Source organism: Alligator mississippiensis, chromosome 3 (genome assembly GCF_030867095.1).
Source record: "Alligator mississippiensis isolate rAllMis1 chromosome 3, rAllMis1, whole genome shotgun sequence".
Taxonomy (NCBI): Eukaryota; Metazoa; Chordata; order Crocodylia; family Alligatoridae; genus Alligator; species Alligator mississippiensis.
This window is the reverse complement of record NC_081826.1, coordinates 206768962-206913140: the sequence shown is the minus strand read 5'-3', so window position 1 is coordinate 206913140 and position 144179 is coordinate 206768962. Positions and strand designations below refer to the sequence as shown.

At 43.1% G+C, this 144179-nt stretch overlaps 3 protein-coding genes across 5 annotated transcripts; all 3 read left to right on the top strand.

Moving 5' to 3' along the window:
- The first annotated feature begins 6047 nt into the window (after positions 1-6047).
- On the top strand, positions 6048-10929 carry LOC132249138 (protein FAM240B-like). Its single transcript, XM_059723495.1, has 2 exons — positions 6048-6266; positions 9342-10929. Exons 1-2 carry the CDS (start codon positions 6127-6129, stop codon positions 9418-9420), a joined length of 219 nt encoding a protein of 72 aa, XP_059579478.1. The 5' UTR covers positions 6048-6126; the 3' UTR covers positions 9421-10929.
- Positions 10930-46641: 35712 nt separating this feature from the next.
- Positions 46642-54248, top strand: LOC102568078 (cryptic protein). Of its 3 annotated transcripts, none has more exons than XM_006263860.4 (6): positions 46642-46839; positions 47142-47191; positions 47898-48041; positions 51099-51213; positions 51311-51420; positions 53463-54248. In XM_006263860.4, exons 1-6 carry the CDS (start codon positions 46826-46828, stop codon positions 53588-53590), a joined length of 561 nt encoding a protein of 186 aa, XP_006263922.1. In that variant the 5' UTR covers positions 46642-46825; the 3' UTR covers positions 53591-54248. The 3 variants fall into 3 exon arrangements, with proteins under 3 accessions (XP_006263922.1, XP_014464143.1, XP_059579477.1); XM_014608657.3 differs by having other exon boundaries at positions 51311-51415; positions 53463-53586; XM_059723494.1 differs by lacking the exons at positions 46642-46839; positions 47142-47191; positions 47898-48041 and having other exon boundaries at positions 50961-51213; positions 53463-54243.
- Positions 54249-68230: 13982 nt separating this feature from the next.
- On the top strand, positions 68231-109419 carry LOC132249528 (protein FAM240C-like). Its single transcript, XM_059724858.1, has 3 exons — positions 68231-68382; positions 102589-102737; positions 106720-109419. Exons 1-3 carry the CDS (start codon positions 68359-68361, stop codon positions 106850-106852), a joined length of 306 nt encoding a protein of 101 aa, XP_059580841.1. The 5' UTR covers positions 68231-68358; the 3' UTR covers positions 106853-109419.
- The last annotated feature ends 34760 nt before the right edge of the window (positions 109420-144179 follow it).

Below are 144179 nucleotides of genomic sequence, written 5' to 3'. Positions count from 1 at the left end.
TTGTAGTTTTTTAGTATTTTTACTAAAATTATGTATCCTTTACTAAGCATATTTCGTACATTTAACCCATTCTACCCTTTCCTTGGTATTTTGACTTTCCTGTGGAACACTGTAAGGGTAATAGCAGATATTGACTTATGGTCAGGGAAAAAGCTGTTTTTTCCTAAAACTGAACCTGAAAATATGGGGTCGACTTACTGGCAGGGTTGACTTATAATCAGAACAATAGGGAATTTATGAGTTACAACCCCTTATGTGGAAAGCTATTTTTTGCTGATGAAAACTGTCTCCCACAGATCTAGCCTCAAACTGCTGATCTTCCAGCTATGAAAACAATCAAGATGCTACTGCTTAATGTATCTCATAGTCCTCTTTTTTAATCCAAATAACATTTCTTTTTAGTTTTTGCATAACACTCTTGGTTAACATAGTTTCCCTATCTTTGTGAGATCTAATTTGTAAGTTAATTCTAAAAATAATCAGCATACTCTTAATATGATTATGTACGTCTAAAAATAAGCAATCATGTTTATCTTGTGTAGGGAAAAGCCTTTCTAAAGTCCATCCAGCTATTTCTTTCACTTGCAAGCAGTTACATTTGTTCAACCTGTTTGCAAGCAGGGCTATGTGAAAAATGACTGCCTGAGAGTGAGTTTCTCATTGTTGTCCGTTGGGAGGATTGTCACCAGAGGCTTAAATGAAGCCTCATTCACTCAGAACTATTCCAGCTATGACAGGCCAGCTCAGGTCAGTCCTAACTTGAGATTTGCAAGACAGCTACTTAGCACTCTTTACATACTTTAACAACACATTACTGCCTATATGTTACATTGCATGCAGAGATCCTAAATTCAAGCTGTACTCTGGGCCTGCCTACTTCAAAGTTCTCCCCTCTTCTTTCTTTTGCCTTTTATCTAGGGAATTTTATCATTATTTATTTTTTATTATTTTATTATTTTGACTGTGATAACTGGATTTTAAAATATGAAAGTGGATTGCACCCAGGTCATCACTGTTGCCACAAAGAAACCATAGTGCAGCCTTAATCTCTTCCCCCCTCCCTTTTCCTCATTCCCTACAGTGGGTTCTGCCAGGGTCATATTTCCCCTTAGCAGAAGCTCTAAGCAAAAAGGCAGCTTCTGGTCTATGCCAGAGGATGCTTTGTAGGGCTATGTGAAGCTTTGGGTGGTGATTCGATTTGGAGGAGACTCGGCCTGATTTGGTGGCCAAATCTCCAAATCCAAATTAAATCAGGGGACCAATAAAAAGGTCCAAATCAATTCAAAGCTCTCTGAATCTTCAGAAAAGATTCGGATTGCTTCGATGATTTGGGCAGTCCCCGCTGGCTGCAGCAGGGAGCTGGAGCCGGACTCGGAGCAGATAAATTGGGGAGGTTGATGAGAGGGGGCTAGAAGAGTGGGGAGGGGACCATGGGGGGACCCCTGCTAGGCCCCGTCCCCTGCCTGCTCCCCCAGCCCTCCTGACTCCCACCCACTCTCCCAGCTTCCCCGTGGCTGCCCTGCCTGCCCCAGCTCCCAGTGCCTTAAAAAAAAGCCCTGACTCACTGGATGCTGCCAGGTGGGAGGGTGATCCTCGCTGTCCCCCACTGCCCCATGCTGTATGGGGGGCTCTGCCATGAGCCCCCCCCCCCATGGCTGCCCTGCCTGCCCCAGCTCCGTCCCTTTAAGAAAATCTTGGGGCTTCAGGGGACTCATGGAAGAGCCCCCCCATATGGCAGAGGGCATCAGGGATTGCCCCACACCAGACAGGAACTGGTGTGTTCAGGGGTTATTTTGGTGGGGGGTGTTTCCTTAAAGGGCCAGAGCTGGGGTGGGCAGACCAGCCATGGAGGTGCTGGGACAGTGGAAGCAGGGTGAGGGGCTCATGCAGAGCCCCCCATGTAGCATGGGGTAGTCAGGGGCAGCAGGGAACACCCCTCCCCACCCGGCAGCATCCAGTGAGTCCAGTGGAGAGAGGTTTCTGAGTGCCGGGAGCTGGGGTGGGCAGGGTAGCCATTGCCAGGGCTGGGAGAGCAGGCAGGGGATGGGCCTATGTGATTCGGAGAGCAGCCAAATCTCTGAATCAGATTCAGCCGAAGTGATTCAGGACAGTGATTCGAATCACCAGATTGAATCACTGTCCCCCAAACTGGCCGAATCTGAATCCGAAGTGAATACTAGCCATTTCGCACAGGCCTACATGCTCTGCAGTTCCCCACATCCCAGGGGGTTATGGCAGGGATTGTGAAATGAATGCCAGCAGAGGGCTGAATTAAATGTGCAAACCAAAAGGAGCAATAAAAGAACTAAATCAGCCATTTTGAAGGGGTTGGACCATGAATCCTATAATCTTCTGCAAATCAGTAAAGAGAAGGTAGGAAGAGTCTGTCATTTTAAAGAAACAATTGTATACGATCAGGATCATGCTTTTCAAACCTCTAATGTTAAAAATATTTGCAAATCACCCCCTCACAGGAACAGATAATGCCCTGCCCTGTGTAGGGGGTGAAGTGGAGACACGCTGGCTAAGTGGGGGCTCTTTAGGGCTTTGAGTCAGATGCAGGGTTTAACCAGCTACAGAAAGAAATAGGAACAATAAGCTAAGCCCAAAGTAACCCAGGTTTGAGCATACTGTAAGAAGTTTGAGAAGAATGACAGGTAAATCATCTCTTATTTACCTAAACCAGTATAGCTGTCTCCAAATGAAAGTTATATGAATCATACACACAGAAAAGATCGTACTCCACGTCAAAGAATCTAGCATGTAATGCAATTACCATCACTTGCATCCTCTGCTAGCTCTAAGGTTCTTCCAAACACTGCTGCCCATACCGTAATATGAAATAACAATGAAGACTAACAGAGCTTTCTCTTTTATTAAAAGGTCTTATGTAAACACAGAGGATTTTCAGTGGGTTTTTTCAAAGGAATAATTTAAGAGTAAGAAGACATTAAACAAAGCCGAAAGGTAGCATTTAAAGCAGATAAAATTGTATATATTGTCTTATTAGAGTACACAGAGCCTGTAGAACTCCTTGCCTGCAAGACATGATTAGGCTCAAAATATAGAGCCCGAATAATTTAGAGTTGTTTGAATTGGTAAGTGTTTTTCAAACACAGAAGCCCAAGAAGAGTTCACTCACAGGATGATAATCTCAAAAGGAAAACCACCATTTCACACATTTCACAGGACCTGTTTCTTGTTCAGAGCTCATCGTCTCTTTGTAATGTATCTCAGTTTCTTCTAATACAATTGAATCTCCAAATGGAATTATATAAAGATTGCTAGTTGCCAGCTTTGCTTTTCTTACTATGCCTAGCAGCAGGATGGCAGCAATTTCCTCAAGCTTTTTCAACCAAACCTAGAGGGGCTTGTTTACCAGCTCTCTGCAGCTCTGATTAAAATAAATTACAAATAATTGCCATGAATTCAGACAAGGTATAAGAACCCTAAATACTTGTTAAAAACGAAGTGCTCAGAAGATATGGTAATGACATTTTCATGCAAAACTACATAAAAATTTGATAGGCAGTATGGATAAGTATAATCTAAAAACCTATTCCACACTTAATGAAGGCTACAAAGGCTATGTTTAGAAGCAATGACATTTTCCAGCTGCAAATGGGGTGCAAAGGCATTGCTATTAGCCAGTTAAAGAGACTCTTACTCTTTTTAAAATGTGTTCCTAAATTCATTTCTCAAGTTAATATCTAATGTAAAGTGCCAGAAGGGGACAAGATGGGCATCAGAAATACAACTAATAAAACAAACAACATATATTTACAGAAGTTAGCTTTGTTTAGAAAAAAGATGTTATTATGCAATGCAAGGGTCAGCAACCTACAGCCCCAGGACCAACCAGCCCATCAAGTCATTTCATCTGGCCTGTAAACCAGGATGTCAGCAGCAATTTGGTGGGGTGAAGTGAGGACAATCAGTGGTATTTCAGTGGCAGGCGAAGTGATGGTAGCAACCATGTCGCAAGCATAACAAGCATGGTAATTCAGTGGCAGGGGAAGCAACGGCAAGCCACTGAGTTGCAAGCAGCAGCTCACCTTCAGACAGAGCTGCATTAATTCAGTCCACTGCTGCTAAAAGGTTGCTGACCCCTGATCTAATGGGTTCTGGCAATTCTGCATTTTTTTATACATTTTACTTTTCTGTTCCTCAGCGTAAAGAAAGTAAATTAACAGAAAAGCAATAGAACTCTATTCCTTCTGTATTCTGGCTGTGGCCTATTATACAAAGGTTATGCTCTCAGCTGGTAATGAGTGATATTGTAGCAACAATGGTCCAGGAATTATGCAAGAGGCAAGGATTTCTTAGGGTGATAACTTTTATTGGACCAACTTTATATTGCTAAAGTCAGACACTCTTTCAAACGGAAAGCATTCTTCTTCAGATCAGAAGTCTATGCAAGTTGGTCCAATATAAAATATCACCCCAAAAAATCCTTGCCTCTCACCTGGTCTCAACAGAAATGTGAGTGCCAGATGAACAGTCTCCTGCCTCTTATCTCAACAACATTGCCAGCAGTGACTAGGAGTTCGTCTCTTGGTGTATTTCACTGATTACTAGGGTCCCCCTCTTTCTGTTTTAAATTCTTAAGAAATCAGTAAAACAAACTCCAGCTCTACCATACTGAAAGAATACCCCTAGCAACACCATGAAACCTTACTATCATTCAATAACGAGGTGAATGCACTTGTAATACTCTCAGTTGTGTTTTATAGTGTGGCTATTTATTTATTCATTTTTTACAAGTGTTGATTATGAAAAAATAGGGGGGATGTTCTTCACTCAATAGGACTTAAATCCAGGAAGAAACTTACGCACAACCTTAAATGCAGTAGCTTGCAATACAAAACTTTAAGTACAGCAAACAATGAAGGATCTCTCTGAATCAGGGCCCAGAGCTGTTCCATGTATGTTGTCATGTGTTTTGTCTACTTGTCTCTTTTGCTCATTCAGTCCTAGCCCTGCCATTAACTGTACACAGATATTCCCTTGTGCATCACTGACAGTAAATGAAGCTCCATGTACACTTCACGTACACATCCATACACTCAGATGCTGCGTTGGGGGCCTATAATAGGGGCACTTAATGAGGTAAAAATTATTCCTATTTCATCAGACTGGAGGAAAGTTTTCACACACTGCAAAGGTCCATCGGAAAACTGATAGGAGATTTTGACTCTAGCAGGTCAGTCTCCCTTTTGTAGCAGAAACTCATGATGTGGGATCAAATATTTATTTGTTTACAGAAGGAACATATATCCTGAATACATTCAAATATGGATTTGTTTGCCTACATCTTGTATCAGTATAAAGACTCCAATAGGAACATGCTTGCTTAAAATCAGTTTACTTGGTATCCCAGATATTAAAACAAGCTGGTGAGTAATCTGTTAATAATTTACAGTCATAGAAGTTTTGAAAAATCTTGCCAATGTTAATATTATCTCTTTAGCTTATGGCTACAGGAAAAATGTCTTCCTCATTATACTAAAGTGAATGCAATAACTTTATCCTGCATTGTGAACTAAAAGGTCACCGTCACAATTATGTGAAGGGGAGAAATATTTTACCATAGGCACTTTTAGGTGAGCAATTAGGAATTCTAATTACTCTAATACAGCGTATCCCCGAGCGCCAGCTTTATGAATGAAAAGTTTGAAATGAGATTCCTTCCCATTAAGAGCTGCTTCTGCCTTCCATGGGGAAATAGACTGCCTTTGAATTTTATGTTCTAAAAACTAAGCCATAGAAGGCAGAAGGCCAGGGCTTGGGGGGGCTTAGTCCCCCCCAAACTAATTTTGCAGCAGCCAGCGGCAGCAGCAGCACCACAACACTGCTCGATGTGCAGCCAGGCCAGCACCCCACACACACTCAGCTCCACACAGCTGAGGAAGAGGCTAACCACGCATGCGTCACATCGCACAGAGCACGATAGGAGTTATAGTTCTCATATTGGCGCATGCACTCAACCCACCCACCCCCTCAAATAATATTTTCTTCCTCTGTCTATGCTAAGCACACAACAGCTGCACCATATTCCAGACAGTAAAGCAGAAGGAGACAAGTAGCTTGGTCATTTGGCTGTTTTGCCTTTCTCCTTCACAGAAAATGAATAGCCAGTATGTGCGCCATGAGGTCCGTGGATGTGAAACTAGTAACCTGAGAAACTTCTGGGAAAAGGCAATTGAAAAGCAAACTCAGTACCTGCAAACTGAAAAAGAACGTCAACAAAAGAGTGCTCTGACCAAGTAAGTGCATTTGGGGGGGGGACAACCTACTGAGGCTTACGTTAACATGCTCATTTTTTCTAATTGTAAATGGTATGTGCCATGGACAGCAGAATTACAGCACAGGATATTATAAAACAGAGCTGTCTAAGTGGACAGCCATGGGCCACGTATGGCCTGCAATAGGTTGACATGTAACTCATGGGCTCTTGCCTGGCCACCACTCTCCTCATTGCTTCTGCTACAGCGCCAGCTAGGGTCTCCAGGCTTCTCCTCTCCCCCTGGCTTCAGCTTCCTACCCCCAGTCCTAGGGGTGGGGTGGAGCACTGGGAGAGGCTGGAGTTCCTGTGCTGTGCATGCAGTGGTGGAGGGAGAGGGCTGCTCATGCTGAGAGGGAGCCAGGCTGTGCATTCTGCACACATGGCAGAGGGCGAACTACCCACGTGGTACATACAAACGTGATGGGGGTGGAAGAGCTGCACTGGGTGGGCTGCCCCTGCCATGAGCAATACCTAGGTCTGTGGCCTGCTTAGTGTGTGGCCCCCAGCTGCCCAGAAGTTGGAAAGCCTTGTTATAGAACAGTGGTTTTTAACCTGTGGTCCGTGGACCCCAGGGGATCTGCAGACTGTGTCTAAGGGGTCCGTGAAGGATCGCTATGATCAATCAAAAGTATGTGAATACCCACACTTACAATTTCAAGGGGTCCACCCCTCCATTCAAAATTCCCAAAGGGGTCTGCAAATGAAGAAAGGATGAAAACCACTGTTATAGAACAAGGAAGTTAACACATGCCCTCAATGTTTTTAAACACTGTCTGTACAGGCTTAGAAAGTAGTTCACTCCTGCCTGTTAAATTGTAGCCTCTAGTCAAGCTACTTAAGCTACACTTGCCTTACACTTAAACTTGCTCTATCTGGTCCTGTGTGAACCACAGGGCTTGACTTCACTTCAGACTTACCTCAGCCACTAGGAACTCTGTCCCTAGATATTTCTCCCTCTCTGGCCATGTTTTCACTAGGAAAAAAAGGCCCTTCATGTTACCTAATGTCCCTAACAAAGAAAAAGCAGGCAGAAAGCAGGGCAGAGTGGCATCCTATAGACTAAGTAATTCAGAGAGGCATAAACTTTTATAAGCAAAAGCTTACTTCATCAGATGCTATGAAAAGTTAGTAAGATTACACCTCTCTGAATTACTTAATCTATAAGGTGCCACTCTTTCTGTCTTATGCCTGACTGATACAGCTTATTACTAAGGATCTACTTAAATTGCGGTTTTGCGATTTTTGTGAAAACCGCAAAACATGGCAATCTCTGTGATCACTGTGAAAAAATGACATTAGCCATGATTTCCCATGGAATCAACCAAAAAAAATGCTTACCAGAATACAAAGAAAGCCCGGCAATCGCTGCCGCCATATAGCATGTGATTTGTAAGAGCTACTGAGAGGCTGAGCTAGTAATGTAGACTAAGTGAAGGCACCAATCGGGAAAGAAAAAGTGTTTGGGTGCCATTCAGTGGCAAGGGATGTAGCCACCAGGGCCCCTGCACCACTCAGTGGTGAGGCTGCTGCAAAATGCCCACGAAATTAGCTCTGCATGCCATGAACGGGCAGTGAAAAACCCTTTGTCTCATTTATTACCTCTCTTGGCACAAAGAAAAGGCAATTAGTGTTAGCAGATTTAGGTAAACTTTAGAGTCTGCTAGGGCACTTTTATGCATGCTTCAAGGCTGGGGGGGGGAGGGGGGGAGGCACTAATTAGAGCAGCCCCAAGAGCTGATCTAATTAAAGCCCCACACTGCCTCGTGTATCAGAATCCCCTAACTTCAAAGTAGCAGCAGGGACATTTGAACTAAAGCTTAAACAAGCTTTGGTTTAAGTGTCCCTGCTGCCATTTTGAAGTGCGGGGATGCTGATACACAAGACTTGGAGGCTGGCTGGAGCGTGGTAAGTACCACACTCCAGCAGACTCAATTAATTGAGTGCGCTCCGATGCACTGTAATCGGCACATCATATTACCGTAATCACTACATTGGAGTAGCCTAAGCCTCACAGCATGTGTACAGGCACCCCTAGTGTGTGAAAATTACAAACTGTCTTATTCTCACTAAGATAATTCTTCACAGTAGTTCTTACTACAAATTAAGGACACATTTTTCCCACGAAAAAGCATACCTTGTGGTTTTTTTTCATCCCTTCACTTAGTTTCTCCAGGCCTCTGTTCTCCATTAGTAACATTTTCTCACTTTTGTCTATTTTAGGGGAGGAAGATCTCATTATGAGTCAGTGCAGTGTCTAGTACAGTGGGGCTTGATCCTGTTCTGCTCTGCTGTAATAAAAATTAATTGCCATCTCACTCCTAAATATCTGGTATATTTGTAAAAGCAGCTTCAGTATGCATAGTCTGTCTAGTGCTTCACTACCAAGTACTGTTGGAGACTTTAGCATCTCTGCACAATGTGTACTCATTTTTAATGAGTTCCTAAAAAAGTATAGACAGGATTGTTTGGGTGAATCTGATATATTTTATTAGACAAACTTAATTAGTTGGGAAAAAAATTGTTTAGCAAGCTGTCGGGTTTAAAAACCCTTCGTCAGGCTGAGGAAGCCTCTGCAATTGGTGTGTGCTCTTCCTGGATGCAATGAATAGTAAAGAAAAAAAATGTCCAACTATTTAAGTTGGTATAATAAAAAAATATCAGATTCACCCAAAGAACCTTGTCTGCCTATGTCCTTAGACCAACACAGCTACAACCTACACCCCTAAAAAAAGTATGATATTGTCCATCAGGTGGCAGCAGTGAATCTAGAGAAATAAAGGATGACCTAAAAAGACCTTTTGTCAAACAGGGGGCATGAGAGATTAAAAACTAGTAAAGAATATAAGCCTCAATGCTCACATTAGGTTTAAAATTTGACTTAAATGGTATTCCCAGGAATATCAAACTATATTCCTGATTTTGATAGTTCTACTTTAATCATTACTGCTGGTGGAACTGTACCCATGGTAGAGAACTGCTAAGCAGAGAAATCTGGTATCTGTCATGAAAAACTGAAACCTTTTTGTTCATACAGATCTTTATATCATGTTCCTAGACTCAGAAATGAATGGATGGAAAGGCTGGAAAAAAAGCTAAAGATGCTGAGGACCCAAACTGAAGATTCAGCTAGCTGAAGATCTCAGACCTCTTCTACATTTGAAAAATAAAGAAAACTGTTTTGCAGGAGAAAAAATAAGAGTGTGATACAAATGCTCAGTGTATTTTTATTTACAAATTTAAATTAGATTAGGCTGTTCATAAGTGATGAGATTTATTATCTAGCACAACCTTTCATTTAGTGAAGCGTGAAAGTGTAACACTAGTGGTTCTTTGGTCCAGAAATACCAAGAAAAGGAGTTTATCATCATGCTAACTAAACGTTTTTTAAAATGAGTCTTCCTCCACTTTCTCTACATACTGATATGATACAGCAGTTTACTGTTGTGATTTCCTTTTGAGATTGCTTAATAAATGTTTGGATTTTGATTCTGTGAATGACAGTGCAACACCAAAAATATACACACACAAAAAATATACTGAAGGGTATGTTCATAGTGCAATCATATTTTAAAAGTGTTCTTATTTGACTAACCTGCATTAACTAAGTAGTTTAGTAAAGGGCACACAGCTTGGATTTTCATCCCAGTTAATGGTTGGAGTTCAGTCCCAGGCTTTCCAGTTGGTTTCAATTTAGTCTGCTTACCCAAGTTAAGACGTGGGGTTGGCTTGTTATGTCCTATTTTAACCTGAGGTAACTAACCATATTTAGACTATTTGAGTCAGCTAACTGTGGCTAGCCAACCCAAACTAAGAACATACCATTTTGTGTACAGTAGACACACCTTAAACTATATGTATTTTTCCAATACACCTTAAAAGTAAGTCTTGTTTCCTTTCATATCTCCATCAAATGAATTGTTATGAAGTTCCTCCATTGCTAAAGTCTGCCAGTTTGCAATTATCTTTAACAATACAGAAGTGCTTCAGGAGAGTGCTGCTTCTCTTTTAGGGTGACTGGTTCCTTCCCACCAGAGGACCTGAAGTAATGTACCATGAAATGGATTGTTTTAAACACACTAAAAATCTTTTTCCCTCAGTTGTTCAGCTTTCAATCTCTTGTAATGCCCTCATTTCACTAGTTCTCCACTCATCCTTGTTCTTTCAGTGTAGACAAGGTTTTAATTGACAATGGAGAAAAGTAAGCAAAAAAAAAGATTGTGTGTTTTAAATAGTTTAGGCTTTCTGCCTATTCATTATAAAGCAAAAAATTAAACCCCAACATAGCTTTGACATGTCCTGAGGTCAAAAATTAAATCTGATGTCTGTTCTTCCAATGGGACTCATGTGCATGCAAATGATAGCCTAATGAGGAGCTTGAACATTTGTTAATGCATTCAAAACAACCTTGGGACACAAGCTGTTAAATCAAGTTATCAAAAGGTATTTACCAAACTTTCAGAAAGAGCTTGCCTGCTAGCTGAAAATGCCTAAAAGCTGTTATGGTCAATTTCTTCAATATATTCGTTTTCTTATGCCATTTTCGAAGGGATATAAACTAAAATGGAAATAGACACGCTTATGCTTGAATAAGAGTGCCCAACAAAGGAGTTGTAGCTGTATACTGTATACACTGTATACTGTAGACTCTCCCTATGCCTGAAGAAGGGTATTTGTGCCTGAAAGCTTGTAAAGAACAATTTTGCCAATTATTTAGTTTATCTAATAAAAAATACCACATTTACCCAAAGAACTTTGTCATAGCTGTATACTAGCATTATTATAATGGTAAATTTCCCTGTGTAAACATCCAAATTCCAATAAACTTCAGTAGGATCCAGGCTCCTTTGAAAAATCCTAATCTCCCCTGGCTTATTTTTCATTCAGTGCCCACTGAAACCAGGAACCAAATTCTGTTCTCAGGGTTGCACCAGATTTTACGTGTGTTTAACTGAGATCAGAACTTAGACCAGCAATGGGCAATTATTTCAGGCAGAGGGCCGCGTACTGAGTCTTGGCAAGCCATCAAGGGCTGCATGACAGGCAGCCAGGGACAGATAAATATTAATTTTCTTAAATTTTTAGCAGCCCCGCAGGCTGGATAGAATGACCTGGCGGGCCACATCTGGCCCACAGGCCGCATTTTGCCCATCCCTGATGTATACCCAATGGTAGCATTTTGTGCCACCTATTGAACAAGTGAAAGAACTGAATAACCCCTTGTGGGCCACATGCAGCCCTCTACCCACCAGCCCTTGTTTGTGCTATGTATCCTTTTCCCCCTCCAATAAAATTAGCAAAGGAAAGCAGAATTGTTAGTTTCCACCTTGGTCAAGAAAAATAAGAGGTAAGGGGTGGCAGCTCAACACCGCAACAGCTGATATTACAAGCACCTTATATCACAGAACTTTATTTAAATGTCAGAGAATAATGTGTTGTGGGATGTCTTTACCAAAAGTGGAAAAAAAAGGTTGAGGGTAAAAGGAAATTTAGTGATGAATGTACCACCTCCAGCATAGTTCTGGATTTCACTCAGTTTCCATTTAGCTTTGCAATTTCACCTTTCGTGTCTAGATGAATTATTTAGGCTCAGGTTCTACCAAGGTAGATTTAGGACTTTGGGTCAAGTAATCTTTATTCATCCAGGTGCTAGCAAACCATTTTGATTACAAACTCAATCACATTTCTAGGAGTAATCTGTCTAGTAGCTTTATAAATTACTAGTAACAGAGCAGTATATTAAACAGAGCAATAAATACAATTTAATATCAATCAGCAAAAAACTAAAATGTGATAAAATTGAAATTCAGGTCTAAATATCAAGAAACAAACTTAGTAAGTAGCAAGAGCAGAAGGTGACTGTGATAGGTTGAATACATAGGAATATAAGCCTGTAATTCACTTTGGAGGCAATTATAGAAATCAAAAGGAAGCAATAGGTAAATCACACTCTTTTACAAGGTACAGATTTGAGAACAAGATGAAACAATGAAAAAGGTTCCATACCTGCAGCCCACAGGAGCATTAGCTGATAAAACAATGTAGGCTCTATCGTCTCATATTGCCAAACAGGATGCCCCAAAGATCACTATGGATTATTTTTCAATCACTCCTAGTCATGGTTGAGATTTCAGCAGACTGCAATATGCAATTATTAAGGTAAAATCTAATAATTTAAAAACAATTTCTCAAAGAAACGCTTCATTCCACTTGACTTTTTCAGGCCACATTTTTACATTGTTCCTGAGTGTAAAAATGGGATACCTATAGCAATCCACTTATAATTGTTTTTGTAATTCCAGTGTGTAAGGTACTTGCCTAACATTTCTACTTTAATTTTATTCTTCTGCCTCTCTCAGATACAGCAGAACTAGAAGATGCCTTTTTCATCTCACATACATTATGCAAAACTACTCTTTAAAAGCTTATATATTAAACCAAATAAGAAATAGCAAAGTTTTATTACCATCTAAAACAAATACTAAATAAACCTGAATCTAAATCCTTTCAGACTCTATTTATGAGAAGTACATTCTGTGTTACCATGAGAATGACAGATTCTCCATTTTATCTGTATAAATGGGCCTTCTACTGTACGGATAAGGGCTGTACAATGATTCTGTCGGTATTTTAACAGACTGCAACCTCGTAGCAGTTTATCCGGAAGTGTGCTCAAGGAAATGTTTAGATACAGTTCTTTAAGATTGTTCCTAACCAGTGTTCTTCTACAAAACAGAAAATGCCTTTATGTTTGCTTATTTGTAGGAAATAAAACAAAATAAATACAGGTGTTATGGCAGTGCGTTGAACTTGTGTGACTTCCTGGAAATAGAGCAAAGTCATTTCTTGCTAACACAGTAGCACCAGTGTTGGCTGACAGTTTAGATGACTGGGTGAACTTTCATACACCTGACACAGCAGTTTCTGTACTGAAGGGTATGTCCTGCTACTGTAGCATGGCTTCTGAATCTCCCACTACTCGAATGTCTTGAGAGTGATATCCAGTGGCCACATATGCTGTACCCAGAGTGATTCTCTTGTGTCTGTCCAGCCATTGTGTTTGCTTGAGGTTTTGTTCATTTAAGAGTACCAGTGCTTAATAGAAGAAAGCAAGCCAGACTAACTTCTACCCCAGTTTAGATACATGATACAGTTATCAACACTGACGGTAATTCCTCACAAGATATCAAATCTAGGATTCTTACTTTATATTCTCTGTAATGTTAAAATATTGACGATATCTATATTACAATAACACATGGAGGCCTCAGCTGTGACCAGGATCACATTGTGGTAGGCAGTGTACAGAAACATCCTGTTCATAAGAGTGCTTAACCCATGCTGTTTATAATTTACTGGTAAATCTGGATAAAAGAGTGAAAGGCAAGACACAGGAAGAGAAGGGAGATGTTTTGCCCAGGCTCTTGTGTCAGTGGCACAGCTGTGGTACCCAGTCTAGGTACCAAGTCCCTATCCAGTGCCCTAACATTTTGACCGAACTGCAGTACCATGTAGCCACTTCTCTAACCAGAGATAATATCCTTGGGCATTTCACTGCCTCATATAATCCAGAGAAAACATGAAATGTGATATGTGAAAACTCAAACTATTCTGACCCCAACCTAAGAAATACATCACATTGCGAATAGCCTATTGGTACAATGAAATTATTTTTCCCTTTCAGTATTCCACACTTTGCACCTTCCAAACTGGTGTTGTTTCTCAGAAGCTAATTTACAAAAAGCAAATATCTTTGAACCAAAGAGATAGGGACATTATATTTGAGAAATTCAGGGCCAAATTGGAATACAGTAGGGGGTGGGTTGGGGAGAAAAGAAAAAGTAGGGGGGAAATGAAGATTATTTCAATTGTGACGGCTAAATAAATTTGGAGAAGCAAGATTATGATTTTTAGAAGGGTGTTTGAAGAATGTGGAAGGGGAGATTACCAGAAAATGAAAGGACTTGGATTTGGTTCATTTGAAGTGCTAATATTCAGGACAGATTGTATTATTTTGAATTGGTCTATTCATCCCAGTGTATAACACCTCTAGTCACCGAGGGGCATTCTTGTCTTACTCAACCTGTTGTGCATGCTTAAGGGATCCTCACACTGACATTGGTCAATGAAACTTTAATTTAAATACAGTGTGTAGGATTAACCAACCTTGGGACCAAATCTCAACTTAAACATACATTAACAACCCTCAACTACATGTTAAAGCTCACTGAGCAATTAGATATGAAACTGTATACCATAACTTCAGCACCCTTTCTTTTCAGTCATTTGGTAAGCTTCACCTAGCTTATTTGGCATAGAACACTCCTGTTTCAATCAAACTGGCTCTTATCCTGTAAAATGACTTGTTAGGACAGTCAAAATGATTCTTCAGGGCTAATGACATCTTCATCTGGGTCTTGAAATAGTGCATTCAAGTCAATACTGCACCTGACCAAAGTAGGATCTGTTCTGCGTTAAACAAACTAGGTACAGCTTTCATCAGTGAGAAGAACCTCAACAGAGTATAGACTATGGGTACCAAGCATATGGCCCACAGGCTGGATTCAGCCAGCAGAGCCCCATCATCTGGCCTCCAGTGATGCCCCTGGGTCTGATCAGACCCACATGGAGCATGGCATGCACCAGTGGTGCAGGGCCAGTCCACAGGCCAGATTGGGCCAACAGAGCCCCTCCTTCCCTGTCCTTTCCCCTCTCCTCCTCGTGCAGTGTGGATCCTCGAGTGGGTGAGGCAGCCCCTGTATACAGTGTGGCTGCTCAGGCTGCACTGCACTACAAGCATTGCTTGTTCCAGCCACCCCAGGATCTGTGCTGCACACAGCGCCAGTCTGCCACCAGATCAGGTATGCTCAGGGAGGGAAGGGGAAAGGGTTCCATGGGCCCAATCCAGCTCATGAACTAACCCCACTTCATTCATTCAGCCTGTAAGACCAGATGACTTCAACATACCTGGTAGAGACAAACCAAAAAAAAAGGAAAGGGTGCTTAAATAAGAATGTAGAAAAACTGCAACTGAGTTGAATGTGCTCATAAGCCCAGTGTTTTCTAAAGGTATGCCTCCAAAGGAATGTCTCTGTTGTACATTGCCAAATGTTATCCATGTACTGCACATTTATTTCTCTAATTATCTGCTCTCTGCAATGCCTGGCAGCCAGTTTGAAAGGCAGAGGTTAGTGTAGGCTGCTAGAGAGACAGCTCGCAGTGTGCTCTCACATATACATCTTACTTTTCTTCTCTATTTGCTGTTCTATTAATATAAAGAGAATGTCATTATGATACAATTTACTTTCTGCTTGTGAGTAAGCATAATAATCCTGTCTTCACCCCAGATATCTGCAGTCCAGTCCAGCTTCTGTTTATATGCCAAGGAAGCAAAAAGCCTCAGCATTGCTCTCAAAGCCATTCCTGCCTAATTATTTGCTTATCTGTGAAAACACTGCACGTGGCTTTGGCTACAGTTGCCTTAAGAGTGTCTACACCTTCCTGAGAGGCCTGCATTTATCCCCATTGCCTCCCTCCTTCCAAGTAGTTTTTTGCTTCATTTCATCATTCTTCTGTCCCAAAGGGCTGAGTGCAGTAACCTTGGTTCACCCTGTGAGCTGAGTGCATTGCTTCTGTAACCTTACGGGCCCTTCATTACTTTGGAAATGAAAGGAACAAGTCTACAGAGACATGTAATAATGACCTGTCAAAATTCACTTTAGAAAATAAAGGTATTTTTGAATTGGGGAGCATTTTCAGGAACTGACTTCAACATTTTAAGACTTAATGCAGCATCTCCAAAATGCAAATAGTAATATCAAATGTTTAAAGAAAAAAAAAATCTCCCTATCCTGACATGAGACCTTAATATCAAATTCTATCACAGTTATCAAGCCCTTTGAAAACAGAGGAATACTGACACAGCCTTATCCACAGACAGGAAAGAGCAGTGCTGTTGTAATTACTGAATGCAACATATAATCTGTATGGTGCTCTAAGTCAAAAGGAAAATGAGGGGCTTTGCATAATGCTGAAAATCAATCAGGGCTTTGATGTTCCTCTAATCCTACACTATCTAATAGTTCATTTCATGTCCAAGTGATGTGAATGAAAATTATCATGTCACTTACGATTATTGTAATTAGAAAGGATGGATCAGAAACCAATAGGAGAAAAAAGTATGCTCTATTTGACTTAATTTACTTAAATTAAATGCTATTTTTCAGAACATCTAAGCAGTACTTCATGCCTAGGTGATGATTTTAAGGAAAGAAGTGGGAGTTATCAGATAGTATATTCATAAAGAAAAGCAAAAAGAAATCAGTTCATATAATCTTTGCACTGTCTGAAGATTATTAATTGGCAGTGTTACACTGAAGGCCTATTAATGTACAACTGAAAGCCAAACCAAAGGCCAAATACTGGGGCATCTTATACGTCCACAGTATTCAGCTTCACAAATGATGATCACCTATATAGGAAGGTAGTTGCAGTGGAGGCTCTGCACTACAATCCTGATCCCCACTAAGCCAATAGACTCAGCTTTTACTCCCAAGGAGTCAGGGCAGGCCACAAGCCTGCAACATGTATGACCAATAAATCCATGCAACACTTAGAAATTTAAAATAATAAAAAGAAACCCTGGCATCCAAATGCATCATTAATAACACAATAAAATCTAAGCAGCACTAAAGAAATTACATTTACAGGAGATCATCCATCCAGAAATCTACCAAAACTGCATTCCATCCTTTCATTGTTATAGGAAACTACTGATGTATGGATGAAAAAGTGCAAGGAGTAGCAGGCAGCATCTGCATTAGAGCCTATGGCACTGTAGCACGGCCAGCCTGGCTGCTTGCAACTGAATATTCGGTCTTTCAGCCCTGTTATTTTTTTTGCAAGCTGCAAGAGCTTTCTTCAGTCCCCAAGATTTCATTTTGTGGAACTTGGCAATATTACAGAGAGCCATGGTACATGCTTTTTCCTTAGCTTGACTCCATTCAGGTTTATAACCCAAGTCTTGGTTCACATGAACCCAAAGGGACAGATTGCTTAGCCGAGTCAATCTGGGTTCCTATTCAGACTACAAGCAGATGTGGCCGTAAACCACCTTTCTGTTACTTCCATCTCAGGATCAGAAGGGACCCTGTATATACTACGCTTATACCCAGCTGTTCATAGCCTAAAGAAGCAATTCTGGCATTAGGAATTAACCTATGACAGAAATGTTTCCTCTTTGCCACATCTCCTATACCGCCTCCTCTAGAAAAGTGACTGGGATAGATGGTACGGGAGGCAGTACAGTACCATTCTGGTATAAAAGGAATTTCCTGCTCAAGGGGTGAGTCTACAAGTCACCCACAGTGCAGGGCCACAACCTCCTGGCCCAGCTCCAGGCACAGCACTGACCTCAGGTTCCAGCAGCTGCAATATCTGCTATGGAGGCAGCTAGAGGTCTTGAGTCCTGTTTTTCCCTTTCCACCCCCTGCCTTACAGTCCAGGCAAGCTCAACCTCCTTCAGCCACAGAACACACTCTGGTCGCACCCTGTGACCTCAGGTTGCACTCAGTGCAATTTCAAATTCAGGGTGCCCCTGATCACACAATTTCAGTGGCCTCTGTCTCCCCTACAGCCACAAATGTGACAAACATTACTTTGAATAGGATGCTGCCCACATATGTGAAGTGGCAAAGGCAACTGGGGTAGTCTTTGAAGTTTTGTACAGCTGCTGCTGATACAGCAACATGGCTAATAGAAAGGAAGCATCAAAATAATGAAACTGAGCAGTTATTTCTGCAGAGCATACATCTAGAACAGCTCCACAAGATGAACAGCTATCTCTATGCTTGGTCAACTAGGATTGATTGGTGGGACAGGATAGTGATGCAGAACTAAGAGGATGAGTAACAGCAGCAGAGCTCCTGAATGACAAAGGCCACTTGCCCAGAAATGTGTGTAGAACACCTAATATGGAAGCTCCTCTTCCATGCAGAGACTCTGGAGGTTATGGACTTGATGCCATCACCCTCCAGAAGCTTGCCACTAGTCAGGAGCTAATTGGGTTGGTGCTGATAGATCAACTGCCAGGGCCACTGTTGTGAAGGCTTATGGTACAACAATGGGGAAGATTTTGTACTGCAACATGAAGCTTGGCAAACTCAAGTTATTAATTGGGATGAACAGATGAGGTATATGAACTGTATGCGGACTATTTATGCTACACAAAAGCCTATTCTTTGTCCCCTTAGCCAAGACCAAAAACTTTATCCTTTGTAGAGGGTATTTCTGTATGGTGCTTCAAAGGCTGGAGGCATCTTAGAACCTTTACTGATGTTAATGTGAGATGGCCTAAAACAGTTCATAAGAACAGGAATAGAAACAGTTTGCTGGAATGAGTAAGAGAGATTGTGATCCCAAATCACTACTGAATATTAATACAGTTATGATTCTGCATGTCATTCTAGGAGACTCAGTTTACCCTCTGCTTCACAGAGTTTTTTGCTCAACATTTAGAGAAGAAAAAAACAGTTTAATTTTACCTTACCTAGCTGTATAATATCAGTGAAATGTGTTTCTGGAAGCAGGAAGGGTAGTTAAATTGTTCTTTATCAAATTAATGGATTTTTCTTATCATTGTGCACCTGTTATATTTTACACACCTGAAAAAAAGCAGGAGCAAGATCCTGGGAGATGCATGGGATTAAGAGGTAGAGATACTTTCTATACTTTTTGAATATCAAACTGTGAGAAGACAGCTGTAAAATTTCTAAGTAATCAAGGGGACAAGGTCAGGACTGGATTGTACTCTTACTGTGAAACCAAGGTGTAGCTCTGGATACTGACTGTGCAGAAGGAATGTATAAGGACATTTATATTTGTCTGATCTGATTTTATTAGGAATTGATAGTGGAGCAGATGATTTATGCAATTTATGAGTTGCCCTATACCATAATAATTTTTTCAGCTGAGTTGTACAAAAATGACTTTATTGAGTTAACATAAAACATAAGTAACATATTGCATCACCAATACAAATAATTAGAGAAGTATGTGGTACAAAATGGAACTGAGGCAGGCTTATTGAGTTCTGCAGGTGCTATACTCAAAAGGGTTTAGTTTCTCCATCTCCTGTGGGATTCACTATTATAGGAAGGACTCATGTCTATATTGAATGACCTAGTAGTTTCAGTGTGTCTACATGAGATGCTGACTACACAGTTGTTACTGTGAAATCATTTAGTACTTGCATAGCCAAGAACTAAATGATTGTGCAGTAACCAGCATTACTGCACAGTAGCACCCTGGCACGGTTGCCTAGTGACACTACTGCACAGTAGCTTGTTATTGTTGCGCAGTAGTGTCACATCCTGGCTCATGCCCTGTAATGCTACTGTGTAGTAGTAATGAGCTACCATGCAGTATGCATCCCATGTAGATGAGGCAGTTTGATGCACTGTCTATAGTTTTCAAGATGCTGTGAGGTAGTCTGTGTGGTCCTAGACATTTGCTACAAAAGTTGCTCCAATGCAGCTGTCTGCTTCTGCATTGTCTGCATCATGTTACTTCCCAGGGCCTTCTGATCTTTTGAAAATTGTTCTGAGAAATCATCCTTCCTCAACTCCACCTTCATGGACCTCTCTGAACATGAATTCAATATTTCCTCTCTATGTATCATTTTTAAATTGAAGATTTGTCAGCCTCTCTATAAGTGAACCCACCCTCTCTAACTGGGCTATGGGATTATTAATACTGTAATAAAGAAATCATAAAAGTACAAGTCCTAATCTGAGTCTTCATGACAATGCTAATAAAAAACATTCCATTTCCTGCAATTTTGAAATAACAGTACCATCTTCTCTTCCTATCCTGCAATTGCCTTCCTGATGGTAAGAAGTTTTCCAAATTATTTCCCAGTAACGTAGCAAATACCCTGTAGCAAAGGAAGGGTGTCAAGTGTGTGGAGACTAGGGTGAGTATTTGAGTGGCTGTTTTTCCATAATTATAGAAGGCAGGTTTAGTAATTGCAGAAGCACCCTTACAAGCTATTGTGAAGGAGAAAAGAAAAATAGGAGAGAACCCACGACCAGCTGCAAGACATCATGGAAAAATGAGTGGGTAGTGCCCTAGGAGCTGTGGTTTCAAAGCAACTGCTCTGTGCATCTAGAGTAGCCCCAGGGAAGAAGAGGAAGTGTGCATGAGCTAGCAAGAGAGCCAGGGAATAGAGCACAGTGTCCCAGGACTGGGGACGTGTGGTGGGACTCTCTCATTCCCACTATCCCGTGAGACTTACCTGTGGCTGAAAGAAAGCCTGGTAGTCCACGCTGTCCCATTCTGTCGAGGTAGTGGTAACAAAAGTCATGAACCTAGAAGATAAAAGAAAGAATTTAAGCAAATAGCTCAGGAAGACCTAAAATTGTATGCGGTGGTGCATAACATCTGGGTAGTGCTAGGATCAGGTGTAGGGAAGATTGGAGCCCCAGAAGAAAGTCCAGCATGTTTACCGTTGACCAACTGTAGTATAAGTAAACACCTCCCAATTGTTAACTTCAAAAAACACCAAGACATGGCAGACAAGATTTGGGACCCACTACAGTGGATAACAGGCAAGTGATCATGAGACACGCAAGCAGGGCAGGGAAGGTACTGGGCAGCCAGACGTATAAACCTAACTGGGCTAAGCCCCTACAGCTATCCACACACCAAAGGATGTTACACAGAGCTGAGTCCCTAGGGAAGGAAAATGTGCTTGTCTTTTTGAACAATAGCTAAGATATTTGAAGATGCACAGCATAGAATGGTTCCCCACAGCTGGCACAGCAATGGAGGGAAAGATTAGTTCTCTGGCCAGTCTCAAGAACTGCTTTCTTTTGTTATGTTTATGCCAAAATAGAGTGCTATTTTTGCCTTTCATGGAACCTGCAGACCAATGAGAAGAACAGTGGAAAACTAATAGAGTTCTTTAGGAATTCTAAAGTAAAATGCCACCGAGTGATTTAAAATGTCTATGATTTTTACAATGTCTCTGTAGTCTGACTTGGCTAACTTACTTTATGAAATCTCAACTTCAGTTAAAAAAAAAAAAAGGTCAAATCTTTTCTATTTCTATCATGGGGGTTTCCCCATTTATGTGTCTGTTGCTATAATAAACATGATTGATTTCTAAGTGATATGCTTGATGTTTTCACTCTTATGATGCAAGGATCTTGTTAGTAAGGGGAGAGTAGGCACTGTGCATGAATAGGAGATTAGCTTCTTTTCTAAGCTTGGAAAACACATAACACCAGCGGTCTCCCTATGCCTCATGAAGGGTGTTTGTACCCAAAAGCTTGCAAAGAATTTTTTTCCAACTATTTAGTTGGTCAAATAAAATATATTACATCTACCCAAAGAACCTTTCCTGCCTAGGAGGAGGTCAGGAAGGAGGGTATGAAGATGGCAACTGTGGCCAATGGTTTTGGGGTTTGATACAACAGAAAAGTAAAACTTTAAAGCTTTAAATCCTCAGATGTCATGCTAAGCATGACACAGGGCATTCAGGGCCATCCAACTTCCACATGGCGCATGGCACCAGCATGCAGCCCCAGGCCCCACATCACACCATATGGGCAGCATTCTGTGGGGTGGCCCCCTGCTGCACAGGCAGCACCACCAGCCTGTAGACTCCTGCCATATGGCACCAGGACAGGCAGTCATGGGCCCCCAGTTGGACAACCCAGGCATAGGGGAAGGATTTAATGCCAAGGACACAGAGGAGCCCAAATCTGCCCAACATGACTGTGGATAGCCAACACTTAGAAAGAGTAACTTAAAGCTTATTTAGATGCATTATAGTGCAGCACAAAGTACTTACAGAGTACCTATCTGCAGGATTTTTCATGCACCCTTCTAGGTATGCCTTTGTCGACATGCAGCTCTGCCAAGAGAGTAATCAAGGCTAGAGTCTCTGAAGAGGTCCATGTACAAGCACGGAGTGGAGAATAGACAGCATGCCTGCTATATTTGTACGTGAACTTCCTAATGCCTGATATCAGAAAGGGGCACTCTTGGCTGCCTGCCTGCAAGCTTGACTCCTATCTCTCCCAACTATGTAAGTTGGTCCAATAAAAGCTATTTATTTACCTCACAAATCCTGCTCGTCTCATATCCCTAGGCCAGCATAGCTATAACAATGCTATGCCAACATTTAAAAAGAGAAGTTACATCTAGTCAGGATGACCCTGAAGCAGCAAAGTGCATGCCGGCAGACAGTTGTCCACACAGGTCAAACAAAGCTGTGAATTAGTGTAATGTGGCAGAGCAGTTAAAGGACTGCCAGAACAGAACAGTTAGAAGCACATGTTGTACAAATCAAACAAACTCACTGTGAAAGAGATTCTCCACAGGATTACTTACTGTGACCTAGTAGGATGTCAGCAGTTAAGTTTTAAAACAATGTGCGTGTGGACATAAAACACTAAAGAATGAATAATTATTCCAGTAGAGCACCACTATGTACACAAGGTGATGTGCTATTCTTCCTTTCCCTTCTGCTTCTGCAAAGGCATAATTGAGGCCATAAGCTATTGCACTTTTGACAACTTTAACTCATTAGCAGGAAATTAACTCTCATGTTACTTGTGTCCATATACTTGACCTTCCTTTAGAAGGGCCAGCTACTGAAAAACAAAATACACATATCTTCAATTTGAACTTGACTAAGGTATTTATTTTTCTGAACAATGATTAGTAACCATTCAATTATATTTTTGCCTGAATAGACACTGTCAATACAGCATCAATTTAAATTTAAAATACTTGTAAATGTGGTATCTTGCAGAGAAAGTGTGTTATAAAATAGGTACTTTTTAAAGGACTAAGCAAGTAATTTCTAGGTGTATCTAGACATCAGGGGCAGAGGATGGGGAGCAGCCCTGGGCTGGCAGGCTGACCCCCCAAACTCCCTGCCAGCTGGCCCCTGATGCTGCCCTCTGCCCCACCACTATCAGCCCAGACCCGATCAAGGGAGAGGACAATGACGAAAATCCTGATGTCACCCACCCAAATCCACCTCTACATATGGGCCTAGGCCAACAGTAAATGCTGGTGGGAGCATGTAGTCCTTCCCACCGGGGATGATGGTCACTGGGTACAGACATTCAGAACATCAAGGGATGCATCCATGTACCTGGTGGCCCCACTGGCTCTGAACATCAAGCAACAGGACACAGAGATGCACCTGGCCCTCACCCCAGAGAAGCATGTGGCCATAGCCATCCATAGCCAAGGGACACTGGCAGAGCCTTGCCAGACACCTGGAGGCAGCGCTGCAGTACATACCCTGCATCATCACAACAGCATGTGTCCTGCATAATGTGCGAGAGTCCTGAGGAGAGGTCTTTGAGCCCCTGCAAGTGGAGGCAGTTTGCCATATCTCACCATACATCCAGCAACAGAAGCAACAGAGCCAGCTAGCCAGGAACATTGTCGCAGGAGAGGACCACCCCCTCCAATGATGGCACATCGGAACCAGAGTGCATGAGACCATCAGTAACAATCTGCAGGCCCACCCCCTGAGTAGGGCACCAGCCTGTGCCACCACCTGTGCCAGGCCACCCACCCAGGACCTCCATCCCCACCCACTGCTAGGACTGAAACAACATAGGCAGTGTGGCTGTTGTGAAAACAAATTCAACTTTATTCCCCCTCCCTCTCTCCAAAATTCCCCCAATACCAACAGCTCAACATTGCAACAATACGCCACAAGACCCTCCACAACCCCACCACCATTCACCCAGGCCCCCCTGTGCACAAACCCATTCAAAGCCAGAAATACACTTCAACTACTTACACAAGAACCAGGGGGAAGGGAGAGGTTCCTTAGGGGCAGGGGAAACACCAGGGAAGGAGGCACAGGGAGGTGAGAATCAAGGGTTGGTGGACTCTTAGCCCTGAGATTGGCCTTAGCTCTGCTTGCCACCACCCATGTGCTGGGGCCATGCTGACATGGCTGCGGCCCCAGCTACTCTGGAGAGGAGGGCAGGTGTTCCTCCTCAGGGGCAGACACTGCATCTAGGCCTAGGACAGAGAAGTGGGGAGACAGAAGCAGCACCCCTTGATGGTCATGGTTGGTCCTGCTAGGCTGCCAGCTGAGTCACCAACCAAGCAAAATGCTCCCAGCCAGACCCTGCCCCTGGTGATGGGGCCAAAGACTGGCCAAGGGGCCAGGCACCTGTATTGGGGCTGGCATGGGCTGGGGAGCAGTGGCTGAAGTGGCTGGGGCGGGGATGGCAGCCAGGAACTGCTGCCACATCCTGTGCCCATCCTGGAAGATAGTGTTGATGGAAGCCCACAGTTGCCTCAGCTCGTCATAGCTGTCCCAGGCCAGCTGCTACTCCTACCTTATCTCGGCCACCAGCTGCTGCAGTGCCACCCGCCCCACCCCCCAACCCGCACCTCCTCCAGGACAAGGGCCTGATCACAATGGGAGCAGCGGAACTAAGCCAAGACCTGCTGGCAGTATTCCCAGGCCTCCCAGAGGTGTGCCCACTCTGTCCAGAACAGCTCCTCCTGGATGCTGTCTCACCATGCACATTGCTCTGGGTGCAGGCGGCACATCCACATGGCCCCTGGAGAGCCTGAGAGTGGGCAAGCAGCTCTCAGGTGCTGGACAGTTGTCTCTCCCCTGGCAGATGGGCATCTGTAGAGAGAGCAAACAGAGGGCTACAGCTACAGCAACATGGTATGGGGTGAGAACAGGCCTTGGTAAGGGTCCCCAGGGAGTAGCCTCACTCTTGGATGCAGAGCCAGACAGACAATCCTCAAGCTAGAGCAATGTAGGACTGGCACCCTGACAAGGACCATAGCCATCCTGGGGTCTACCTGTCCCCTCCCACTGTGTGTCCATGTGACCTTCTGACCAAAGGGTCCCCCCCCTTTCCCATGGCATCCACAGGGCCCTGCCTGCAGGAATCATCTTGGGGACAAGCATCACAACCAGCCCAGCCTGCAGCACCCAGCTTCTCCCCCTACCAGGATTGATGTGTCATTCCATGACCCCAAGGCCTTCTGCAACAGGTACATGGCCCTGCAACCACCTCCCCGTTGCCCTCATGGCTGGGGTCAAATCCATGTAGCTGGGAGTGCTGGTAAGTGGGGAAGGCTGTTCTGCCCCTGCTGGGAACGGGGCCCCTGCATGTCGGAGGAGTGGGGGTTAGGAGAGGAGGGAAGGAGGTGGCAGAGATAGACTTGGGGTGTATGCAGAGCACAAGGAGAAGTGGCTCAGAGAGAACAGAGGGGAAGTGGAGTAGCAGGGAGAGGTTCCCAGGCTCCACAGCCCTTGCAGGACTGACTTACCTGGCTGTGGTGAGATGGTCACCTTAGCCAGGAAACTGCAGTTCCTGGGCCCTGGGGGAGAGTCTGGGCCCTGGGATGGGGGTGAGGTCTGGCAGCAAGGCTGGCAGGGTGTGGCCTCCATTGACATGCACAACACCCCAGCCCACTCCTCAGGCTCTTCCCCACTCCCACTGGTGTCACACAGTAGCCAGGGGACCTGCTGCTCCAGCGTTACCTTGGGCCTGTCTGCAGCTGTGGTATGAGTCCCTCATTGCTGTCACTCCCGGCATGGCTGGGCAGCAGTACTGCTGCAGGCTGGGTCACAGGGCTGGTTGCTACAGGCTCCACTCCTCCACTTGTGGCAAAGGAGTAGTGGATGGGCTCAATGGCTGTAGGGCTAACAATTTTGACCAGCTCCTCTTAGCAGGGCATGGTGGATCTTCCCACCCCCTGAGCACTGGTTGGCATTGCACATAGCATGAAATTGCCTGCACAGTGCCTTGGCCTTGCTCCTGCACTGCGTATAGTCATAATTTTGGCATGCCCCCATTCAGCCATCTGTGCAGCAATTGCCCTGTAATCGGAAGGGACCTCAGGAGGTTGTTTAGTTCAACCCCCTGCTAAAACCAGGACCAGCTCCAATTATATCATCCCAGCCAAGGCTTTGTCTAGCTGGGTCTTAAAAACCTCTAGTTATGGAAATTCCACAGCCTCTCTGTGTAACCTGTTCCAGTGTGTTCCTATCCTCCTCATAAGAATTTTTTTTCCTAATTTCTAACTGAAACTTCCCTTGCTACAGCTTGAGACCATTCTCTTGTTCTGTCATCTGCCACCACTAGGAACAGTCTAGCTCCATCCTTTTTGGAACCACACTTCAGGTAGTTGAAGGCTATTATTAAATCCCCACCTCAGTCTTCACTTCTCCAAACTAAATAAGCCCAGTTCCCTCAGCCTCTCCTCAGAAGTCATGTGCTCCAGCCCCCTAACCATTTTTGTTGCCCTCCACTGGACTCTCTCCAATTTGTCCACATCGTTTCTGTAGTGGGAGGCCCAAAACTGGACACAGTACTCCAGATGTGGCCTCACATGTGCTGAATAGAGGGGAATAATCACTTCCCTCAATCCACTGATAATACACCTACTAATGCAGTCCAGTATGCCAATAGCTTTCTTTGCAACAAGCAGAGGCAGATGAAGGTGTACTGGGGCCCTGGGAGAACACAAAATTGAAGACCCGCTCCCCTCATGGGAACTGGACTGCAGTGGAGGGAGAGGGGCCCCTTCCCCTCCTAGTGCTGGCGGGGGAGGCTGGGTGGACCCTGCCAGGCTAGGGGAGGCACATGTCCGCCTCTTCTCCCTGCTCCCCACCCCAGCTATGGCCAAATGTACACACGCATATGCACATGCACGGGCACACACAGACACAGGCGCACACACTCTATTCTCACTCTGCACATGGACACAAACACATTCTCCCTACCATGCACAGACACACACACACACACACACACACACTTTTCCCTCACAGGACCTCCCCCCTCCCACACTCTTGATCACACAGAGGCAGCCCCCCACTCGATGAGCCTCCTGTGGCTCAGTCTAGCTCTTCGTCCAGCCCCTTTTACACTTACCTGCAGGGAGCTGCTGCCTGGCTGTGACATGGCCACACAGATGCAGAGGACCAGGATGGGCAAGGCCAGGCTAGGAGCACCATGCCATGACTCTGCAGTGGCACTGGGAGGGGGAGCTAAGATGAATTTGGAGGAGCTATAGCCCCCAAGGCCCTCCTTGCACCACCACCCACACAGGTTTGGTGCAGTGCAGCGCTCCTGGCCCAGCTCAGCCTGGCCTGGCCCTGTCCACCCTCCCCCCCCCGCCCACCAGGTGGGACATGGCTCCCCTGGCCTGGCTTGGTCCCCTCCCTCACAGGCACAGCACCACCCAGCCCGCCCCGCTCCCCTCCCCCAGGCACAGCGCAGCTCTCCCCACCCAGCCCCAGCCCTGCCCCCCCACCCCCATTGGTGGAGGGACCCTGTTTCCAGCTCCCAGGGGAGCAAATGCAAAAGCCACCATTTTAAACTTGGCACCATTTTTCTCTCCCTGCTGGGAGAGAAAAACAGGTGCCAAGTTTAAAACTGCGGCTTTCACTTCCCTGGTGATGAAGATCCTGGGGCCGTGAACTGGTAGAGGCCCCTGGGCTTGTGCCCAGCTGGCCCGTCCATTAATCTACCTCTGGCAACAAGGGCACACTGTTGGCTCATATTCAGCTTATTGTCCACTGTAACCCCCAGGTGCCTTTCTGCACAACTACTGCTTAGCCAGTTGGTCCCCAGCCTGTAGCAGTGTATGAGATTATTCCATTTATTGAACCTCTTTTGATCCAATCCTCCAATTTGTTGGGGCCTATCTGAATCCTTGCCATAACATCCAGTGCATCTACTACTCCCCACAGCTTGGTATAATCTGCAAACTTGCTGAGGGTGCACTCCATCCCATCTTCCAAGCTGTTGAGGAAAATATTGAATAAAACCAGTCCCAGGACTAAACATGGGGCACTCTACATGAAACTGGCTGCCAACTAGACATCAAGCCATTGATTACTACCCTCTGAGTCCAACAATCTAGCCAATTTTCTTTTCACCTTACAGTCCATTTATCCAACCTGTATTTCCTCAGTTTGCTTGCAAGAATGTTGTGGGAGACCATATCAAAAGCCTTGTTAAAGTCAAGGTATAACACATCCACTGCTGTCCCCACATCTACAGTGCCAGTCATCTCATCATAGAAGGCAAACAGGTTGGTCAGGCACAACTTGGCCTTGGTAAATCCATTCTGACTGTTCCTGATCACTTTTTTCTCCTCCAAGTGCTAAGAAATTGATTCCTTGAGGGCCTGCTCCATGATTTTTCCAGAGACTGAGATGAGGCTAACCGATCTGTAGTTCCCTCAATCTTTCTTCTTCCCTTCCTTAAAGACAGGCACTATATTTGCTCTTTTCCAATCCTCCGGGACCTCACCCAGTCACCATGAGCTTTCAAAGACATTGGCCAGCAGCTCTGCACTCACATCAGCCAATTCCTTCAACACCCGCAGACGCATCACCTATGGCCCCACGGACTTGTACATGTCCAGCTTTTCTAAATAATCTGTAACCTGTTCTTTTGACACTGTTGGCCACTCACCTCCTCCCCAAACTGTGCTGCCAGGTGCACAGTTAGAAGAGTGAGAGGCGCTTATAGTCTTTTTTCATTTCCTGCTTGTTTGTAGATTTTTTCTATGGTACTTATCCCTTCATGCTCATTAAATGTTACGAGCAATAATTCATTGTTATGAAACAAGGAAGCACTTCTATCCCACTTTACTGAAGCAAATTTGAAGCACAAGGAAATGAAGTAACTCATAGGCCAGGGTGCTGTATGATCCCCAAGACACAAAAAGATTTATTCAGATCAAGTTTCATTTAAGCTTCTTTATACATTATGCTTTCATACAAATAAATATCTACAGCATTCTATGTTTATACTTACAATGCAGCTAAAGGAATTTATTTTCGATCAGGCTGCTGTTTCAGAGGAATACACTGAATTGACAGAGTCTGAAGTGATCACCAAGTTCAATAAATACTATATCTTCCCTCTTATATAACTAAAAAAAAGATTAACCCCCAAATCCATTAATTGCCCCTTACATAGATGAGGTTACTAGTACTTCATTCTGAAGTGAGTCCTTACTACTCACTTTCCTATTCCCCATTTTCTGCAGCTCTTTTAACAATTCTCTAATACTTCTTCAGGAGATTTCAATTTCTTCTCAGGCCAACAAACTATCAAATCCAGTTTCTGATTTGCTTTTTAGTAGAAAGCTTTTCCTCCAGATCTTGATATATTTGAGTACTTATATTTGCACTTTTGGCAGCTGAGCTTCTGCACATAGCACAAAGTTCATTAGCTACAGACCACTGAGGCTGATTTCCATTTTCTGCATGATTGCATTTGCATTCATGTCTGTAGGTACATTTCTTCCCATTAGGACATTGTTGCTTCTTGTGTTCTGGAACAACTGGTTTCTTCCTAAGAAAATTGTTCAGATTTGGGCTCTGATGACGAAGAGGATCAAGAGGCATGAACGTCTTCTGATTTGGCAAGCTCACACTTAACTAGATTTCAGTTTTGTTGCATTCAGCTCTGCAGCCTGGGCCTTCACAGTTTCTGCTGCTCTACAAACCTAGGTAGCCTTTTCTAGGGACAAGTCTCCCTCACACAAGAACCTTTCTTGCAATGCAGTGCCTGCAATGCCACAAATAATCCTCTCTCTAATCAGATTTTCTGACAAATTCCCCAAAGTACATTTCTTATTCAGCCTCTTTAGTTTAGTAACATACTGATCAATAGTTTTTTTCTGTTGTTTGCATATTCAAAAACAAAAACCCCAGTGCCTTTCCCTTTTTTCAGCATACAGTACTCCTTAAATTAGTACAGTATTTTACTTAATGTCATATTTTGACCTTTTCCAAAGGTAAAGCTTTTGAACAACCACAGCTTCCTTGCTTATATATGCAAGAAGATTGAGAATTTGAGGATTGAGGATTTTTGTATATGCAAAAATTTGTATTTGACTTTGTCATTTTTCTCTTCTGTCATTTTTTTCTCTTCTGACCCTGTGGCTCTGGTGCCACTCAAACCTTTGTCAGAATGCTCTCCAGTTCTCTTCAATATTGCCCAACCGCAGAAGGGCAGATGGAGGTTTCAAAGCTTCCATAATTTCCAATTGCTTAGACAATTATTATGCAGGCACATCACTTATAGTGGCCCTTGTCCTTCTATGTGGCTGCAATGCTCCACTTGCTCTCAGTTGTCAACTTCTTTTTCAGTTTGAAACTCAAAGTCTTCCAAGTTCTCTCAAGGTAAAAATTATTACATCTCTCTGCTGAACATGCCAAAAATAGGAGTGATATTAGTTTAGTAATTAATGGGTGCTTTAAAGTTTTCTTCTTTCAGATGGAGAAAGATAAAAGCAAAGTCCTTTTATATATTGTAGTAGGCCTGGATGGTTGTTGTAGTAGGGATGGTCCAGGAAATATACAAGCAGCAAGCTTTTTTTGGTTATATCTTTTATTGCACCAACTCTTGGGAGAAACATTACATTAACTTTTGGACCCAAAGCACCATTCTTCAGGTCTTAAACTAAATATGCTTTAATACAGCAGTTCCCGATCTGTGGTATGGGTACCACCAGTGGTACACAGACAACCTCTCAGTGGTACGCTTTAACAGATTTATTATAATAACTTTATATAACAAAAATTTGCTGGTGGTACTTAAGGTTGTATCATTTTAAACTGGTGGTGCGCAATCTGTCAGAATTTGGGAACCACTGACTTCATTTGACAAGGCTTAGTTGTCACAGGGGGATGAGAGAAAAGGGGCTGAGACCTCTTTCCCAGGGCCAAAGCCATGGTGGGAGAACTCTGCAGCCCCGGGGGACCTACCCCAAGAGCCCCATGATGTGAAGAAACGTATCTCATGCAGGCACAGCAACAGGAAGCCAGTAGCAACAGGCAGACCCGCCTGTGTGCTTTTGTCCGACGCTTATCTGTGTGGCTGGGACCAGTGTGGGGTGGTGACATCATCCAGCTGTGCCAGCCAGCAACTTTAAAAGCCAGCTGCTGGGAAGCAGCTGTCTGAACCCCATTGGCACAGTCAGCATGCCTCCAGCCATCCCGAAGAGGAGTTTGCCTCTTATCAAGAGAGCACCTGGCATCAAACCCAGGAAGGACACTGAAGGACTGGCCACTGAAGTACACACAAGGATGCATTGAGTAGAGGGGAGGAATATTTGCCTCCCTGACTACATTCTGTTTTATTTCTGTATATGATTTTCATAACCCCTGAGGCCAGAGACTGGGCCCACATATTGCCCTGGGCCCTCAGGGACTCCAGGCAGGAACACAGAAGGCCCTACAGCCTGCTTAGTGGCCCAAAGGTGCGTGATCCCAAGGAGGGGGTGCGACGGACTCTGGGCATTGTAGCCTTCATAGGCCAAGAGCAGCCATAAGGACCTCCATCCAGTGGACTGCTTATGATTGGACGTCACAATCATATAGCCACATTCAAGACCAGACCGGAGCCCCATCAGAAAGGACTGGCACCCAAAGGATTCAAACATCCCACAGCCAAATCCATCAGGTTGGTGTATGGAAGGGGTGTAAGGAAGATGGAGCCCCACAAATATCCACCGCCGACACTTCCAAGCAAGTCCCAGCTATAGGGGAACCTCCCATACTTATATATGAGACATCAAGATGTAGCAGGCAAGTATCAGGAGATACCCTTGGAAGGTGAAGTTTGACTGGAGCTGGTGCCTGAGAAAGAGCCAAGTCAGGAGCACCCAACCCTGAGTCGCTTGGGACTGGTTACTTGAGTCCAGACAGGCACATTAGTTAAAGTGCCCTGCAGCCATTTTAAAATGCATGGGGGCTTAATACATGTGATGCTGTGGTGATGCTGCAGCATTCTATTAGAATGTGGAGCAGATGCAATTAATCACGTGTGCTCCAATTCATTCTAATTAGAACACCAATGAACACGTGTATACACCGCCCATATTAAAGAAATCTTCACTATTAGGGGGCTAGCTCTAACTCGGGGGGCTTCCCCCCCCCCAAGTTTTGAATTTGGGGGGTGGGAAGCAGTGACCTTAGCAGTACTCCCTCCCCCAGCACCAGAGCAAACCATCACAAAGTACAATTATCAGCCTCCACCAGACCACATTTTTTCCTAATTCTATTTATATTTTTCCTATTTTTCCGAAAACAATTTAACATGTAGGTATAATCTCTAGTGTGACTTCCCAAAATTTCCTGTGGTCTGGTAGGCAACTTGAGAGAAGAGAGTGCACTCTGGACAGAGTATTAGGTATCTTCTTGAGAAAGGAAGACTTGTTTTGGAACACAGGCAGTAGCTGCTGTGGAGAAAAGAGAGCAGTCACTTAGTATAGAAGAAAGCAAGGGTCTCCCCAAAGGTCATTTAGTCCAATGTCCTTCCTCAAGAAACAAGCCTCTCCTGTGGACAGGATTTGATGTTGTACAGGGAAACACCTTTGGATTCTCAGCTTCTGATTATGATACAGAAGCTGTGGGGCCTGGTTCTCCAGCTCGGGACAGCCTGTATGGACTGTTTCCCTAGTGCAATGGTTCTCAACCTTGTTATGCTTAAGATACTCCTTGGAAAATGCAAGCTCTTAGTCTTCACTTGTTTGAGTACAGAAAAATATTAGAGTAATTCTTCTGTTTCAAGGAACTTTGAAGGACTGCAATAGGCCAGCATGGTTTTAAACACTCTGGATTTCTATTGGAGATCCCTGGCTTGTGAAACATGTTTGCACCCCTACAAGTGCTATCATTGCATGGCAACCTGCAGCACCCCTGAAAGGATCTCAGTACATCTCACAGTGCTGTGACACCCAGTTTGAAAATTTTATCCTAGTAGATTCTGGATGTACAGCAGGTGCAGCTAAGAGCAATTCCCCTGCTCTAATGCGCCTCTGCTGAACATGTCCTCTCATCAGCTGTGTTTGTGTAGATTGATCTGGGGATGAGAAGTATCATGGTGGCATAGTAAATTAGCCTTGTATGGAAGCTCAGAGTCAATGGCCCAGTCTGGTCCCATTGTGTTGCAACAGTGAAATGGTCTGGTTACAAGCAGGCAGAGAGTTGGACAGAGCCCTGCACACCTTCATGCTGAACCTACTCTAATGTAGGGATAGCTCCGTCCAGAGACCCCAGATGATCCCACTCCACCACAGCTCCCATTCTTGCTGTAGCACCAGAAAAGTTACCTTAATTGCTCACTGTCTATGGATGAAGCCAATGGGCTCCCCAAATACAGAGAGCATTCAACTTGAATGGTCTCCTTTATCTGCTGCAGCTCCTCTTCTTCCTCCCACTGTTGCTCTGCTTCAAGCTTTTCCTCCACCTTCTCCCCTCCCTCCTCATTCTCTGTGTAGAGGGTTGCCAGTTGCGTAAGGAGGTCCACCTTGGGTTGAAAAGCTTTCAGAATATTCAACACAGGCTTCAGCACCTTCCCAGATGAGGTCCTGCTGAAGTCCTAAAATCAAAGAGAAAGCTTTTGAACAGGATACCTCCTCAGAATCCTTTCTAAACCAGTTTTTCTACAGGTCACTAATAAGAGTGAACTAAGCCAAGCCCCTTTTAGACTTGCATTTGGATCCATTCTGTGAGCTTCAGCTGAGCACCCAGAAAATCAGGACTGTGCAACGACAAGCTTTGTTAAAGGAAAACTGCTTTGTCCATCTGTTGCATTTCAACTTTCTGTTTGAAAGCAGATCAGAAACAAACACTAAGGAGCCACTAATGCACATCAACTATTAGGACCAAATACTTCTTCTAGTCCCCAGTTCACGAAAGAATTTAAATGCACTTTTCTAAGCAGAGGCAATTAATTCCAATTGGTCACTAGCTCAGGCTTCAAATTATGCAAATACTGAGATTCTTTTGTCCTAGGCCCAAACATTGTAAATCATTGAAGCCTGTGAGTACTTCTATTGACTCCAGTCAGATTTCTGTACTTAAGATTTTTCCTGGATCAGGGCTCTAGCAAGGTCACAGATTAAGTTTTTTGGGGGTTTTTTTTAATTAATCCACCCATGAACATGTCTGTGTCACAAACTGGTCAGTTCCCACTCTATAAATAGAAACTCTGGTTTTGTGATGAGACCCAACTACTCAATCCCATGGTCTGCTAAATAAACTGGGTCTGGGTTACTGGTCACTGTTTTCACATCTGGGTTACCTGCACTCATTGCCTGGTTCACATTCCATGTCTGATATCCTTATTTTGGGCAGCAGGACTCAGCAGTAGGATCTTGGAACCATTGTCTGAGCCATCCAAAGCTCAGAAATTAGACTTAGCAAAATAATTTCTTACACGCCTTCTGTGCTTTATTTTGAAAGAGGAAAAGAGTTGCAGCTATATGAAGAAGCAGCTCCTGAAACCATCCTCATCACTCTGGACACCCACACCACAGTCCCCCCCATCACTCTGGACACACACCACAGTCAGTCTCCAGTTTTGAGACAAGCCTTTCAGGGGAAGCAAAACCTCTCATGTGGCAACATGTGGTCTTCTTCTCTTCCTAGTGATCAAATGGCCCTTTTGGCTTGACGAGCAGCTGCCTTTGAACCAATGTCTGCCATCAGTAAGCAAAGCAAAGAGCTGTAGCTGTCTTGTTCATGTGCTTAACTCAAGGGATTCCAGCCCTCTTCTTATCCCCAGACAATTTCTTGGAAAGAGAGTAGATTCAAGATTAGTGAATTTACTGACCACTAACCCAGAATCCCAGCTAGTGAAGGTCCTACACACTGATGGCCCACTGCAGGCTCTCTAGAAGATGGTCTACCACCTTCATAAGAGCATTCAGCATTCATAGTAGATGAGCTGTCAATGCCACATGAACATCTTAACAAAAGATCCAGTTAGAAGCAAAATGACATTCACAAAACAGGATTGCCCCGGCCTCATTCTTTCCACTTACCTCCCCTGGTCTTACAACTGGTTGTCCTACACTCCCCAGAGATAAATGACTGTCTTCTTTTCTCTGTGCCTCAGATCTCAAACTTTCATCTTCAAGACACTTCCCAGACATCGGTACTCTTAGGTCTCTTGGGCCATGCCTGGTTTGAGCAACGGATGCTTCTTGCAGTTCCTCAAGAGGTTCTGTTTTTATTGAAATGACTCATAAGTGATCAGACACCAAGTTTGATTATAACATGATGGATTATTTCATAGGAAGCTCCTCTGTCCCTGTTGGGGTCTCATTTGCACTTTAACCTGGGATTGCCTCTTTAGAGCTCCCTGTCTTAGGCTCTGCACTAATAGACACTTGGGAAATAACTTTGTCAGCAATTCTGTCTGGGTTCATTGCACTTTGGCTCAGTGTGGGTGGATTGTCACTAACAGCCTGTAAAAGGGGGCAATCAGACAGTTCCTCAATTATTACAGTAGCCACTTCTTGAGGGCAAAGTGTATTGAAACCTGTTACATCATCATAAAGGTCTTACTCAGATCCATATTTTTGAAAAATATTCTTGGAAATAGAAAGGACAACTTGATTAACTACTTCTTCCTGTTCTGGATGTAAATGTTGTTCTTCATCTGTAGCTGCCACAAGGCTGATTTTATGTTTAGACAGGCCTTCTTAGGTGGCCTGTTTAAGGTTCTCAGCAATTTCATTCACTTCGGCTCTTGATAACATCTTCTGTACTTTGGGCTTCTGCCATCAGTTGAACTTAAGACTTTTGACAGGAATCTACTTAATATTTCTTCCACAAATGTCATGGGTACCACAGGAATATGTGGGTCTAAAGTTGGTTTTGGAATTTTCTTTATCATGCTAAGATGCCAAGGCGCCCCCGGGGGTTACCACGCCAAGGTGCCCCTGGGGTTTACAAGAAATAATGGCCACAAGCTAGCAGAAAGCAGATTTAGACTGGACATTAGGAAGAACTTCTTCACAGTTCGAGTGGCCAAGGTCTGGAACGGGCTCCCAAGGGAGGTGGTGCTCTCCCCTACCCTGGGGGTCTTCAAGAGGAGGTTGGATATGCATCTAGCTGGGGTCATCTAGACCCAGCACTCTTTCCTGCCTATGCAGGGGGTCAGACTCGATGATCTATTGAGGTCCCGTCCAACCCTAACATCTATGAATCTATAAGACCCATAGGGAGTTTTTCAACAATCCTAACACCTTCTGTTGTTGAAGATGAAGTAGGCAATGTCTCCTCCTCTGACCTGGCTTGAAATTCAGGTTTGGCAACTTCTTTTGCTATTGAAGCTGCTATCCTATGAGCTAAAATATCTTTCCTATTTGTTAGGTCTCTGCAAAAAAAAAAAAAAAAAAGTCAAAATCAGAATGGTCTATGATGCTTGTACAAGCTGAATGGAACAGGTCTCCCATAGCTTAGCTGTCTTCAGTGTGTAAAAAAATCTCTTTTTCTGATATGTTCATTTGTGTTTATCTGATGTTTTGACAGGAGTACTTGCAAAACATGTAGTATTTTTCTAGTTGCATCTTTCAGTAACAAAGTCTTTTCTGAATCCAAATCTGCAATGGAAATGAGGGAAGAAAATGTTGACAAAAGGTTTGCTGCTAGTTTTTCTATGATAAAAGGAACTATTTTACTGAGATCTGATGATAAACTGTTTGGGTTATCCAAAAGCTCAGTAATGTCTCTTAGCGTATTTTCAACAATATTGTTGGCTTCAGCACAGTGGTGAAGTGGTAATTCTCCAGAAAGAGAGTTCTGCAATGGCTTCCCAGAAATCTCTTGGAAGACCAAGTTGCAAAGAGCTTCAGAAATAACCATGCATCCATTTCTTAAACATGTCTGCATGTTGAATTTAAACTGAAACTGTGTCAAAAGCTTATCATAAACTGAATCAGCAGTTGGTTGAATCATATCATCCTCCCTGGAAGGTGAATGTTCAATATGCTGGCTAGAAGAGTTCTCACCTTTAGAGATTTTTGCCATAACTTTACTGATTACCTTCATGTGAATCAAGTCAAATTCTGCAAGGTCCAGTTTCTTTTCTGTAGAGGGAGATGTGCTGGTGGTGGCAGGGAAAATGTTATATAAAAGCCTGCTGATTATATCTTCCAAAAAACTGTGACATCTCCAGAGTCAATGGTGTGGGACTTTGGCATCAGGCGGTGCTTTTGGTAGCATCTTCTAAAAGCTTCTCATCAATTTCCCCAGGGTCTAGAGGTTTATATGGAGATGAAGAGGGTGCTTTTGCTAAGGGGTCTTCCTGTTGGGAATCAGTAATTTCTTTCCTTATCAAAATACCTAAGCTCCCTGCTGATACACTCTTGTTGCTTTTCATGTCTGCATAAACTGAAACTTTGGAAGCACTTTCTTGCAGAAGGTCAGATAAACTGGAGTGAATAATTTTGGCCGTCAGTGCGTCTATGTCAGGGGAGAGACCCTGATTTTCAGAAGACTGCAGGTCTGTGGCCTGATATACAGAAAGCTTATTTAACATTGAATAAACTACATCTGTGCTGATATATGAAAGATCACTGCCAGGGACTGTGCTGTCTTGAGCATGCAGGTTTTGTGAAGGGACCAATTTGCTCATTAGTTCATCACATATTTTTTTCAAAAAAGCATCCGCATAAATACTGGTCAGTGACTGCAAGGGTTGAGGCTCAATTGTGTATGTTGGCACAGGCTTGCTGCGACCTCCCTGCACTGCCTTATGCGGTACTTCCACTTCAGGAAATATCTTTCTGTGAGATAAAAAGAAGGGCTTTCTTGCAAGCTGCCTGCCAATTGGGGGTAGAGTTACTCTGGAGTGGACTGCCCTTGTCTTGGTTAGTGTGTCCATGGGGAATGTAGAAGATTTGAGCCCCAGAGCTCCTGTGCAGAAACTCAGCCTCCTGATGCCCCCTGACATGGGTTGTATAAGCTCAGGGGCTTGAAAGTGCCCTGGCATCTGCCCTTCCCTTTGTACTTGTTCCTCCGAACCTAGCACTCTGCCCTGGACATTGGTTAGTGAAAAATATTTTCTAAACATGCCTGTTTTAGGGCAATCCTGTTTGAAGTCAGAAAAAATATCTTCCCCAGTGAAACGGTTTTGTAATCTGCCATCTTTTCATGTTGATTCATATTTAAAGTAAGTTTGGCCATGAGGAAGCTTCTCAGCTTTGATATTCTGCGCAGGATGCTCAAGCAGAGATCCCATGCACATGCTCTCCCTGCACGAACTAGAAATATTGTCAGCCTGATGAGGAGGTACCACTGCTGGTTCAGCCTCTGGAAGATTTTCTTCCCAAAACTCTCTGTCCAGAGACAGTGGCCTGCTTCTTGGTTGAGACAGACCAGGTGAACGTTGAGAAAACAGTGGGGGTAGTTTCTCTCTACTCCCTCTCTTCACACATCCTGGTGATCTGCTAGCTGTTGTCTTTCTGTCTGTGAAGACAAACTTTTTGGCATTCACCTTCTCATCTCTCATGTCCCTCTCAGCTATTTCTCTCTCTTCATATTATATTATTGCTGGATATATGATGTCTGTTACCTCAGCCACAAACCACGTCATCATATTTGTAATTTCATCAGTCATTTCTTTGGTCTTGTTTTTCTGTAGCAGGAACAAATGAGAAAGGACAATAAATGAGTTAATTCATTCCTTCATTCTCCCCTCCATACATAGCAAGAGCTGTCTACTGGGGGCAATTCAAACTTTTAGGATAAACAATAACAGCCCCCCATGAAAAGTGATATGCATCACCAGAGCCTTTTGGATGGGGTGGGATATAAATCTAACAGAACAAATATAGGAAATAAAGAAACAGTTCAGGAAAGGTCAGTGAAGGACAAACTAGGATAAGCATTGCTTCTCCCCGAGTTTGTTTCTGAAGGGCCGACATGCAGTCTGAAGACCATGGAAGAAAATTCTAAGCATCTTGAAGCCATGGGAAGGTTTATCAATCACTGATTTTCACAGGAACAGGATTCCCCTACATGAGCCTAGAGATGACCTGATTTTGCCAGTTTACACTATTACAAGTGTTGAGTTAGATACACCTCTGGACACACTGTGCAATGGACCCTGTGTCCAGAGACTCTGCCACCTGCTGAGTGGGAAATGACAGCAAATCTCACTTCTATGTTCCATATTTGAACAGATGCTGAGGCCTGACATTGGGACTGTCTCCCTAACCACCCCCCTAACCCCCCCACCCCAAGAAAGCACTTCTCAACTAGCTCACTTCACCTTACGGGACAGAATCAATCAATTTGCAGACATTTTCTCCACCTCACACCAAAGCTCAAAAGCTGTGTTATCTCCCTGGACAGTGCTGCTCCCTGCTCTTCCTCAGGATGAGGCATCAAACACTGTGCCTGCTGTGCAGCTTTTATGTTTTTCAAGGACTGAGCAGGCTTTTGCTAACTAACACCCTAGCCTCTAGTGCAGGAGGTAAAGAGTTTGGCCCCCATTTTACACATAGCGGAGCTGGGTCAAAGCTACTATATAATAATCTGTGGCCACCAGGCTATGGTGTTTTCTATAGTTTTGTTGCTCCGTTGTTTTCCTTGGTGTTAAGAAAAGAGTATCTGTCACACAACCGATCACAATACAACACATCTTCTAGCATTATACCCTGCTCACTTCTTTCCGAAATGAACATGTAAGATTATGTGGGCCAATGCCATTTGGTGACTCTGGCACAACTATACACATGGCAGGGTGCACTTTATCTTTCAGTTTTGACATCATAATTTTCCAGTTTTGACATCTCTCTGTGCCCTGACTTCTTACCTGAGACCATGATCTTTGCTTGTTTGTGCCTTTATTAGCAAGTGGCACAAATCTAGGCTGCTGATTACCCGACGTGAAAAACAAATTCTAGGATAGTCCCATATGTTGAGTGTAAACTGTTTGCAGGTCTAGGAGTCTGTGTGCCAGACTCTGCTATAAAAACCCAACTCTGAGAGTAAGGGTAAAAGCTTGGCCCTACTAAATTAAATTGGAGTTTTGACATTGATTTTGGCATAACCAGAGTTTTGCCTAAGGTACATAACCATTTTAATGGAAAGAAAGTGAAAAGATAGATACACTAGTGGAGACAACACCTGGAGATCAGGACCTTCAAGCATTATAGAACTCTGCTCATCCAATTTAAAAACCGACAGGATCCGTTTTCCTTCTGTGTTGTACCCTGATCCTGCAAACATTGATGCAACTTGCTAAGAAACAAATCATGAGAGCAGTCCTATTGAGCTCCCTGGGATCACAGACATTGTTGAAATAAAGCATGTACATGTGGTTAGATTGGGACTGTAGTCATCAACTTGTTTATGAAATTCAAAATAGAGTTGGCCAACAAATCCATTGGTTACTAGTAACTCTAGTCATTTGCTGATTACCTTGTTAAGGTATATATAATATATATACATACACACACATAATTGTACTGTGGCTTTGTTTCTAACCTTCATTGCTTTATGAAGCATATGTCATTTCTTTTTGCTCTGTTGATTTCTCTGTCCATCCATCTGATGTTTTTCTTCCAGGAAGCTTTTGAGTTTTTCATGGTCCATGTAAACCCTGGCTAAATCTGAGAAACATGTAAATGGTTAGTTAATATCACTTCTGCTGCAATCAATTTCTGTTCCTCCCCCTCCTTTACCTGGGTTTATTTTTGCTAAAGTAATTGTAGCATTTTTAACAGATTCCAAGAAGTTGCTAATTCCATTTGCGAGCTATAACTTGGAAGTTTGCAAACTATTTCAGTGGAGTGTATTGTTGATGAATTAACACAGGCCACATCCTGTCTTTTCAAGGGCACAATGACAGTGGAAGGATGTACCTTTCCCTTAAGAACCAGGAAGGGGACCATGTTCCATATCTCTCTTTTCTAGGAGATATTCTAAGTCACCTTCTCTATGCATTTTATAGTAAGGCCTTGCAGTGGGATGTTAGATACCCAACTGAGCGCTTGGATGCTTGGCAAGGAGCCAAGAATGAGGAAAAATGGAACTGGGACAAGGCCAAGTTGTGGGGGACCCAAAAGCAGAGGTCATACTTGTTGGGGAGAGAGAATGGGCACAGGATGCTGGGGTCACCAGAGTGCACTCCTTTCCAGATCTTGGGATAGACCTGAATATCCATGAGTCTCCCTACTCTTCTGCTGACAGCAAATTTCTGTGAGCCTTACTCATAAAGTGCATCTCTACCTCCCTCCCTTTCTCTCACTCTCTCTCTCAAGACTTGTGGACAGAGAGATGGACACCCCATTATTGCTGCCAGTTCCTGAGTCAACTTAGATGGCAGAACCCAGTCCAGTATACTTAAAGGTCAAACCCTGCTGATAATCCAGCTGGATACCAATTTGGAGCCACATGGTTTAGTTTATTTTTCCCAGGTGTTGTTTGAAAAACCTGGTAAGTTACATACAGATGTTACAGTAGTAGTAAGTTTGTAAAGCTGAGCGCCCCAAGCTGGGCAAGGCCAGGATGAATGTTACTTGTGGTCCTTAGTGTTTGGTCCCCATGTGTGCATAGGCTCTGACACAATTGCCACCACTGACACAGCTGCTGCAGCCAGCCTAGCCCCTGCTGGTGTCCCTACCTCCCCAGGGACAGACTTTGGTTGTGAAGCTTCCAGTGTGTGGCCTAGGCTTTACTGGGTGCATCTACATGAGACACTATGTTGCCATAGCTCATTGCTATGGTGACATAGCATTGGTGGGCTTGTTTGTTACTGCACAGTAGTGTCAGAAATGACCCATGCAGCGTCAGAACCGTGCAGTAACATTGGTTACTTGCTTAAGCAAGTACTAAATGACTGCCCAGTAACAACTGCATGGTCCAGCACGCATGTAGATGCGCCCACTGACTGTATATGATTCAAACTGCTCTAAATAGAACATGATATCCTTTCTTTTGGGCTTTCCTGGGGAGTGGTGCCAAAGTGGCATTCCTGCCCTTTACAGATGGGGAACTGAAGCACAGAGAAATTAGGGTCAGCGGTGTCCACTAATTTTGGATGCCCAATTTGAAGCCACCTAGAATGTGATATTTTAGAGGACAGAGCCGTACACAGCATTGAAAGCACAGCATCACTAACTTCAAGTACCACTCTGCATGCATAGTGGATTGTCTGTTGGTTCAGCAGAGGGGCTGCAGTCAGGATTTCAGGAAGAGATGACCTTGACTACATTCTAAACCAACAAGGACTCCTTTGTTCCCAGCAACCTTACCAATTGCCCTTAGCCCTAACTAGTCATGGAGTTACCCCTCATGTTGCACCCTTCCTTTTTTCTTGCCCATGTTCTGCCCTTTATCCTCCTAATTTCTACCAAGTATAATTTATTGCCCCCTTTTTTTCCCTCGCTGCTTGATCCTTATTTGCTGTCTTCCCTTTCTTGCTGAATGCAGAGGGGCTTAGAGACAAAGATTTCTCTTTCTTGAATGTGGAGTCATGGCTCTTTGGCCAGATGATGAACTATTCCCCTAGGATTCTCCACTTCCGTTTGTATTTTTTTGTTATGTTCTATCAGTTGTATTCCTCATTATTCCTCAACTTGTGGGGATTAGATGATTAGAAACACTGATCATGCAATGTGATTTCATGGCCATATAATTACAGGTTTAATCTCTCCTCTCTTTAGCAGTAGGGAATGCAATTGGATCACAATCACCTTGTGCTAAGCAACCACCTGGCCATTGTTTCCTAACATCAAATGCTATGCCCCATGATTGGCTATGTCTACCTCATTTGAATAAAAGCCATATCCTTCCTCCCAGTAGGGATGGAGTATTGTTGTAGCCATGATGGTTGATCCCTAGGATCAAGGTGATTTTAGGGACATCTTTTCTTGGACCAATCATATAGGTAGGAAAGAATTCCCTATTTCAATTTCTACTTTTTCTGTCACATTTTTCTCCCAGACAGTCTTTTTGCTTAGTTAGAGAAGTTTCTGGGCACCAGGGGCCCTTCTTCTGTGCACTTATCTAACATTGCTCCCAAATTTTACACATAGTCCAATAAAAGACACCTCCAAAAGTCCTCCCCTTGCTTCTCACTTACACTGCCTTTGTCAGACACAGAGACACAGAGTCCCTAGCCCCATGCTCAACTTCCTCAAACACCTCCTTCCTCCTGTCCCACCCTTCTCCTTCTTGACCCTGAGCCTCTGCCACCCACCTGAGCCCTCCCTAGAAGGAACCTAAGGAAAATCCCAGTCCTTTGCTGCCTCCCCCCAGATCACCTTCAGGCACAGCTGAGCTGCTCTGGAGAAACAGGTGTAGGAATAGAGAAGTGGCAGGAGGAGAAGGGAAAGAAGAACTAGAGGAGGGAGGAAAGGCCCCTGTGGAAGTCAAAAGATTGGTGGGGGGGAGCTCTTGTTGGGTCTGGCTTGATCCCCCGTGGCTGAGACTTGGAGCAGCCCCTTTGTTTTCAGTGCAGCAGCAACTAAGTCAGAGTGGCAGACAGCTGAACAGGGCTGCAGGGGAATATAGGGACCAAAGCTTCCCGCCCATCAAAAGGGTACAACTGGGTATTTTGTCCTGAGCCCAAACATTCCCGGGGGCCTGAACCGGTTGAGATTTGGCAGAGTTCACAAATGGCTTTTACACCCAAGTTACTACTATGTTGCTGCGTGCTAGGGCCCTGTGACCCACACATGAATTACAGACTGTGACTGAGAAGGGCCACAACCCTGGACTCATTAACCACAAGGAAGGGTTGGGGATCAGGCAGAGAGAGGGGCCCAGCTGCACCACTTGGCCCAAACCCGAGAGTTTCTGGTGGTGGCACCTGTGGGGCAGAAGGGATGGACAGATGAGATGTAGCCCTGGGACCAGAAATAGGAATCAGATTCTCCCTCACCTGTATCAGCTTCAGCCAGAGAGGCCTGCCACCATGAAGGTCTGTTCAGGTCTGAGTCCCTGGCCTGGGGTTCTGGAATTTGCCTGCCAGGCTGATGTCAGCCCTCTATGAGGTCACCATCTCTCTGGCCCAATGCCTGATAGCCTATTGATGCATCTCTATGAGCTCACTGCCCCACCCAGCCAGGCTCATCCCCTACCCATATCAGTCCCTTCACTGTATAGTCTAGCACAGGGGTAGGCAATGTTTTTCGGCTGGAGTGCCAAAAAAAAAAAACACAATATCTACCTTGGAAGGTGCTGGAGTGCCAGCATGCCATAAAAACAAAATGAGGGCAGGGGAGGGGGGTATATGGCAGGACGCGCTGCATATTAGTATATTTAATAATCATAAATGTTGCCTTTGTTGTTGGGTATTCCTTTTTTGTTAAGCATGTTACAATGAGAAAGAGAAAGGAGAGCAGAGAGAGAACCAGATACACACACACACACACACAGAACCACATGTGTAGAAACAGAGAACCAGAACATGACCAAAACAGACACGTGTGCACACACAGACACAGTGGCAGACAGACACACAGAACCAAATGCACAGGTGCATGGAGCCGGGCTGCTGGGCCACTGGACAAAGTCCGACCCAACAATGCCCTGGGCCCATTAGAGCCCCTGTGCTTCCCTGGGGAGCCAGCCACCAGGCTGCAGTGCAGCCGGCCAAGGCCCTGGCCCCAAGACTGCCCATCAGCTCAACCACCCACCCACCCCGCACAGTTAAGACCACAAAGGTGCAGCGCTCCTGGCAAGGAGCAGTACCAGCCTCATCCTGGTGAGGGGGCTGGGCTAGGGCTGGGCTCGGAGCATGTGGGAGTCAGGCAGGCTTAGCTACAAGTTGTGCTGAAAGCAGGCCAGGCTCTGTGGTTGGCAGCTGCTCTCCAGAGCCGGGGCTGGCCGCAGCCAGGAGGCTGCAAACAGTTGCTCCAGCATCAGCTCCATCCCAGCGGGTGCACATGCACCTCAGAGCAGATGGTGGGGGAGTGGCCTGAGGCAGCGCTACCCCAGCTTCTCCCCCACTGCTGGCACAGAGCTGGTGACTGGGTTCCGGAGCCTGGCGCACCTGTTTGTAGCCAGCCCAGGCTCTGGGCAGCTGCAGCAAGCAGCGGGCAGGCTGCAAACAGCTGCACCAGGCTCCACAGCCCCAGCTTCAGCTCCATGCTGGCAACGACTGCACACGCACCTCAAAACGGACACCAGGGATAAACTGTCCCCAGCATGTAAGAGGAGAGGAAGAGTAGTTCTAGTCCCCAGCATGTAAGAAGATGATGGAAGAGCTACACAAAGTACAGAGAAGGGCAATCCAAGGGATAGAAGGAGAGAGGAGACACTAAGGCCTCAAATGTACAGTCTTCATAGATTTGAAGGGCAGAGAGAGACCAGAGTATCACTGTTTAACACATTAGAAGGTTGCTATTATGTACCCCCTTCAATCTTTTAATTTCTAGGTTAAACAAACATGGTGTGTTCAAGATTTCATTGTACACCACATATTCTATCCTTCTTATCATTCTTAGATCAAATTCATGAAATTATGAACAATTGGGCTTAGAGAAGTAGTTAGCTAGCTGTGTTAGTTTGAAGTTAGGCAGAAGACAAGGTGGAGATGCACCTTACAGACTCAGATGTTTAAGACATAGCAGCTGGTAAAGTGAGCTCTTGCTCATAAAAGCTCATGCATTCTACCCTGATTTCTGATGGGGCTTTGTAATACTACAATCAGTATGCCTATATCCTTTGATTTTGTCCCCAAATGAACGCATACCAGTTTAATTAAATTAGTTAGTTTAAAGTAGCACAAGCTCTTTTGTGGTGTGTCTTATTTCAGTTTAGTTTATATATTATTCTGATTGACATAAGCTATAACAAAATAAACACCATTTAATTGAAATAATTGTTTCAAAGTCTTTCGGAAAAAGTTTAATTAATTTGGTTTAGAAAAAGAGAGCATGTCTTAAGTAAATCCATGTAATTCTGCATAGCGATAAACCCTTATCTAAGGCTGGATGAACCCTGTAATGTAATAACAACTAACATGTATGGCTAAAGTCCCTCCCTCACCTGTCAGGTGCTCAAGGCACTACACAGTTCAATATGAACCAATTATTGCAATTAACATTTTAAGACAGCCTTAGAAAAGTGGCATATATAAAAAGACCTAATTACAATTAAGCCAATTTAATATATGACCCCTTTGCAGGGTTTCTGATTTATTCTAGACACTGTTTTTTGCAGTCCTCTTGATCAAGCGTCCCTACATTGGTACCACGCACTAGTATGGCAAGAATTACCTTTGGTCCTGATGATGCCCACTCATTTCCAAGATATTATAAGTATGCACATGGATTTTAGTGTGCTTTTAAAAAATTAACTCCTACAGAAATCTCCTTTCATCTTTACCTGAGGAACCCCAGAGGCTGTCCCATGGTCAGTCACATAACCCACTAGTTAAATCATCTCTTCAGCCCCAATGCAAATTGCTAAGTTAATGAGGAGAGGTTAAGTGAGGAGATGGGAGGAGAGAATAGGAAGGTGATAATTGTCAGTAAGCAAAATGCTGCAGGGAGTAGTGTTAAAGCTCAGGGGGACATACATAGTACTTTTTCTTTGGTTGAAGAGCAAGGGGCTGATTTCAATTTCCTTTCAGTGTTTCACCAAGGCACCCTGGACAGAAGAACTCTTCGTTGTGTTGACTGTAGTGTGACAGCTACTGCAGAGTGATTTTAAGTGCAAGGAAAGGAGTGAAATATAACCTGATCTAAAGAAAGATGAAGTTTGTAAGGTAAGCAAATGCTACTTTGTATACACAGAGCAGGCACAGAGTCTTGAAAATTTCAGTGCTCCTGCATTATAGTATGCTGACATCTTTTAATTCAGACAGTTTCCTTTTATACATCTCTATAACTAAGAGTATTTCTGTAACACTCATCAGTATAGTATCAGGATACTAACTTTCCTCCCTCAAATCTGCTTTTCTTCTGTGACAACTTATAATTATAACTTCAGAGGTTTAGTGCTTTTTTCATGCTTTTCATTTACTTTAATGAGATCAATGTTCTCATTTGTATTTTTCTTCTGTTATAGGCTTTTCTTAAGTATAGCACTATCATTACAAGTAATACACTTTGGAAATGGTAAGGAAAAAATTCTCTCTCTCTATTTGGCTTATGTTGTTTGTTGGGTTTTTTTAATGAAGTTATGTAGTAGTTTTCTATGAATTTTTAAATATTTTATTCCAGAAAGTGGGCACAAAAATCATACCCTTTTGTTCCCCCACCCTGCAAACCCTTATATATGTATCCCTAAATAGGGATACTTATCTTTGTGACCAGATGTTCAGGTCTTCTGTAACTTTGCACACTGAATTCTGTTGTCATTTGAACTGTAAAGCACACTTGAGGACAGACAGGGCCCAGGGTTGATATATCAAGGTATCTTTATATCATTTCTATGGGGGGCATTTTTGGTTTGTATATACAGTACCTAGTCAAGAGGGATCTAATCCCTGATTTGGTCTCCTGTTAATGTCATTTACATTATGATATAACTTGGATTTCAGCAAGACATTTCAAAAAGTTCTTGGAAGCCGATTTTTTCCTGTTCCATCTCCTACTGAACCCAGACAGTAGGATTTAAATTGAGCCCTCAAGTAATTAAACAAAAAGCTAAAGAAATTAATTTAAAATACTGACTAGTACATTAATACTTCCATAATACTACACAAAAATAATCTTTGACACTTAGTACTTGATTTGGACATTTTTACTTCCTGCTAGTTATTGGTGCTGAATCTTCAGTTAGCCATCATTGAAAGTTTAACTCTTATTATCATTTTTATAGGGTGCAAGGAGAACTGTAATAACAACCCAGATCAGAAAAATCAAAGCACTTCCTTAAACACCTTTACTGCTATAAATAATCTCAATTCTGAGAGGAGGAGGAGAAACCCATCTGAGATTTTACCTTTTACTGGGCTCACACGCTGTAAGTTATTCATTATATTATGAGTAAACTGATTTTCATGTTCAAACCAAAAAAGAAACCCTTCCAGACATCTAGTATTACATGACTTGACTTCCTTATGGCAAAGGATCAAGGCCTACCTTTTTGTGTCTATCTGCTGCATGCATAAAACATTGCATTTACATTCACAGTTGTGTTTTATGAAAAACCTTCATGATTGTACCGGCACATTGATTGTTTACAAGCCAAAACCTATTTAGCCATTTGAAATTGGGTCTAAATTTTGCAGCAATGTGGGGTTTCTTCAATACATCCCGTGGAATGATTATACAGTATTCACAGAGCTCTGATTATGTGTGAAGTCATCCAATGTGCACTTGGTAATATTCCTTAGTGTGTGCAAGTACATTTTTTTAAACACACAGAAGGAATATGTGTCCATGTCTTGCCTGTAATCCTTCCTGCACAGGCACTATTGAATTAAAAAAAAAAAAAAAAAAAAAATCACACCATAAATCTGAAGCAATGAGATAACAAGAGAGCAGCCTAATCTTGCTAATAAAAATACACGCTTTCTAGATATTGTCTCCAAATAGTGTGTTATGATCTGGTTTTTAGTTTGTGTTTGGAATGAGAAAATTGGTTAGCCTAGATCAACTTTCTAGTTAACCCCAAGTGAAAGTAAATATAAACAGAGTTGCCAAATCTTATGATTGTAGTGCTACTTTTACAATATTTGGTATGTTTTAAAAGATCCAGCTCATAAAGAATTATGAGTGGGTGAGAATTCAATAAATAAAAGGTGCAACTGTGATGGCTGTAAAGAAAAGCCTTAAAACAGAACTGAAATGCAGTTTCCAAGCTCAAAAACCAGATGGCAAATTAAAAGAACCATCACGTCTTACTGTTAAGAATCAGTTTTTAAGTGCTTGGAGTTTCCAGTAAAGTATGAATTGGTCATCCGTTTGTGATTTGTCAAAATATGACATGGCATTTAGTCATACAGAATGCCATCAAAATAGCCTATGGAGTACTTGAAAAATGCAGGCCCTACAGAAAGTCAGAAACGCTACTGTTTCATTCCAGTGGCAATGTTTTAAATGGGGAAATGAGTCAAAAGTGGTTAACCTACACCTTCCCATTGTTGCTGATTGAAATAGGGTTGACTGTTGGTTCTACCTGACTCACTGAGGTAGAAATACACAATCAGGATTTTATTGCTGTTTGAACACTACATGATGTCTGATCAAAAATATTTTTCTCATGTTTACAATTTCTATATTTACATCCTGGAATGAAAGAAAGGGGGAAGAGTCAGTGTTCACTTTATACAAGATTCAGGTTCAGCTAGTTATTTGTTCACAATAGCAAAAGTAGCCTTAATTAACAAACTGTATTCTTAAGTAATATTTATATTTGTTCTCCATTTGCATTACTTAGTCACACAGTGTATAAGAAGTCAGGCATGGTAGTTAATTTTTTTTAAGTTACAGAATAACAGGATGACTCAGAACTTATAATCAGACATGCTAAAAGTAAGGATAATCAATTTTTGTGCTTCTGGGCACAATTTGAGAGATTCTTTCCTGAAAACAGCATTGCTAGATGGGCAGGGTATATTATGAAAAAGGAAACCATCTTTCCAGAAGTCTTAGCTCTATTATTATTAGCTAGTGAATGCCACAGTAGCCTGACATGGCAAGAAAAAACCTCATTTCTAGATCAGTGCACTGAAAGATGGTTACTCTTGGTTCATTTTTTCTTTGTTTGTACAGAGCCTAGCACAATGAAGTCCTAGTCCATGACTACAGCTCCTGACAGCTACAAAAGTATACTAATAAAAAAAAAAAAAGGGGGGGGGAAATGCTCTGTCCCCTACAGCTCATTATCAGAAACAACTTACATTACAGGCATAGCAATCAGTTATTAAAATCACTTAATACTGTAAATAGAACACCAGCATGAAACTAGATATGCCTATTAACATAGGCCTCACAGTACTGTATACCACTTCTGTCACAAAAGTCTGACAATAAATGCTTCTCATTAGTTTGGGAACCATTGCTACTATCACTGAACTTCGTTATGAATTTAGTTCCCCCCAGAAATTTTTACTTTCTTTGGATTTTTAAATGATATACCAATAGCAATACCTCTCTAAGTAGTACGATCACCCAAATGTAAGAATTCCCTTCACCATTAGAATATTAAGGGGATTATGCTGAAAGCAGGCAGAGCATGTTCTTTTGTTTCCAATTTTCCCCTATACTAATTAAATATAAACTACAAAGACCTCAAATTTAGAGATCAGGTGCATGTGTATTAATAGATAGAGTACCTAAAGATGCTGTTGCCTGCATAGTTCTTGCTCTGGAGATAAGTGAGACTTTATTCTCCATTGGTTTATGCATTAGTAGAAAGAGGTAACATCTGTAAGAGAATGTTACCTGCTACTGTTTCACTTTGAAATCCATTCCAGGTAGCGTTATCTGCTCTATTATTCTGCACAAATTCTAGTGACAAATCTCTGGCATCCTGCTGTAATTTGGCACTGGGTATGCTCTGTCAAGAAGGCAGTCTCTTTTAGTTTTTGATTGTTAATAAGTAACGTCACACCAACAAATCTGATCAAGGAAATGCCTTGAAACACTTCATTTATTTTAAAGTGAATTTAGTATTGGTAAAAGGCACTGGATTAAACATTCTTGGAGACTGAAATCCTGTATTTAGCCACAGACTAATAATGAAGCCTGAAGGAACCAAATCTGTAGACAGAAGGTAATTAAACCTTAATTGAAGAAGAATTTAACTTAATTAAGTCCTGGCCCTCTTTGAAACTGCTAGCAATTGAGGGTAACTATAATGGATTCTTTCCATTACTAATGGATACCTAGTAAGCAGGTCTCCACAACAAGAACTAAAACCTGAAGCCCTCAGATGCTGGCTAATTATCAGCCAAGCTTGCACTAGTGACCTAGCTGTGTATGGCAATAAGATGGGCTGTCTGTCTCTTCAGCACTCCTGTTTCTTGCCTGATTTTTATTCCTTCCTTTCTACTTTCTCTACTTCTGATTTCAGCCAGCAAATTGAACAAAAACTGCTGTCAGAATGGTGGGACCTGTTTTTTGGGAAGTTTCTGCATATGCCCCAAATACTTTGCTGGCAGATATTGTGAACATGATAAACGGATCAGGTAAGCAACAGTGGACTGACTCCCTCCTAAGAGGAAGCTTAATTTTCAATCTTGGGGAACTGCGTTTATGGAATTGTTTTTTCCTCACATTATGCAGGAGTTGTGATGCCATTGGCCATGGAGAGTGGACTCAGGAAGGGTGTTTTTTATGCCAGTGTCTCTATGGGATTCTGAACTGTTTCCCTCAAAGTGTAGAAGAGAGGTGTGGTAAGAAAAGTTATCAAACTCTATGTACTTTGTAACAGATAATATGCATCTTTAGTAGCATACTTTTTGCTGGTTCTTACTGTCTGCATTTCAGAAATATTTCATAGATCAGTAAGTTGGTTTCAAGTGGGTGCATACTTTGCATGAAAAAAGAATCTACTTATTTTTTACAAAGATTAATGAAATAAATGAGGAATCCAGATATCCAGTGTAAGGGAAAACCATACACTCCGTATAACCACTTTAATGAAGTGAGGCAGTCAAACCTTGACATGTCAGGAATCGGGAGAAATGAATTGACCAGGGAACTGCTTATAGACATGTGAGCAGAGAAGCAAAGATCAAGGCGTAAACATGAAGCAAGTTGCATCATGGCAGCCGAGTACAAACAAGCAGTGTTTAAAATTTTATTTTTTTTTTAAATCAACAGCTTTACTTGCCAAGAATTACCCTGTTCATATGTACGTGGCGTTAGTTTCTTACCTCTAGTCCGACTTCAATCCCAAGCCAGATAAGTAATGAATTGTCAGTGGCCTACTTGGGGCCACTGACAATTCAGAGGTGAGCATTAGACAGACTGTGCTGTCTCTAATCTAACCTTTTTGACACAATGTTTCTACCAGTTCAGCACCATTGAAGCTCCAGCAGTCATGGGATTTCTAGTGTACACTGCCCGCTGGCATCTTAGCAATTGAGTCATTTAGCCCTGCTTAAAGCAGATCCTTTTGATTCTACAGTTAAGACATTAACAGCTGGAACCTGGCTTACATTAGAGCTCTCAGCTTTGCTATCATCAGTGGAATCCTATCCATGTTATCAGTGATTGGAAGTTTTTAGCAAAATATGTGGAGGACCCCCTATTAATACTCTAGGCGACTCCTCAAGATTATAGTTGAGGACACTATAAGTAAACTTATATTATTAGGCCCATAAAAGATTTCTGGATGTTAATATCCTTTTGTTAGCATTAAGTTCACATTAATACTTTCTTCAGAGATGTAGATAAATGTTGGAGTTGAGGGACTTTCCCTAGTGGGACTCTAAATCCTCGGGGAGGGTAAATAGAATGAGGTTATGTCTAAGAAGTTTTCAATCCACCTATATTTAGCAATAGATAAATTTAATTTAGCAGGTCTACTAGAATTTAGGGAGAGGAGATTTTCCCTCCCCAATGTGTGTGTAATATATACAACTGTTAAATAATATATATTACACTGCATTGTATATTGCAACTGTTTACATAGTGTGACATAGCTATGCACGCACACTGAGCCATTTGGACTCTATTTATATATGTAGCATGCAAACACGGGGGGAACCATTCCCTTCAGATTCTCCGCAATTTAAGCAGAAGGTTGCTAAATTAGAATTTATCTATGTTGTGTGTGACAAAAAGGAAAAAGGCTTCTCTTCATTAAATGTTTACCAAGTGAAGCCCTTAATGTTGAAATAAAGGTAAATACAAGGGGACAACATTCTGATTAACAAAATCCAATTAACCTGGAAAGACCATTAAGTAAATTAAGAAATTTGGTTCTCTCTTTAGAATAGGTTTTTTTCCCCCCTTTCTAGTTCCCTGGAGGACTTTATTTGCAAAGGAAAAAAAACTGAAAGCTTTTAGTGCTCTGACATTTTTGTTTCACATTAAAACAAATTTCTGAGTCTCTATGGGGAACATTACCTCCAGCTACTTACTCCATATGCACTTGCAAAGAAAATATGGCAGTACTTAAAAGCAACATTCTGGCAAATATCTGGGATTTACATATGAATACTCAGAGATTTCTCTCTCCTGAGCACCATAAAATCTCATCAGTCATTTCTTAAATGTTCTTGGAGTGCTGCTGTTTGCAGCTCTTTCAGAACTGTGAACACTGCCTTTAAAGTGTTTCCATAGCTGGTTGTTCAGCTGAAGTAGCTTCTTGGAAGCCTGAAAGGAAGTATTTTAGAGCAATGAAGGACTTGAAACAACCCATGCAAATCATACCTGTGTCTGTTTAATTTAAAGCCATTTAAATTGAGGGGGTTTTTTGTATATTCAGGTCCTACAAAGAAAAAGCTGCCTGATTGGATTCAACCTGGAATCAGTTCTGAAGGACTAAAGCTTCAAATGACAAAGTACATCCTTACAGCTTCATTACTATTCTCACTGCTTTGTCAGCTCCTCTAAGTATAACAAAGATAAGAAAAGTTACCTCCTTATTGTTAAAGTAACACAAAGTTTCTATGATTTTTACCTTTAACTGTATGGGCCAGAAGCGATTTGATTATCTCTATGGAATACTAGGCCTAATCACTTAATCATTAGGTGTATGGCTGGCAGGGAGAGAAATGTCATTCTATACCACTATGCGTTAGCAAGTGGCTAAATGAGTGTCTCCTCATCACCCTACTGAAATAGCCCTATTAATTCAAATACTGGCATCTATGATGATTAATATTGAAAGAGCAATTCTTCTAGTGGAAGAAAGGTATATTTTTTTAATCTACTTTGGCTAAAAAGCCATAATTGTATTTGTAAATATGATTCAGCTTTATAGTAATGTTAATGTCTAATTTATTGTTTTAAAGTGTTTGGCTATGTTGATTGCTGAAAAGACAGAATCTGAATAACTGAGTGCAAAATAAAGAAAGTAAGACTTTCTATACAGTGTCTTTAAGGTTGAAGGAACTTTGTTACTTTCACTTTTCGATCAGTGTTCCTACATGGAAATAAACTTATTTTGAGAACTAAAATCAAAAAATGTAATGTATGTTATTTGCCAAAGGGCACGGGTATACTTTAAAGGGTCTCTGTTGATTTAACAGAATTAGTTTAGACAAAAATGAGTTTCCAAAATGTGGATTATGGGCAAAACAGCTTCCTCTAAGCACACAATAAAGAACAGTTAGCCAAGATTATGAATGTTTATATGCTCTGTGGGTCTATTTTTGTTTTGTTTTGCTTTTTCTCTGCTTCTCCACATTAAATTCTTGTCAATTAATCTAAATGTCATTTGAGGATCTACCCTCCCCCTTTTTTTTCTGTTGTAACACCTTTCCTTCTGCCATATCTCCCATTCATTTTCTTCCTCAGTTTCCCCTTTTGGGAGCCACTTAATGGTTATGCTTTACTTACTGTATAATACCTGAAAGATATTACAAAACATCCTGCTTCTTGCAAGTAATCCAAGACAGAAACTACATTTCAAATTTCTTATTACTGCTGAACACTTTTCTTTTATCTAACATTAATTTTACTCAAAGAAAGCTGGGTATTTTGAACAGACAAATAGATGATGTATAGAAATACTTCCTGGGGTGTTTACAATCAGTTTTTCTCTCTTTCCTTTTTTCAGTCCTGTCTCTCTTCCTTCAACTTTCTGGTTATTAGTTTGATTCTACCAGCGATAATAGCAATGATCACTGCCAGCATGTTAACGTTGGTATCTTTTCTACACTGGTATTCCCATTGTCAATATATATAATTTTCTTAATTTACTCTATATAGTTATAATTTATATATAATTTTTAAGGGTGGAAAAAAATCTAGCATAAAGCCAATGTCATGAAAACCAATAAGATAAACACAGATGATTGTTGAGCTGGCATAGATTTGTCTAAACTTCCCACTGATCTATAAAATATACATTTATGTCTTGCTTAAACTGTGAAACTGTAATAAGGTAGGTTGTGAGTTTGGAGAAAAACAGCTATTCTAAAATAATTTTATCTGTAGGCAAACCCTTTATTCTTAAATTATGCAATTCCTAGTACTCTGGCAAGTGCATAATTGCTGTATGATTATTTCTCTATAATTATAAAATGTTCAAATGCATATCTTTCTACTAATGGCTTCAGCCAACCAGGGTAGAGGGATTTGCATAATCATTGTATTGTTAATCAGTATACACTTTTTTTTCTTTAAAGCCATACAATGATTATGGAAATTCCTATGATTAAAGCTAATGTCCTAAGAACCCTGGTTATATATGGCCTTCAGAAAAATGTCCATTAGCTTCCGACTCCTCTCTCTGCATAAAACAGTCAACTATACAATTAAATTACATTCCTTTGACTCTTATTTGGAAACAGTGAGGCGGGAACACTAAGCCTGACTAAGGAGGATTCAGAGGGGAAGATACTACAAAAGCTGACTTTAGAAGAGCGGACAGGATATGGTGCCTTGCAATTTGAATGGTACACACTGAGCCTTTGTACAAGCAGTAGTATTCCCACATTGTGGAGTTGGCATTTCCTGATCTTTCTGAGCTTTGGCAGATAATTTCCTAAGTAAATTGCTTACTTTACACTTAAAAAGATTTCCTTTGAAACTACAGAAGTGAGAGAGGGACACAACATTCAGTCAAACACTTTCACATTTAATAAAATTTGATGTTCCTGAGAGTGAGAAGGGTAGTTACATTTGTCACTGTGCCTACCAGAATAGAACTCTCTTTGTTGAGGCCTGTAGCACTACCACACTGCAACTGTTAATGCATTATAATTCATTTATTAATTAAAGGCTATTATAAAATACTTGATCTTTTTGCATACCTTATAGCCCCTCTGGCTTTCAAAACACTCAACAGCAGATTATATGTTGTACTTTATACCGTTGATCTAGAATTCACCATCCATTTTAAGACTGTACTTTCTAATCAGGTGTAAATATGTTAAACAAACCATATTTCTCTAATTTTTTTTTTCTTTTTTGCTTCTAAGAGGAGCTTTCCATATGCAAAAATGGAATCAAAGGATGTTATCAAGTCCTCCTGCTTAGCTCAAATTGGGAACATTTAGGCCTCTGGCAGATGTTACAGTTAGGGCATGATTAACCAGTTAATCTTGTCTTAAAGTGTAAACCTGGCACACATTCAGGGGATTAATGGTGCAATAAAATATGAAACCAGCCAAAAAGTTATTATACAAAATGAGTGATAACATAGGGCATATACAGAAGTGCTCCATGCATGTTTTGTGCTCCGCAGCCTCCTAGGGTTGCAGGAGTCTGTGGACAGCAGCAGACCAGTGGAGAAGGTGAAGCTAGGATGAGAGGCTGTCTCAGAAGCTGCCTCCCCCTGCCTCCCCTCCCCTCAGTGGGCTGGGAGCAGGCACCACTTCTGCCACAGGCCAGGCCAGCAGCTCTCACCCAGGCTGACAGCCCGGCTCCAAGCATCTAATCCCCAACCATGCAGGATCTCAAAGTGTGTGCGTGTCCCACCTGCAGCCTCCCAAAACAGAGCCAGCCCCTCCAGCTGCAGAGCAAGCCATGCTCCCAAGAGCTGGGATGCTCCCTCCCCTTGCCCCCGCACCCCATCCTATCTGGCCCAATCACTGAGATCACTGCCACCTCATTCGGCTGGCAGGAGCAGAGTAGTTTGTCAGCTTTTACAGGCTTGGCTAGTGCCCCCAAGCTACCCTTGGTGATGCCAGGGAGCACTAACCAAGCTCACAAAGCCCATGAGATGCTAGTGGAATTACCAGAAATTTGACCAGCATACGGAAGTTATTTAAAGCACTGTATGTTGCTAAAGTGCTGTAAAATACAGTGCTTCAAATTTAATACCCAATTTAACAAGGGTTAATTTAAAGCACTGTACCCATTTTTGAAGTGCTGTAAAGCTGTGCACTTCTGTTAAGCACTTCAAATTGTGAAAAAAGCAAGCTCTGTACATGCCTGTTGTGACTGGTTTTCATCCTGCCTTAAATTGAAGGTGTGGCAGAGTGGAATACACCAGGATTTCCAACTGACCTTGGTACAGTCCCCACCAGCTGATAACCAACTGATCATCAGCTAGCAGGGACTGTGCCAGGGCTTGAATCCTGGTGTAGTCCCTGCCAGCTGACAGGAAATCAGGACCACACTAGTCCTGAAGCCCCCATGCCGTACCAATCCTGATGGCAGTTAGCTGATCAGGACTGCTCCAAGGCTCAAGCTGATCCCTGAAGCTGATAGTCAGCCAGCTGGGACCTCTCCAGGGTTTGAGTCTCAAGGTAGTCTTGATCTGATGAGGATCAGGACTGCCCAGGATTCAAGCAGCCATCCCAATTTGCCAATGATTGGCTAGCTCCAGGGACAGCAAGGGGACTTAAATCAGCCTTGCGAGTCCCTTGAGCCAGCTGACAATCAATGGACTGTTGAGCATGTGGCTTTTAACTTGCTGGTGCAGGGAGTCCCTGGGATCATGATATATAACATCAGGATCCAAGGTTCCCCCTATACTGGCAACTATGGTACAATTGTGATTTTAGAAGTACAGATCAGATCTCAACTTCTGCCACACATGTTTTGGGAAGGATCAGGGATCAAATCCCATTTTGCCTTCAAATGAACACCTGTCAGTGGGCTTAGGTATCTCTTTTAAGAATTTTCTAGTCAAGGTAAGTCATATTTAACTTGTATTCAACTAGTGAAACAGATGAACAAATATGCACACATACACATATTGATATGTCGTCTCTTTAGGTCTGTTTCCTTTGTTATTTAGTTATCTATAACGTGCACTGCACATTAACTTTGCTTTCCTCCATATATACACTAAGCTGCGTCTATTTTAATGATCCATTACAGATATAATTCCACCAGTGCAACTCATCAGTTACTTAACCCTTGCTTACAGCAGAAAAGTGTATATCTTAGAAGATCCATCAACAGCCACGTTTAATCCAACATATTAAACATTTTTTGTCCTTTAGCATACACAAGGATGGTTTTGTTTTAAAAAATTGTTAGGTGGTCATGATAAATGTGATGTGTCCATCTCTGGTGAGTATTATATCATGTAAGTTAAAATATGCCAGCTACCATGGTTTCTAACATGATGTGTTTCTTTTCATTGAGAATATGGCCTTATAAATGGTTCCTCATGCTACTCACTGTTTTCTATCCTGCTGTATATTAGGCAAGTTCAAGACATTGTTCCTTAAATTCTTTAAAAATCAAAGAACTATTTTTCTAGGCGACCAGAAATAGAATATTTTTTTCCATTCCATTAGGCTTTTGAAGAGGTGGGATAAACTCCGAAATCAAGCTGACATAATTACACAAAAGTATACCTGGCAAAGAGTTCTCTCTTTACGTGGTCTGTCATTTTTGGTTAGGTTTTAACATTTATGAGAATTGATTTAATATACATTTTTCTCTTATTCATCTACAACTAACTTAAAATGAAGAAATAACTAGTTCCTTAAATCAAGATTTGCTATAGGTAGACCTGGGAAAAACAGTCCAGAGGAGTCCAATTTAACTCTGATATCTCTCACTTTACAGAAAGCCCTAACTATCAAGTACATACAATGAAAAGCTCTTTACTTGCTAAAGTACTAATTAAATTGGATTAACACATTGTCCCATTGTGGTGATGATCATTAGTTTTCATTAGTTAGCACAAGAGAAGGGGAAGACTGGGAAATGTTGGTTAAAAAGGATAAATATTTGTATTTCTGCTCTAAGTTTGAATCTATTCATTACTCATTAAAATGCTAATTATCCAGATTACTTCTTTCAAAAGAGTATTTTCACTCATTTTTTTAAACAAGTAAAATGTTTAATTATGCATTTTAATTTAAATGTGTTTTAATTAAGCATTATTTGCGTTGGGATACCATATAGTTTCTATTTTCCCTATTATTTGTCCATTCTCTCTGCTCACCTTTATGCAGTCCTGTAAAAAAGTTCTGAGGAATGCATAAAATTTCACTAAAGTAGACCAAGCTTAAGATTCTTCTCACCAGTCAGCCATGAAGCATTTGTCCTGGTCTCCCTAGCATGTTAGGGAAATACTAAGCATGCTCTTTGCTGCCCTAATCTACCATCCTTTAGAGCAGGGGTGTCAAATTCATCTGCTCTGTGGGTTAGATGAGTGTTGTGGGACCAGTCCACAAGCCAGATCTAATCCATGGACCACCCACTGTTATATGCCATACCCAGCACCCATGGCATCCACACTACCCTCTCCAAAACCCACGCTGCACACAATGCCCATTCAACCCACTCCAGGACCTGCACTGCACATGGTGTGTATCAGCAAGCACTTCATGCAGCTTAGAACCCAGATCAGTCACTGTGTGCACTATGGATCCTGGACTGGCAAGGGTAGTCTACTCTGAGATCCAGGGGTAGCACTGGGGAACCGGATGGCAGCTCCACAGACATGTGCTGTATCTTTGAAACCCCTGCTTTAGAGTTCGAGTGCGATGTGATTTGGCAATTTCACAAGTTCTGCCCTTGGGAACAAGGACAAGGTTGGCAACTATATATAACTTTCTGAATATGGCTGCCTTATGGAGACAGCTTTGCCCTTGAAGGAAAAAGAGTAACAGCTGCAGTGGAGAAGCTCAGGTGAGCCATGAATTGGGTATAACATCCACAGAGTGTTTATGGCTGGGACAGACACTTTCCAGAATGTTATAACATATGTATTTGTATTGCCATACTAGCCATCAACCCATTTTCTATCTATTCCATCTAGCATGGAGCAAAACAGAAATTTTTGCAGATTTTTTTTCTCTGAGAAGTAAATTAGTAGAAACTTTGTTCTCTGATCAAATATCAAGCATTAAAAGGCATTCAGTTTCCTCATGTTCCTTATGAACTTAAGAGTAAAAAAAAAAATCTGAGAAAGATATTTGAGAAACGTCACTTAGAAGTCATGTCTCCTATCATATTTTTATTGTGTCAGTTATAGCTGCCAAGTGATCCTCCTGTCACATTTCAAATGTATGTCTTCTGCAAGCATACAACTCAAAGAAGTAGGCTAACACCTTATGTCAGGACTTACTATTACCAGCTTTTTATGCCTTTTGTAGTCCAGAGAATGTAATGACTTCAGGTTAACAAGGTTCTTTGGGTAAAAATGTGATACCTTTTATTAGACCAACTAAATAATTGGAAAAATTGTTATTTGCAAGTTTTCAGGTACAAAACCTTCTTCAGGCAGAGGGAGGGTCTACAGTAGACTCCCTCTACCTGAAGAAGGGTGTTTGTACCCAAAAGCTTGCAAAGAACAATTTTTCCAACTATTTAGTTGATGTAATAAAAGATATCATATTTACCCAAAGACACTTGTCTGCATAGGTTGTAGCTGTGTTGGTCTAAGGACAAATACCCCCCAGTGACTTCAGGTTGTAACTTTCCATTATTAGAGCTGCAGAGTACCTAGTCTTTTCAAGGTTTTTTTATGTACAAAATAGCCATGTACTTCAATGGAAGATCTACAAATGGAGCAGTTCCAGGGTGGAAGTCTTAAATCGTACTTTGTTATTTATTACTTATATTATGCCTCCATTGTGCTAGACAGTCCTGCAAATGCCTGTGTAAGCAGATGCTCAAGAGATGATTTTGTGGTGTGCTGCTGACTTTATCATATCTTTTAGTATTTTAAAATGTTGCTTATATTTCTTCTTTAAACGCTAAAGAAAGCCACTTAACATTGCCTGATCTGTGTATCTGGATTATAAAAAAAACAAACAAAACTGAGTAAAGCTCAGAACACCATTATGTAAACTTAAATGAATCTCTTATCATTTGACTTAAATTTACACGATCACAGGCTTTTCTAAAGCCTGAGTGAGGCATGAGAGAAATAAATAATAGTGTTTATATAACAGCATAAAAGCACATGCTGTTTAACAAATAGTGAAAGGTACACAGAATGAATAAGTGGTGTCCCCCAAATACTTTGTAAAATCAGCTATTTCTTATGCTTGAAGAGAGTCCAGAAGGTCACTTTACACACTACATCTTGCCGTTTGCCCACACAGAAGAAAACAACATTCAGTTTTACAGATGAGCACTAATAGGGTAAAAATACAGAATTGTTTAGAAATACATTCAAAATAAACATGGTTTGCTCCACTGATATTCATAGTTTGTGTCCCCAAGAATTTCTGACTACTGATTATTTTTTAAACCCTGGTTGTTTCATCATTTTTAGCATGACTGATTATCTGTCTAAAGCTTTGAATTGAAAGCATATTGTTATTCAGCATTCATCTTTTCTTAGTCTCCTATTTAAAGTTACAGTTATCCAGTCAAACAATAGAAGCAATGCCATGTGACTTAGCTAGCCAATAGCAAAAGAACAATTAGCAGAAAATAAAGTGACAGTTCTATATTTCACAAATCACAGACTGAAATTTGTTCACACAAACTATGCAGCTTTCTGCTTAAAAACTGATAGCACAAATCTGTCCCCTTGTTTTTCACAGGTTTTAGTGGTATTTTTCCTCTGCAAAAGCTGTCAGTTTTTGAGATATGGGCCTGTCAAGCTATATAATGTTGAGGATTGCCAACTGCAGTTGAAATCAAAGAGCTCTTTCACTGTATACAAATTACCACCAGAAAGACTTCTGTCACAAACCACAATATTGCAAGATACATGTTGTCATTTCTCTGATCAAGGAACTATATATACCAGTACTTAGGTTACCTTTCACAGTCAGCCTGCACTGATTTAAACCATTTGAGGTTTCTCCATCTCACCCCCTAAGGACTGTGATGTAGTCTTATGACCTACTGGACATGAGGATTCATTTCTGTTGTCACATTTTACTATAATTAACTGGTGAACATCATTGATAGCAAGGCTGAAACTCCCGATTGAAAAAGCAGTGTAGCCTTTCCAGGCAGTGCTTAATCTTGTGCTGTCAAGACATGACACTCGTATTTATAAATAAAACACCTACAACATCTCTTCTACTTTCATAGTTTTGGGTCCCACACCCTTCCCCAGCCTCCTTCCCAGCCTTCTTTCCCTTTCTCCCTTTCAATTGCCCCTCAGAAACTTTCAAATATATGAGAGTCCAAAGACTTGTACCAAAAACCTGGTCACCCTATTTCTAAACAAGAGAAGTGAGCAAATTCCTGTTTTCTTTTCCTGCTAGAACTGCTGCAATCTCTTGATCGATTTGATAAGCCTGAAGGATTTCGAGCCAGCATCCATCCCATTACACAATGTATTCAGGATAGGAGATCCCTTAATAAGTTCAGACCATTCCATCAAGTATCTAATAGTCCCAGGTCTTGATTTATGGCTCAGTCCAGTCCTATTGACTTCAATAGGAGTTAGATCAGGCCCTCAGGATTAGGTAAATTAAATCATTCTTGAGCAAATGTTAACACAAATTCTGTCCAGTCTCAGACAGTATATCCTCCTTTCTTCTCATAAATCTGTTTTCTCCTCTCCTGTTGCTCCCTACTTCCCCCCACTCCAAACCAAAGATCCAAATGCATTATATTCTCACTTCGCCCAATTTAATCTACATGTTCATATATGCTAGACCTGTAAGAAACCTATTTCATTGTGAAATCTGGCTTAAAAATGTGAACCAGTTGGAAATAAAAGAGATTTAGTATTAAAATACAGGAGAAGGAGTATGAAAAATACACTGTATGCAAATGTAGTGGGAATAATCAGATGAGACATTTAGGCTGCAGCAGTCAGTCCTGGTAGAGGATGAAACTGAGTATATCTCGCCAACCTGAGTCTTCAGATCTAGGCCAGATTCTTAAATTTGCTAGTGAGGCTCCTTCAAGCATATCCCCAGTAGCCGCTGTCAGGCCCAATAGAAGGCAAATGCTTCAGAATGGCCTCTGAGGTTAGGTATAGACATTCAGAAAGCCTGAGGCAGAATCAATCTAAGTTACATGGTTTTCTGTAAGCAGCGTAGTTTAGATAGGTAGTGAACAGATTTCGGTGGTGAACCGGTAGCGAACCACACATTTGCCCTTTGGTGAGGTGGGGTGAAAAAGAGGAAGGCAAATCTTAGACTGGGTTCTGGCATTTTTAAACCAGTCTATGCGTGAAGAACTGTTGTCACAGGTATAGACCAGTTGTGTGCCAAATTTCTGTTCTGTTATGGGTATAGACTAGGGGTGCGTTGCCCTGTGGGGTCAGGCCAACGCTCAGGATCTCAATATCGCGCTGTTAGACAGGAAGGGGTGGTATACAGTTGCACATACACACGTATTACCAATTCAAGCACATACACACCCTAATGATAATGACATGAAATCATAAACAATACACAAATAGGTTAAACACTGACTCAGGTGACAGTGCGTGTGTGTTGGTGCCTGTGGTACCTATGCTTGGGGTGCTTGGTAACTAAAGAGCAAGTGGCAGAGATCAGGGAAAAGGAAGTGGGGATGAGGCAATAGCAAAGAAACAGGGGTTTGCAGGCAGAGAGGAGCTCAGGACAGCTGGAGCCACAGGAGCATAAGACTGGTGTTGGAGGTGGCGGTGAGCCAGAAGCAGGAAAGGGAGAAATTAGACAGCAGTTAGAGGGGCAAGGAGTAGAGATTGGAGCAGAGCCTGAACCATAGTAAAGCAAAACCCAACTCAGGGGTCCAAATAACACTTTTATTAAATGAACACTGTACTGTACAGCTTGGTTCCCACACACACACACACACACACACACACACACACACAATGGCAGCAGGAGAAAGACTCAGTGGAAGGGTTGGAGTCCAGGTAGGGAAGAGAAACAGAGTCCAAGTCCTTGGTTGAAGAGAGGGTGGGGGTGATAGCTACCTATCCAGGCTGGGAGGGGGGGTCCTCGATGGCTAGTCAGGGTCTTTCTCCAGCAGGTGTTGTCCGGGGGGGGGGGAAGGGGGTGGAGAGGGGGTTGCTGGCAGGGCCTCAGGTTCGATAGTCAGCATGATGTGGAACAGGTCTGGTCCAGATGAAGAGGGCATCCCCAGGAGTCAGTCTTTACTACCCCTTTTTATGGGGTACACTACCTATGATCCCCTATGGGGAGGGCCTGTCCAGGCAAGGTCAGTCCTGTTCCAGAGGGTTCCAGATGTTCATACTGAGCATGTGCAGCCTTGGCACAATGGTGGTTTGCCTCATCTTTTGTTTCTTGAATGCGGAGGGTGGTTCCAATGGCTGGGTTGTAGCAAAACCCCCAGTTTTTCTTTTTTTTATTTTAAAATGCATTCCTTCCCCTTTCCCAACCATTTCTGACTTTTCTCTCGCTCCCTATTCCCTATCAATAAGTATAAGTGAGCTCAAACTTAGGATAAGCTTTAAACATTTTTATTTTGGTAGCAAATATTTGGTTTTGGATATCCATTGTTTTATATCGTATAATTATTAGGTTTGTATTAATTTTTACTGTTGTATATTGTATTATTATCATTTTCATATTGATTTTAATTATTTCATAGGGATATTGTATGGTTTAGGCTGTGTTTTTAAGTGAACCAAAGTCATGTCAAGTTTCCATTTTATGTCAAGCCTCCATCTTGTGTCCTCTGCCTGGGCATCCCATGTTGCAACAATATGATTCATTGTACCCCTCCCATGTAAATTGGTTCCCCGATGAATGAGAATGATTGGGAATGATTGAAATACAATGGTAGCAGGCCTCTACTAAATGGCCTGTAATGACTGGGCCATCACCTCGCATTGATTCACCCGGGAACCATGGACCTCACCCAGGAACAGAATCAAGACCAGCATTTGAAAAACAAAAGACCCTGCAGAACCAACAACTCTACCATTGTACCCCACCATTTCAAACACCTGAAATTGCACATCCCTGTACTGAGCATGTGTGCTCCCTGCATCAGGGGCTGACCCTTGCCTGGGCATGCCTCCTGTCACTAACAGTCTGCCCCTATAAAAAGGGGCAGTGAAGACAGACCCAGTGGGAACACCATTTCCATCCAGACCAAACCAGCTTCACGTCACCTATCCACCCCAGAGGCCCTGCCGGCAACCCCCTCTGGACAACAGCGAGCTGAAGGAGACCCCAACTGGCCATTGAGGATCAACTTCCAGCCTGGGATAGGTAGAGATTACCTGCACACCTCCTCTTACAATTTGGACTCTCTCTCACTCTCTCTCTCTCTCTCTCCTCCTGGACTTCAGTGGACTTCAACCCCTGTACCAAGCCTCTCTAACCCCTGCTGCCATTGTGTGGGTGTGGGTGCAAGGGAACTGATTTGGCATTTTGCCCCCATCTCCCCTGTTCAATAAAACCACTGTCATTTGCGACTCCAAGCTGGGTCATGTTTTACTGAATCCCAGTCCCTTCCTTATCTTAAATTCTAGCCTCATTCTCTCTCTCTCTCTCTCAATTCCAGTCCCCACCCCTCTCCACTAGTTTCCCAATCTCCTCTCAATTCCTACTGCCACTTTTCCTGTGATTTTCTGCTGTCTTTCTCTGCTTTCCTGCTGCCCCTGCCACCTTTCAGTCTCTTCTGCTGCTTTTTCTGTGATTTTCTGCTGTCCGTCTCTCTGATTTCAGGCTCCCCCCCCGCAGCTTCCCAGACTTCTCTAGCTGCCCCAGAGCCATCCTCTGGCTTCCCCACACCCAGAGCCCCTCTTTAACACCCACACTCTCTCTTAGTCCCACTTTCCCTCTCCAGCACCTACCTTTTCAACTCCCCTGTAGCTCTGGCTCCAGTCCCAGACTCTGTGCCAGCACGCTTCCCTGTTCTGCAGGCTTTGGCCATTGTCTTTTAATCAATTAAGATCAATTAACCTAAAGCTACCCCCAAGCCTCAGTTCTTCAGCCCAGGCCCCTGCAGTCTACTGGTTCTAATCCCAGTCCTGGTAACTTTAAATCCTTACACTTTTACTTTCTCACCTTAACCTTTCCCCAGGTATCCCAAGTACACCAAGCATATACATACATACACATCACAACACCCAACTTTGGAACTCACCTGTGTGTATGTGTGAATTAGTAAATACACATATATACATATCATTTTGTGTGTGTGTGTGTGTGTGTGTGTGTGAATTAGTAATCCACATATGTGTAGTGGATGTGCAGGTGTTGGTAACTGGTAACTAATTCTGTCTAAATTTGGTGTGTGTGCAGCATGTATGGGCTTAAACTGGTGATAAGTGTGCATGAACCTAGACTAATTATTTTACACTTGTGTGTATCTGAGCTGTTAGTGTGTGTGTGTATGCACCTAGTAAGTGTATGTGTGCTTAATTGATTTTTATGTGTGCATATGCCATTGTACACTACACCCTCCTGTCTAACAGCACAATATTGAAATCCTGAGCGTTGGCCTGACCCCTCAGGACAACAGGGTCATTGGTCCAAGTATTGTTTTTGATGGTGGGGTGATTTAGTAGGGGGTCCTGCTATCATTGTGTTTCATTCATCCATTCACTCTTTTGTTTCAGACATTCAAGGAAAACCAATTTACATAGGAGGGGTAGGTATGAGTCGTAGTTGCAACATACTGTGTAGGGCAGGGGACACAAGGTGGCTTGACATACAAAATAGAAACTTGACATTACTTTACAGACACAGGCCTAGACCACACAGTATTAATATGAAACAATAAAAAAAAAAATGCAAAAAATTATAGGAATACAAAATAATACCATATAAAACAGTAAAAATCAATATAAACATAACATTTACAATATAAAAAGGGACTTATTACAATGATAGCATACAAGAACTTAGCTTAGCTTACCTAGCACTACTTGTAATCACTTATAAGGAATAGAGAGGGCAGAGAGAAAGTCAGAAATGGCTAGGGGAAGGGGAGGGAATGTATTTCAAAATTTAAAAAAAAGAAAACTGGGGGTTTTGCTATAGGTGTGCGAAGCAGGCCCTATTCAATTCAGATTCGGATTCAGCCCAAATCGGGGACAGTGATTCAATTAATTAATTCAGATCACTGTCCCCAATTTGATTCGGCCAAATACAAATCTGAAGATTCGATGCCAATGTGGAGAATCAGCTATTCAGACAGACACAGCTTTAAAATGTTTTTCTACATACCTCGAGGTACCAGCACAGCTCTTGATCACTGCAATGCTGGGGCACATGGAGCGTCTCACAGGCGTGCAGGGCAGCCCTCCATGTGCTCAGCAGTGAGCCTGGAAGTGGACCAGAAGTACTTCCAGTCCACTTCCAGGTCTTCCAGGAGTGCACTGTGGGGCCCCCCTGTGCCTCCCTGGGTTGGTGATTAGCGGCAGGGGGATCCCGGGTGCCCCCCCAGACCCAGGAGGCACCAGTTGCCAAGCCAGGGGGATGCAGAGGGGGCCCTCAGCATGCTCCCCAGCAGACCTGGAAGTGCTTCTGGTCCACTTCTGGGTCTGCTGCCAAACACACAGGGAAGCCCCCCATGCTTCTGTGGGACACTCTATGCACCCCATCATCACAGCACTCATGAGCCCCTGCTACCTAGAGGTATATAGAAAAAACAGTTAAAGCTGTGTCTATGTCCGAATCTCCAAATTGATTTGGAGGGTTCTGATTCATTTCGGAGAGATTAAAGAGTCCCCTGATTCAATTTGGATTCAGAGATTCGGCCACCGGATCGGGCCAAGTCTCCACCAAATCAAATCAGGGACTGAAGCTTCACACAGCCCTAGTATAGACCAGTTTTGTATGATGAGGTTTTTTTCCATTACAAATATAGACCAATTTCTGATCACTTATACCACTAAAAGTATAATAGCTGTACATGGCCTGAGGATGAACCCAGAGCAGCTTCTCTCATGAATTTGCAGTTTTGGCATGTGCCTGAAGGTTTGGGTGACAGGACATACACAGCTTTGTGCTCACTGGGTCACACCACTGTAGCAATACAGATAGGCCCTTCCTCTAGTCCCTTTTGGCCTTTGTTCTCCCTTTATAGAATGAAAATAACTGTATACCCAGGTCCAGTGTTCTGGACCTACAGCAAAGACTGTGGCAACATCCACATGAATATGGACATTTGGTTCCCCAGGGACAGCTAGCAATGGGACATCTTGGGCCACCTCTAATTGTCCCCAGGGAACACCTATGCCATGGCCACAGCAGCCTTACCTGGGATCCTGGGTGTGGCAGAGCACAGGGTGCTCCTGCCACTTTAAGGGCCTGGAGCTGGCAGCCTCCAGGTGCCTGATTGCGGCAGCCATTTTGAGGCTTATATAAACCAGGCAGTTTGGCTGCAGGAGGTCAGGCAGCAACATTGCCTGGCTTATGGCTGCTGTGATTGACTTGGAGGTAAGGGGGGGAGCTGTAAGGGGATGGCAGGAGGGTCCTGGTCCAAAACTGCACCCTGCCAGGAGTGGGTGGTCTGGTGGGGTTCTCAGTGGCGCGGGAGCCCCCAGGAAATGCCAGGCCAGTTATCACCCTGGTGAAAGGTGGGTTGGGGTGCCTTAACCCCTAGCTCCCACCACCACTGGGTGGGTGACCCCTGAGTGCTATGAGGGGCCCAGATAGGGCAGACCCCGAGAGTGGCAGTGATGTGGGCAAGGTGCTGCGGTGGCTCCTAGGAGGAAGGGAGTAGTGGCACGGTGAGGCCCAGTGATAGTGGGGTCTTGCATGGAAGATTCTGGGGCCCAGTGTGGGGCTGGTGAGGAAGAACACCATGATGCCATCTGCGAGGCTTGGGCTGCGGTATTAGGGGAGGTCGGAGCCGCAGAGCACCCCTTGGCATCGGGGCAGTACGAAGGGCAGCCTCCCGCTTAATTAACAACTTAATTGAACTGGTTATCATCAAAGGCGTGGCGGGTGAGACAGGCGGGCGGTTGCCCAGAGACAGGGGGCGGGCGGTGGAGATCGGCCCGAGGAGGCCCTCCATCACACTGGGGTTCCAGCAGCTACAGTCCTGCTGCTTGGTACCTGGCCAGCAGCTGGAGCATGGCTCTGGGTAGCCAGGCTCAAGTTTTAAGCAGTGTGAGTTGCCCCTGTGTGTACTGCTCTGCTGCTTTTTTTTTTTTTACCCCAGATATCCAGCGGTCATATACTGCACAGCTATGCTCATGTGGATGTGGTCTGTGAAGGCAATCGGATACTATTTTATACTATAAATAAAATATTATACAATTCATATAAGTAACTATAATGTATTAATGTGTATTCCTAGACAGACACACACACACACACACACACACACACACACACCCACCTAAAATAGAACTGGCAATGCCTGATCATAACAATGCAAAAAGTAGGGGAGGAGAGAGGGGGAGAAGGGAAAGAGCAGGGGCATAAAAAAGCAGCTGGTCACCAGGGGCAGTAGGTGAATTCCAGCTGCTGGTGCCAGTGGTACAGACGCACAGCTGCAACATCAGATGTTATTTCTAACCCCCCACCCCACCCCCTCAAGTCAGCTACCAGGGTTGCTGCCTTGGGCACCCTGCCTTAGTTATGCTACTGGGAAAGAGAAAAAAGACTAATCTTCCTTGATGGGATGTCCACATTAAATATATTTACAGAGCTACTGAGGGTCTACTGTGAGTTCAGACTTTGAGAGATTTCTGGCACTTAGAAATATCACAAGGAACCCCTTTTCTGTAGTATTTCTGCATTTCCACTTGTGGGCAAAAGGCAACATATAGACATATGGTGAGGAGTAAATAGTTTATCAAAAGTTTCTTGGCCTAAGTAAGGTTCAGTTTAAAGGAGGATTAAAGTAAGTTCAGGTCAGTTGTATGACAAATGCAGTCTGTTCCTTATTCTGCTACTGAACTGTCATTGGAATTATCACAGTTTGTTTATCATGTTATTTGTTTTATATTTCATGTGGTACACAAAGGGCCAGATGTGATTTAATAGGCTAGTTCTGTGTTTTACAGCAAAATGGGTTATATGTACTCTATATTTTTCTCTCAGTACTCAATTGGAGCTTATTGGAGAACTTGTTCATGTACAGTCAACTTGGAGCATGATTTAGTAGATATTAAGATCCTAATAATAAAATATTGAACAGAAAATATAGTTCTAAAGTATTATACTGATGCCAACTGCTCCCACTAAAAAGTCATAATTACTATTTTTTTCAGCCAATATACCTTTCTTTTATACTGGTGCACAAAAAAATGAAAATCTGTATGAACAGAGACAAAAGATACTTGATCATTTTTTCCCTCTTAAAGTTATTCATAATAACCTTCAAAAATTCCAACCGGGTCCTTAAATGAATCCAAAATTTCAAAACATATCAAGATTGAAGCAGGTAGGGGAGGGATCAACATCAGATGAGATACTGAAAGCTCAACTGATGTATAATAAATGATGCTCCATATGGCATTAGTATTAGTGTTGGGGGGAGGAAAATGTCTTTTGCCATCAAAAGAAACCTGATCTAGTTGGGTTTTTTTTTGTTTGTTTGTTTTTTAACCAGGTAGTCAAATCAAGGAATACATAGCATAAAAGGAACACTGTTTTTACTCTATCAGCCTGAGTGAGACTTTTCGATAGTGGTTTGCCTTTGAAAGAGATACTGGAACAGATTCTAATCTCCATTATATCAGGATAAAACTGGAGTAGCTATTCACTGACCTGGGTAGAAATATAATAGATCTATACTGGTTTAAGTAAGATCAGAATCTGGCCCATTTTGTTTTATTTGTTGATATCAGACATGAAAAATGACATGCCTTTCAAGTAATTACTAATCTAGGGACCAGACTAATAATAAAGAACTTGTAAATTAAAATGTCAAGCAAGCTAACGCAACATTTGATAAATGACTATGTTGTTCCTGAGGATTACATTTTAATGCCATTCTAATAGCTTGATTATAAAGGACAATTACTACATTCAAAGTAGGTTGGGCAGAACATGACTAGATTCCAATCTACTTTTAAACTAACCAATTTTGCTGCTGTTGTGCTACATCTTAACTCAACGTAGTTCTGATACCCAAACTGTGGCATTACCCAAATTTTTAGAAAAATATCATTTTGAAATAAATTACTTTATATTATTACATTTTTCCAACTGTGTTTTCCAAAGTGGCTGCAACTGTTTTTCTTCTGGGTGGAGCAGTGTGGCAAAGTGGGGGTTCCTGACTAGCCACAGGGCTAGTTCCCCCACCTGCCTCTGGTCACACTGCCCACCTGTCTCTCCTGCCATGCCTTGATGGAACGTAATTGAGTTGTTAATTAGGTGGGAGGCTGCCCATTATACACCCTGATAGGCCCCTTCCCCCCTATCTGCAGCTCTAGTCTACCCCTACATCACAGCCCAAGCTTCACAGATGGCATCTCAGGCAGTCAACTTAACCCTCTACTTTGCCCATTAGCTGTGGCTCCCTTTCCTGGGACCTTCAGCTTTCTTTTAATCCCTGAGTCTGTCTCAGGCCAGTTGGGACCCCAAGCTTCTTTGCTCAATATGGGCATCCCTTGCGGTGGGCCCCTGGCCCTTATGACCCTTCCGGTCCTGTTGACCCTCCCGGCCCTGGCCCCAGCATTGACCAGTCGAGTCCCTCAGTTGGGTCTACACCTCCTGCCTGCACTCAGGGATCAGGGTCCCCCACTCCTGGCTCAGGTGCTCCTTGAAGCATGCCTGGAGGCTCAGTCACTTTCTGAAGCTTACCTGGCCTTCCCTGAATCGGATGGTATGAATAACCTGCCCAAAGGTGAGGGCTGGGGTTAAGGCACCCCTACCCACCTTTCACTGGGGTGGTAACTGGCCTGGCATTTCCTGAGGGCTCCCACACCACTGGGAGCCCCACCAGGCCACCCACTCTTGGCAGGGTGAAGTTTTAGGTCATGCCTAGGACCAGGAACCTCCAAACCATCCCCTTAAGCTCCTGTCCTTACCTCCAGGATATTCCATTCAGCCTAGCAGCCAGACAATGTTATAGCCCAGCCTGCCAGCAGTGAACTGCTCTGTTTATATAGGCTGCCAGGGCTCTAAAATGGCTGCTGCAATCAAGCAGCTGCTGGCTGCTTGGCTCAGCCCTTAAAATGGCAGGCACCAACACTGCCCTGCCACAAGCTGACCATACTTATCAGCTATCATTTGGTCCAATCCACACGGATTACTGCAGCTAAATTTTCATGAAACTATGTTGGAAAATTCCTACAAAGTTCAGTTCACAGAGAATGAGCCTGCCTGCATATTCAGCAGTGTTTCTCTCAGCTAGCTGGTTACACCTATTTGTAGTCTATATTAGCTTCAGTCTGTTTTCAGATTTCTTTAAGACTGGGTGTTGCAGGGCACCTTGCTGCCCTGCTCCTAGAGAGGGGAAAACTGCCAGAGGAAAAGCTCTGGCAGTGTATAAGGAGCCCTAGCGGTGATTAGGGAGTACAGCTGCAGGTTCCTGGGGCAACTAATGAGAGTCAGCTGCCTGTAGGAGGCAGGGCCTGGCCCTTATAAAGCCCAGGGCTGAAGCCAGGCTGGCAGTTCCCTGCTAGCTGTCAGAGGGGCAGGAGCAGGAGCTAGGATGCAAGTACCGCTCGAGCAGACTGAAGAATGGTGGCTCTGGGACGTGGGAGCAATGTTGTTACAGCCAGGCGGCCTTAAGTTAAGTTATAGCCAGGAAGCTTGTGTTTTGTTTTGCTAGTGTTTGTATTTTACCGGTGGCTAGGGTGAGGCTATAAGGGGTTGGAGGAGGCCTCATAGGAGACCCACAATAGAGTGGGGATCCAGGTGCCAGTAAGGGCAGAGTTTACGGGGGTGCATAGACCCCAGCCCCAGAGAGGGGCATTTGAAGAGCCCAGTGTGGGTGTAGCAAGCCCCAAAGAGGGGGCAACATTGAGAAGCCCAAAGGTGAGCACAGTGAGCCCCAGGAAGGGGGCAACATTGAGAAGCCCCAGAGAGGGGGCGGCATTATTAAGGAGCCCAGCGGGGGCACAGCAAGCCCCAGAGAAGGGGCGATAGTATCAGGAAGCCTGGCACGGGCATGTAAGGTCCCAGAGAAGGGGGACTATTTAGAAGCCCAAGACGGGCGTAGCGAGCCCGGCTGTAGGCTAGTACGGCAATAGCTCTCAGATAGGGGCAGGGTGCTGCGGTGGACCCCGGCGGAAGGGGTTAGTAGTGCAACACCCCAGGAGAAAGGCAAGGGGCTGCGGCGGTCCCCGGTAAAAGGGGATAGCAGTGCGGTGAGCCTGGATAAGAGAGGGTAGCCGTGCGGTGGGCCTAAAGGACCGGAGACTCAATAGGAAGTCCCGTAGCGGGCTAGATTTTTTTTTTAGAGAAGGCCCAGAGTGGGCTCGACGAGAGTCCCAGTGAGGGGCCATATATTTGAGAAGGCCCGGGAGTGGGATAGACTACAGAGGAGGCCCGGGGGAGCGGGCATGTATTTTGACAGACCAACGTCCAGTACATCTGTGAGGCTTGGGGCGTGGTATTAGGGGTTGGTAGGAGCCACGCGTAGCCCATAAGGCTAGGGTGCCTGGAACGCACCCACTGTACTGGGAGATCCCCGGTGGGTCCGGGAGAACACGGGGACGGAGGTCCCAGCTAACCGTGCCTAGGAGACGTAAGGCAGCCTCCCAACTTCACTCAAGATCAAAGACGTGGTGGGCGAGAATAGAGGGTGCCCTTGGGCCAACTTGGCACGGAGAGGGGGCCTAAAGGAGATCACGGCCCTCCTGTAGGACCCCACCGTGACACTGGGTAACACTTGCCTGGCCTGTGGGCCAGATGTGGGGTATGGAGCCAGCCTATGGTCATGCTGGGACCTACAGACTAGCCCCACGCACCAGAACCAACACACAGGGCCAGTTCAACAGAAATACTTCATGCTATACATTAGGGCTGTGCAAAGCTTTGGACCCTGATTTGTTTCGGTGGAGATTTGGCCCAATTCAGTGGCCAAATCTGAATCAAATCAGGAGACCCTTTAATCTCTCTGAATCAAATCGGAACCCTCCAAATTGATTCAGAAAGATTTGGCAATTCAAACTTAGACAAAGCTTTAAATGTTTTTTTTTTCTACATACCAAAACGTGCCAGGTGGCTCATGAATGCTGTGATGCTGGGGCAGGTGGAACATCCCACAGGAGTGCAGGTGTCTCCCAGTGCGCTCAGCAGCAGACCCAGAAGTGGACCAGAAGAACTTCTGGTCCACTTCTGGGTCTGCCAGGAACTGTGCTGGGTCCCCCTCCTGCTCAGCGATTGGTGCCTCCTGGGTCTGGGGGGGCACCCAGGGTCCCCCACAGCCAATTGCCAAGCCAGGGGAGAACAGGTGAGGGCCCCCCACATGCTTCCTGGTAGACCCAGAAGTGGACTGGAAGTACTTCCAGTTCACTTCTGGATTGGCCTCCAAGCATGCGGGGGCGGGGGGAGGGGACCGTGCTCCTGTGGGACATGCCATCTGCCCCACCATCACAGTGTTCACAAGCCATGCTTGGTACCTTGATGTATATAGAAAAATACATTTAAAGCTGTGTTTATGGCCGAATCCCTGATTCTCCAAATTAGCGTTGAGTCTTCAGATTCGGATTTGGCAGAATCAAAATTGGGGACAGTAATTGGAATCAACTAATCGAATCATTGTCCCCGATTCGGGCCAAATATGAATTGAATATGGCCCGTTTTGCACACCCCTGCTGTACATGCTCTGGACCAGCACTGTGTGCTGTGTGCAGCACACACTGGCCTCAATCTGGGGCTCACATACAGAGCTGACACAGGGCACAGGCTGCATGAGTGGTCCATGCCAGACTGGCCCTAGTGTGTGAGGCTAGTCTATGGGTGCAACTCCTATGGCTCTAGGTCCAGTCCCACATGCAGTACACACCACGCCAGTTCTGTGTACTAGGCCAGGGCTGCTGCATGCCACCTGCAGTGCATGGGATCAGTCTGAGACCCATAAGCCAGTTATAGTGCTCCGCGGGTGCCTATGCATGTGTGGAGACACTGCTCCAATGCACTGTAATTACAGAGCATTAGAGCAGATTCTATTAATCAAGTCTGCTGGAGCATGCTAATTAGTGTGCTCTAGCATCCTCTGTTTCATGTATTCAGTGTCCCCGTGCTTCAAAATGGCAGTAAGGGTGCTTTAACTAAAGCTCGTCGAACAACCACCATTTTGAAGTGTGGGATGCCGAATACATGACACTCTGCAGGCATTTTAATTAAAGTGGCTCTGAGAAATATTATAAAGAACTAAATATGTAAAAAAAAAAAAAAAAAAAAAAAATAATAATAATAATGTGCAACCAACAGTATCCTAGTAACTACCATATTTCATAAATCATAAGCACTTTCACAGCTCTGAGAGCCACTTTAATTAAAGTGCCCCTTTCCCACCCCTTGGAGTATATGTAAAGATGCCCCTAGAATCAGATCTGGCTTGGGGGCCATATATTTGACACCCCTGTTTTAAGGTACTTTAAAGCCCTTTAAGCTGTTGATCCTGCTACTTCAGACATCCCTTCTTATCATGTGAGAAGCTGATAGTTGTAATCACCTAAAGAGAAGAAGATAGTAGTTTCCTTGTTTACAGGGAAAGAAATTGATGGTTTCAGTGAAACATTAGAATTCATCCTTCCCTTGTTCACCAAACTGGCTGGCCTTCATAATAAGCTGTAAAGATATAAAAGAGCTTTGAAAGCAGGGTGGATGTAGAGCTGACCAAATGTCAATTCAGATTTATGGTTGAGAGGAAATTTCACCATGTAGCAAATTTGATTCATTTTCAACTAAAATGAAAACTATATATTTTTTTTCCCCACAAAACAAGTTCTGGAACATTTTTGTTCTAGAAAGACTATATGGGGTTTCCAAAACACAAGATGCTTCCTAGGACCCAGGCAACAATTGATTGAATGTGATATCATTCTCATTAGTTTGACCTCTGCTATTTAAAGGTGGGCAGTAGTGAAACTAATGATTCAAGACATTCTCACTCAGCAGCTGCCAGGGCTTTCAGGGTCCCCAGAGGTAAGATAGCCCCATCTTCAGTACTAACCAGGGGCTGACAGTCCCAGAGATACTGAGCTCGGAAGCCAGTAAGATTTTTTTTTTTTTTTGTCTCTCCCTCAGAAATGTTGTTTTTTGTTTTGTTTTTTTTTTTTTCAACTCATCTTTTTTTAGTCTCATCCCATGTAGCAGAAGCCACTACATTCGTCTCAAGACTGACCTCTGCCTTAAAGAAAGAACAAGTTAATAATGGCTTGAGGCACAAATGAAATGGGCTTGCTATTCTTTTATTTATTTATTTAAACAAATTGAATACATAACAAAATAATGTGCAACCAACAGCACTCTAGTAACTATCCCACTTTATAAATCATAGGCTCTTTGACAGCAGGACCATGTCTTTGTGCTAGTGTATATGCAAACATGTGCACTAGCACAATAATTGCTTTTAATTATACCCTCCTGTGGCAGCGCACTTTAACGGTGGAGTCGGGCAGCCAGCAGGTGCCCGATTGCTGTGGCCGTTTTAAAACACAGTCCAGCTATATAAACACAGCAGTTTGCTGCTGGCAGCCAGCCAGAGCCATTGCTTGGCTAAACTGCTGTATGAAACATCTAGCAGGTAACAGCACAGGGCTCTTGGTCCTGGACATGACCTAAAACTGCACCCTGCCAGCAGAGACTGCCCCACTGTGCCAGGGGGCAACCTCAGGACTGAGTCTCGAGTCAGCCCACCCGCCCACCTGTCTCTGAGGCAGTCCGCCCATCTTGCGTTTCCTGTTCCCATAACTGGTGGAAAATGCAGTAGACTACCCATTATGTGCCCTGAGGCCAGGGGGCACTACCTGCCACTCTGAACTTCCCCTATACCACAGCCTATGCCACTGCAGCCCATAGCATCTCAGTTTTCAATGTCTCTGGCCCCACACTGGGCCCCATAACACCCTAGTGTGAACCCCAGCTAGGTCCCTTCCCATCAGGCAGCCTACTCTGCCCTCATTCTGGGCTGCCAAGCTCCCTGCACTCTTCTCCCTCTCAGGCATAGCCTCCCACCCCTCCAGGGCTTCTGGCCATACAGGCCCTGGCCTCACCTCCAAGGCCAGTTAGAACCCCAGGCCCCTGGTTCTGGGCATCCCTCATGGTGGGCCCTTGGCCCTTCTGGTCCTGGCCCCAGCATTGACCAGTCAAGGCTGCCTCAAGTCAAGCTTCTGAGCAACTAGCCCATGCTCTCTTACATGGGGCTGCCTTCTTGGGCCCTACTATGGGGTTACTCACCCAGTTGTGGGAGCTGGAGTTAAAAAGGCACCCCAACCCACCTTTCACCAGGGAGGTTCTCAGTCCTGGCATTTGAGTGGGGCTGCTTCACCACCGGCAGTTCCACCAGGCCTCCCTACCCTGGCAGGGTGCAGTTTTAGGTCGTGCCCAGGACCAAGAGTCCCTGCTCTTACCTGCCAGATGTTTCATACAGCAGTTCAAGCAAGCAATAGCTCTGCCTAGCTGCCAGTTAACAAATTGCTGTGTTTATATAGCTGGCCTGTGTTTTAAAATGGCTGCTGCAATCAGGCACCTTCTGGCTGCCTGACTCAGCCCTTAAAGTTGCAGGCAGTACAAGTGCACTTGCCAGCCCCCACCCCACTCCTTCACCTGCAGACTTTTCCCCCTGGGGTGGTGCACATGCACTCAGCGCCGCCCCTCCACCCACCACCAAACATTTTTTCTCCCTCTGCTTATGGTTGCTACTAGAGGTCTGGTGAGCCAGGACAGGCTTTTATCCCTGCTCTGCAGGCTGGGGTATAAGAGATCTTGGGGTACTGGAGGACTTGAGTTTGAACAACACATCTGTGGGGAGTAGCTACACCTTAATGGAACAGGAGCCATTTAGGGTTACCATATTTCTAGGTCCAAAAAAAGAAGACACTTGTTATGTGTGGGGGGGGCAGTGACATGCCGGTACAGCCCCACCTGCCCTGGCACAGCCCCCTTTCCCCCCCCCCCCCCCCGACCAAATGTCCAGGATTTTGCTTTGCTCTGGGGGTGGGAGCAGGGGGAGGGTGATCGGAGGCAGTAGGGAGCACCATATGGGTCTGTGCAGGCAGATACATCTGTATTCTCTGCTGCCTCCCATTCCTCTCCCCCTGCTCCTACCAGCAGAGCAAAGAAAATCCTGGACATCTGGTCAGGCTTAAAAATCCATCCAAGTGGAGATCAGAGGGCTCAAAAAGAGGACATGTCTGGGAAAACCCAGGTGTATGGTAACCATAAACTGGGTAGTGTGGATCAGAGATAATCCTGCCTTGGAGTGGCATAACTTTTGAGCCAGATAACAAGCGCTTAAATACACTTTAAGGTGTTAACATGAGAACAATCCAGGGGTTAATAGCTCCAGGAGCTGCCCAAAATTACTGTGTAATAAGGCCTTTGGATGCCTTTTTGCTCATCTTTACATATATTGGATAGGTTGGACAAGTGGACATGGATAGGTTGGACAAGTGGGCAGAAAACAACAGGATGCAGTTCAACAAGGAGAAATGCAAAGTGCTGCACCTAGGGAGGAAAAATGTCCAGCACACCTACAGCCTAGGGAATGACCTGCTGGGTGGCACAGAGGTGGAAAGGGATCTTGGAGTCCTAGTGGACTCCAAGATGAACATGAGCCGGCAGTGTGACGAAGCCATCAGAAAAGCCAATGGCACTTTATCGTGCATCAGCAGATGCATGACGAATAGGTCCAGGGAGGTGATACTTCCCCTCTATAGGGCGCTGGTCAGACTGCAGTTGGAGTACTGCGTGCAATTCTGGGCGCCACACTTCAAGAAGGATGCGGATAACCTGGAGAGGGTCCAGAGAAGGGCAACTCATATGGTCAAGGGCCTGCAGACCAAGCCCTACGAGGACAGACTAGAGAAACTGGACCTCTTCAGCCTCTGCAAGAGAAGGTTGAGAGGTGACCTTGTGGCTGCCTATAAGTTCATCACGGGGGCACAGAAGGGAATTGGTGAGTATTTATTCACCAAGGCGCCCCCGGGGGTTACAAGAAACAATGGCCACAAGCTAGCAGAGAGCAGATTTAGACTGGACATTAGGAAGAACTTCTTCACAGTTCGAGTGGCCAGGGTCTGGAACGGGCTCCCAAGGGAGGTGGTGCTCTCCCCTACCCTGGGGGTCTTCAAGAGGAGGTTAAATGAGCATCTAGCTGGGGTCATTTAGGCCCAGCACTCTTTCCTGCTTATGCAGGGGGTCGGACTCGCTGATCTATTGAGGTCCCTTCCGACCCTAACATCTATGAATCTATTTAAGTTCTTTATAATATTTCCTCATGAATTGTTTCATCTAGGGGATTATCAAGTATTGTTCTAAGCTAGTTGGTAACTGGGGCATATTCTGAACTAAATGTTTTTAAGAATGCAAGCTGAATACTACCTATCAGTAGAAAAACATAGTGTATTGTTTATCAATAATTAGAGAGCGAAGAAAAGTATTATGAGAGCACAGCTGAGAATATGGACAGGATGCAATACTATCTAAGAAAAAGAATGTGTCTGGCAAAGAGCACAAGCCATTCACAGCCAGAAGAAAGTGTTGCATATGTATAATAGGGCATCAATAATTCATATTCCATATCTGAAGTAGATAGTCATCTAAAATAAAATTGGAAATGAGGGAAGACTGGCAGAAACAAATCCCAGGGACTCACAAGGCAGATTAAGGAGGGGGTGGGGGAACGATATGTAGTGACAGATTTCTGAAGATTTAAAAAATCAGAACCCAACACAAAGGAACTATACAAAGGCCAAGGGATTGCCTGGTGGATTTAAAATAATTACTGGACAAGACGTGTAAAACTCATTTTACATAAGGTACAAGCAAAGAAAGAAAAGGGATGGGCCACCTTAGATACTAACTACACACTTCTTGTGACATACATTAGTAGTGAAGCCCCCTTCACAGTTTTTCTGTGTTCATTCACATTTATACTTCTTAGGAACAATTGAACACATATCAGGTGAATACCAATTCACTTATTCACCACAGTCTATACTGTAGGCCCACATATCTTGACAGCTCAAATGGTCCTTAAATTGCTGTTCCACTAAGTGTTGAGAGCCAATCCGCACAGCACATAAAAACTGAGCAAAGACAGAACAAGGCAGCAAGAATGTTTTGGACAGTTGTTCATTGGAGCTGCCCAGAAAACAGGCTTTATTCCAGCAGACAAATTTGGCACAGCTTACTTCCATGTTAACTGGAGGCCTGGGTATCTACATGTTTCTATACAGCCTTGCTCCAATTTTCAGAAGTCTTTACTAGCAGGGTTCTGCAAACTATGCAAGCAAATCACTAAGTATTTTTAAAACACATTTCAATCATGCAATATATTAAGCTTAGGCACAAACAGTTTGCCCCAGATAAAAGCATTTTGAAGGCAGCAAGATCTTCATTGGACCTTTGCACTATAGAGGCCGACTTTACCTGCATCAGGATTTAGAAGCCCAGGAGTCACCATTCCAGGTCAGACCTTTCATCGTCAAGTCAGGTATCCAGCCTATAGTAAAAATATAATACCTATTGCACCTACTTAGTTGTATAATGATGGATTTGCATGGGAAGCCATCTGACCACCTCCCTCCCCAACATGATGTGTTTTTTACCTTCAAGAATGGCAAGGTTTTTTGAGTAGATGTGATACCTTTTATTAGACCAATTGAGTAGCTGGAAAAAAAGTTATTTGCAAATTTTCAGGTAAAGCACCCATCTTCAGGTACAGGAAGACTGCTGTTCTTCTGACATCTCCAAGGAATAAAAGAAGCTAAAAGTGTGACGGGAGGTCAGTAAGAATGTAAATAGGTGGAAATTAGGAAAACAATGGGTAGAGAAGGGAGGGGAGAAGGGGAACAGAGCAGGGGACAAAGGGAAAACAATGGGTGAAGGACCAACAACACTGCAACCAAAAACCCTCCAACATGGAATAGACCAACATGGCTACAACCAAAATACCTTCAAGAATGACTTTTTATCTGCCTTATCTTAACATGACTTATCACAACCAAGGGGAAAGCAGGCAACATACTGGAATTAAAAAACATTAATGGAAAAGACCTATAAGGTCATTTAATCCATTCCCCTGTCATTCAAGCATAGTTCCTTAGTATATTTTGTAATGCTCTGCCCAGCTTAGTTTAGAGTGCTTTAAGACTTAGGTGATGGTGTTTCCTTCAATCTAATCCACTTTCCTTATAAATAGAGGTATTAAGTCATAAGTCAGTAGAAATTACTCCTGCACTATATATAGGCTTTTGTGTTATTACACATTTCTGTTACTTAACTCTGCTTGCCTTACTGTAAAATGAATAGAATAAAATAAAATATCTTAGAAATTTCTAAGGCACTTAGCCCTCTAATAGTTAAACATCAGAAAGAAGAAAAGAAATGAATGGCAAAAATATTGCTTGGTTATATTGTTGTAGTACTTCGAGGCTCCAATGAGGATTGGGCCCCATTATGCTATGTTCTGTGTAGAGTAAAAGATGGATAATTATCTTAATTAATCAAGCTACAATAAATGAAATCAATGAATGAAAATTAAACCAATATAAATCTGTCAAGTGGATACTCTTTTTATAAGTGTGGAGTTCTTTTCCAGGTAAATTGAATCTCCTTCTGAAGAGACATAAAACAAATTGGGAAGACGTACTTTATTCTGCAATAAAATTCTGCACACAGGGAAATTTTATCAACATATGCCAGTAAATTTCCACATACAAAGAGGTCCCTACTGGATAAGTCTATCTTGGCTGGTAATTTCCTAAAAGGTCTCTGATCAGTCACTCAGAAATGATCTTAAAGGGAGGGCCAGTTTTAAGTACGTACACACCTCTGACCAAAGGGCAACTCACTAAAAATTGCAGCCTGAGTTGGGTCGACTCACTCGTTGCAAATGCAAACACCCTCTAGTGTTAAAGGCAACATCATGATGCTGCAATTATGCAGGATGCAATACTATAATATGAGGATGCAAAGATCTTAAGTTGATGATTATTCTGGAGGTCATCGAATCTTAAATACCAATATTTCTCAGTTTTCTGCTTTTAAAGTGCTTCTTATTTTTAGCGCGCTCTCTCTCTCTCTCTCTCTCTCTCTCTCTCTCTCTCTCTCTCTCTCTGCACGTAGCTAGCATAGTTTTGCCTATTGGTGCAGTAGTAAGCAGCCCCCCCAAGCCCCATATTCTCCTAAAACACTCATTAAAATGTGCATTTACAGAGCTACTGACATGCACAAACATAAACACTATGCTCAAGTTAACTATCCTTTTTAAAATAGACATTTAGAATACATCACTTTTCAAAGGTGTTAGGATTCTTTGTTTTTACATCTCAAAAACTTGTATGTTGTCCTAACAAAACAAAATAATTTAACAACAAGAGACTTTCTAAACTGGACAATTAGAGATGAGTATTTGGGCAACAATTATATTGGTCTCTTTAGTTAGATTCTTTTCTTCTTAGGAATTCAATTTTAGGCAGGGGGGGGAGGGGGGGTGTTAACAATGGTGACCTGAAACTTCTACGTACCCTGGTAACGTGCCATATCATAGCTCACTAATTGCCTAGGATCCATTCTGCAAGACAGGTGTGAACAGTGCTCTCATTAACATTACCATACCTGACATTCCTAGGTCAATGCTCCACCAATTTGACCTGTACACAAGCTTCTAAAGCCAAGATGTGAGCTTCTTATGTAATTGCTAGATCTGTTAAACTGTAATTAGAACTTTCCCTTTTAGAAGAAAAGCTTGCAATAGTTTGCACCTACTAATTAGCAAGATGGAAGTTCTCCTCAAGATGGCAGGGACACTAGTGTATGGATGTGATCTTAATACAAGTATTTAGTAGTATTAAGTATTTAGTAGTACAAGTATTAAATTAGTATTGATGGAAGAATTAGTGCAAACAAGACAGCCTTTTTTTACCCTGTTGCTCTTTAGAATATTGGATCTCAACTAAGGTAGACAAGGTTCTTTGGGTAAATGTGATATCTTTTATTAGACCAACTAAGTATTTAGAAAAATTGTTCTTTGCAAGCTTTTGAGCACAAGGATCACAATTCCATACCGTGTTGTTACACTTATGATTCATGACCCCCATGAAAATTCTAGTGGAAGAGTTGGGCTCACAATGAACGTGGGGTCACAGACACAAAAATATTAGGAGCCACTATTGTAGACTCCCTCTGTTTAGGGTTTCAGTACTTATAATCAGAGTATCAAAGAGCTGTAAGCAGGTAGGGAGCTGAGCAGGACAGCTGCAGAATAAGTAAGCTGCCAGGGAAATCTACTGTGCAGTAGTGTATGTCATTGAAAGCTTAGGCTAGTGCCACGAAAGTGATGTGGACTGATTTACACTACCAACAGTTTGGCAGTTCAGAATTGCAGAACACATGTAAACATCTAGTCCAAAGTATTTCTAGTTCATTTTCTCAAATTCTTTGGTTTGGGTTTACACAAAGCTCTTGGCTCAGAGACAATATCTTTTATTAGACTAACTAAATCATAGCAAAACCATTCTTTTCTTTGTCAGCTTTTGGGCACAAACACCCTTCTTCAGGCTGGGGAGGAATCACAGATTGTAAAAGTCCTCTTAGGTAGAAGAGAAACTCCATTTCTCTAAGGGGATGTAGAGAGTGGAAGTTTCTTCCCCTGGGTATCCTGGAGTCCTTTTGTGAGAGTGTTGCTCTTTGATGTGTAGATAAGGCTGTCATCTTCCTGGGTGGTATCCAATGTCAGAGGCAAACAAGGAGATGAAAAATCCTTGTTTAGTAATGAAGTTCACTTTTACAAAATGGTTAAAATATGATATCTCCCATGTTTCAGGGATCTATGTTGTAGCCGTGTGGGTCTGAGAAAAGAGAGATACACAAAGCCCTTGGTTCAGAGGCAATATCTTTTATTATCATTGCTACTAATTTTTTTTTGGCTACTATTTAGTTGGTCTAATAAAAGAGATCACCTCTGAACCAAGAGTTTTGTGTTTCTCTTTTTTTCTCAGACCCACATGGCTACAACATAGATCCCTGGTTTGGGTTTGACCTTTGAAATGTTTTGCTGTTGTGACTCCCTAGACAGGGTCCCATTGACCACTGCTTCACTCACTTCCCGGCACTGGGGGAAAACGTATGCCATAGGCACAGGCTATTCTGGCAGCCAAAAGATTTCCCAAAGCACAGAACTGCCCCATACATGCCATGTATTAAGGAAGTGATGATGAAGAAGTGAGTACTGCAACTCTTAACTGCTCACTCAGAAGAGGGCATTCCCAGTGAGCCAGATGAAATAGGCTCCCAGCTATTTTGTACCACCAAAGCAGCAAAATAATAATAATCAGCAGCAGCAGCAGCAGCCACCACCAGGATTTGTTGCAGCACATCCATCCATATTCTTTCTGGCCATTTCAGCAAGGGGTCTCAGTTCTGTCCTAAAAACTCTGAAAACAATATTTTTCCCTCTTGCAGGAAATTCTCATTCTTGCCATACTTGTGCCATTTTCATGATGCAATTCATTCTGTTAACTTGAATTCTATGTTAATATATGAACAGCGGCACAGCAGGTGCAATGTGGGAGTGGAGAGAGGGTGATGGTGAATGATCAATTTTGGTTAACATTTTCTCAGTTGCTACAGCCCATCACATAGCAACTGCAGACAATTTTATTTTATACTTACATGAATCTCATGCTTCTGAGAGGTGTATGACTGACACACCTGGAAATAAAATGCATCTCTTTATTAACATCATCCATTTGGTACTGTGGTAGTAGTGGACAGGAGTTGTACTGCTGTGTTTCCACATTTCTGACTTATGCATAAGAGTTTAATCTAATTTCTCAGAAATATTCAGTCTAACTTTTCCTTGCTGAGGGTACCAATGAGGTGGGTAATTTTTATGATCAGGACATTTGTCCACTAGAATCTGGTCTAAGAACCACACAGCCAGCAAACGGCGAAGTCTTTCAGACTTATATTTGAATTGATGACAAACACAATGCACTTTGCAAACCATTTACTTACAAAATAGGCTATAATATCTCCAGAGATACATTGACTTGCTTTTCAAAGTAGAAATTATTTACTCAAAACAATGGCTCTTTTGTTATGACTAATGTAGATCCATATGTAAATGATTTTTTAAAATCAAATGATATTTATACAACTGACTCTCTCAGCTGCTGCAGGGCTATTATGGTCTATTGTGTCAGTCTGTATTTAGTTTAAAATTGATACTTTTATGCCAAGTCTCAGCTTGCAACACATTTTAACTAACCAAAACAAAAAAGATATTGTACATGTTTTGCTTTTTCCCATGCATCAATCTAGTCTATTCTTATAGTTTCGTCTTTATACATGCTTATTTAAAATCTGCAAATGTATGGCGACTGTCAAAAACATAATTGCCTTGGTACTGGTGAGCTCTAACATGCAATGTATTCTGGTAAGTTAAGAGTAGACACTCTCAAGTAGAGAGTGTCAAGAAATAACATTTCTATTGTACACAAGTTGAGGTTCCAACATTTGTTTTTTCTTCAATGCAAAATGAAGCAAAGACTTTAAAAAATGTTTGGTGGGCGAGCTGGGAAGGTAGGGATGGGTGACGCAAGACAAGGTAGAGGTACATGCACCGTATAGGATTACTAAAATCAGAGATGCATAAGACCTTGTGAGCCTGAGGTCACTTCATAAGATGCTGTCATCTGATAGGTGACACCCACACTTGAAGTGAAAATAGCCCAGTGCACTCAGTCCAGTTATGGAAAACAAAGGTCCATGTCCCTGCTCTGCATCAGGCAGTCTGCCAAAACAAGTTAGCTGTCAGGTCAGCTCTCTCTCTCTTTCTCTGACCCAGTGAATATAGTCTGCTGGTTCAGACACTTGCCTGAAAACGTAGAAGATCCAGGTTTAATTCTGTTCTGTCTAACACAGAATCCCAAACATATGTCCTAACCACTGGGTTATTCTGAGACAGCTGGGTTTTCCTCCCTTCCTATTCCACACTGGACCTGACAAACTGAAAATATGTTTAAAACTTTTCAGACACCTCAACTAAATAGGCCTTTTGAAATAAAAAAAAAAAAAGTTCCATCCTACTAACCCTATGTTCTTCACCTGCATGAAAAATCTACCGAGATTCTGCCTTTCATTATTATCATTATCTTCTTGTATTATGATAATACTTAGAGGCCCATCAATAAAGGAGCCCCATTCTGTTTAGCACTGTACAAAACAGAATAATAGTCAAAGGGTGGAAGTAAAGAACTATCATATCCAGCTTGACTTGCAAATGTCATGTTACATAGGTTAACCAGGTATTTACTAGGCCTGTGTGAAGAGGCTAGTATTTGCTTCAGATTCAGCCAATTTGGGGGACAGTGATCAGATTTGGTGATTTGAATCATTGTCCCGAATCAATTCAGCCAAATCCAATTCAGAGGTTTGGCTGCTGCCGAATCAGCTGAATCTCCGAATGACTCAGGACCCATCCCCCACATGCTCTCAGTGGCTGCCCTGCTTAGCCCCAGCTCCCAGCTCTTTGGAAAAAAAAAAAAAAAAAAAGCCCCCACTCACCAGCTGCTGCCAGGCAGGGGGTAATCCCCGCTACCCCCCACTGCTCCACGCCATGTGGGGGGGGTTCTGTGCCATGAGTCCCCCAACCCCCACCCACTCTCCAGGCCCCTCCATGGCTGCCCTGCCTGGCCCAGCTCCTGGTTGTTTAAAAAAAAGCCCCAACTCACCAAGTACTGCCAGGTGGGAGGGCGATCCCTGCTGCCCCCCACTGCCCCCTGCTCCCCGCCCACTGTCCCAGAACTTGCATGGCTGCCCTGCCTGCCCGAGTTCCAGCCTTTAAAACAAAAACAAAACAAAAAACTCAGCACTCACCAGCTCCTGCCAGGCAGGCAGGGGGTGATCCCTGCTGCCCCCCACTGCCCTGTGCTGCATGGAGGGCTCTTCCACAAGCCCCCAGATGCCCTAAAGCTTCTGCAGCATCCAGAGAGTCTAGGTTTTTGGTTTTTTGTTTTTTTTTTTAAAGGGCTAGGAGCTGGGCTAGGCAGGGCAGCCATTGGAGGATTGGAAGAGTGGGCAGGGGTCGGGGGGCACTCAGGAGGACGGGGACACAGGCAGGGAATAGGGCCTGGCCGGGATCCCCCCCATGGTCCCCTGTCCCTTCCTCCAGTCTCCGCTCCCCTGCCCCCTACTTACTAGCATGGAGTCTGGGTCCAGCTCCCTGTTGCAGCCAGCAGGGACTGCCTGAATCACTGAAGCTCTCCAAATTGATTCAGAGAGCTTTGAATCAATTAGGACCTTTTAACTGGTCCTCTGATTCAATTCCGATTCAGAGATTCGGCCACCGAATTGGGCTCAATCTCCTCCGTATCGAATCAGCACCCGAAGCTTCATTCAGCCCTAGTATTTACAAGAGTAACCGCTATTAAAAGGCAAGTGTGCTGAACTGCCTTCATTACCCAGCCTAGATAGTGGGGCAAGTAGCTTTGTAATTCAATTATGCTTTGGGTATTGAAAGAAAATTAGATCCTGAATGTATCATATAGGGTGTTACCCTACAGGCCTGTCAGTTTGACCTTAATAGCATGCAAGGTTCTAAAAAAACAATCTGAAGAAATTACTAGTTAAAAACATGGTGATACCTGGGAAATGGAATAAAATACAACATGCTGCCAAATAATAGATTGTGCTTACCAAAAGTAGATATTAAAGAAAGATAACTTTCTTTGACAATAACTGATTTTCTGGGCAAGTGAAATAAAGATTTTATTTATCTGGACTTCACTAAAACATTTGGTACACCGTCACATGGGAAATACGCTAAAATGGAAAAATGGAAGATTAGTACAAGAATGGTAAGGTGGATAAGAGCAGGTTAAAGGTGAGGGGAGTTACTTATGGAGTTAGTCTTTGAATGAAACCTAGTTTGATATTTTCATTAACAATCTTGGCACTAAGAAGTAGGAGTGTACAAATGAAATTGGCTGATGGTTGGTTGAGAAGCATTATTAACACAGAAGATGAGTGTATAGAAAGAATTTGATGACCCCAAGAAGTGAAGTAATAGAAATGAGATTAAATTTAATAATATAAAGGGCAAGGTCATGTACTTAGGCTGTAATAAAAATCTATTCTATAAGCTGGCAGCTCATCATTTGTGAAAAAAATAGATGTGGAGAAATACCTGGTGTATTAGTCAGGACAACTACCAGCCACCAATTTTGTAGCTGTGAAAAAGATAAATGTAATACTAAAATGTATCAGATGAGCTATTTCCAGTAGACACAGAGCAGTAATAATATCTCTTCTGCAATGCTATGTACAATTCTGGTCACCATTACACAATAACAATAGAGTGCTCACTGACCCACCTCTCTCCCCAGGGGTGGGGGCAGGAGAGGAAAGCACTGTGGGAGGCTGGACAACCCAGGGGTTCCCTCTAGCACTCTATAGAGCATGTAGATGTAACTTGAAGCTGCTAATTTTGAAGCACTTCTAAATAGGCCTGATTTCCCCTGGTGTCATTCTTGGAGCACTCCAAAAGGTGTGAAGCCTTCCAGATATTACATGCATCTTCACCCTTAATACATCAGGTATGAGCACAAGAGAGGAAGAAGACCCATTTAAACTATAAAGGACAATCATATCACAAAAACAAGTGGTTGCCATGAACAAGTTTAGGTTATAAATTAGAAAGTTTCCAGCCAGAAATAGGAGGGAGCTTCCAGAACAGTTTTCCGATGGAAGCAATCCAGACAAAAAATCTAACTGGCTTGAGATAAAACTCAATACATTTATTATTTAGGGAGTATCTGATGTGGTTATCTCCAGCAGCAGGGGCAAGACTCCAGCAAGTCCTTTGCTGCCCTATGTTCTCATGACTCTATTGAACAATAACTTATTCCACAGGTAATTCCATTCATTTCAAGGGCATTATTAGAGTGGTGTACTACTCAACATGACTAAGGGTGAAAATATCTGGCCAAGAACATGGAAGTGCTAAGTTCTGTCACAAATTACATAAGCTACGAATCCAGCTGCCAACAAGCTGATCTTAGATTCTTGTGCTACTCACAGCATTAACTGCTTAGCTGGAGCCCTGTCATGTAACCTACCAGGTGTTGCTACAGAGCAGTACTTCAAAAGAAAAAAAAATTCTGTCAGTCACTCAGTAACACAATCCCGAGACAAGCCGTGTTATTCAATGTGAGTGGCTCAGATCTCCCCATTTGTTTTTGGAGACGACAGCACTGAATTCTTACAAGTCACATGGAAGTCATGTTCCAGTGATTTTCACTTGTCAAAGAATAACTGCTTCCTCAGAGCCAAATTATGACATTGGTAGCACCTGCCAAAAATTATAGCAAAGATCAAATATGGCATTCAGAGTTGGTGCCCTGTAGCCGTCTGGACATGCCACTTGGTGTTTTACAGACTTCATAAAATGAAACTGTACGGGTTCATTTATTTTTCTTCCCATTGCTGCACTGATTCAAAATAGCTCATGTCAGCACATCCAAATAAAAATGAGTGACTGATGAAAAGATCTCATCAGTTACTCCCACAGCCCACAGTGAGTCTTATTGAAAAAGAGGAACCCAGGGGTAAAAGTGACACTGCAATCACACAAGAGAATCCATATTTTAGCAGAAGAGGAAGCTACTATATTACAGAAGTAAGCTCTTATTGATTTGATAGATTATGCTATCTTATATTTAGATTAAATACAATTTTCTCTTATCTTGGGTTTTTTTAAACAATTAAATATATGTGCAAGTACTTTTTGCATTTTTTCCTGTTAATTCTGTGAAGTGTAATACTTCTTTTCTTTCCATGATTTTTATTTTTATATCACTGTATACTGTATGGAAAATGACAAGTTCGCCAATGTAAACTCATTCTAATTTATTTTATGCTTATATTAATACCAGTTTCATACATTTTACTTTATTGTATATCTGTTTCAATATATTAGAATTTGTGGTTACTCACATTCTCAAGTTACAGGTTTTCTTCACCTAATATATGGCTAAGGAAATACTTAAGCTTAGATGCATCCTATGTTTCAGGGGTGTAGGTTGTAGCCGTGTTGGTCCAAGGACATAGGCAGACAAGGTTCCTTGGGTAAATTCAATATCTTTTATTAGACCAACTAAAATAGTTGGGAAAATTCTTCTTTGCAGGCTTTCAGATACAAACATCTTTTTTCAGGCTGAGGAAGTGTCTGCACTTGTTTTGTGCTCTTCCTGGATAGGATAGAATAGAACCACCCAGATAGCTTTGTTGACAACATGTTGGGGGGTTGTGGTGTGCCATGGATCCAATGTCTGTGTTTAGTACATGATTTTTTTGTATCCAGTAGGTGGATGAGGTGGGGTTTGTGGGCTCTTCTGCAACGGGTGGTGTGTGGGTTCCCTTTGGGAATTAGAGCTGGAAGGTTGGAGAGAGAGTGGTTGTCTTGTGGGAAATGTACCCCCACAGCAAATCTTCTTGTGGTATCCAGGTGGTTTTATTCTATCCTATCCAGGAAGAGCACAAAACAACTGCAGACACTCCCTCAGCCTGAAGAAGGGTGTTTGTACCAAAAGCTTGCAAAGAAGAATTTTTCCAACTATTTTAGTTGATCTAATAAAATACATTGGATCTACCCAAAGAAGTTTGTCTCCTACCCGTATATAATTTTTTTTCAAAATTGAATTCAAAAGTAAAACTTTAAGAGTACATTTTGAACAAATACACTTTAACAGATGTAAAAATCTGCATAATGCTCCAGACTTAGGAGGACAAATTGCACACAATGAAACAGGAATAGATAACTAATTACTACCTGATAAAAATAAGGTAACTCAAGGCCAAGATACTGCCTTAGGGCAGGATCTAATGCCAGTTAAAGTCAATACAAGCCTTTCCATTGCTCACAATTGATTTTGAATCAAGCCCAGAATATATTTATATCAAAATAAGAGAACCCAGGTACTTGTATTCAATGCAAAATGAAATTGTTTGGATGTGCAGACTGATGAAAAATTTTCAATTGTCTTTATGTGGAAGTGTTTGGTTTGGTCAAAAAAATGCTGGTTCTTTTTAGGGGGTGTTGGAAATTGATAGCATTTTAACATTCTCTCCTTATTTTTCACATAAAGTAACAAGATATTATTTTTACCTAATACTAACAAACAAGATCCATTCCTAATTTTACCACTTTTGCTGGTGCAGACCCCAATAGGAAATAGTTACCCATAGAGGGCGGAGTAGGGAAAAATGTAGCAGCAGATATTGGTTGCACTATCCCTTTAAACTTAAAGGAACTTTAAGGAAGCAATAGGAAACAACAGTGCTCCAATTATGTTTGGGAATGTGTAGTAAAGGGGCATGAACAGGAGATTTGGGACTGTGCTGATTTAATACCTTCCTTAAGAATGTCTACCTTCATACCAAATTTACAGAACCAAGTTATCCTGGCACAAGTACCTTTATAACTGCCTATAATGTAATTACATGTAATTGTCACTAAACCTATTAAGTGACAACTGCACAGGTATTGTGCACAGACCAGCTTTCAACAGAAATCAAAACAACTCCTCCTTGGCAGAAACCATGAGAAAGAGTTGCAATGAAACACAAGCCAATCTCTCCCACTGGGGGAATTTCCTTTGGACCTCAAGAAATGAGATTGATGCATAGTCTCAGAGTCTCCCCAAATAATGTAAAACATATATTTTTTTGAAGTGCAATTTCTGTGTCTGACATAATAGGAAAACATTTCACTACAGTGCTTGAACTCATGACTCAAGTTGACTGTACATTTGAGATTTTTCTTTGACAGTGACTAAAATTATTCTTACCATTATATTCATATTTTATTCTGCATGAACATTTCCTATGGAAAGAAACAGAAAAAAGAAAAAATAAACAGATTAATCCCTGTAAATCCTGATATGGTAAAGAAATCATTTAATATCATATTTCTGGCTTCTGACTTACAGAGTCAAAAACAGAAAATGACCCGTCTTGGCAAAAAACTAGTTTGCCCTTTCTTGTAATTCTTAGATAGCATTTTAGCAATTTAACTCACATGAAAAATTACCTGTTATTAAACCTCAATTGAATATTTACAACCACATGCATCATACAAAAATATCCATCTATTCTTATCCTTTATTTTTAACATGATTAATATAAAGGGAACATACCCCATGCTTACTAGGAGATATAAATAATAGACTCTCCTTACCACAACTGTCACACAGATTAGTAGCCTCAGCCACTTACATCATGGAAATATATTTCAATTAAGCACTCTTGACTAAAGCATTTGAGCCCATGGTGCAAGGCTAGGCACAGCATCATAGCAAGTCATTCTACAGTTATGACTATGTAGTAGAACACATGTCAAAATATCCAGGCATTTACTTTCTTACAGATCTCTGTTCAGTTTTATATATCAAAATGTGCACAGGAGGAGGTCCCTCATCACCTGAAATGAATGTAGAAACAAACATGCTAAACTGTGTCTTCCATTCTTTGCTCACTTCTTACTGAGGTAAAATTTCTAATACCTGAAGTGCTTGATTGGGATTTAGTCATACTAAGTGTAGATTCATCATGATGTCAGGTCAATCCATCATATACTACAGTATAAAGAGAAGAGGACTTAGAGGAGACTTAACTACTTTAGTGCTATTTGAATCCTGTGATTTCTGAAAGCCCTTATGTACAATATGTGCAATCATATTTTGTGTTACAAAGAGAAAATTTGCCAGAATGAGAGAGAATCAACAATAAAATTTCAAGCTATACCAAGAAGAATCAATGTGTGGTAGTGGTTGGTGACTCCCTCCTGTGGGGCACAAAGGCATATCCACTTGCTGGCCTGACCCATTGGCTCAGGAGCTCTGCTGTTTGACAGGAATCCACATCCAAGATGTCATGGCAAAGTTGCTCAGACTCATCTGGCCCTCTTATTACTTTCCCATACTGCTCATGCATGGGGACACTAATGATACTGTTAGGGGTGACCTTGAACCGATCAAAAGTGACTACATGACTCTGGGTGTAAGGGTGAAGGGGACAAAGGATTTTCATTGATCCTTCCAGTCAAGGGTGAAGGGGACAAAGGATTTTCATTGATCCTTCTAGTCAAAGGTAAAGGCCTAGAGGCAGGCACATCCTGCAGATCAACACATGGCTGCATAGATGGTGTCATCAGCAGGGCTTTGGCTTCTTCAAGCATGGTGTGGTGTTTGGGATGGGCAATCTTTCATGCCCAGTGCAAGCACTGGCCTGCCCCCTGTCAGCCACCCGCCTCACTCACCTGCTATGCCTTAATGTAATAATATTGATGTGATAATTAGGCAGGAGGCTGCCCATTATACACCCCAACTTTGGGGGAGCTATCCACAGCTCCGTTCCACCCCTACACCAAGGCCCAAGCCTCGCAGATGACATCTCAGGCTTGACTCAATCGTCCCCTTTGCCCACTAGCTGTGGCCCCTTCCCTGGGACCTTCAGATTCCCTTTAAGCCCTGGCCCTGTCTCAGGCCAGGCGGGACCCCAAGCTTCTCTGCTCTATTTGGGCATCGCTCGCAGTGGGCCCCTGGCCCTTTTGACCCCTATCTGGGTCCTGGGTCCAGCATTGAGCAGTCAGGTCCCTTGGGTTAGGTCTAAGCCCCCTGCCTGCACTCAGGGATCAGGGTCCCCCATTCCCAGCTCAGGTACTTCAGAAAGCATGCCTGGCACCATGTGGTCACTCCCCACAGCAGGCTGAGGCACTTCAAGAAGCTTACTTGGCCGTCCCTGGATTAGATGGATCATATAACCCACCCAAAGGTAAGGGCTGGGGTTAAGGCATCCCTACCTGCCTTTCACCAGGGTGGTAACTGGCCTGGTACTTCCTGGGGGCTCCCACACCACTGGGAGTCCCACCAGACCACCCATTCCCAACAGGGTGCAGTTTTAGGTCATGCCTAGGACCAGAGACTCCTGCTCCTACCTGTAAACTGTTCCCATACAGCAGCTCAGCCAGATAATGTTTCTTGCCTGCCTCCCAGCAGCAAACTGCTCTTGTATATATAGGTGGACAGAGTTTTAAAATGACCACCATAATCAAGCACCTGTTGATTGCTTAATCTAGCCCTTAAAGTGGCAGGCACCACTGGTACCCCCTCCACAGTGTTCCAGAAAGATGGACTGCTGAGAAGGGATGGGGTCCACTTGAAGAGAGGGAAGACCTAGTGAGGAGGGCTTTAAATTAGGTTCAGCAGGGGATAGAAGCAAAAGTCCAGAGGTAAGGAGCCTGGAGACCTGAATATAAAATTTAGCAAGAGAAAGTCATTATGGAAATCTTAACAATGTTCTCAGAGAGAGGACAAGACAGTCAGTTAGATACTTGAATGTTTCTATACTAATGAGAGAAGTATGGGGAATAAACAGGAAGGATTGGAGGTCCTAGTACATGGGTGGGCAAAATGTAGCCCGGGGACTAGATGTGGCCCACCAGGCTGTTCTATCCGGCCTGCAGGGCCCCTAAAAAAATTTAGAAAATTAATATTAATCTGACCTGAGCTGCCTGTCATGCAGCCCTCGATGGCTTGCCGAAACTCAGTAAGTGGCCCTCTGCCCAAAATAATTGCCTGCTCCTGTTCTAGTACAACCACAGAATTATGATGCAATTGGGATTACGGAGGCACGGTGGAATAGTTCACATGACTGGAATATGGTTATAGATGGGTATAGCTTGTTCAGGAAAGACAGGCAGGGAAAAAAGGAGGAGATGTTTTCCTATGTATAAAGGCAATATGCACATGTTCAGAGGTGCAGTACAAAGTGGAAGGTAGCCCTTTTAAAAGCCTTTGGGTAAAGGTCAGAGGGGAGAGCAGCAGGGGAGATGTTATGGTGGGTATCTGCTACTGGTCTCCAAACCAAGAGGAGGAGGTGGATGAGACCTTTTTTAAACAAGTGATAAAAGATTCCAAATTGTAGGACTTGGTTCTCATGGGGGACTTTAATTATTGGGACATCTGCTGGGATGGACGCACAGCAGTGCACAAACAGTCCAGCAAGTTCCTGGAGTATATTGGGGATAATTTCATGATTCACATGGTAGAGGCCAACAAGGGGGGAAGCTCTTAACTAACTGCTCACAAACAGGGAGAAATGATTGAAAATATGAAGGTGGAAGGTAACTTGGATGACAGTGATCATGAAATGCTAGCATTCAAGATCCTAAGGGGAAGAAGGAAGCACCATAATAAGGACACAGGACTTTAAAAAAATAAAAATAAAAAAAAACCTCAGAGATCTAGTGGGTAGGATCCCTTGGCAGGTAAGTCTGAGGGGGGAAAGGAATGCAGGCAAGCTGGCTGCACTTTAAAGAGGCCCTTTTAAGGGCACAGGAGCAAGCTATACCAAAGAGGCAGAAAAATGGGAAGTAGAATAAAAGACCTGCTTAGCTAGACAGCACTCTCTTCAAGAAGCCAAAACTCAAAAAGGAATCCTATAAAAAAAGTGTAAAATTGGTCATATTACTAGGGAAGAGTATAAGACTACTGCATGGGCATGAAGGGAGAAAATTAGGAAGACCAAGGCATAATTTGAGATGCAGCTGGCAAGGGACATGAAAGACAATAAAAAGGAATTCTAGAGGTGTGTCAAAAGTAAAAGGAAGACCAAAGATTCCATCTGTCCCTTACAGAATGTGGAGACAATACGGCACATGCTGAAATATTTAATACCTTTTTTACATCTGTTTTCACAAATAGGGACAGATACCAGCTGATGAGTGCTGTTGGCAACAGAGATAGAGAAGGAGACAAACAGCCTACAGTAATAGCAGACAAGCTAGATGCTTTCAAGTTGGCAGGGCCAAACAGGATGCACCCAAGAGTGAAAATTGGCTAAGGGAATTTTGAAGCCATTGGCTATCCTCTTTGAGGACTCATGGAGGTTGGTTCAGGTCCCAGATGATTGGGAAAGGGCAAGTATAGTGCCCATCTTTAAGAAGGGGAAGAAGGGGGATCCAGGGAACTACAGACAAGCCAGCCTGACCTCTATTCCTGGAAAAATCATGGAGCAGGTCCTCAAAGAAACCACTGTGAAGCATCTAGAGGAGAACTAGGTGATCAGGAATAGTCAACATGGATTCACCAACAGCAGGTCATGCCTGACCAATCTGCTTTCCTTCTATGATAAAGGGACAGGCTCTATGGATGAGGGGAAAGAAGTGGACATGGTATATTTTGACTTCAGTAAAACAAGGTTCTTTGGGTAAAGGTGATATCTTTTGTTAGACCAACTAAATAGTTGGGAAAATTGTTCTTTGCAAGCTTTTGGACACAAACACCCTTCTTCAGGCATAGGAAGAGTCTGCTGGCACTTGTATGCTCTCCTGGGTAGAACAGAAGTGTAAGCCAATCTGCAAAATGTAGGTCTGTGAAAATGCAAATGTGTGGCAGGGAAGATTTTCACTGCCACGCATTTGTGTTTTCACAGACCTGCATTTTGTAGATTGGCTTATACTTCTGTTCTACCCAGAAAAGCACACAGATGCTGGAAAAGTGACCTACAATAAAGCAGATGAGATTCAATAAGGACAAGTACAAAGTCCTGCACCTGGCATGGAGTAACAACTGCATGCACTACAGAGTAGGGAATGACTGGCTCAGCTGCAGTACTACAGAGAAGGACCTGGAGAGTATGGTGGATCATATATTAAATATAAGTCAACAGTGTGCTTTTTTTTTTTTTTTTTGCAACAAAAGCATACTGGGTTATATTAATAGAAGTGTCATTTGCAGATCAAAGGAAATGATTCTTCCTGTCTGTTCAGCACTGGTGAGGCCCACATTTGGGCCCTACGCTTCAAGAAAGACATGGAAAGTTTGGAAAGAATCCTATGCAGGATGACAACAAGTATTAGGGGCCTGGGAGGCAAGACATATAAGGAAAGATTGAAAGAACTAGGCTTATATTAGCCTGGAGAAGAAAAGACTAAGGTGAGATTTAATAACAGTCTTCAAATACCTAAAGGGTGATTATAGAGAGGATGGAAATGAGCTTTTCTCTGTGGCTGGAGGTGACAGGACTAGGAACAATGGCCTCAGGCTACAGCAGGGGAAACTTAAGATGGAAATTAGGACAAACTTTCTGACTATGAGAGCAGTCAGGCATGAGAACAGGCTACCAAGAGAAGTTATGGAATCTCCATCATAGGAAACTTTCAAAAACAAGTTAGACAGATGCTTGGTTTAGTTGGGAATTATCCTGCCTTGAGCAGGGGGCTGTACTAGATGATTTCAGAGACCAGATGGTCTCTTCCAACCATACTTTTCTATGATCCTCTGACTGGGATATGTATTAAGCAAGTAGGAAATGAATGCTAAGAGCTTACCAAAGACAAGCTCAATAATCTGGTTGTTCAAGAAAGTCATGTCTGTAAAACAGCTACCGAGAAATTCAAGCTGAACTTTAAAACAGACTTTTGCCCTGGAAGAAAGGAGGGCATCGCCATGTGTATATGAACATGAATTCATCTGGTACTCTGATGCTCTTAGGATGTTTTTAGATGAAGTATTGGGAATGTTGGCTGATGAATGATGTCTTCTTCAAAAGTCTTACTGCCCAGAGTCTATGCAGCAATGTCACCACAGAAATTCTGCCTAGGATAACCACCAGTGCTGGGATTGGTTCCCCATTACAAATATTACAAAAGTAGTAATTTCATTTCTGAGAGATCTGATTCTACTCACTATCCACTTCTTTCAGAAAGAGTGTAGCAAAACCCCCAGTTTTTCTTTTTTTACTTATTTTAAAAGCATTCCCACCCCTTCCCCAACCATTTCTGACTTTTTCTCTCCCTCTCTATTCCATATAGATTAGTATAAGTAAGCTAAGATGTAGGATAAGCTTTAACATTTTATTTTAGGTAGTAAGTTTTATTTTTCTCTCCCTTCTTTGCGAATAAGTTCCCTGCTATTTTAATATCGATACCCACTGTTTTATAAGTGATAATTATTATGTTTGTACTGCTTTTATATTGTGTGATTACTGTTTTAGGCCTATATACGTAAGTTAGCATAAGTCATGTCAAGTTTCCATTTTGTATGTCAAGCCTCCATCTTGTGTCCTCTGCCTGGGCATCCCCTGTGTTGCAACTGTACGATTCATGTACCCCTCCCATGTAAATTGGTTCCCAGATGAATGAGAGTGATTGGGAATGATTGAAATACAATGGTAGCAGGCCTCTATTGAATGGCCTATAACGACCAGGCCATCACCTCACATTGATTCATCCAGGAACCACGGACCTTACCCAGGAACAGAGACAAGAACCCAGCATTTGAAAGACAAAAGACCCTGTAGAACCAGCAACTCTACCGTTGTACCATTACAGACACCTGAAACTGCACATCCCTGAATGGAGCACACATGCTCAGTACACCAGGGGCTGACCCTTGCCTGGGCATGCCTCCTGTCACTAGGGTCACACAAGGTCTGCCCCTATAAAAAGGGGCAGTGGAAACAGACCCAGTGGGACTCCCTCTCTATCTGGACCAGCACCATGCCACACCACCTATCCACCCAGAGGCCCTACTGGTGAGCCCACTCTGGACAACACCTACTGGACAAGAAACCCTTTCCAGCCTGGATAGGTAGCTATCACCTCCCACTCCCTCTTCAACCAAGGACTTGGACTCTGCTTCTCTTCCCCACCAGGACTCCAGCCCTTCCACTGAGTCTCTTTCTCCTGCTGCCATTGTGAGTGCTTGTGTGTGCGTGCGTGTGTGTGTGCGTGAACCAATAACTTCATGGGGCTATGTAGTGTGTTGTCTGTTTAATAAAACTGTTATTTGGACCCCTTAGTTGGGTTAAGTTTAACTATGGTTTGACCCTGCTCCAATCTCTGTTCCTCGCCCCTCTAACTTCTGTCTCATTTCTCCCTCTCCTGCTTCCTGCTCAATGGCACCTACAACACCTGTCCTGAGTTCCTCTCTGCCTCCAAACCCCCTGTTTCTTTGCCACTATCTTATCCCCACTGCCTTTTCCCCTGAGCTCCCAGGTTTCTGCCTCAGTTTCTTTCCCGGCCGTCTCTTCCTTGCCACCACTTATCTGTCCCCCACCCCCCAATATCTTGCTGTATGTCTCAGTTTCCAGCCCCAGTCTACCTTAAGTAAACCCAAGCCTCAGTTCCTCAGCCAGTTTTCTCTGTAGACCCCCGTTCTAATCCCAGTTCTGGCAACTTTCACTCCCTACACTTTAACTCTCTCTCTCTCACCTGAACTTTCCACCAGGTATCCCAAGCACACACATACACACTGCACCATCCAAGTTAGGAACTTACCTGTGTGTATATGTAGGTGGGTTGTATATGTGTGAACTGGTGAGTGTGTGTGTATATATGTCATTGTGTGCATGATATACAAATTAGTGATCTGTGTCTAACTTTTGGGGTGTATAGTGTATGTGCTTGAATTGGTGATAGGTATGCATGTGCCTAGGCTGGTTTGGATGTGTGTGTGCCTGAGCTGGTAGCGTGTGTGTATGTACCTAATTGATTTGTGTGTTTGTATATGTGCAATTGTGACACACCCTCCTATCTAACAGCGCAATATTGAGATCCTGAGAGTCGGCCTGACCCCACAGGGCAACAAGAGGAAATATATTAATGTTGTAACTTTACCTGGTCAAATGCCACTGGCCAGTCTCAGAACTTGGACTAAACTTTTCAGAAGGGCCCTACTGTTTCTGAGTACCAATGGTGACAAAAGTGAATGCCTCCAAATGGGGCACCCAAAATTGGCAGGCAGGTTTTTGTGACAGTGAAAGATGTAGTGCAAGGGTTTTCAACCTGTGCTCCATGGACTCCTGGGGGTCCACAGACTATGTCTAAGGGATCCGCAAAAGATGACAATGATCCATCAAAAGTATATGGATGCCCACACTCACAATTCAAAGGGGTCTACACCTCTGTTTGATTTTTTTTTAGGGGTCCACAGATGAAAAAAGTTGAAAACCACTGCTATAGTGTACAGCACAGAAATCCTTCTCTCATATCACATGAAAATTTCTAATGGCTTTTTAAAAATCTGAGGGGCTTAATCTCAAAGAAAAGCCAAGCACATTATGGCAGAATCAAATCTGAGTAAAAAATAATAGCATTTGGAGGGCACAGCAGTTCAGACGGCTTGTCAGCAACTTGTACTTGACTCTAAGGCAATTGCATAATTATCTGAAGAGTGTCAAGTAGGAAACTGTCACTGACAGAAGATTCTTTAAATGTTGCAATGACCAAATGACCCACTATATCAAGGAACGAAGATGACTAAAAGAATCAGACCCCATCACTCATTGTAAGAAATTATTAGTGGACAAGATAGTTGAAGTTTGCATGAAGCTGCATTAAGATATGGAAATGGCATGTTTCAGCACATCAATGACAAGCATAGCTGTAGTTTTGTAGGGTGAGGCCCAAGTTTGAGAGCTATTTTACTATTATAATAGTGACCTCCAATGAAATAAATTATTCCTTTATTATTCTGTTTTTCTATCATATTTAAACCTGCATTATCAATGTGCAACACATTTGAAAGTAGGCAGAAGGTGCTAATAAGGAAGAGCTGATCTTCCCCCAAGAACTGGCAATTAAGCAACTTGCTAAGCATTCTGCTGTGCTAAACCAGCACCTATCCAAGGTTTCACAGTAGGGACAGATGGTAAGTTTTTATGTACAAAAATTAAGCAGTTACTATTTAGCCTAAAGAAAAAGATCTGATTGCTGTAGCATCTGATTCCAGTAGGATCAGAACTTGGTATGGAGCTAGGCAGTAGAGAGACACAAAACCAGCCACTGACGCATGTCTGATATTCCATCTATTCAGTAGCCAATGTATGCTCATTCCCTTACTTCCTCCATTTGAATGGTATTTTATTTTTGAACACCAAGACTTTGCTAAGGAAAAGGGAATGCACCTGGAAAGTGGCTTTTGGTTGTTTTAGCTTTTCAGACTCTTTCCTTCCCTTACGTCATATCTGATATTGTTCCTTCCTATCTTGTTGGTGGCAACATGGCACCATGGAACTTTTTTAAAAGGCCTACTAGTATAATTCAGACTGGTTTTCTCTAGTATATCTTTATTACGTGCTTCTTGTAGGGCAGATACACAACTGCATATGAGTACCGCTGTCCATTGATAAAACCTGGACAACAAACTCTACAACCAGCAAAATATAGGACAAATGGTCAATGCAAGCCAGGGGACTTCAGTGGGGAAAGACATCCCAGGTGTGCACAGATTTAAATAAGAGAGGCTATTGACAGCTCAGGAATATGTTTTCCTCCCTTCTCTCTGCCCAAGTCTTCTGTACTTGCATCAGTGTGGAAGCTGGAAGTTATTGTCTGGGAGGTAATATGAGGGATTCCACTTCATGCTTGAGACAGAACCATTGGGCCACACACACTGCGCATTTTACATGTTTCTATTATTCCTAAAGAAATTAACAAACTTCTCTTAAATTTAAAGGCATCATTAAGGTCTGATAACCAGTGAGTACTGAATAGTATCCACATGAAGATTCCAGTGCTTACCATGTTTAAATATTAAACATTTAGTATAGAGCAGTTGTTCTCAGACTTTTTGGAATCAAGGCACACCTGCATAACTTTTCTATATCTAGTGGCACCCCATTTCAAAAACTATTTTCACTTGCTTTTTTACCATGGAAAATAAAACAATTCTTCTGTAGCAAAGAACTTAGACCACTACAGGTCAGCATGGTTTTGGCACTATGGACTCCTATTTTAAATCTCTGGGTCTATCTTGTGAATCAAGCTTACATGTTCACACACCCAAGTGGTAATAGGGCATAGCACCATATGGCACCTTTACAAGGATTTTGTGATACCTTGGTTTAGAATCAGTGACAAAGAAATCCCCCTCCTGTCTCCTGAATTTATTAAACTCACCTCTATATATCAAATAAGCTCTTTTTAACAGTATTTAACTCAATTTGTTTATAAAAGAGAGAATGAGGACATTAACACATTATGGTTTTACATACTATGTGGTTCAATTTTATATGTACAATTCCTCTGTGTATGTTGTGCTTTATATTTAAAAGTAATACATTTTTTATTGAAAACAACCCTCTATGCTGTCTTGTAAACTAGGAAACACTAAGACAGAAAAGACCTTTAAGGGCATCTAATATAAGCTTGAGTCAGGACAAAATTGTTTTCTAAAATATACTTTTCTAGTATTTCCAGTAGATTTTCTCAATACTATTTTAAGCCTTATACACTGAGGCCTCTACAGTGCCTCATGAAGCATACTTACTATATGGTATGAAAATGCAAGTGTCTCATGTAATTAAGAACTATTTATAGTCATATTTCAGTGTCTGATGTCTTGCTTCCAGGCAGAGTAAACGTCCGACAAATTCTTCTCAGACACGACCTTTTAATTGCAACTTTAAAATAAAGTTTTGAAAGATTTTACAAGGATATACTCATCAGTTTAGAAATGTTAACCATGAAGGGTTCCTGTCTGCTGACATATTTTTCAGAATATGAATAAGAATATCAGCTTTAAGCACCATGAGATCATTGTCCATGATGCAGCAGGTCTAAAGAACTTTTGGGAAAACATCATTGAAAAGCACACAAAGCAACGAGAAGGTGAAGAGACAAGATTAAACAGGAGTGCCCTAAACAAGTGAGTTGTACTGTTTGTTCTCTACAGCAGTGCAGTCATGTTACCATGTACTTAATATTAAGGTAGCTGCTTTATTCATAGCATACAAGTTTCTTTCTGGACCTTTGGCACTTCTCCTCTCACAGCTGTTTGTCTCATATTTCCATGGCTGTCCTATATGGAAAAATAAAACACCCTCCACTCCTCCGTTTTCTTTCCTCAGTCCTTAATCTACATTGTCTTCATCGTCTTCCTCTTTTCTGTTGTCCTTGTTACTCACCCCCGCTTTGTCAGAGTCTTGTCTGGGGGAGGGGTCTTGGCACAGACTGTTCAGGGACAACAAAAGATTTAACTTTAAGCTCTTGCTCTATCTTCTTCACACTGTTTCCTGTATGCAAAAGGAATTCCCTATCTACCACACTGCTGACTATTTTGCAGTGACTAGAAATTCTACCCTGAAACAGAGACCTTTTCCAACAAATGTTTAATCAAAACTTGAATGATACCATAAAAACTTTCAGTTTTGACAAAGACTCCTTTTTCAAAATGTTCCCAGCCAGCTCTGCCCACAATGCATCAGTGGGCAGGCAATATTCCCATATTAAATGATGTGGAGATCAAGGCGGAAGGAGGTGATATAGTTTATTCAAGGCTCTGTCTCAAGGAACTACCAATTACTAGATACCATTCTGTTTCAGGTAATTGAATTAATGGTGAAGGGACACACCTATTAAGAACAGCTAGATGTGCAGTATCCTTCAAATGACTGAAGATTGATAATGATATAGTTTCAAATAAATAAATAAAATTTCCAAGCCCAAGGAAATTGTTCCCATAGCATTCACAGATCATGGTATGGGAGCAAGTTCACTGTTCTTGGTGCCCTTTTGATAGAGCTATAACACTGTAGATCTCCAGTCTTCAGTAACTTATTTTGATTTTGCTTTAGCTATATATTTTTGGAAACAAATAATGTGAACTTTTAAAAGAAGTGTACCAAAGGATGTTTGATTAGGTGACTGTCTTGGGCAATTCTGGCTATGTCAGAATACAACCAAGCAGGTTTATTCAGGTTCACAGTGGACACATCTACATGAGACATGTACTGTGAAGTCAATGAATTAGCTCTGCAGTAACTGCCGTGGATCCACACGTGAGCTCCTATTAGGCTGGAGTAAACTAATTAACTCTGCAGCAGGATGTAAATGTAAAATACGAGTACTATCCTGCCATGGAGTTTTTTTACTCCCCCACACCACACATGTAGATGCTTCCCCAGTTGCCTGGGGCATGAGGGTGCTTCAGCACAGGGATTGCCTGCCAGCTAACCCTGCACTGGAGCACCCTCATACTCTAGCTAGCCCCTCCACAGGATGTTAAGCTGGGGGAGAAGCAGCCCCAGGCTCACAGGTTGACCCCCAGGATCTCCTGCCAGCCAGGGCTGCTCTGACCCGGTTCAACATGCTGCGGTCCTGGGTACATGTTCAAACAGTGCACCCAAGAGCAATAAACTGTGGAGCAATAAGCTCCAGAGTTTGTTCCTTCACATTAATTTCATGTGTAAATGCACCCTTTGGTAGGGCTATGCCAAGCTTTGGTCCCCGATTTGATTCGGCAGAGATTCAGCCTGATTCGGTGGCCGAATCCCCAAATCTGAATTGAATCAGAGGACCCGTTAATCTCTATGAATCAAAATCGGAACCCTCCAAATTGATTCGGAGAGATTCGGAAAGATTCAGAGATTTGGACATAGAGACAGCTTTAAATGTTCTACATACCTCTATGTAGCAAGGGCTCATGAATGCTGCAATAGTGGGGTGCATGGAGTGTCCCACAGGAGCACGGGGGGGTCCCCTGTGCACTCAGCAGCAAACCTGGAAGTGGACCAGAAGCAGTTCTGGTTCACTTCCAGGTCCACCAGGGAGCACACTGGGGGGCCCCCCACGCTCAGTGACTGGTGTCTCCTGGGTCTGGGGGAGCACCCAGGGTCCCCCTGCAGTGAATCGTTGAGAAGGGAAGGCACGGGGGATGGGGGATGCAGTGCACTCCCCAGCAGACCTAGAAGTGGGCTGGAAGTACTTCTAGTCCAATTCTGGGTTCGCCGCTGAGCATGTGAAGGCTCCCTGCCCACCCCCACTGCATTCCTGTGGGATGCTCCATGTGCCCCAACATTGTAGCAATCACAAGCCATGCCTGCTACCTCAAGGCATGTAGAAAAAACTTTTAAAGCTGTGTCTATGTCTGAATCACTGAATCCAAATCAGCATCAAATCTTCAGATTCATATTTGGCTGAATCGAATCAGGGACAGTGATCTGAATCAATTAATCGAATCACTGTCCCTTATTTGGGCTGAATCCAAATCCAAATAGAGTAGGGTCTGCTTCATACACCACTACCCTTTGGCCACTCAGTGAGTTGTTAATGAAGTGCTCTATAATTCAGAAGTGCCTTTAGGAAGTTAGGTATATTGTCATTATAAAATCTACAGGGTTACTGCCTCACTTACCTGACAACTGGAAACATCAGGCAGTTTTACCTGGAAATGAGTGTTCTTTCTGTGATCCCTAGGGCCATTTGTAGATGAGCTCACCATTTTCTAAACCATGTTAGAGGATTTGCATCACACAGTTCAAAGCAAATTTCACTTTGAATTAAGGGTTAATAGACAATCATTGACCATCAGGGAGGTTTTCATGCATTTCTGCTCTTCCATAGTAGAGACAGCAGGGGGCAGTGGGCACTGCCCACCACTCTCAATCAGAGCCACAAAACCACACTCCCTTGCTACACCTGGTGGTGGGCATGAGCAACTGTAAGCCCTACATACCTGCTATATATACACATGTGAATTAATACTGTTTAAATTGCTTGGTTAAGACTGCCCTAGTCTGCATTAACTTTAATCCTCATTCAATGAGGACTAGTTGATTTGGACTGGAGCCAATTTTAATTCAGACTACAGATATCCATGTGTATATAGTGATGGCTGTAGTCTGGATGAAACCTAGGAAAAATGTAATGTTTATAGATGGCCTAGTATACTGGTTAACAAGGTACAGCAGGAAAAAGACTGCTTTGAATGACAAATATTCTCAACTAATTACACTGATCTGAGACCCTGAATATGTTCATTTGAGAACATCCAAGTCCGCATGGGACAGATCAAAATGGAAAGGTTAAATCATAATTTGCAATGAAAATTGGAAAGCAAATGAATATAAGTAACTGTATAAAATATCCTCAATTTTTGCTGTTGATACCAGTAGTTTTGAAATGAAATTCTCAGCTGTTATTCTTATTGATTCTGCAAATGTAATATACAAAAAATAGCCAGTGATCTTTTTGGCATTATCATGTGATATGTGATCTGATAGCATTGCTGTGTTGTGCTTTATACCAAAACTTCACTGGAAAATTACCCTGGCAAGAGATAACTGTAGTGGTCCCTGGTGACATTCTCTTCCCTCCATATCATACTTGTATCTTCAATGTGCTTTCTCTCACTCATTACATCAGTTCCCTTCACTTTGTAAGAATTGTCCCAAACATCCAAACTTAATCCAAACTTTTTACTTTAAAGTAAAATGACTATTAGAGAATGATCATATTTAATCTTGAGCATTGTGGTAAAGTATTAGTCTCACTATAACTTTAAATTTGCATCTCGTATGACCTTGCCAGGACCCTCATATGTGGCTTTGAGAATGCCCCAGAGGAAAAAAGACAGGGCACTTAACACTTATGACAGCATTTCAGCAGTTGTTTCACTTATTAGGAATCCAGCAACGTTGCCTACTGTTGAGTGATACCATCAGTGCCATCACCATACCCCATGTTCCCAATCTAGTAAGCTAAAGAGATGCCTGGATGGTAAATAAATACAGGGCAAATGTTGTGGTGATGAAAGATAAGAAAACTTTGATACCACTGAAAAGCCCCAGAAACATTTGAAAAATTTGGCTCTGTGCTCACTGAAGAGAGTGTTTGTTCTCTATTTCCAGACTTCGACGCGAATGGGCCCAGAGGCTGGAAGGACGAATAAAAATGCTACAGAACACTGGAGGAGAGCAGAAAGAAGGGATGGGCCTGCTATCATTTGAAACTTTTCACCCCACTCATAAAACTGCTGCCTAAAGTTACTGTAGAAAGTATTTGGGCCTGATCCTGATCTTATATGCACAGCTCTAAACAGAAACACCACTGTCCTGGCTTGAAACTTCCAAGAGATTTGGATAAGGTCTGTTGCTTCTCCAGAGTTCAGCTTGCTGTAGGTCATAGTAATAGAATCTATTGTTTTTCAATAATTATTACAATTCAACTAAAAGATAGTAGTGCACGATCTTTTAAGAATTATGCTATAACAGGCAAGAACCAAGCTCTACTTGTTCTACTGAATATATTATCATTATGAGGCTGTAGGACTTACAGGCAACTCTTTGCATTTTCAAGTGACAACAATATATTTCTAGGTAAGAGGATCACTTTTAATGGGTATAAGGCACTCAAATGACTGGAGGTAAAGTTGCACATTTCCATTTATAAAGATCATACTGTGCTTGACTTCATGTGAATACAACTTATCCTAGCTACCTTGAGGAGATGCCAGTGAAGTGAATTAAGAATGTCTATGATCAGCAAGTTAGAAGTCAGAAAAAACAGAAGCAGGAAATAAGGAGTGAGCAGTTAGTCAAGTTTTGGGGGGTTTTCTCTCTTTTAAAAAAAGTTTTAAATAGAATAAATGAAACCCTTGTGGGTAAGATGAGATCAAGACTCCTGAGGTAATTATGAATTAATGTGAGGAAGGTTTGAGGTGGTAAGGAAGGAAATTCTATTTATCACAATATTCCTGGAAGGCTCTCTAGTATGTCACTTGCCAGTCCATGATAAACTTGTTGCATTTCCTTTTGTTGCAGGCTAAGTGAAATGTAGCGGAAAATGGTTAAATGCTGATTAATGATGTATAACAGGATATCTACACTTCCCATTCTTGGATTATTTTATATGTATAAAAATATGCCTGCAATTTCAGTTCATTATAATCAACAGCAACGTGCTAGAAAAATTAACCCTGTACAAGCAGCTATATTTCTTAGCATTACTGAGCCCGTTCCTCCCCTGCCTTGTTTTTTGTCTAGTGCCAGTACAAGAAGGTATAAACACTGCCAAATCAGCCTGCTGATGACCAGAGCTAGTTGAAACTCAAATTTCTCTTCCACAGGAGATGCTCACATTTTTAAAGCATGTTCATTCTTACTCCAAACAAAACCACAACAAAAAAATGTTTCACAAAATGAAATGAGTGATTTTGGTTTGTTTCATTCCAGTCAAAACATTCTACCATCCTTACTCAAACATAAGATGAGATATTGTCCTCTAATCAGCATGGTTAAAAAAAAAAGTGTGCATATACTGAGCAGTGCTGAGCTGTGGGGTCACCATGGCTTGAAACACTGTTGACTCTGCTGGGGCCCAGCCCAGCGAGCTATATGGTAAATCATGAGCTTTTTGGCTTTGGAGTAATATCATGCATAGCTTATATTGTATAAGTACATACAAAAGTGTTGCTTACATTTGTGTTTATGGAATACCAGGGCTAAAATTTGGTAAGTTTTAAAAAAGGTAACATGAATCAATTCAGGATGAACTGAATTAGCACAAGCATATTTATTTCAAAGTCATTGTTTTCAAATTTGCCCCTCACTTCCACATGCTGAGGGAAAGTGGGATCTGACAGTAAGGGGGGGCAGGGGCAGAAAGGGGCTGCAGAAGGAAGAAATTAGGGGGTGCATAGGGCAAAGGGGTCACCCGACTCCCCCAGACTTATTTTTCCTGCTATAGCAGTGGGAGAGGGACAAATTCAAGGCAAACCTATAATAATTAGATTCTATACCTGCAAAAATATAACAAATTTATACATTTTCCATATATAGAATATAATTATTGAGGGTCATCTTATATTTGAGTAAAAATGGTATTTCATTAAAACTTAGAAATTTTATATTGATGTAAACCTTTTTGTATTAGGTTATAAACAGTTCAAAACAAACAAACCAAAATGCTCTAATTTCTTTCCAAACCAAAAAATCTAGGTTGTAGCCATATTGGTCTAGAAGAGAAAGCAATCAGGATTTGTGATAAAGGTGATATCTTTTATTAGACCAACTAGATTTTTGTAAAAAAATTCTTTAATTACAAGCTTTTGGGCACAAAAACCCTTCATCAGGCATCAGAGGAAAGATTGTAAAAGTTCTCCTGGGTACATGAACCTGGACACCATGAACTCCTGGGTAATATGAACTTTCATTTCTACCCAGGAGAACTTTAACAATCTTTTCTCCGATTACTGATGAAGGGTGTTTGTACCTGAAAGCCTGCAATTAAAGAAATGTTTTTGCAAAAATCTAATTGGTCTAATAAAAGGTATCACCTCTACCATGCGTCCTGGCTGCTCAAACCAAAAAATAACATTTTTTATGGGGAAATTTGATCAGAAAATCTGATTAGTTCTAGTGACTTGAACCTTGTTTTCCACACCAGTAATTGCCCACAGAGTAAATGCACCACAGATTCAGGCTTATACCCCCACCACTTTATTTATTTGTTTGTTTTCAATATATAGGCAAAATATACATATATATGTTACAGCTGAATGCTTTTCAGTGAAACAACGGATTTAAAAATCTCCACTGTGCTGAATTGTAATAAACATGTATGTACTTTTACCTTTGCAATATCAGTCTTCTTGTGTGCAAATTTATTACCTGAATGAATTATTAGGAGCTTAGATATATGTTTTATTTAAAATAAATTAGCACACACTATGGGTTCCTTCAACTTGGGCAGGAGTGACTACAAGATGGTCAAGTTCAGGATCCTGAGGAAAGGAAAGAAGGAGACTAGCAGAGTAAGGACCCTGGACTTCAGGAAAGCAGACTTCAACTCACTCAGAGAACTCAGGGGCAGGTTCCCCTGGGAAGCCAGACTGAGGGGAGAGGAGTTCAGGAGAGCTGGCTGTAGTTTAAAGCCTTTACTAAGAGTGCAGGAGTAAACCATCCCAATGTGCAGGAAGACTAGCAAGTATAGCAGAAGACCAGCTTGGCTTAGCAGGGAATTCCTCAGTAACCTAAATAACAAAAAGAAGCTTAGAAGTGGAAACTGGAACAGATAACTAGGGAGGAGTATAAAAGTATTGCTCAGGCCTGCAGGGATGAAGTCAGGAAGGCCAAAGCAAAATTGGAGTTGCAGCTAGCAAGGGATGTGAAGAGTAACAAGGGTTTCTTCAAGCATGTCAGTAACAAGAGGAAGATCAGGGAAAGTGCAGGTCTCTTCCTGAATGGGGGAGGCAACCTACTGACAGAGGATGCAAAAAAAGGCTGAAGTCCTCAATACCTTTTTCACCTTTGTCTTCACAGGCAAGGTCAGGTCCCAGAATACTGCACCTGGCAGCACAGTTTGTGGAGAAGGTGAGCAGCCAACAGTGACAAAAGAACAGGTTAGGGACTATTTAGAAAAGCTGGACATGTACAAGTCCATGGGGCTAGATGGGATGTACCCAAGCGTGCTGAGGGGGTTGGCTAATGAGACTGCAGAGCCACTGACCGTCATCTTTGAAAACTCCTGGCAATCAGGAGAGGTACCAGATGATTGGAAAAGGGCAAATATAGTGCCCATCTTTAAGACAGGGAAAAAGGAGGATCCAGGGAACTAAAGACCAATCAGCCTCACCTCAGTAGCTGGAAAAATCATGGAGTAGATCCTCAAGGAATCTATTTCTAAGCACTTGGAGGATAAGGTGGCAATTAGGAACAGTCAGCATGGATTCACCAGGGGCAAGTCATGCCTGACCAACCTGACTGCTTTCTATGATGAGATGACTGGTGCTGTGGATGTGGGGAGACCAATGCATGTGGTGTAACTTGATTTTAGCAAGACTTTTGATACAGTCTCTTGTAACATTCTCGCAGGCAAGCTAAGGAAGTATTGGTTGAACAAATGGACTGTAAGGTCAATAGAAGACTGGCTGGGTCATCAGGCTCAGAGGATAGTAGTCAATGGCTTGATGTTTGGTTGGCAGCTGGTATCAAGTGGAATGCCCCAGGGGTCAGTCCTGGGCAAGTTTTGTTCAATACCTTCATCAACGACCTGGAAGATGGCATAGAGTGCACCCTCAGCAAGTCTGCAGATGACACCAAGCTGAGGAGAGTAGTAGATGGAGGGTAAGGTTAGGATTCAGAGAGACCTAGACAAATTGGAGGATTGAAATAGCATGAGGTTCAATAATGACAAGTGCAAAGTCCTGCACTTAGGACAGAAGAATCCCATGCACCACCACAGCTTGTGGACTAACTGACTAGGCAGCAGCTCTGCAGAAAAGGACCTGGGGGTTACACTGGACAGTAAGCTGAATGAGCCAGTGTGCCCTTGTTGCTGAGAAGGCTAATGGCATACCGGGCTGCATTGGCAGGAGTATTGCCAGCAGATCTTTGCCCTCCGCTATGTAACAGTTGTAGACAAATTGGAGAGAGTCTAGCAGAGGGCAACAAAGATGGTTAGGGGGATGGGGCACATGACTTCTGAAGAGAGGCTGAGGGAACTGGGTTTATTTAGTATAAAGACTGAGGGTGTTTAATAGCATCCTTCAACTACCTGAAGGGTGGATCCAAATAGGATGCAATTAGACTGTTCTCAGCAGTGGCAGATGACAGAACAAGGAGCAATGGTCTCAAATTGCAGTAGGATAAGTTTAGGTTAGCTATTAGGAAAAACTCTTACTAGGAGGATAGGAAAACACTAGAACAAGTTACCCAGAGAAGTTATGGAATTTCCTTTCTTGGAGGTTTATAAGACCTGGCTAGACAGCCTTGGCTGGGATAATATAGTTGGGAATGGTCCTGCTTTGAGCACGGGGTTGGACTAGATGACCTCCTGAGGTCCCTCCCAACCCTAATTTTCTACCATTCTATGACTATACTACCCTCATGCCCATAACATCCAACAGGCATATCTTTAGCTGCAAATTAAACAGCATTTGAACCACTGGTCACCAGCATACAAAGCACACTTTCCACTGCTCCACTAAATTAACTAAAAACTCTAAGGTGAAGGTGTAACAGGATTCCACTCCAGGGGTGGCCATGATGCCCTGGGAACCTCCTCAGTCCTTGCCAACCTGTCTGTTTTTGGGCAGTCATCCCTTCATTCCTTTGCCCTGCTCCTGACTTCTGGGCTCCATTGCCCTATTCCCAGGCTTCTGGCCCTCTCTGGCCTGTTCCCAGGCTTGCCTTGTTCCTGAGCCTTGCTCCCAAGGCTTCCAGCCCTACTCCCTGACCTATTGGGACCTTCAGGTTTGCTTGTCCCAGCTCAGATGCTAAACAGAAGCCTGCTGTAGCCCTGTTGTCCAGGAGCTCCTCTCCCTGAAGTTCTCAGGTCTAGACTCCCTCTGGACCCCAGGCCCTTTATTCCTCTGGCCCCTCTCTCTCTCTGGGGCATCTGGGACCTCCTTACGTCTGCTTAGTGCCTTCCACAAACCACCAGTTAAAACTATAACCCCAGTAGTAAACCCTCTGACAGGCACCACTAAACTCTCTCTGGGTCCAAATCTAAATAATGGCTACCTGCCTGAATAACAAGTACTCTCTTTACCCCAAGTAATATTCCCCCATTTCCAGGCCTGTAGAGTTGCCTGCCCCAACTCCAATGTTATCCCTGGAGCCCTGCCGCAACAAGCTCCTCTCCCAGTGGCTGTCAGGGCTAGACGGCTTGATTCTGGGCTGATAGGGCATTTTTACATGTGCAAGCACCACAGCGCTGGGAGCTTTGAAAAATGCCCAGCGCTGCGATGCTTACAGTTGTATAAGGGTCAAAATGTGCATCAGCACTGAGAAAGTAGCAGTGACATGCTTTTGAACTAAAATGCCAGTGTTTTAGTTCAAAGCGCGCCATTTTCTGCGTGCTGACGCGCATTTCGCCACTTATACAAGAGCACATGGCGCAGCACAGTGCGTGTCAGCTCAAGTCTACTCAGAAGTGGCAGATCTCCGGTGCATTGCCAAATGAAAAGGTACGCATATAAATATCCATATAGTTCAAGCTTGGCCTGCTTCTGGTCAGGTGACTCTCTAATAATGCCCCACCACCACCACCACCTTCAGGCAACTTCTGAGACTGCCTCTCCACTGAAAGTGATAGGTGTGCCAAGTGCCCCATCACAGAAGGACGTAATAAGCTGTGAAAACAAGACTCCCCATCTACAGATCATAGGTCTGCCCATGCTCTCACTCACACCTGCTTTATAATGATGTAGTTCCACTGACATCAACAGGGTTACTCCCAGTGTATATTATTGAGAGAAGAGAATAAGGCCCTGGAGTAGCCAATTAAAAAAAAAAAATGTTCACTAGTGTATAAAAGTATTTCTAATTTGAAATTCATTTGACTTGTGAAATGTGCTTCTGAAACATTCACTTAACTGAAATATACTTGGTTGCTTATTAAATTAGCATTAATGTGACACCTGAAAAAGATTCTATACATGGATGAGTGCAAGCCACCAGTGATTAATGAACTGAACATTACATCTTACAACTGTGTGATGCCCCTAAGCACTAGCTTTCCATTTGAATCCCTGATTAGGGGAGAGATGTGTAAAATGACTTCTACTGCAAGCAGACACCAACAGCCTGACTACACATCTGAGTTGTCTCAGGAGCATTGTTTATTCCAGCAAGTACACGGAACTCATTTCACTTGTGAAATGTGCTCCTAGTACATTCATTGCAGAGGGGAATATGTATATAACCAGCATGAAAGTCTAAAATCCTCCCACTTCTAGTCAAAATGCACCCCTTTGGGAAATCTTTGAGTGCATATGCATTAGATACACTTATCTATTCCAACACACATTTTACAAGACAGCAGTATCATAGCACCCCTACAGTACTGAACAGCAGCTACTGTTAGTTCCTAAATGTGTATGTTCTTCCATTTTTGGTGTAACTATATATATATGCCAACCAGAGTGGGATTAAAAAAGTTAATGTCAGAAATGATGCAATTTAGCTTCTGTTTATATCCTAATACGATGAACCCTAGTTCCGACTCAAAACCCTAGGAAAAGTGGGAAAGTGATGTAGCAGGACTGTACTACGTTGTGCCAGCTGTTTTGCAACTTTTAGCAAAGCGTTCCTGAAAGCAGGAACTACTATTTTAAAAAGCCATCACAAATATTCCAGAATTTCACCAGGATGGAATTACATATACCTAACAACTTGTGCAAGTTCAACCAAAGGATTTTAAATAAACATGTACTCTCCGAAAGTGAGGCCCCTTTAAGATGTCTCAGTTTAGACACCCAACAAGAAATCTACACTCAAATTAAATGAAGACTCTGATCTTCCTACAAGCAACTGTATTAGGAATGTGTTAACCATTTGAGAGGATGAGTTAAATAGGACATAGAATTAACCTAGCTTTTTTTCCCCCTCAGGGCTCATTAATCTGTCCACTGGAAACTCTGAATTGGAATTGAACACCAATGAACCTTAACTGTGCCTTGCACACCTTAGCTATTTAACCAACATAGATTGGAACATATTTCCTGACCATTTCCAGTGCAGAGCTGACTCTTGGAGCCTTTTATGCTTTCATTCTTCAGTAAAATTGTGAGATGAGGAGGATGATTTCCTATATTTCAGACCATAGTTGTCTTTGTGACCATAAATTGGCTTCTGCTTTTATGGCTAAATTTCAGCCATTCAGAAATGTGTAAGCACCTGTTCACAGCATATAAGTCAGGGGCGGACAAATTCCAGCCCACAGGCCAGCAGTGAACTTTATTTCCCAGAAGCCCCTGCCTGCATGGCTGGGGCCAGTCTCCATGAAGACCCCAGCCACACCTGCACTGTGATAGTGCAAGGTTGGGGTTGCCATGGAGATCGGCCCCAGCTGTGCTGGCAGGGCAGGGCAGGGGGTTGCTTCAGAGCTGATGGGATCATGCAGTGGGGGCAGCTTAGTCCAGGGCCAGGGCAAAGCCACAATCTGCAGCCGGCACGCTCTGAAACCACAACTCTGCCCTCACCCCGGACCAAGCTGCCCATGCCACAAGATCCCAGCAGCTCTGGAGCAGTCCCATGCCCTGCCCTACCATGCACCCTGCCAGCATGGCTGAGGCCAGTCTCCATGGGAACCCCAGCCTTGCAGTACCACAGCACAGGTGGGGCTGGGGTTCCCATGGAGACCAGCCCCAGCCATGCAGGCAGGGGCTGCTGGGAAATGGAGTCCAGCTGCTAACTGGATCTGCCATTTTGCTCACCCCTGCTATAAGGTATAATATATATATAATATACATACTATACTATACTATATAATATATATACTATAATATATATAATAATATAAACAATGTAAATGAAATATCAGTTAATTTAAATAGAAACATATAGACTAAGAACTACACCCATAGATAAGTGGAAACAAAAACTGATATTTCAAAAGTCTTCTTTTTCACTAAGTTTCCCTCTCAAATGGAGCGCTATTACAATGTTAATTTGTACCTAGGAGGAGTAAAGATCACATGTGATTTTATATAATTCAGGCTAAAATTATAAAAGAATTTCCATTTCCAGAATTGTCAGCACAAAGTCCCTGATTCTGCACCTAGTTCAGTTGTATGTAGTTTTATATATATATATATCTATATAGATATATAGATATATATATATTTCCCCTAGAAGTGCTTCAAGTCAGTACAATGAGTCTCTGTGCTCTTTTTCTTGATCTTATTTTTCATTATTGTTATTTATTGATCAACCTTTCAAAAATAATTCAACTTATGGTAGGCATAAAGTGGAGAAAATTTCAGCCCAGAAGATAATACTATCTGCCAAATCAACAGAAAGGGGTTATAATGCATTAACCTCAATAATAGCAGTTGCTACATGCTACATTTATAATTAGAACACTAGAAGTCATAAGTCTCTATTACCAACTGTTGACCTAATTCTAAAAATACTTACTCTACCAGATATTAACTTCAGCGGTTGGTTCATGGAAGTAAGGACAACTTTCAATAGTGCTTACAGGATCAAGTCTACCTTCACCAATTTCCACAGCAAATATAGTTAGTGTCATTGATCTTTATGGGGAAGACTTCAGGGAAATAATTACTAACAAGAGATGAATTCTTAAAAAGCAAAGATTCTACTAATAAATATAGTTGCAATAATAAAAAGGGAGAAATAGATATTAAGCATAAAAGAAAAGCAGAATCATCTCTAAACAGAATGCTTATCAAGTGTGTGAGGATTCAGCCAGGACATAGGCAGCTGGGCCTGCAGCTAGGCCCTGGGGGGCAACTAAGAGGGCAGAGGTACCTGTTACCAGAGCATCAGGTTTGGGGTCTGGGTCAGCGGAGTGAAGAGTATGGGACCAAGTTCCATGAGTGCCGAGAGGGGAATCTAAAAGATGCAGTCTGAGATGCCACCTGAAGTGAGGAACCTGGAGTCAGAGTACTGTTGCCAAGTGCCAGGGGGAATTCAAGATAAGGGACCAAGAAACCAAGCTGAGTCAGGACACCAGAGAGTGGAGTCAGCATTGAGTTTCAGTGGAGATCCAAAAATTGGGGTGAGGAAGAGCCAAAACCAGGTCAGAAGTCAGGAGAACTAGGGAGAGCTATAAAAGTAAGACTTGCCAGAACAGAAAGTAGCACTTTCAGCAGCCAACCTGGTTGCAGAGAACCAAGTCAAGTCACATTAACCAAGGACTGGGGGCAGGACATGCTTGGGCAAGCCAGGCCTGCTTGATCAGAGTCCCTGACAAAAGGCTGTATACACATGTTCAAATAATCTGGGAGAATTCTTCCAGATTTTTTCTCCCAGTAGATAAACTCACCCACAGAGCCCCATACAGACATTCAGATTGAGGAGCAGAAAGCCTGTAGTGGTGACACTGGCCTGCATAGGGCCTTAGAGCATCAAGTGCTGCAGTCTGGGCAGGGGGTGCAAGGTCCATGAGGTCAGTGAAAGGGAGAAGAGGGGCTGCCAGGTCAACGACAAGGGCTGGGAGTGCTGCTGAGTCAGTGAAAGGGGTACTGGACATTTCTATCCCGAAGCATCCAGGGAGAGAGGGGGGTCTTCTGCTTCCTGCTTGGCTAGGATTGACACACTGCCTCAATGGATCCATGACAGGGACAGAGGGTGGGAGAGCCAAGAAGCAAAGCTTGCTGTTATTCTAGAGGACTCCTCTGCTACTTCTCTGTGTACAGATGTTCAATCTCCTAAAGATATTCTCCTGAGAGCCGTTTCACTCGGGTTGTTCTCAAGCTACTGTTTCTCCCAGAGCGGCCGTTTTTGCTCTGGGAGAAAAATCTTGAATGTCCGTATATTTGTGGTTTCTCCTGAGAGAACAGTGACTCTCCCAAGAAAAACTGAATGTCTATATGTAACCAGAGCGAGGCATCCAGTATATTTCTGAAGAGATATTCTCTTATCAGATTTGATCTAAAATACAACTTTTGTAAAACTACCTTTTTCCATTTTTTTAAGTCCATTTTTTTTCCAAAACAAACCAAGTAAGTATCTTTCCTACTGCATTTTAACCCAAATGTTGAGGCCCTATACCTAGGCACAATTGAAAGTAAAATTGATTAGACCTTGACTAGAAACAGAAGTATCACTGACTGATCTATTTTATTTGTCCACTAAGCTGGGACACAAAACTAAACAAGCAAGTTTAACAGTAACATCTACATTTTTTTCTAAATTATTTTAGTTTTAAAGTCCTAAAAAAATTGCTTTTATAAAATAAAAAAATATGCAGTTTTTAATCTGACAGCATGTTTTAAGCATCATTCAATACAAGAGAAACATGTCCCTAACAGTTTTTAATTACCTTTCCCCTTGTTTTTTGGCTGAAATACAATTCTAGCTAAGCCTTAAAATGTAACCATTATTTAAAGTTTAGGTGTAGACACTGCATGTATAGCTTGATTAAAAAAAAAAGAATAGTGCCAACTCTGAAATGACAACCTTTTTGGGGGAAATGAACTGCAGTTCTTCTCATGGCTTCTTAATCATTGGTTGTCTATACACATGCTCCGAGTTAGGGGCGGAGGGGCATTTTAATTAGAGCAGCTCCCAGACAGCTGCTGTAATTAAAACACCGTAGCATCACATGTATTCAGTGTCCCGTGTTTCAAAATGGCCACAGTGGCACTTTAACTAAAGCTCATTTGACAAGTTTTAGTTAAAGTGCCCCAGCCACCATTTTGAAATGCAGGACACTGAATACATGCGACATTGCATCATGCTGGACAATTCAAATTAGCATGCTCCAGCAGACAGTTAATTGAGTCTTCTCCAACATGTTCTAATTAGAAGGTGTCAGAGCACATGTATAGGCAACCTTTTCATTGTAATGTTAATTGCAATATAGTCCACCAGGGCACTCTGCTGTCATAGATGTTTACCAGTAGTTTTATTTAGTAAGAGATGTTCTAAAAAGTAAAAACATACACCTACATAATCATTCTCTTTTCTACACACAAAGTTTCAGCTATTTTTTTCTCTCAAAAATGTTGGGTATTTCTACAGTATTTTTTTTTTATTAGGGTCCATGTAGATACAAAGTAGTAACTAATTGGACCCCAAAGCTATATTGGTACCCTGCTGCTTTCATCCAATACATTCAATTGCTGATTTTATTTATATTATCTTAGTCATTAAATACACATTTATAATAACAAGACTAACTACCAAACAAAGAAAGCCTTACAAGCAGCAAGGGCAGCTAATACATAATATTAGAAACAGCAGTTATTATCCACCATCTCAAATGAACACCTAATAACCTGGAACTAAATCCCTTCAGGCTCCATTTATGATATGTACATACTTCTGCTGTAGTGATGACAAATACTCCATTTTCTCAGAACTAATGACCCTTCTATAATGTGTACTAGGGGGCTGACAATTGTGTAGAATGATTCTGTCAACAAACTAACAGAGTGCAGCCATGTTTGAAAAGTTTTATGCCTAAGCCACAGGCCAATTTCAGCACTTCCAGCCCATAATGGGCCCCTCTGGAGCCATATCAAAGCTCTGCAGCATGTTTTTGGTTGAGACATTCTCTGCATATGTCCTGTTTATTTTTGGTTTGGTTAGGTTTGGCCATTACAGTTACATAGGGGCTAAAGGTGGGGGTAATAAATATGAACTACTACTCTGTTCTAGAGTCTTGTGGGCTCTATTATGTTTTTGGTTCCATGTATTAAAGAACGTATTTATAATTCTTAGAACAAACATATACCAATATAGATGTTTTTCATGTGCTAACAGTTTTTCAGAAAAATTTTAATCCCAGACTTTGGCATATCTTACAGCTTCAATGCATGAATTCTGAAAATAAAGGATCTATTGGAAAAAAGATTAATGAGGGGGGTTGCCAAGTACAGCTTCAATATAATCTGCAGTTTGTGCCTTTGTTGTCATTTGGGCTGCATCTCACCAAGGCAAACAATGCTTTGAAGATTAACTGTAATCACCTTGCATTAATGATGCCAAAATAAAAAAGGGATCTACATATATTTAGATCATATGCCCTTCCCAGTCTCATGAAGGAGGCCACTAAAATATCTGAGCTATCTTTGAAAATGATATTGTCTAGTCCAGTGATTCTCAACCAGGATGCTGGGGCAATCTGGGTTGCTGTGAGATCCTTTGAAGGGTTTTGCAGGAAGTGAGGAGATAAGTAAGGTGTGAGGAAGTAAGCAAGTAAAGGCAAGCTCAGGTTTCAGGGCTAGGTACACATTCAAAAAGCCTGAGGTACAGGTGATCTAAGTTACACAATTTTGTGTAAGCAATGCAATTTAGATCAGTAGTGAACAGAACACAGGGTGACTATGTGTGCTCCAATGTGTTCTGATTACAATGTTACAGCAGATGCAATTAATTGAGTCTGGGGTGTTCCAATTAGAACACTCCAGCAGTGTGCTGCAGCATCTCGTGTATTCAGAGTGTCATGTTTCAAAATGGCAGTGGGGGCGTGTAACATGGGGCTCTCTCAGGACCGGTCTTCCAATGGCCTGCCCACCTGTTTCTGGGCCAACCGCCCGCCTCCTTTCCTGCCATGCCTTTATGATATATAATTATGATCTTAATTAGGCCGTAGGCTGCCCATTTCTTGCCCCAATGCCAGGGAGTGCTACCTGTGGCTCTGTTAATCCCCTGCACCGCAGCCCAAGCCTCGCAGATGGCATTCACAATTCTTAATGTCACCGGCACCACACTAGGCCCCAGAATCCTTCTCATCAGACCCCATCTGGATCCCTCCAATCAGGCAGCCTACTCCACCCACATTCTAAGCTGCCTAGCTCCCTAAACTGTTCCCCTTCTCAGGTATGGTCCCCCCAGGACCTTTGGCTACACAGCCCCTGGCCTCACCTCCAAGGCCAGTCAGAAACCCCAGTCCTTCAGCTCTGAGTGTCCCTTGCAGTGGGCCCCAGGTCCTTTTGACCCTTCCAGTCCTGGCCCCAACATTGACCAGTTGAGGGTGTTTCAAGTCAGGTCTCTGAGCCTCTAGCCCATTCTCTAACCTGGGTCTGCCTTCTTGGCTCTTCTATGGAGTAACCCACCCAGTTGTGGGAGCTGGGGTTATTAAGGTGCCCCAACCTGCCTTTCACCAGAGTGGTAACTGACCTGGCATTTCCTGAAGGCTCCTGCACCAATGGGAGCCCCACCAGGCCACCCACTCCCAGCAGGGTGAAGTTTTAGGTCATGCCCAGGACCAGGAGCCTCCTATCCATCCCCATAAGCTCCTGCCCTTACCTCCAGGATGTAATATTCAGCCTGCAGCCAGGCAATGTTTCTGCCTGGCCTGCCAGCAGCAAACTGCTCTGTTTATATAGGCAGCCAGAGATCTAGAATGGCCGCAACAATCAAATATCTGCTGGCTGCTTGGCTCAGCCCTTAAAGTGGCAGGCACCAACAGTGCCCTGCCACAGAGCGCTTTAACTAAAGCTCATCAAATGAGCTTTTTGAAATGCGGTATGCTGAATACACAAGATGCTGTGGCATTTCAATTACAGTAGCCCTCCCCCCCCCACACACACACACCTAGAGCATATGTATAGGCACCCACACATTCTCCTTTTGGTGGGAGGGAAGGAAAAGTCAGACCAGGTTCCACCATTTTTAAACCAGTCTAAGTGCACTGAACTTCTGTTCTGTTACAGGTAAAGACCAGTTTCCAATCACTTATACCAGTAAAAGTATAATGTCTGTACCTGGCCCAGGTTTGAGGAGATAAGCAGAAAAGGGCAGGCTCAGGTTCTCCCTGCCTGTCAGCTCCTCTGACCAATCCATCTACAAGAAGTCAAGCATTGTAATAAAGAAATCAGTTTTTGAAATGGGGTGCTACCTAATTCACAAAAATTATGGAGGAGTGCCTCAAGTCTAACAAGGTTGAGAACTACTAGTCTAGTCCAAATCCTATTTGGTAGTATTTGATAACATACACCTTTCTGAAAGCAGTTTGGGTGCGCCCACACATGCAAGCACCTGTGCTTACAGCAGCTCAAATAGAAGCAGTACAAATTTGAGCCGGGGCTTTTTGCTTTAGTACACATGCTCGGACATGCACTTTGTTGTGGAGCAAATTGTGCCACTTAGGGCAAAATAGCCCTGCCTGGCTCCTTCCGGATCTTCAGCCAGGGAGAGCTAGAGCCCGGGGCCAGCACCTGTGCTGTCCCCAGCAATATAAAAAGCTGCTCTGGCAAGTAGCTCAGGGCTACTAGCTCTCAGGAGCTTCTGGGTCCCAGCCAATTGGTACCTGGGGACACTACCCCTTGTGCCAGCTGGACTGCTGAAGCAGACCTGATAGTTCCCTGCACCCTCTACCCACTGCAGCAGTCTGGCAGTGGGGGCTGCTGCCTGGCTGTGACCTGCTGCGCACCTGCCAGACTCAGATGGGGACTGCAGAGCCAGTAGAGGCATTTGCCCCTCTGGGCCAGCTTCCAGTGGACTGCAGTTGCAGGGTTGGCCTTTGTGCAGCACTACAGCCATTTGTGCCCCTGCCCAGCCATCTGGGCAGCTATCACCCAGAAGATGTTCCAGGTGGGGTGGCCTGCTTTGAACTGTCAAAGCCTGTCCTCCTGGCCCCATTTGTCCAGGAGGCCAGCCACAGCCAGATGGGTCCAAGGTGCCAGCTCTGAGCAAACAGGGTCCTGCCACTGGCCGCCCTAGCAGGAATTCTGGTGTTCCCTATTGGAAAACTGAAAAATCCTTGATAAAAAAAATCCCAAAGTCACTCTGTAAAATACCCCCAAATCCATGTTCCTCCACAAGTAAAACAAAAGACCAGTATAAAGACAGAGAACAAGACAGAGACAGTGATCAGTTGGACAATGTTTTATTGATATATCTTAAAGTGTTAAAGCAAGTCTCTTATCATAATAATAAAGTGAACTCTAAATACATGTTTCATGAATTCATGAATACATATTTTGCTGCACTCCCACAGGGCGATGGCTTCAAAGCCACACAAGGGGTTTGGCCCCCCCAACAGGGGATTTGGCCCTCTCACAAGAGGTACAGCCACCCAACAGGGGGTTCAAACCCCCGCACAAGGGGTATGGGTCCCCAGCAGGGGGTTCACCCCACACAAGGAGTACAGCCTCCCAACAGGGGCCAAATGGCCCCCACAGGGGCTACCACCCCCCCACAAGGCCCACATGTCCCACCCCAGCCCCCCAATTGCTGTCCCACCTAGCCCCATTCCCCCATCAGTTGCTGCAGCCCCCACAATACCTGGCCTCAGCCCCTCAGACCCCCCCAGTGGCTGCCCTACCCAGCTCCTGGATATCCAGGGGTCTAATTTTCTTCCCACACTGCAAGTTTGCAGTGCGGGGAACATTTTTTTGTTCCCGCACGTGCCTGTTACCCCGCCTCAAAGGGGTTTGAGGCAGGGTAAGAGGCACGTGCGCGCTCGTGTGGACGTGCCCTTTATGTGCACTGGACTTCTGTTGTGTTACAGATTTGAACCAGTTTCTGATCACTTATACTGGTTTGTGGTGTAATTTCTGTCCCTACTCCCAAGGTCAGCAAGTTTTGGGCTTTGCCCTGAGCCAGTGAGGGTTGTTTTCCCCATGAGTGCCACTTAGTTTGGATTTTGCCATTTAAGGTTTTCATACTCTTTTAAGAAGTGATACATACTGAAGGTGAAAACTTAACTAAAGCTTTTATCTTAAACATAAAACATAAATTAAACTATATGAAAGTTATGATTAAATTTGCAGTGCAAAAACTAAGTTCCAGAAAAAATTGCATCTGTATTATCTGAAATGTCGTCCTTTTTATCTGAAATGCCTATTATTCAAGTGTAAAGATTGCTTATTGCATGTTCCTAATGTACTTGAAAGGATATTTGGTATTAGTATTGGGAAGATAGAAAAAACAACTGCTAGACTGCTACAGTTTTCTTTTATTTTTCATTTTTTTCATTGTTCTACCTGAATAATCAAGTTTTATTTTGACCTTCAAGATTCAATAGGAATAAAAAATTGAAGAGGCTCTGTGAACTAGTGGTATGAGAACAGATTCATGAACCAGGAATGCCTGACTTTTAATCCTGTTTCTGCACATTCATCACTAGGTATCCCTAATCAAGTCCCATATTCTTGCATTTCATTTTCTTCTCAACAAAATAGTTCATACAGTATATTAACTTGCCACTTTGTTGTCAAAATTCTGCAATTCATTTCTCTTATATACAAAAAGAATTCTTTTACTTCACTTGTATCCTTTACAAGTAAGAAGCTAGCATTCACAAGAAATACTGCATCTTAAAATTAAGCTTTAAACATTAGTGGAGACTAGAAAATAAAAGCAATCAGTTAGACCTCAACAGTACTAGAAAATTACACCAGATTAACTAAATCAATTTTAAAAAATCAATCTTGTTAAGCGGGTGTAAACACACTTAAATTGATTTAAACATTGCTTATATCAAGGTAGCTTAGTTTGGTAAATTAAATCAATCATAGTTGAAATAAGTACAGCTTTTCCTATCTAAGGCTAAATTTCCAGATCAAGATCTTTTTCCTTGGAATGGAAAAGGTTATATGCAGATGCAGTTATCTCAGCTGCCTGGCTATCTGATACAGAAACAGTAATTCCAAGATTCAGAAAAGTATCAACTCTTAATTTCCCAACCCCAATCAGGACAGAAAACAACCCATGTTATTCCATCCCTCACTTTCTTAAGACTTTCCTTAGCGCTCTACAATTTCAAAGCTAAATTCACTTTTGACAGCATGGATATAGAACCAAATGAAGATCTCTGGAACAAAGTCATCAGGGCTAAGGACAGACATTACACATAAACTTATATAAGTGATTGGAAACCAGTTTAAACCTGTAACAGAACAGAAGTTCAATGCACATAAACTGGTTTCAAAATGACTGAACTCGATTTAAGATACACCAGGAAGGATGTACTATCAGACTTTACAGATTTATGTTAAACAGGTCTATGGAACGTCTGTTCCAGATCCCCTCCCAATTCAAATTACCTCACAGTCTCCCAGCAACCCAGCATGCTTTGCATTTCCCCCACCAACCCTCCCTTGCAGAGCAGACTAGCCTTGGCCTAGTCTGGTTCATCTGTCTCTGGGCTGTCACGGAGTCTAGGCAGCAAAGACTGTACCCCCAACCCTGTGTCTTACCAGCATCTGTCAGCCAGGCAGTACAGGAGGGAAGAAAGTGAAGGCCCACTCCACCCAGAACTGCTGGGGGGCACACGGTGAGGCCTTCCCTGCTCCCCCACTGACTATCCAGCTCCACCCCTTGTCAGCTATTAGAGCAGGGGTGGGCAAAATACAGTCCATGGGGAAGATCCATCCCACCAGACCATTCTATCTTGCCTGCAGGGCCCCTAAAAAATTTAGCAAATATTTATCTGCTCCTGGCTGCCTGTCAAAGATGACGAACCAGGGGCAGTAGGACCCAGGGGGAGCTGGCAGCAGGATGCAGCAGCACAGCCCAACCCCAACCCCAGCCATTTCCCTGCCCTCGCACTGCTCTAGCACCACATGGCTTCTGGCAGCATGGCCAGACTGTGAGAGCACAGGGCCCATGCCGGTACCTTGCGGGGTGGCAAAGGGTGTAGGGAGGGTGTGTGTGTGTGGGTGTGTGTGGGTGTTCATAGGGTGAGTCCCACATGCACACCCCAACATACACATGCACCCACACCCCCTCTTGCACTGTCATACATGCAGACACCCACACCCCCTCACACACCCCAGCTACCCTCCCCCACACACATTCCCCCACAAACCTCATATCAACCCACAGCCAACATATCCACACACACACCCATATGCTTCTTCACCCACATCTCACATACCCACACACCCACAGTCCCCCACAAACCTGTACCCCCACAATACACAAGAGTCAGACTTCATTTTAAGCTATTATATACAATCACTTCTATGTACACTACACAAGCACATGTAAACCAGGACAAAAATATTTTTTTAAATCAAATTAATGAATGTTTTAGATGTTTGCTTTTTAGAATATCATTTGGTATTTTTCTGGTTCCACAATGGCAAAACCCCTTGCTAAAAGGCATACTTCTGGTGGCAAAGGTCAGGTGTTGGGGGGGGACTTCCAGTCACAAGATGGCAACCAGGGGGCGGGGCACCTGTCAAGGGGCAGGGCTATCCATGCAGCCCTCAACAGCTTGCCAAAACTCAGTAAGCGGCCCTCCACTCAAAATAATTGCCCACTCCTATGTCAGAGGCTAGGGCCCTTCTTTCCCCACCATCCTGCCAGCATCTGTAGTGGGGCGAGGCTAGAAAGAGAGTCTCTGCTACCTCTCCACTTCACTATGGCTGACAGCAGGGGGTAGAACATATGCCCAGCAGCCAATCAGGTGTGGCCTGCCAATTGGCTGGCCTTGGCTACCTTCAGCCAATTGGAGTGCATGCAACAGTGCCGTCAGCCTGATGCCATGGGCCAGCTCGGGCACCCCTGTGCCTCTCCTTCCCCCCCACCCCCCCTACCACCAATAACAGAATATGTCTTTTGTTCCTTCCTGATCTCTTCTTTGCTGCTTAGAGAAACCAGCAAAGGTTTGATCAAGGTGGCTTCAGGCTTTTTGATTGTCTGTACTTAGCCCCTGAGAGGAGGCTTAAAACAGCTACAGCCTCATCTTCACTAGAAGCACAGGGAAATGTAGTAAACATAAGGCAAGAAAGCAAGTAATGCTGTCTGAGAGATGATGGAGCAGAGTAGTCACTAGATGCACTAATTCTGCATATCTCCTCAGCAAGCTCAGTCTACAGAGAACCTGTGAAGCCACAGACATAAAAAACATTCCCTAAAAGCAGAAGTCTTTTTTTGTTGGCATAGATGCATCCAGATGAGGAAGGGGAGTGGTTGATAACACACCTGTATCAACTACCTGTGTCAGCTCTGACAAGATCGTAGCCCCTAGCTGACACACACGTGCTGGCCAACATTTGTAATATAGACCAAACCTATACAAAGCCTATATAAGACCATAGACACACCATGCCTTCCCACACGATTGTTTATATGCTTTTGCTAATCTGACAGGAGGTTCTTTCAAAGGAACCAGTTGCCTCTTTGTCAATCAGATGCAGATACATTTCAAGTTTACAGGACTTCAGACTTCAGCAGTAGCATGTCAGCTCAAAGTTCTCATTCTGAGCAAGTTGGCTTAGCCCTGGGTAGTATCCAGTGCTACATCCTGATCAAAGGCAACATGCTGGTTTTGGCTGAGAGGGGGAATTAAGTATGTGAGGCATATGTGAGAGAAAAATGACAGAAGTTAAGAAAGAGAGACTGTGGTAACTATGCCAAAGCATAAACACTAGGGGACATGATGGAAGATCCACCCAAATAGGAAATCCAAAAAAGAAGGGTTTTGAACCATGGTTCTCTGTGTAAATTAAGTACTTCTTAGCTGACAATTCTGACCAAATCCTTTATACATCTTAAAAAAAAAATTAATATGAACATTTCTCAGAAATGGATCTCCAGTTCCCCTTTCCTTAAAGTTGCATACAATTTTAAAAAGAGAGATTACTGAGCAGTATTGCCTGCCATAAGCATTCAATTATCATCAATCAAGCTCCCCAAGACGCATGAAAATACCCTAAAAATTATTAAAAGAAATTAGATTCTTATATTTGCCTTCTGGGTTCTGGACATTTTGTATACAGTTAAGTCAAATTTTCAGTCTTTTCCTAAAACTATGGAGCATTTACAGACATGGTCTGGGAGGTGGGAGGAGGAGGGACACTTTAATTAGTGTAGCTCTGAGGGCCGCACTAATTAAAGCACCCAAAGCATCACTTGTATCAGCATCCCTGCATTGAAAAATGGTAGCAGGGGTGCTTTAACTAAAACTCAAACAAGGTTTAGATAAATCACCCCCACCATCAGTTTTCAGTGCGGGGACGCTGATACATGTGACGCTGGAGTCTGCTGGAGCACAGTAATTACCACAATCCAGCAGACTTAATTAATGGCTCAATTAATTAGTCTGCTCCAACATGCTGTAATTAAAGCATGTTGGAGCAGCCTCCCTGCACGTGTATAGGAGCCCACAATGGCTAGAAACTGAGGGCACCTCTCTGTTTGAAACTTAAGTACAGTACCTTAAAATTCTGTCCCTTATTCCTCATAAAGTCATTTGATTTTGGAGGGGGGGGCACAAAATATGAAAGACTTTCTGATACAATCAAGGAATTGGCAACATTAATTGTGATTTAGCAAAACAGTATGATACTGTTACATTACCAATATATGAAAGATTTTTTTTTCTCTCAACCAAAGCCAAATTACTCTAAAATATCACCTTTGAACAATTTTGCTTGAGATGTATTTATTAGCACCAAGCCCCAGCTTGCTAGTATGTTTGTTTGTATAGCACACAAATGTATACATGCTCTGAAATCACAGTTTGTTAATTATTTAGATCTTGTGCACCTCAGTTTTACATAAATGAAAAGCCTAAGAACTTGTAGAATTATACTCTCATTTTCCAATACTATGAAAGAATCAGGCCATCCCTGGCTAGTGGCAGAACTTTTTCAGCTGTGGGTCTTGATCTTTCAAATTTCTTTTCCTTGACAGTCTATCAGAGGTCAAATCTAGTTGCGTTCAGGTAACAGTATAGAAAATGAACATTTTTAGATGGCAGAGAAACAGTGCTACAGTAATTATTAAAATAATATTCAGTATCTACTGGGTTATTGAGATAGTGTGATAGAGACATTCTCAGTAACTGTACTCCCCTTAGATAGTTTAAAAACCTGTTTTCATTAAATGCATAAGGACATGATGTTTTCCAGCATCTCTGGACACAGTCCAGACACCCACAGCTTTTGTTACCTTTAGTCTTGACTTCCATAATAGGCTATATTTACAGCCCTTTTCATAGTTCACTTGGGAAATCCAATTAGAGCAGATCACAGTAGCCTACCTTCAGCTTGACAGTGACAAACATGAACATGCAGTGATTGTGCCCTGGTTTCTGTTTGTTTCAGATTGATTATTTTTAAAGCCCTGAATGATTTGGGATGCAGTCTTTCAGATAACTATCTCCCACTGTAATTCTGGTAAGCTTCTTAAAGCCAGCTGAGAAATGCTTGTTTTAGAATCTGACGTTCAATATTGTGACACTAAAATTCTGATCTTGGGTACATCAGCCCTACATAAACGAAAAGAAGTCGTAGAGTTACTCTCATTTTCCAATACTATGAAAGAATCAGGCCATCCCTGGCTAGTGGCAGGCCTTTTTCAGCTGCGGGTCTTGATCTTTAAAATTTTCTTTTCCTTGACCATCTATCAGAGGCCAAGCCTAGTTGTCTTCAGGTAACAGTATAGAAAAGGAGCATTTTTAGATGGCACAGCAACTGTGATGCAGCAATTATTAAAATAATATTCAGTAACCACTGGGTTATGGAGATAGTATGATAGAGACAAATAGAGATAGACATTTTCAGTAACAGCCCTCCCCTTAGATAGTTTTAGAGCCTGTATACCTGGGAGGGGATTTTCAATATAGTTTTCACAGGGGAAAGGAGCAAAAGCAGAAAGAAGACTGGAAGGATCAGAGAGGCAGAATCTTCAAAGGAAACCAGTGACAAACATTTCAACATCTCCTTGTCTCTTGTTCTCTATCATTAGCACATGGAACTCACCAATACTCTGAAGAGAGGAAAAAAGTGTTCACACAAATAACTCAGATCCCAAAACTCAGACGACTATGTCTTGGTAGTTAGAGCTAAACTAAAATTCTCAAGTGGCACAATTCATTTTTTAATTAGCAGTTTTAAATGCATCTTTACCCTAAATAATTCTAACTGCAGGAGGATGTGTCAAAGTTAATTACCTTATTCCTGGAAAGAGCTTTGTACTTCTGTCTGTGTGGGAATGAGACTTCACTGGTCCTGTTCAGGAAGAAAAACTCCAGTAGTTGCTAGCTAGATGTGATACAACCCTCGGAAGGCCTTCTGCCCTTTTAAGAAGGTTCTGGTGAACTCTCAAATTCACATGTGAAAGGACACTTGAGACAAGAACTAATATTTTTAAGAAATCTTTTCTGCAGGAAAAGCAAACTGCTTACTAGCGTATGATACAAAGCATGTTGTCTAACAAGGTGTTTTCTTGTTAGACAACATGCTTTGTATCATGCAGTGTAGATTTCTGTAAAATCTCACAGCATCTGATGAAAGGAGCTGGGGCTCATGAAAGTTTATGCATCACTGGTTTAGCTAATCTGTAAGATGCACCTCTGCCCTGCCTTCTGCCTGAGACTGGTAAATGCCATTTTCAATTTTTAAAAAGGACAATAAAGGGCCATATGTATATTGGCCTGATAGGTGCCTCTTGTATAGGCATCAGCACCTAGAATTCAGGTGCCTGGCCCCATAAAAATGATCCTAATGGATAGAATAATGCACATAGGATCCCAGCATAGTGAATGGGACAGTTAGGTACATGGGTGACTGGTGCTGTCGTCTCAGTGACCAGTCAGCAACCGCAGGGGAGCCCCGCCGCAGCCAATCTCGCTGACTGGGGGAGGTCGCAAGGTAGCCAATCTGTTTCCCGCCTACTCCCCCTGCCCATGACCGCAGATCTCAGGGAGTGCAGGTGCACGTGCACCCGTATGCACCCTCTTTGCATCGCTGCCGGTTAGGTACCTCCAAAGGCCAACTCAAAGTACCTAGATGCTGAGGAGGGGATCTCCCTGTGGATAATCAGTAGAAAACAGTAAACACCAGGGTGTATATGAATTCCCGCACTCCTCCTTAGGCACTAGTCGCTGCTCTCCCAGGATAAACCACAAGTGTACAGATGTTCGGGATTTTTCTCTCAGAGCAAAAATGCCCTTCCCACCCCCAGAAAAACCCTGGGGAAAAAACAGGGTTATATCACTCCGAGGAGAATTGCTCCTGAGAGAGTGAACTTCTGTACACATTTTCTGAGAGAAGCCACAACACAACCCTTCAGTTTTGCTCCCACCCCTACCCCAAAAGACAGTATGGGCAGGTACAGACATTACACTTTTACTGTTATAAGTCATCAGAAACCAGTAAACTGTCTCGTAACAGAACAGAAGTCTGGCACATGTAGACTGGTTTAAAAGTGGCAGAATCTGGTCTAAGATTTGACCATCCCCCCCTCCACCACCCTCAAAGGGCGAATGTGCATTCTGTTCACTACCAATCTAAACTACACTTACAGTAAATGGTATAACAGATCAACCCCTCTCTGGGTTTTTTGAATGTCTGTACCTAGTCTATGCTGCTCCCTGGATTCTGCTGCTCCAACCAAGCAACAGAACATACCCCTTCACAATCCCCACATTGCCCGTGTCTTCCTGCGGCACATATTGGGCTGGTCAATCAGGGCTGTCCTGTGCACTGCTGCCACTCCATCTCTGAGTAGACTGTGGGATCCTGCAGAACAAGCCAAGATGTGTGTAGAAGATCCTCATGGCTGTGCACTGCAAGCTCGCTGCTATTCAGTACCTCAGCATTTGAATATCTGATCAGGTGTCTCTGGGTAAGTTTTTCTACCAGGAGAACAAACCTGAGAAAATTCTCCAGTAGTATTTGAATATGTGTGTGCAGCCTAAGTCTGTACTGCACCAGTCTGGAGTCCATCCAGGTAGGAGTCTGGAGTGCATCCAGGTAGGATACAGAGCACATAGCACTAAAGCAAATAGCAGCATAGCCTAATAGTTTAGTATTCACCCAGGAACTAGAAGACCTGCATTCTGGGCCCACATCAGTCTGATGAGACCCAAAACCTTCCTTTCCCTAACCACCAGACTAGTCTGGGTAGGAACATATTTTGCCCTTCCTATTGAAGCTGATAGGAAAGCTATGTAGAAAGGAATGCAACAGATAGAAGAATAATTAAGCAAGAGAGAGCCTTACTCTGTAGACCAGTGATGAGGGTGCCCACTGAGGTACTATTTATGCCTTTTGCAATAGTCAGTAAATGGATTAAAAAAAAAAAAAAGTCATCCTGGCAACAAGCCTTCCTCTACCCCATACCTATGCTTATAAAATGCATATTCTAATAGCTGACCTAAAATAAAATAGCACAGAATCCTCATATGAAAAGTATAATATATACATATACTAACACACAACAAATTGCACCACATCACAAACCCCACCACAGTATAAATGGTTTGCTGTTACAGTTCAGAAAAAAAACTAACCTACAGATGCAATGCAAGGGAGAAGGCTTAATTCAGGGGTGGGCAAAATGTGGCCCAGGGGCTGGATGAGGCCCGCCAGGCCATTCTATTTTGGGCCCACCCCAAAATTAAGAAAATTTATATTTATCTGCCCCTGGGTGCCTGTCATGCAGTCCTCGATGGCTTGCCAAAACTCAATAAGTAGCCCTCCACCCAAAATAATTGCCTGCCCCTGGCTTAATTCCTGGTGTTTTGCAATCCCAATCCTAAAATGGCAATGGGAGCAAACCCATAAAAATGATTAAAGTCAATAGAAAAAAAAAAGAAGTTTGTACAGCACACGCCACACCAACAGAACCTTTTCAGACTGATTATTAATTCAAATTGAATGGCCTGGGAACTAGTTGCTGACCATTCTTAGAAGTCAAGAACCATCACTGGGAAGCCAGGGGGAGAGCAATTTGGGAAAAATAAAGAGTAAAATGTTAAACTATCAAACAATCACTAGGAAAACACAATAAGAAATTAAAAAGTCTAAATGGAAAATATAACCATAGGTATGTGAACAGATGTTTAACAAACATGAAAAAGTGTTAAACATTTAAAGTTACCATAAGATTAAGAAGTTCACATGCCCACATGAAAGCACTCTGTTTCTCACTGCATTTTAAAGTGTTTCTTCCCTGTATACCAAAACTGAACCAAGGGCAAACCATTTGAATGCAAGGAATACTGCCACAGCTTTTGAAATTCAATCTCTTTACATTACAATTTTGAAGCAGAGGAAATTATGTGGTTTAACATACAGTTAGGATTTCTCTCTGATCATGCCTCCCAGGGACCTGACAGAGGACAAAAATCTTTTATTAGTATCCTAAAAATAAGGCGTGTAACACATTGCCCAGTTGTAGTGTTGCTTAACTTAGTGTTAACTCAATCAACACAAATATAGACAACTCAAAAAAAATTATGAGGTGTTTTAACCAAACAGATGATTTGAAGGGCATGGCAAAGCAGCAATCTGAGCAGCTGACAAAAGGGCAGTCTTTCCACAATGTGGTTAATGTTCCAAAAAGTTCCCCATTATGTGCCTATAAACAGCTCTCCACAATGAGGCACTGCTTGGTGATGTATTGTTTTCACATATCGATGCTCACTCACCCTTTCAACATTAAAAATAATACATTTAATAAAGGGTATCACTCTCTATGATCAAAGCAAAGCTGCAATGGAAGCAATTCCCATGCCCTTTACTGTAAACATTAAACTAATCTAGACAATGCCAAAACTTATTAATTAATTACTTCTGCTTTTGGCTTCTCAGCCTACAACATGTTCATCTGGAAAACATTTTTATCCTTCAGCCTTTTATACTGTCATCCCTATAAACTATTCCAAACTGTGCCTCCTAGGAAGTGAAGCCGCTTAAGAGTTTGCTAATGTTCTCTATGCTGTCTCCTAAACAAATTCCTCTAGACCAGATTTCTCATTCAAAACACTTTTAAGGACAGCTAACTTAGTACAACATACCAATCATCTATAGTTGTACCTACAAAATAAGAAGTTGCTTAGAAAGAGATTGCTAAACAGCTATTTTTTTCATTGTATCAAGAGTCATTTGGGGGAACTACATATACTAACTACAGTCAAAATAACACAGGGACAGGTTTGTTTTCCATGTAAAAACACACAGATAAAAACCATCACAAGCTCATGTTGAGTATGATGCAAAACTGGTGTATTTTGCTAGCAATTCTTCATCCTCTGCCCCACAACTATACACATTTCACAGGACTAAGATAATTCATAGATTCATAGATTCATATATGTTAGGGTCGGAAGGGACCTCAATAGATCATCAAGTCCGACACCCTGCATAAGCAGGAAAGAGTGCTGGGTCTAGATGACCCCAGCTAGATACTCGTCTAACCTCCTCTTGAAGACCCCCAGGGTAGGAGAGAGCACCACCTCCCTTGGGAGCCCGTTCCAGACCTTGGCCACTCGAACTGTGAAGAAGTTCTTCCTTATGTCCAGTCTAAATCTGCCCTCTGCTAGCTTGTGGCCATTGTTTCTTGTAACCCCCGGGGGCGCCTTGGTGAATAAATCCTCACCAATTCCCTTCTGTGCCCCCGTGATGAACTTATAGGCAGCTACAAGGTCGCCTCTCAACCTTCTCTTGCAGAGGCTGAAAAGGTCCAGTTTCTCTAGTCTCTCCTCGTAGGGCTTGGTCTGCAGGCCCTTGACCATACGAGTTGCCCTTCACTGTACCCTCTCCAGGTTATCCGCATCCTTCTTGAAGTGTGGCGCCCAGAATTGCACGCAGTACTCCAACTGCAGTCTGACCAACGCCCAGTAGAGGGGAAGTATCACCTCCCTGGACCTATTTGTCATGCATCTGCTGATGCACGATAAAGTGCCATTGGCTTTTCTGATGGCTTCGTCACACTGCCGGCTCATGTTCATCTTGGAGTCCACTAGGACTCCAAGATCCCTTTCCACCTCTGTGCCACCCAGCAGGTCATTCCCTAGGCTGTAGGTGTGCTGGACATTTTTCCTCCCTAGGTGCAGCACTTTGCATTTCTCCTTGTTGAACTGCATCCTGTTGTTTTCTGCCCACTTGTCCAACCTATCCAGGTCTGCCTGCAGCTGTTCCCTGCCCTCCGGCGTGTCCACTTCTCCCCATAGCTTTGTGTCATCTGCAAACTTGGACAGAGTACATTTCACTCCCACGTCCAAGTCGCTGATGAAGACATTAAAGAGTATCGGTCCAAGGACCGAACCCTGCGGGACCCCACTGCCCACACCCTTCCAGGTCGAGACTGACCCATCTACCACGACTCTTTGGGTGCGACCCTCTAGCCAATTCGCCACCCACCGGACTGTGCAGTCATCCACGTCACAGCCTCTTAACTTGTTCACCAGTATGGGGTGGGATACCGTATCGAAGGCCTTCCTGAAGTCTAAGTATACGACATCCACCCCTCCTCCTGTGTCCAGGCGTTTCGTAACCTGGTCATAGAAAGAGACTAGGTTGGTCAGGCACAATCTGCCCGCCACAAACCCATGCTGGTTTCCCCTCAGCATAATTTGTCCTGCCGGGCTCTCACAAATGTGAGCCTTGATAATTTTTTCAAATACTTTACCAAGGATGGAGGTGAGACTGACCGGCCTATAGTTGCCCGGGTCCTCCTTCCTCCCCTTTTTGAAAATGGGGACCACGTTAGCCCTTTTCCAGTCCTCCGGGACTTGGCCCGTGCGCCATGAGCATTCGAATATTCCCGCCAGTGGCTCTGCAATGACGTCGGCCAGTGCCTTCAGCACCCTCGGATGGAGCCCATCCGGGCCTGCCGACTTAAAGGCATCCAGTTCTTCCAAGTGACTCTGCACCACCTCAGGATCTACGCATGGAAGTCTGGCGCCTTGCTGCTGCCTCTCTACAACCCCAGTGAGAGACTTGTCGTGCCCCTCGCTTAGGAACACTGAGGCAAAGAACTCATTGAGGAGTTCAGCCTTGTCCCCCCTATCTGTCACCAATTGTTTCTGCAATAATTGTAGTGGAAAGGGGTAAAGTCAGAGACTCCAGAAGGATATTGCACGTCTGCAGCAGGTAGTTCTCCTATTAACTTCCCAGCATCACCCCTGATGATAACAATGTATAATTGGTAGCGGGTCATGATACCATTGACTGCCAGGCTGTGCTCTGCAACCTTTCTTTTCTGCCTATCCCAGGCTGTAATCCTGTCAGTGAGGTTCAAAGCATCTTCTTAACTTCACATACTGAGAAGACTCCTTGATGAATGCAGATATTTCCTAGAGTTTAGCTACTCCTCATAGTACAGAGCACGGGTGGAGTATAAGTGCCATGAGGTGACATAGCCCTTCTGGAGCCAACAGTGATTAACAGGGATCCTGGTTTTCCCTGATAAAAAAAATTGTAAATTCTCTGATAAACCCCCCAAAATCCATGATTAAAATGAAAGGCCTCCCACAACCCCCCTGACCCTGCTGGTGCCCCACACTGCCCCCCCACTTCCCCACACAGCCCCCTGGCCCTGCTGATACCCCTCACTCCTCCCTGCCAACGTCCCCCCAGCCCTGCTCCTGCCCCTCACTCCCCCCAGAACCCCCAACACCACAGCTCCTGCTCCCCCATGGCTATGGGGCTAGGGACCCGGCTCTGCAGCCCCCTGGCAGGAGGTGGCAGCTGCTGCAGCAGAGTGAAGCCTGACTTACTCCCCCACCATGTCTGCTGCCTGTTTGCTGTGGACTTGGCGGGGGGGGGTGCAGATCCCTGCCACAACGCACACTCCCGGGGGTAAGGGGGACCCATGCCCCCCAGATACGTGCATGGGGTGGGGGCTTCCACTCTGCTGCCCTCCCCTGGGGTCTCTGCAGCTCAGCATGTATGACCCAGCACTGCAAGAAAGAGCACAGCCATGCAGGAAAGCTGCTTGCCACTGCGAGCTCCACACTGTCCCATGACTAGAGGTACGCTGATACATCAGTCCCATATTGGATCAGCGCCAATATAAGGAAAATAGACATTATCGGCAATCAGCTTTTTTGGCTGATGTGGCTGAATATGTCGCTGATACATGCTCTGTGCACCCCTACTGGTGACGTATCCCATGTGTGCGCGGCTGCAGTGAGGGCAGCAGCGCAGAGTTGCGTGCAGGGCAGATGTCAGCAGGGCAGCACAGAGCTCGCAGAGGCAAGCAGCTTTCCTGTGCAGCCATGCTCTACCCTGCAGCACCGAGTCACACACACCAGGCTGTGGAGGCCCTGGAGGAGGGCAGCAGGGCAGGAGCCTGGGCCAGAAGCAGGCAGCCTAGACCCATGCCCCATGCACAGATCTGGGGGGCACAGGTCCCTCCTTCCACCTGGGAGCATGCACAGAGATGGGGAGCAGCCCCACCCAAGCCCACAGTGGCAGCCTGCCCCACCCCTGCCCTCCACACAGATCTGGGAGACACGGCCCCGCCAACCCCCAGGACTGCATGCAGCTGTGGGGAACCAGTCCCATTCCCCTGCCCCCCCAGACAAGCTACCTGAAGCCCCATCCCACTCCCCACCAGGGCACTGCCCAACTGGGCAGCAGCCCCAGCCCTAGCCCCAGCCCTGCCCAACTCTCTCCCTCCCTCTCTATGGGGGCCTCTAATTCCCATGTGCACATGCACTTGGCACCCCCTGCCTAACCGCCCTTCCCCTGCTCCCCCAGCCCCCTGCAGACTGGAACTCTGCCAGCCTGCAGACAACTTGTTGCAAAAATGCAAAATCTGTGGATTTCTCTGGTAAAATAAGAAATCTGTGTTTGCCTCTGGTAAAAGGTAAAATCCGCGGTTTTCTCCGTTTCCCTGTGGAAAACAGAAAACCTGTTTCCCTGGTGATTAAGAATACCAGCCAAAGAGTGACATGGTGTTAGATTCAGTCAGGATTCACTTTGACCTACTCAACATCTCTCAGCATTAGTACAAATTTGGGTAAATCAAATCCAAGAGCACCTTCTCCTATCTTCCTCTATCCCACTTATTATTTCACATTCTACATCTTTTTCCCCTCTATAAAGCTGCCTCACACTTTCTGACTGTAGCTCAGGAACTTACTTCAGTGACAGAGCTATGTATGCTCCAGAGAAGCACTAGTGCCCTTAGAAGAAAGGTTGGTCCCAAATACCAAGATCCCAGACCTGTGGTGAGAAAGCCAAACTATTTTCAATGGCAGGTAGAAAAGTATTAATCAAAATGGTCACGTGATAAACTTAATAATGAGTATAGATCTAGGCATATAATTCTTGAATATGTGCAAATTTTGAGCAGTGCCCAAAATAAGATATTCACAAATCAATTTAGGGAGACTGCATATACTACCTACAGTCAAAATAATAGCGGTACACATTTGTCTTCTGTGTAAAAATACACAGGTAAAAGCCATCACAAACCTATGCTGATTATCATTATTCACACACAGTCTACTCTGTTTTCACATGAGTCAGGACCCAGAAGGCATGGTAGCCCTTGCAGAAATTGCTAGAGTACCACCTACTGGAGATAGATGTAAAACTGAGAAAGACTTGCTCACTTGTATGTATGCTAATATAAAAGGACTCTTATTGAAATGTTGGCTTTAATTATGCCAACTTGAAATGTTATAAAGTCTATAATTTTCATGCCAGGATATTTTTGTTTATGGCAAATTTTAATACATTAACTTAAAAATGAATCACTCTTATATGTGAAACACTAGAAAGCAGTAGAAATCTGCCCATACAGCAAATAACCAGACTAGTAACTGGAAAAAATCTGAGTATTTCTAGAACCACACTGATTTGCGACAGCTTCAGATCTGAGCCAAAACATTAAGCTTCAGTACTAAACAGATCATTTGTGGCAACATTTGGTGTAATCTGCAAGGTCCATGGGAGTAGTCATGGACCTTGGAGCAGTGTTTCTCCACCGGGGTTCATGGCACACCAGGTGCTCTGGAACTCTCTTCAGGGGTGCCACAACGTGCACGCTGCTACTGCAGCAGCAACCAGGTAAAAGTGCCCCATGTACTTTTCCTGCTATGTTAGGTCTCTAACCAGCCTAAATCACACAGGAGCTACTTCATGCTGTGAAGCCATTCCTGGTCTGCCCCCTCCTATGGGCTTCCTAGAAACAGAAGCACTCAGGACAGTCCCACAAATGCATATCTGCTTCTGGTAGAGGGGAATCCAGACCAGGAAGGGCTACACAGCATGAGAAAGATCTTTAGAGTGATGATCAGATACCAGTAATTCTGGATGAGTGAGCAGATACACTATAGCCCTTCCTGGACTGGCTGTGCATTAGGTGCATGGAGAGGTTTTATCTGGAGGTAGTAACACCTAGGTAAATCAGAAGCAACAGTGCTTCTCAACCAGGGATAACAAGACAATCACAAGTGGTGGAGGGGTGCCCCAACTCTGAAAAGGTTGAGAACCACCCTATTTATAAACTTATTTTATATTTTGCTGCTTCTTTTTAGTTATGTTTTTTAAAATCTCAATTTCATGTTAGAACTTACTTTCCTTAAAAAAGAAAAAAAAATCTTGAGGAAAAGCTCTCCTCTCTCCCCTTGAAATACTTGAAATGATAGCTGCAAGACTGAAGGGATGAATCTATTTAAGAAAATAGGAATCCCTTACCGCCATTTCTATTCAGATGATACCTAGTACCTTTAATGGCTGCCTTCTCCAATGTCTGTCTGTTTTGAACAGCTAAATTGTTCTGTCTCATCCTGGTACTAGGATGCAGGTAGTTTGGGGTGGTCACCTGATAACCAAAAAAGTCAAGGAACAGGGTTCATGGAAAGTCAGGAGTCAAGGCCAAGGTCACGGTAAGCTGAACACCCTAAAACAGAATCAGGGTCAGTCAGGTGTCAAAAACTGGAATTTCTAATTAGTGAATCGAGGTACTGCAGAAAGATCAAGAACAAGCAACAGAATCGTTGCCTAAACAACATGCTGCTTTTTTAAAAGCTGGAGTTTTTAAAAGCTGGAGCTGGTGGGGCCTGCAGTCGCAGGGAATTGGTTACTCCAATTGCCCAGTTAGGACTGGCTCTGCCCAGAATACTGACACCTGCAGCACAGGCCTGCTGCAGGTGGGGCCTGTTTCCCTGAAGCCTTGGAAATGGATTGTCCTGATCATGAAATTGCAACACTCCTGGTCCTGGGCTCATTACACAACCCTCCATGGCTAAATGGCCCTAGACTGAAGTGTACCATCAGACAACTCCATTGCTGACCTCCATTTACCTCCACTGAGCCAACTTCTCTTATGATTTATGCAAAGTGGGTTACAAAGAGCTTAAGCTGGTATGGATTTGGTCCTCAACCTCAAGCTCTCTGCCTTCTCTTATCTGCTGCCTATTTGTCTGTAAAACTTCCTTTCACCAGCTTGTACAATGTATGTGAATGCATGCCACTGCTTGAAACCACAATTGCTGAAATGCATACACATACCTGCATGTCCTCTTGTCCTCCTACTGTACGAATGCATGTTCATTCAACATGGTAACCGGCCAGCCCAGAATCAACATCATGTGAAGCATCTTATTTCTTGACTTTTCCCTCCAAGGTACTTTACCACATTACACCCATGTTCAAGCAATTCAACTGGATACTCATTCATTTCATAATCAAGCTCAAAGCTTCCCTACTTATTCTTAAAATTTTCTTTGAATTTTTCAGACTGCTCTATTCTCCTTCCAAGGTCCTCTGCTTAATTGGCACTAGCTTACTATCCACAATCTCATGACATCTTATGTAAGAGCCTCCCTTGTACTACAGCAATGGTCACCATATAATTACCTTAGCAGGACATTGTTTTGTGGTTTCAAGTTTGGCCAAGTGTTTCATATATTGTTTATATAAGAGATGCTACACAAAATAAAATGCCTTTGACAAATTTGAAATATTCCAGCAGAGGGCAACAAAAGACTAGCCAGAGGTCTAGGAAACTTGCTCTACAAGGAAAATTTTAAGAAATGGAATTATTTAGTCTGGACAAAAGTAAGCTGAGGGAGGATTTAATAATAGTCTTCACATACCTGAGGGGTAGTTATAAAAAGTCTGGTGATAGACTGTCTTCTGTGTCCACAGGAGCAAGGTAAGAAGTAAGTTTTTTATTGCAACAAGGGAAATTTAAGTTGGATATTAGAAAGAACTTGCTCACTGTGAGGATAGTTAAGCATCGGAACAGACATTACCAAGAAAGATTACGGAATCATTATCACTCAAAGCTTTTGAGAACAGGTTAGACAAACACTTGTCTGAGAGGCTTGAGACAGGGATCATTCTGCCTCAATCAAAGAAGTGGTGAACTAGTTGATTCCCTAAGATCCCCTCTAGTCCTAATATTCTATGATACTATTATTGTACTCACTATTGTTTACTAGGAAAAAAATCAAATGCATCATATAAATAATGTGGAGTGAAATATATTGCACACAAGGTAAAAATAAATGTAAACTTGCTAAATTCATATTTTGAATCTTCAGATTTATCTCCTGCGATCATCCACTGGGATGGTGATTCTCAACCATGATGCCAGGGAAGTCTGGAGTGCAGCCAGATTCTTTGAAAGGTGTCAAAAGACATGAGGAGATAAGTGAGACGTTAGGAGATAAGCTAAGTACTGTATTCATCTGTGTAGCAGACTTACCTTTTGAGCTCCGAATGAGTTGTGGGCTCAGGATTCTGCCATTCTGATTGGTGGAGCTCATCCAGCAAGCCAGGTAAGCAAAGCCATGCCCTTTCCCTGAAGGGAGGGGGCAAGGAGCAGTCTGGACCTGGTTCAAGACTGTGCCCTGCCAGGTCCAGAGAACTTTGGGGGTGGAGCCCCTGAAGCATATAAAAGGAGAGCATGCTCAGTACACTGGGAAGACAGAGATGCAGTGAGGGACAGCAAGGAGAGAGGAGCTCTGGGGAAGACCATCCTTGGGACTCCGCCTGAGCCTTGACAGCACGCGGATCGGTGCACAGTGATCAGGCTCTAGGAGCCGCTCAAGGCGGCAGAGCCTGTGAACCTGGCAAGCGGCTGGGTAGGCAGTGCATGGATCGGTACACAGACAGCCAGCCCTGGAAGCAGTTCGAGGCTGCTCCCAGGGCCGGCTCTCCATGTGCTGGTCTGCACACCGGGTGGGGCCCGAGTGGAGATGTGGGAAGGGCTCCTGACCCTTCCCACATCTCCCCTGCCTCTGCTCCATTTCCCCACCTTTGATCCACATAGGTAGGTTCTGTCCCTGTTCTAGCCTGGGACATTGAGCACAACCCCAGTCCAGCCCCTGTAGCAGCTGTGTGGGCTGTGCATCACTGCTACTGGGCCAAACTAAGCATGGCTCCAGACAGGCTGCATCCCACACAGAGGCTAAAGGCACAGAGCAAGGGTAAATGAGGGAGGGAGAGAGGTAGGTGGGGGAGCAGAGGTAGGGTGGGGGGAGAGATGGAAGGGAAGAGGCTACAGGGAGGCAATGGAGGGTGCAGAGGTGGCCAGGGAGAATGGTAGGCAACAGCTGCAGTTATGGCTCCTGCCTCAGCTAGGGGCTGAGGCCTGAGTCACAGCAGCTACCTGCCCCCACCCCATACTTGATTCTAAGATGAGGGGCTTTTTCCCCTCATGTTAAGTGGGGGGAAACTCTCATCTTAGAATCAAGTAAATATGGAAGATAAGCCAGGCTCGGGCTTATCCCTGTCTGGACAATCCCCTACCCACATTGTGTAGCTCTCATGTAAAGAGGTAAGCACTGTAATATATAAATTGGATTTTGAAACTGGTTGTCACTCATTTTACATAAGTTTTGAAGGGGTACCTTGAGTCTAGTGAGGGGTGCTTCAAGTCCAAAAAGGTTAAGACCCACTGCCCAAGGAGCAAAGCTGTCTTGAATTCATGGGTATAATATTATAGTTCACAAAAAAATGGTTTCATATTACCTAATGACAGATTACTAAAACGGATGTCAGCCCTTCTCTCACACTTGAGCATAAGCTAAAACAAATTTTCATTCATGCATCTTGTGAACTGATTTAGCATATGAGTCACTTTCTAATAATGTTTAGTTTGTCATCATTTTCACTTTCAGTGAACATCTGCTTTGTATTTTCATTCATAAATGCCACCTCCTTATCCTGTGAACTCATATCATTATATCATTGCGTGTTTTTTATTCTCTGGCTTTATCTCTTCCCCCAGATCCCAAACAGTATGCTCCAGGCTTTTCTGTAGTTTGTAAAAGACCTTGTATCTTACGGTTTTCTTTTGAAATTTCAATCATCCTGTGTCTCTCCTCTTGTAGCATACACTAAGAAGCAATTTCCCTGCCTTTACAAGTATATTTCCTCTTTCCAAGGCTATATTTACAACAGATGTTCAAGGGAACCAAGAGTAATTTTTCTTTGGTGGAAGAGGTTTAAGTATCAATTCCTGATTCCTCAGAGTGTTGATATGGTTGTTATGACCTTTGAAATGTCTAGGTTTCTTGCATTAGTTACTAAATAGAGGGCACACTGAAGAGATAACCTACTAAGACAAAATTCCCAGTGAAATCAGCAGAAGGCCTTTCCCCTTCTCATATATACATACTAATTTTCAGTTTAACATATCTGCCTATCTGTTTCAGAGAGGCATGAGCTTTCATGGATGACTGCTTACTTCCTCAGGCACTATGAGGAAGCATCTGAGAAAGTGAGCACCTAGAAAAGCTCATGCCTCACTGAAACAGTCTCTAAGGTGCCACCCTATCATACCTTCTTCTTGACTTCAGGGTAAGGGCCTTTTTGCACATGGCACTTGGCACATGTTTTATTTGAGGTTGTAGTAAGCATAACCATGCCATATTAAAAGCCAGAATGTGTTCTGAGCAGTTGCACAGTCATGCTTACTATGAGTTCTGTTCTGGATGTGGTTAGAGAAGGTTATGCCCTACACTACTACTCCCTGGGCACATCTATACAAGATGATTAATGCCCATTGGACTAATTCTATTGTGCATTAGTGTGGCTAGCAAAAACTGTGCTAATGTGTGAATGCACAGTAGATTAGTCCAATGAGCATTAAGTGTCACAAAAAAGCATTTGTTTGTGCTAATGCACAGTAACACAAATTATGGCGCATTAAGTTAGTACCTGTTATTACAGGTACTAAACATAATGTGCTGTAATTACAGAGCGTTAATTAATGTGTAGACACACCCCCTGGGTAATAGGGACTCACTTCCCTTATTACATATAAAGAGGGCTCTGTATGCCAGCCCAGGGTGAAGGCCACACCTCCCCCAGGGAGTATATAAGAGGCCTGACCACAGAAGCTAGCCAAAGAAGGAGAAGGTAGTAAAGATAGGAGCTCTATTAGTGGAAATAAGCAGATAAGTCCTGAAGGCAAGCGAGGCCTTGAGAGACTGTGGTACAGGTGAGCCTGGCGTGGGAGAGGGATATTGTTGTGTGGGCAAGCAAATATTGGTGAAATCATCCCTTTCCCCAACTGAGCTGAGGGTCAGTAACCACTGAAAGAACAAAATGTTTCAAGTGAGATCACAGGCTATCAGATGGTTGGAAGAGCAAGTCAAGTTTGTCTCTGCTAGAAGGCAGTAGTATGCCCAAGGGCACTGACCCTGGCACCAGATGCTGCAGCTTGCACTTTCACCTCTCTGTCTGTTAGTCAGGCAGCAGATGTAAAGATGCTTAAATAGAAAAGGATATTGCAAAACATTTTTCATTACAATTTCTATCCAGATTATGATGTGAAAAAAATGGCAGTATCAAAATGATCTACAGAAATAAGTATCTTATTTAAATCTTTTCCCAAAAGTTCTCTCAAAAAACTTTGTAAGTCCATTTTAAAATGAAATATGGAAGAATATATATGAAAAAGGATTACGATGCATCTAGAAATTAAAAGCATCTCCACCACCCCCACTATTACTACACCCCACAACAGAGCCATCAGCATCCCAGGATCTTACAGCTGCACCTCCAGGAATGTAGTATACCTCATCCAATGCACCAAATGCCCTGATGGAAGACATGTAGGAGAGACCAGACAACAACTGCGCACCAGAATGAACGCACACCGGAAATCCATCAAAGACAGAAACACTCAATTACCTGTGGGGCACATTTCTCACAGGAGGGCCACTCTCTCTCCAGTCTCTCAGTCCTGATCCTCAAGGGAAACTTACACAGCACTTCCCAGAGATGAGCCTA

Excerpts from the sequence above, each read along its gene's own strand:
- LOC102568078 (XM_006263860.4), top strand. Across the intron at positions 47,192-47,897 it reads AGTAATACACTTTGGAAATG|GGTGCAAGGAGAACTGTAAT; the intron begins GTAAGGAAAAAA and ends TCATTTTTATAG. Across the intron at positions 48,042-51,098 it reads TTTTACTGGGCTCACACGCT|CCAGCAAATTGAACAAAAAC; the intron begins GTAAGTTATTCA and ends TTCTGATTTCAG.
- LOC132249528 (XM_059724858.1), top strand. The coding sequence starts at position 68,359 with ATGGCTGCTGTGATTGACTTGGAG. Across the intron at positions 68,383-102,588 it reads CTGCTGTGATTGACTTGGAG|AATATGAATAAGAATATCAG; the intron begins GTAAGGGGGGGA and ends CATATTTTTCAG. Across the intron at positions 102,738-106,719 it reads AACAGGAGTGCCCTAAACAA|ACTTCGACGCGAATGGGCCC; the intron begins GTGAGTTGTACT and ends CTCTATTTCCAG.
- LOC132249138 (XM_059723495.1), top strand. The coding sequence starts at position 6,127 with ATGAATAGCCAGTATGTGCGCCATGAGGTCCGTGGATGTGAAACTAGT. Across the intron at positions 6,267-9,341 it reads CAAAAGAGTGCTCTGACCAA|ACTCAGAAATGAATGGATGG; the intron begins GTAAGTGCATTT and ends TCATGTTCCTAG.